General features: G+C 35.5%; 1 protein-coding gene across 2 annotated transcripts; it reads right to left on the reverse strand.

The window, feature by feature from the left end:
• Positions 1–490: 490 nt before the first annotated feature.
• On the reverse strand, positions 491–105,257 carry ETHR (ecdysis triggering hormone receptor). 2 transcript variants are annotated; one of them, XM_073963398.1, is made up of 6 exons: positions 104,386–105,257; positions 87,433–87,464; positions 34,301–35,523; positions 29,603–29,765; positions 29,341–29,521; positions 491–1,606 (listed from the first exon to the last, which is right to left on the reverse strand). In XM_073963398.1, exons 3-6 carry the CDS (start codon positions 34,349–34,351, stop codon positions 706–708), a joined length of 1,296 nt encoding a protein of 431 aa, XP_073819499.1. In that variant the 5' UTR covers positions 34,352–35,523; positions 87,433–87,464; positions 104,386–105,257; the 3' UTR covers positions 491–705. The 2 variants fall into 2 exon arrangements, with proteins under 2 accessions (XP_073819499.1, XP_073819498.1); XM_073963397.1 differs by lacking the exon at positions 491–1,606 and adding an exon at positions 19,216–20,507 and having other exon boundaries at positions 104,386–105,251.
• Positions 105,258–144,179: the final 38,922 nt, after the last annotated feature.

A 144,179-nucleotide genomic window follows, 5' to 3' on the forward strand; every position in this document is an offset into this window, starting at 1 on the left:
AAATCCTAAATTTCCATTATTTCTCGGAATCTATGACATGCCTGATAACTGCATATTTAAAAATAATGTTTTTTTATTATATATTATAATGCATTTAATATAAGTTTAAATAGAAGAGTTTAGTATATTATAACTTGTATTGTCCTTAAATAAGCTTATTTGGTCGTTGAGGCTTTGTATTATGTACGAATCTTGAAATAAATAAATAAATAAAAAATAAATATTTCCTAATAATGTCGGTGGAGATGTCTACCAAATCATTATTATGTTCGCGCACCCGATTTCGCATAAAATATTGAACCGATTTGGTATAGAATATAGGACCCAAGTAAAATATATTATCGTTATAGTTAAGAAAATACATTTAGAAAACTTACCTTAGTTATTTTTTGCAACAGCCAAGCACAGTAAAATACGTTACCTGGTTTTCGACACGATTTGGAATTTCTCCAGGATATGTATGTACTAGTAAGAACAGTAACTGTACTCATTTTCTTTTTTTTACATTTTATTATACACAATTATGTCTTAATAATACATTTAATAATATGTATATATTTTTTATTTATTATTTTTCGTATATGTATGTATGCACTTATTAGTATATATGTGTGTTGGTATACTTATACTGGAAGCAATTTAGTTATATATATTGTTATTTTTCATTTTCCTCTTCTGTTCAGTTGGTTGGCTATGTCAAATGAATCAATTACAATAAATTGTGGTCAAAACGGCTGCGGTGCCCACATCCGTTATGGCTGCTGCCAACGAATGCGACTCTGGTGGTTTACTATTATTTCCGGTTGTTGAAGTGGATGTAGAAGCACTACGCCACGTAATTGATGTACGTTCTGTACCCGATGACGTCGATATCGAGTTTACTAAAAAGGTCGCCTCTCTTCGTAGAGGTCGCCTAGACCTCAAGCTGTGGCTATTGGCCATATTGTTAGCATCACGTTGTGTATATGTGGGAATGTGACGATTACAAAGTCCTCGTTTGTGTTTATGACTGCGACAACACGAAAGTAGAAGGCGCCAGAAACCTATGCGGAATTTCGACGACATCAAATTGTAAAGAATGGGATTGAGAGCGGAATTCAGATACAGCATGATGCGGCAAAAATACAAAACATTATAATATCCCTCGAGACCCAGGGCGAACACATCTTCCGGAGTACTGGCAATCACCCATATGGTAAATGCTCGAAAGGGCAGAAGACAAACAAAGAAGCTGGACACTACAGCCACCAACATGAATATGACTTGCTGGCGATGCTTGCGCAAGTTGTTATTCTGAGGATGACTGTTGACATTGGTTGTGGTCGCACGCCTGGTGACGTTATTCAAAGTAGATGGTGATGATGTAGGAGGATTATTTGACTGTGGCGATGTGGGTCTTTGGAATTCCGAATGTCTTCTCAGCAATTTGTAGGCTATGGCCGTATAGAGCAACACCAAAATTCCGAATGGTATTAAAAAGAATACCGTTATGCTGGCAATGAAATAGAATGCACTCCAAAATGTATCGGCCGATGTGAAACAGACGGCCACAATACTACCATCGTAGTATGTTTCCAAGCGATACTGAGCTATTATTATTATGGGACTAAATGAAGAGAAAAGTCGAGATTAAAAAAGTGTCGATTAAAATGCAGCGATAAAGTTATAATGAAAATGTTATTTGTTGTAATTTTTTTTTTTTTGAATGTACTTAGCCAATCGTTTCGGTGCATGTCAAGCCAATCAAGGATGCAACAATACGAACTCTGTTAATTATTTACATGATGTGGATGGTATTCGGCAATAACTACATTGGTCTCTAAATAAATGTATAGAAAAAAACATGTTGTAATTTACAAAGAATTATTTGAAAGCAAAAAGGGCAAAAAATATCTACAATTAATATTGGTAAATGTGTAAAAATGTGTGTGTTTTAACAATATTTATAATTATTTGTTTACAGCTTTTTGGTTTTAATTTAGCTTGGATACGTTGAAATTTACTCCATCATAGAAATAACTAAAATAAGGCCTTACCATAATAGTCCTTAAGTACTTACGAGATAAAATATTATATCGAACACATATCACATTTCCTTATTATGTATTTTTAGCTCTCGTCAATGATTTGTATATTTTATACATATGTTTATTTTTAATTCTGTAAATATACATATACAACGGTAACTCTCATATTTTCAACGTTTTATTTTTTCCTCGCTTGCTAATTAATATGGGACATATACATAAACGTATTCCAACTCTCTAGTGGCTTGGAAATATTTGTTCATATTAAAATATATTAGTAATAATATTTTAACTATTTTTATTGTTTTAGATGCCATTGAATTGAAACTACATTCCAATGCTTCCAATTATTGTTATTATTATTTTTGCTAGCAAATATTATGCCCACATTTGTTATTAATTATATAAAGGTAATTAATTATCTATTTAATATTCCAGATGTAAGGAAATAATTTTATTCGAATGATTTTAAAAGAACGTAGTAAATGTGTTTTCAAATAAATTACAATTAGCAACAATGTTGCAAGCTCGCTGATATTTGCCATGTCAGTGTTATTCAACGTATGAATAAAGATGCACATACAGACATACATATGTATGCATAACATTATGTAATAGATCAAAAGTTTTATTGACACCCGTTACAAAGAATAATAATGACGTGAAAATAATATTATTCTTTATTGATTGAAATATACATTGCGATTTTGTGGCAGCTATACCTAAGAATATTATATCATATTATTTAATAGCAAGGTATTGGAATTACAGAACCAACCTGAGGCCAAGAATTAGTGTTTAATGGAAAAAATTTTATGTTCTTAATGGGTATATAACAAATTAACAAGTAAACAAGTAAAAAAGTATCAGTCAGCTTTGCCGACAGAAATATACCCTCAGCCTGTCTGAATTGAAACTTTCATTTATTGACAATACCGAATCTAAACCGGCTACGCAGATTTTGTGGCCCTTTTTGGAAGTATCAACTTGCCAACAAAAATATATTTGTATTTATTATTGTCTTTTTAGGACGAAGGCCATTATTTATGAAAGTTTTTTAATTAATTGGATTAATCGAGCTAACATGGCCTAATGAGTTTTGTATTGAAAAATGAATTCTAGCGAAATACCACGCACTCAACCATTACGCTACGATCGTTTCGCCTGGTGGTTTAAGCCAGGCTCATCAGGCGTATTTGAATGCTAATGGCTAGAAGACAAAGGCTGATTTTGATAACTTCTATTTATACAAACATTTTTACAAATTTGTAATTAAAATTGAAGTCTTTTTCTTTATCAAGTCACCCTAGTGTCTTGTCTAGGAATCATTTTCTCAATACATACACATATACAATCGAAGGGGGGTTTCCTTCATGAATTGTAATGCCTTCAGTTTTTGAAGTTTTTGGATATCATGTCGACTAGTTTGTTGATATGATACATTGGCAGTGGCTTAGAACGCTGAGATCTCGACAACATTGTCTGTTTGTTGGAGAGGACCCAGGTTCAAACCTCAGCCAGGGCAGCCGGGCTCTGCTGTGAAGATTTTTATTTATTATTGTCTTTTTAGGACGAAGGCCATTATTTATGAAAGTTTTTTAATACAAAACTCATTAGGCCATGTTAGCTCGATTAATCCAATTAATTAAAAAAATATATTTGGTTTGAAGTTCACAAATGTTGAGGAGGATGTATGAAGGAATGAACCGAAATGGATCTTATTTTGGGAGTCATTCCTTTCGATAGAAATCATGCCAACAAGTTGTTTCAGTTGCTCACCGTATTTTGGACCATTATATCAGGAAGTATAGACGTGCCCACGAAAACAAAATATTGATTAAACAGTACCACAAAAAGTAGCACTGGTACAATTTTCCAAAGGATCTTCGAACAGATCCTAAATTGCACATAAACAAAAATGTTGAACTTTTGTGGGGGATGTACCCTAAGGAGAAGACCTATATGTACCATTCCTGAAGTAAAACTACATTGGACATTGTAGTTTCAGAATCCGCAAAAACTTCCCAGGTGAAAGCACTTTTTATTTAAAGTTAGTTAAGGCATACCCACATATCCTGCTGGAGAATACTTTCGAAAATAATAAAATTATTTTTGATGATAAATATTTGCGTTTTTATTGCTATGTCAGAAACTTATTTTATGGCTCTCCTACGAACACCTATTACAATAAAGCTCCTCGGCGGAGTAACCGACATGGACCAAACTTTGTACATGTTTTATACATATTTCTCCCATACTTAGATGAAGTTCAACAATGAAAGCAATAATCTATCTAAATTGGTATTTATATTAATTATTACACCCAATATATGAACATGGTGCTCTTGATCCAACTTTAAATGCAAGGGGGATTTTTTGCGGACTCTGAAACAATGATCATCGATGAGAAAAATCAAAAAAAAAAAAAAAAGTATCAGTCGGCTTTGCCGACAGAGATATACCCTTAGCCTGTGTGGATTCGTCTATGAGATACATATACATAGATATTTTAGGGAATATTTTCGAACTTTTGTGGGGGAGGAACCGGAAGGAGTGGACCTATAAGCACCACCTTTGAATTTCATATAATATTCGAAGAAATATTACGATGTCCAAAGTGTGGACGAACGCAGTACTCGGTTCGAGCTCTCTAGCCGCTACATGTGGTGCCATAGGGGTTTTTTTACAACTTTCGGACTGTTTTCTCAAGAATTATGGACTTGCCGCTGAAAAAACTTTTACTGTCGTAATTGAGGAAGCGAATGCAAGTTGCTAAAACAAAAATCACCTTTCCGAAATTTTGTGTGGGAGGTACCAGAAGGAGTGGGCCGATTGAGTCTATATTGAAACATTATCTAAGCCTAGTACACATTTTACGATGGGCAAAGTATGGACCAAATCGGTTACTCCCTTCAAGAGTTATCGTGGGCACAAATTTTCCGAACATTTTCGAACTTTTGTGGGGGACATTGCTCAATTGACTCCAAATTGTCTAAAACACATTTCGTCCAAACATACTTGGGGTCTAAAACCATTATTTCGATGAGGCATATTTTGCCAGTATGAAAGTGTATATACCCCCGTTAGCATAAATGCTGAGGGTATAAAAAAACGAGTAAAAAAGTATCTCGACAGAGATATATGTACCCTCAGCCAGTGTATATTGAAACAATTTTTTCCCGAAAAACGTATATATTTGGGGAGTTTTAAAAATTTTGGGCGTTTGAACCGACAAAAATGTTGATTATGATTAAAGATCAAAAGAGATACTAATGGACATTGACCATTATGGAAGTGGATCTCCAGCCACTACATATGGTGCCTATGGGGTTTTTACACCTTCGGTCTGTTTGCTCAAGAAGTATGGACTTGCCCCTGAAAAAACTTTTACCATCGTAATTGAGGCAGCGAATGCAAGTTGCTTCAACAAAAATCAAAGTGATTCGAGAGCAGGTCTTAAAGTGAACTTATCCGAAATTTTGTGTGGGAGGTACCGGATGGAGTAGACAAATATAGTCCATATTTGAACCTGATCTATATCTGGTAGATATATTAGGATGTGTAAAGTATGGACCAATTTGGCCACTCCCTTCAAGAGTTACCGTACGAACAATTTTTCCGAACATTTTTGAACTTTTGTGGGCGAGGTACATGAAGGAGTGGACCGATATAGCTTATGTTCGAACTTAAACTATGTTTGGGGAAAATATTACGAAGGCCATATTTAGGACCAAATTGGTTGATTCGTTCGAAAGTTATTTTGCGCTCCAACCACTAAACACGGTGTCATAGGGTTTGTTTTGCATCTTTCAGGTTATTTTCTCAGGAAGTATGGACTCGCCTCTAATGAAACATGTACCGTCGTAAGCGGGACAGTGAATACAAGTTGCTACAACAAAAATCAAAGAGATTCGAGAACAGGTCCTTAACTGAACTTTTTGGAAATTTTGTGTGGGAGGTACCCGATGGAGTGGACCGATTGAGTCCTTACTAGAACCTCATATAGGTCTGGTAGAAATTTCACGATGTGCAAAGTATGGACTAAATCGGTTACTTCCTTCAAGAGTTATCGCGCACACAAATTTTCCGAACATTTTCGAACTTTTGTGGGGGAGCTACCGGAAGGAGTGGACCGATATAACCCATCTTCGAACTTAAACTAAGTTTGGACAAAATATTAAGAAAGCCAAATTTTGGACCGAATCGGTTTATTTGTTCGAGAGTTATCGTGCGCACCAGCCAGCCAGACAGACGGATGGACATTGCTCAATCGACTCCAAATTGTCTGAAACGGATTTCGTCCAAACATACTTGGCGTCTAAAACCATTATTTCGATGAGGCACATTTTGCCCGTATGAAAGTGTATATACCCTCGTTAGCATAAATTCTGAGGTATAAAAAGATGTCTGAGATTATCCTTTTTCAGCCAACATAAAAATATTTTTTTTTTCAATATTTTTTATTTTTATAGTTTATTTCTATGGGGTTTGACCTTCTGTAATAAATAGGAAGATATAAAAAACACAAAAAACTCATATTTTGATGGAAAGTTTTAAAAAACTCAACATTTTAACTTTGACCATGAATTCCTCTACAGCTACTAGACCTAATTTGATAGTTTCCCATTACCGGTAAGTTTATTGTGTTGTTGTTGTTGCTGGGTTGGCAGCCGCTGGCCGAAACACTTTTGGTTTCGGGTCAATCCGGTACGTAAGAACCCGAAATAACAAGAAATAATGAAAATAAATCTATCCGTTCAAAAGTTACCGAATTTTTACTTGAACCACTGTGCGTATGAATTTAAAAAAACTAATATTAAATAAATTATACGCCACATATCATTTTCATTGCCGCCTTAAACAATTCTTTTTATATTTAAATGGGTATTATAATTTACACAAGTTTTCAACATATTCATGCCCTACTTCATTCACTTAAATGGGTGTTATACGCCCTATTGTGCGTTCAATTGACCATCAATATTTGTTCACTTTGCCGTCAAATTTATGTATGTATGTATGAACATAAATTTTACGTTATTCGTTTAGCTGTGACGTTGTTGTGGCAGACTGGAAAGGTGTCTTCGTTGTTGTCCACTGACCTCGTTTCAATGAGAGGTGACAATGATGAGGAAATAAATTTCAAAAGTGAACAATAATTTTTTTTTTTCAATTGATTGAAATAATTGTTATTGACAGATGCTAGAAATTTATTTGATAAAGTTTATTGAACTTGTCACGTTGTTCAGAGGTTTCATTTAGTTACTGAGGCATACCTATTTGTATGGCCTTAATTAACGTCCAGTAATAGTTGCACTTAATTTTTAATGAAGACATTTTTGGAAGGCATAGTGAACACCAAGTGCGGCAATGGCAGGTATGTAGGTTGCAAAGGGTTTCTTTATCTCACTATTTAATAATTTCCTTTATATTTTTTTAAGATCAAGATTAACAAAACTATCTAATGCGTAACAAACAGCTATAGTTTATGCCACACTTGAAAGCTTGCTCCATAAATGTCAATTAAGACAAAAATATTTATTTTAGAAAACCAGAAGAATGTCATAAAGTGTTGAAATTTATTTACCTGCATGTGGTTAGTATCCACTGCAAATACATGTGAAGAAAATAAGTTTGTAATAAAATTAATTAAATAATTATATATTACATTTTTAATTGAATTTAATAGATGTATGTATTGTCGCCACTCCTTATGTAACAAACGTAGACACACACATATACACATTAATACATATTCTATTTGGTAATCATATTTATTAAATGGAATACATTAATGGAATAGATTTTCTATTTCCTTCCTTTACGTTATCTCTTTCGCCTTTCAATTTCCTGGCCAATAAAATCATTTGGTTATTTATTTCTGTGTGTGGGTGCAATCTAAGAAAATGACTAATGAACTGAGTTTGAGGAAGAGTTTTAGTTAATTTTCGGTAATTACCAACATTGCCAAATTATTTCGGTTCAAATATGTAAAATAAAATTTGTAAACTATGAAGCTCAATTGGATACAAGCAACTTCATTAACAATCTTCAATTTTATTACTGACCTAATGAGTTAATTTATTAAATATCGAAATTTACTGCCAAAATTGAAGAAAATAGACTAGAATTGTGCTGTATTTCGTTACTGACCAACAATAAATAGAAATTTAAAATAGTTTTAGTAATAAATCAATTTCGTTTCTTTTCAATATTTATATTCAATTGGTGAATTTTTGAATTTTATTTATTTGCAATAAAAATGTTTGTTGTTGTTTTCTTGTGAATTTGAAGAAGATCCAGACATGTTTGGAATAGCATCACCCCCACCACAATTTTGTTTGTAGAATTTGAAATTATCATTCACCACCAAATAAATAACATATTTTTTATTTCTCAGTTTTTTGTTGTTGCTCCTATTTTGTTGGTTCGAAAAACCCATTTATTGCGATATTATTTAAATAATTATAAATGGATTCTGACTTCGTTATTATTCGATTTGACAGGAAAAATGCCAAATTTTTCATGTAAAGTCGATCTATAAATTTTCATTTCCTATTTTCAAGCATATCCAGAAGCATACAAGAAAATTGGGACGCACATTTTATAAAATATTTATGTATGTGGCCAAAATCCTATTAGTAATAACAATAAATTAGAAAATTATTGAATATTTACATACTATTTTGGAAAGTGAAGTAAATGTTTGTGTGTTTCTAAAAATATGAAGGGAATATTTAAAGAAAATGAACTTAACAGAAATGGGTTTTAATAGTACTTTCTGGTAGTCGTAACTACTTACAAACACCATTATTTTACAAGGGTATGTTGCGCTGAATAACTAGTTATTCTATAACCACTAGAATAACTAGTTATTCCAATGCCACAGGAATTTGAAAAAAAATAACCTAAAAAACAAATATTCTATTTATAAAACAGTTGACGTGGAATTTATTTTCAATTTCAACACACTTCATATTTTTATTGTATTTGGCTCTCTGCTGGATTTGATCATGCGAACGGATTCAAATTTTGGCTAGGTAAATAACCTCAGCATATCATTGTACAAACGGCATGAACTTGTCCATGAAAATAAATTATATTTTTGTAATTAGAAGCACAATCCTCGAACAGCCCTTAAACCACTTAAGCGAAAATGTGAGGGACCGGAAGGTGTTGTCCGATATAAAACTTCTTGAAACTTAAAGTTGGGAAGAAATCTAACAATATGCAAAGTTTTGGCAAAATTGGATACATAATTCGTAAATATTGTCATTTTATTTTGTTGGTCCGATATAGCCCATATTAGAGTTGTGTAGTTCCGGAACGAACTAGTTCCAAGGAACTATTCCGGACAAGGAACTATTGGAACTATATCCGGCTCTTTCATTTATATAGTTCCTTTAGTTCATATAGTTCCAGCTGTGCATATAATTCCTTTCATTTATATAATTCATTTTCTTTATTTAATTCCACACTCACTTCGATCTTTCACGTTCGGTTCCTTCATCATTCAGATTCGGCCACATTGTTAAATAAACGTAAATCTCATCCTCGTTACATCGATGCAATTTATTTATTTTTTGTCAATTCATCCACCAAAAGATGAAAACAAAAAGAAAAAGTTTCGTTAAAGTACTTCACTCTCGGAACTATTTGGAATGAAGGAAATAAAAAGAACGAGGAACGAGAAAGATTCATTGAACTATATCGGTCTCGGAACTATTTAGAACGAAGGAAATAGAAAGAACGATTAAAGAGAAAGATTCATTGAACTATATCACTCTCGGAACTATTTGGAACTATATTAAGGAACTAGTTCCTTTTGGCAAAAGGAACTAGAAAGATCGATCCGCTCCAGGAACTATATTGCCCAACTCTAGCCCATATTCGAATGTAATGTCTGCATAAAATATATATTTAGATTTGCCGTGCGCACCATTTTAGCGAATTGTGAACTTTTATGGGGCAGGTACTCTGAGAACTTAATCTAAGTTTAGACCAAATCGGTTGCTCCGTTCAAGATTTATCATGCACACCAGCCAGACAGACTCACGAACTGAGGTTAATAGATTCCAAAATGTCTAAAACGGATTTGGTCTAAAAATACTTGGGATCCAAAATCATTAGCCTAAATCCAGAGGTTATAACAATGTTACGAGTCAACAAAGAATTCTCCTAAAGCTAAAGTCACAACTTCAGAACGCTGCGCTAAAACCCATGGCAACCGTTGCAAATTGAAACATACTTGCGTTGAAAAAATCAAAGTTGCATGGTAAACTTGGTCATTAACATTTGAAATGATGCCGGAGATGTCATTTCCACAACCGATATGTGGAAGAAACAGCGAAATCGATCGAACAAAACAGATACGACACCGCCAACTAGGAACTGCATTTTCAAACACCTACGTAGCCAGGGAAATGCTAAAATTTGGTCATATGTTTCAAAAACGTTATGCTGGCAAAATTGACACCTGGTATATTACACTGTGAACCGAAATTTTGGGGGGTGGAAAATTCCTATTGGAGATGAAAGCCCTTGGTGAGTATATACAGAACCCCGAAGGACAGATTCGCCGTGAGTCGAACTTTCGCGATATGGCGTGATGAATATTTGGCTGGAGACCCTAAAAGCCATCTGGAATCAGCGTTATATCTTTGTTCGCTGTTGTTTAAGCTTATATTTAAGATGACATGTCTTCAGTCAAATCAAATGAGGATTTTTTTCGTAGAACATTTCGACCTTCTAACATGCTTCCTTCAATGTCCTTTTCGTCCTTTATTCCAAGAACCGCAATAAAAGTGGCACAAGATGACATTTTTCAGCTTCGGAATATTCTACAAAAATGTCGCCCGGAAGATTTTAGGTACGGTTCCCAAAGACATAAAATCGATAAAATCATGTTTAAGCGGTCGTTTTTCACTTTTACCCGAATCTTGCTCAGACAGCCCTATATCTATTTATTTCAATACATTATTGTTAACCTATTGATGATCTAGAATTCTCGGAGTCATTAAAACAGTTGTATATTGTTTTGCTAAGCACGCTAATTTCATTATTTTTTGGAATAAATATCCGGATATCCGAATTATGGAACCGGTTATTCTGATATTAAAACGGAATTTTTATCCGGTTTTTATTAACCGAATAACCGTATATGTATATCATTAGAAAGCTATTAAAATTGTCCAACAGATATGACTAATATGCATTAGACGTTTTAAGCGGTTATGGTGCTGGAACAAAAAAACCGTATTTTTGAACCGTTTCTTAACGTTTGTGAGAATACATTTCTGTGCGTGAAAAAAATTATGATCATGACCTGGGGGTGGAAAATTCTTTTTGGAGGTGAAAGCCCTTGGTGTGGACATACAGAACCCTGAAGGGCAGATCCCCCGTGAGTCGAACCTTTGTGTTATGGCGGGTTGAATTCTGGGATGGTGACCCATTATTGCAAGCGTAAAAAGTTACGTAACTGAATTTCAAGTGGGTTTAGGGTGCTACTGGGACAGTATGTGCTATGTCGGCGTAAGATTATTTTCGTGATATGCCCTAACCAAATCGGCTAAGGAATTTTTTTTGTTTTAATATTTGCTATGTCGGCGTAAGATTATTTTCGTGATATGCCCTAACCAAATCGGCTGAGGAATTTTTTTTTGTTTTAATATTTTAACCCTGAAATTGCATCTTTCCTTTTCTTTAAAGTATATTTTTATACCTTCTTCAACAAAAAGAGCAGGATAAGAGTGAGACAGTAAATGTTCTACAGAAATCGTCTTAAAACGATTTGACTTAGCACAAACTGTCCCAGTAGCACCCTAAACCCACTTGAAATTCAGTTACGTAACTTTTTACGCTTGCAATAATGGGTCACCATCCCAGAATTCAACCCGCCATAACACAAAGGTTCGACTCACGGGGGATCTGCCCTTCAGGGTTCTGTATGTCCACACCAAGGGCTTTCACCTCCAAAAAGAATTTTCCACCCCCCAGGTCATGATCATAATTTTTTCACGCACAGAAATGTATTCTCACAAACGTTAAGAAACGGTTCAAAAATACGGTTTTTTTGTTCCAGCACCATAACCGCTTAAAACGTCTAATGCATATTAGTCATATCTGTTGGACAATTTTAATAGCTTTCTAATGATATACATATACGGTTATTCGGTTAATAAAAACCGGATAAAAATTCCGTTTTAATATCAGAATAACCGGTTCCATAATTCGGATATCCGGATATTTATTCCAAAAAATAATGAAATTAGCGTGCTTAGCAAAACAATATACAACTGTTTTAATGACTCCGAGAATTCTAGATCATCAATAGGTTAACAATAATGTATTGAAATAAATAGATATAGGGCTGTCTGAGCAAGATTCGGGTAAAAGTGAAAAACGACCGCTTAAACATGATTTTATCGATTTTATGTCTTTGGGAACCGTACCTAAAATCTTCCGGGCGACATTTTTGTAGAATATTCCGAAGCTGAAAAATGTCATCTTGTGCCACTTTTATTGCGGTTCTTGGAATAAAGGACGAAAAGGACATTGAAGGAAGCATGTTAGAAGGTCGAAATGTTCTACGAAAAAAATCCTCATTTGATTTGACTGAAGACATGTCATCTTAAATATAAGCTTAAACAACAGCGAACAAAGATATAACGCTGATTCCAGATGGCTTTTAGGGTCTCCAGCCAAATATTCATCACGCCATATCGCGAAAGTTCGACTCACGGCGAATCTGTCCTTCTGGGTTCTATATATACTCACCAAGGGCTTTCATCTCCAATAGGAATTTTCCACCCCCCAGACTTTGAGCTCCATTTTGTTGCACAGTGTTATTTGTAACTTAAAGGACTGTTGACTAATTTGTTAGCATTAAAAGGAGTTTGTGTTAGGAAAATAGAAGTCACAACGTTTCGTGAGTTAGTACGAATTATAGAAGAAATTAAAACATTTTCGTAATTTTGACAAAATAATAAAAATTAGGGTCTAATTTATAGATTTGGTTGATGAATTAAATAATAAAAAATATTTCAGTGCAATGTACTGAAGTTTGAATTATATGGGAAGGTGCGACAAAATAATTCTGTATAACTAATCGATCTGGGAAGGTTTCCGGTTCAATCCCTGATCAGAACATCAACATTTTCGTCGGTGGCAAATCCCCTCGGCGTTATGCTGGTTTACATTTCCTGAATATTTCAGCCATGAAAAACTTGTCTACAAGTGGTGTCGTAAGACCATATTACTGAGTCGGAGATATTGTGGGAATATGTATATGTATTTGACTGATCGATCTTAATTTTTTAGCAGTGTTGTGTAATGAGCAGACAACAATGTAACCAGAATGTTTTGAAGGAGTCCTTATATTGAGATATACCCTGGTGTAAGGTATTTCAAAGGTTTTATGATTCATAAAAAATACTTATAACTTGGCCTTTGGACTTCTGATTGGTACACATTTGTACCCCCCTATAATAAATGATGCAGATAATATATCACAGGCTAGGGTATAGGCTCTTTATAGTGGTCTCCCTAATTTGAGATATTATGAGTTTTTTTTTAAGACAAAACAAGTAAAAAAAGTATGAGTCAACCTTGCTGACAGAGATATACCATTAGCCACACGGACATAAAGTGGATAAAGGCGCAAAAGTGTTTTTTGCGGAGGAGGTACCAGAAGTAAAGCACCACATAGTCCATCTTGGAATCTAAGTTTAGGAGTCATTCCTTCCGATAGTTATCATGCCAATCAGCTTTTTTAGTTGGTCATTGTAGGGTTTTTAGAGTTTTTGGGGTATTATCTCAGGAAGTACGGAATTGCCCCTGAAAATACTTTAACCTTTACAATAGGTTATGTCATTGTGGTTATGTTTTGTGGCTCAAAAACTTTTGTTCAATTATATATGTGCGTATAGTGTCTTTAAAAGTTTGTCAAAAAGCTCATAAAGAACATTTTTCAAACGACCTTGTACATGAGCTTGTTTTGTCGAATCACCTTATAATTAAAATTGTATCTAATCTTAGGTAAAAACTCATCAAAATATGATACAGGGATACGAGGTTGTAAAAAAGTCATAACCCTAATATACGTCCCTTATTTGCCTAAAGGCTGAGGTTATAAAAAACTCATGAAAATTATGAATATAGGCCTAACTATTGCTATAGTCCTTACATCAGTGACGTAAACTTATTGTTTAATAAAAAAACTTTACAAAATACCATAATTTTAAACACTCAATAAAAAACTCTATATAACCGCATTAATATTTAATAATTGTTTAGCATACTATCTAACAAATTACATACATGGATTCAATTCGCAATTTACACGATTTTTGATTTCTACAAATAATTAGTTAAGTGTAGACAATAGTCACTCAGTTCAAATGTAAATGACGTTCCTGTAAAGGACAAAATATAGCTTATATTGCAATAAATAAATCTGTATTACTTCCATCAATCCAAATCAATCTGTAATAATCGATTAAAGAATGATGCGCTAACTGCCAAAGAAATGTACGATAAGACAACAAAGCGGTTCAGTACTTGCTTACAAAGAGATGATTCATGACACCAAAAATGTGCCAAAGATAAATAAAAGGCGAAAAAATGGTTGGTTGTGTATTTAGCAATGACAATGGTATTAATGACAGTAGTGATAGCATTGGCCTAGTTTTTTTCTATTTCCCTATAAAATGTTTCTACATCCTGTTTGTGTAATCAAACTTGTTGTCATCATTGCTTTTGTTTGATACTCAGATTACTTACAACCAGCAGCCTTTAGTTTCTTGGTTTTTTAATGCTTTTTTTTTTTTCACTACAATCCCAGACTTAAACTGGGATTATTAAATAAATATTTTTAGTTATAAATCGCCACAATACACTTGATATATGTATTTATCACAGCGCTTATATAAAGACACGATGATTATATTTCGGGGTTTTATTAAGCATTATGCAGACAGGGTCTCAATTCTGTTTCTATAGAAATTGCTCTGTTCCAGAACCTACAAGAAGCTACTATTTTTACTACGATAACATTTTTTCCTTTATGTTATCGAAAAAGATATTAACAAGTAAAAAAGTATCAGTCGGCTTTGCCGACAGAGATATACCCTCAGCCTGTGCAAATTGAAACACTTTTTTTCACAAAAAAAACTTATGTATTTAGGGGGTTTCAAAACTTTGTTCGTATGAACCGACAAAAATGTTGATTAGGATTAAAGTTCAAAAATTTTGCGGAAAAGGTACTTAAAGGAATGGATCGACATAGACCATGGGGTGCCATATGGGGTTTTTACACCTTTCGGGCTGTTTTCTCAAGAAGTATGGACTTGCCCCTGAAACAACTTTAACCATCGTAATTGAGGCAGCGAATGTAAGTTGCTTCAACAAAAATCAAAGTGATTCAATAGTAGGTCTTAAAGTGAACTTATCCAAAATTTTGTGTGGGAGGTACGGGATGGAGTGGACAAATATAGTCCATATTCGAACCTGATCTATATCTGGTAGATATTATGAGAATGTGTAAAGTATGGACCAAATCGGTCACTCTCAACAAGAGTTATCGTGCGCACAATTTGTCAGAATATTTTTGAACTTTTGTGGGGTAGGTACATGAAGGAGTGGACCGATATGGCTTATCTACGAAATTAAAGGAAGTTTGGAAACAATATTACGAAGGCCAAATTTTGGCCGGAATCGACATTTCCGTTCGAGAATTATCTTGCGCTTCCACCCATAAACATGGTGTCATAGGGTTTGTTTTTCAACTTTCAGACTATTTTTTCAGGAAGTATGGGCTTGCCCCTGAGGAAACTTGTACCTTCGTATAGGTGACAGTGAATACAAAATGTAACAACAAAAACCAAGGCGATTCGAGAGCAGGTCCTAAACTGACCTTTTCTGAAATTTTGTGTGGTAGGTACTCGAAGGAGCTTACCGATTGAGTCCATATTGGAACCTCATCTAAGTCTGGCAGAAATTTCATAATGTGCAAAGTATGGACCAAATCGGTTACTCCCTTCAAGAGTTATCGTACGCACAAATTTTCCGAACATTTTCGAACTTCTGTGGGGGAGGTACCGGAAGGAGTGGACCGATATAATCCATCTTTGAACTTGAACTAAGTTTGGACAAAATATTACGAAAGCCAAATTTTGGACCGAATCGGCAGATCCGTTCGAGAATTATATTGCGCTCCAACCACTACACACGGTGTCATAGGGTTTTTTGTAACTTTCAGGCTATTTTCTCAGGAAGTATGGACTTGCTCCTAATGAAACTTACAGCGTCGTATAGAGAGCAGCGAATACAACCCGCGTAAACAAAAATCAAAGCGATTCGAGACCAGGTCCTAAACTGAACTTTTCCGAAATTTTGTGTGGGAGGTACCCGAAGGAGTGGACCGATTGAACCTCATCTATCTTCGAACTTAAATCGAATCTGGACAAAATATTTCGATACCCAAAATTTTAACCGAATGGATTGACCCGTTCGAGAGTTATCGTGCGCACCAGCCTGCCAGACAGACAGACGGACAGACATTGCTAGATCTACTCAAAATTGTCTGAAACGGATATCGTACAAACATACTTGGGGTCTAAAACCATTATTTCGATGAGGCACATTTTTGGTCGTATCAAAGTGTAAATACCTTCTTTAGCCTAAAGGCTGAGGGTATACAAATTAGTAGATTCTTGCAGTACTGGAACAGACCAAATGTGAAATGAAAACTTTAAAAAGGAAATAAATATCAAATGAAAAATTTTATAAGGAAAATAGGTCCCGATTTACATTAGGCGATTTTCCTTGCGGACATTTTTCTCGTTTCCTTTTAAAATTGCCTCCTACGTCTTCACAAGCAATTCTGTTTGGGCAAGTCTTGTATTGAATACGTCGACAATAGTGCCAATTATGAAAAATATAAAAGGAATTGCCTAAAAAGTGTCAGCACGAGCAATTTTTTCCACTTCCATTCCCCTTACGTGTCTCTCCTACAAAGTGAGACTTGTCGCAAGTAAACTTGCCTAATGTGCTTTGAGACTATTTTTCATTTAAACGTTTCATAGAACAAGAATCCAACTGCAGGACAGCATTTATAATAGTATTTGTAAATGTTGTAATCAACACTTTTTAAAATTATTTCTTATGAAATTAATGGTCTGTTTTTTAAAGACGATTCGAATTCAAGTTCGAATTACTATCAAACTCAGGTTATTGCTGTTGAAGAAACGAAGTTGAATTCCAATCTTCTTACTGAAACAGGGCATAAGTACTTTGAAGATTTTTTGCTGTTTTTTTTTTTAAATATTTTTCCTCCTTTTTTGGAACTAATATTTCGAAAATTAAACATTTTTTTTTATCATTTACATTTTCTTATCGACAAGAGAAATGGGCTGTAAAGTGAACTTATATAAATACTCAATCTCATATTTATATTGTGTACTTTAAGATATTTATGTCAATACAAGTTATTCAAATTTCCCTATAATAATTCAAAATGTCAAACATATGTATTTCTTTGTTTGTTTTGCCGACTACTCCCTATCCCCAACATTCATACATACATACTACAAATAGTATATTTCAGTAAATATTATTGGCACATTTATTTGAATTTAATAGTCCGAAAAATTGATTGTTTTCTTGTCGAATAGAAATAATATCAAGGACATGCCCAAGGACAATGGAGATGAGGTAGAACGCCAACCCAACAGATATCCTCTACTGCCATTACTTCAACTAAATACCCATACATTTATTTATATTTCGTTTTTATAGAAATAAATTGTTGTAGTTGGCCAAATATTCCGATTATGTGGCCATTAGCTATTGCAAAAGACGGAACCCGGAAATGTTTGGCAAAACAAAGAAACATACTACAGTTAATATTTTTATATCCAATATCCTTTGTGCATATCCTCATCATAAAGTGATATCAAAGGATGGTTGGACAGATAAAAGCTTATCTGTTTTACTTGGCAAATACAATTTGTGTGTGTCTGTGTGTGAGTTGCCTTCTTCTTCTGTGGCGATAAACGAAAGGGGTTTTTGTGCTTTTTATGCTGATAAAGGCGATTTGTCAGGCAATTTTTAGTGCTGCTTTGAAGTTTCTTGCTGGGTAAACAAATTCTTTGTTTTGCTGTCCTTTAATGCTGACACTAATGACCATATTTTGTCAAACAGAAGAATTACATTTCTCTTCCGGCGTGTGAAATATTTTCGCAATTATTTAAATAAAATTTTAAAATGCAAACGTTGAGAGTTACTTTAAAAGTCCAAATAATTTCATTTTGTTACTAAAATCTCTAGTGTCGAACGTGTACTTCATATCTCAAGAAGAACTGGGTCTCGCTAGGCAAGAAAATGTGATCACAACGACTATTCCCCAATTAAGATTTCTACATGAAACTTTTAACTTTTGCGGAGGAGCTATCTGAAGGAATTCAGCTACACAGTCCCTTTTGGAACTGGATCTGATTTTGGGCGTCATTATTTTCAATATTAATCGTGCCAAAAAGCCTTTTCAAAACGATCTTCCACCAGCATTAAAACTTCACGTAAGCGATTTTTTAATTTTTGCGATGGAGGTAGCAGACGGAACTTTTTCAATCCCACGGTTCTTTCGTACCGGGTTGACCCGGAACCATAGTGTTTCGGCCAGCGGATGCCAACCCAGCATTAAACCTATGTTTCCACGTAGGTTTAAATGATACTACAGTAACTGCCCATTTTAGCCGATCTACGTAGAATTTTTTAGAGCTTTTAGATGCAATTGACGGTGGATCAGTGGCTATGAATAACTACGTCTTTTCCTTCAACTCGTTTTTAAATTTATAAAGCATTATCTTTGCCTAAAGCTCTGTAGACAATTTAACCCACAATTTGACACTTAAATAAATACTTTTATTAAAGATATCCCCCATTCAATTCTTTGACATATTAATAATAAAATATTATTTCTCTTCTCAAAAAAAGTGAATCATTTCATAAATACAATTAGCCATTCGACCGATTCGTCTTGCATTAACAATTCGTCTACTACTTACACACACACATAAAGCATATCTATTAATATTGGCTTACTATCTTCACACAGACAACATAAAACCAACGTAACCTTGGTTCCCACTGCCCCCATCCCTCCCGCAGCAATGAATGAAAGACAACGTCCTTAAATGACCAGCAAAGACAACAACGTCTTTACCAAAATCCATTTTATATACTTATAAGTCTGTATTGTATATAGAGCAATAGATAAGACATACATTTAACGTTTTTGTTTTGTTTTTTTGGTATATACACATACATAGATACATTATAACTACTAAAATAAAGCACTACTACTTAACTTACACAAAACTAGAAGAAGGAGAAAAATACTACATTGAATATGAAGAAGGAATAAAAATAAAAACAAATGTTTAACCACAATGCCAATATGGTCCGCATACAAATTCAAACACTCCATAAAAGCGCATTTAAGCCACAGCATTAGCATCGGCATCTTCTTCGAAACTTATTTGCCTGGCCTTCAAGCGACTACTAACTACATGTCGATGATGGTGCGAAGGAGCATTGTTGTGTAGCGATGATGACGACGACGTGGTTGATGAACGCCTTTGGTTGTGACTTTTCATTACACCATATTTACTGCTGAGAGCCGGTAAACTTGCTGCAACCACAACAGCTGCTCGACAATCTGTATTGGTGTTGTGTAGCATGGCAACCATTTCACAATCACTGCCATAGGGCATTTGCATTTGTATCTGGACACGGGTGCGATTGTAAACCTCATCACTTGAACGGCGATTTGAGCTGCGCGATAAAATACTGGACGAGGTATTGGTGGTGGTGTTGGTATTTGAACTGGTCGTTGTGGTGGTAACCAAACCATTGGCACCTTTCCGCCTGCCACCACATGGCTCACAATGGCCACAGGTAAGCGTACTAAGCACAGCCATCCATATGGTGAAAATAAGCTTGTAGAATCCTTTGCGGAATTTCGTCGACATCAAATTGTAGAGTATGGGGTTTATGGCCGAGTTGAGATACAACATGATGCGGCTAAAGTAGAGTATATTATAGTAACGTTCCACACCCAAATCGTGTACCTTCTCTGGAGTCAAAATAATGGCCAGAGTAAGCAGGCGAAATGGTAAAAGGCAGAGAAAAAAGGCTACAACTACAGCTCCCAACATAAGGACAACTTGTTTGCGTGCCTTTAAGCTTAGCTCAGGTTTAATGGGTCGTATACGCATCATGGGTCCCGTGTCGGAAATGAGATTTTTCGCTATAACACCATATAGGATGATTAGAATAAACAGCGGAAATACGAAGAAGACGGCGGTGATCATTAGAAAAAATCCCAAAGTCCAAATGGTTAAAGCTTGAGTAAGACACACCGGTACCGAAGATCCATCAATGTAATCGGCAAATTTATATTCGGCCATCCACAATATGGGACTGTAGATCAGTGTATACGAAGAGAAACAGAGAGATATGTAGGGAGAAAAGAGAAAATAAAAGAGAGACACACTTTTTGAAAATAACAAAATTAGCCAATTGAAGGATATTGAAGTACCATGAAGTTATGTTTAGATTGGAAGGCAAGGGGGAAATTAGCTGTAAAAAGAAACATAAAATCCTCTTGGATTTTTGGGGAAAATATTGTGGAGTGGCTGGACAAGGACAACAGGAAGTGAAGAAATGCATTTGGACAGAATGGAATTAACGGGAGAAACGATTGCAAAATTTCGTATAAATTTATATTGATACAGGATTTCACATTAATTTCATATTTTTCGCCAGTCATAAATGATGCTGAATCCCTATGCGTCGGTGGTAGATGTGTTCTTTAATCAATGTCCCCTTTTAACGTTACATTTCAAAACTTATGCGGAATATAAAAACCGGCAATAATATACTAGAGACTCCTGGTTTTAAACAAACAATAATTGCACTATGGTACAGAAATTCTAGAAAACAAGTAAAAAAGTATCAGTCGGCTTTGCCGACAGAGATATACCCTCAGCCTGTATATATTGAAACAATTTTTCCCAAAAAAAACATATGCATTTAGGGGTTTTTAAAAATATTGGGCATTTGAGCCTACAAAAATGTTCATTAAGATTAGAGATCAAAAGTTTTGCGGAGGAGATACTAAAAGGAATAGAGCAGTGAATACAAGTTGCTACAATCAAAATTACAGCGATTCAAGAGCAGGTCTTAAACTGAAAATTTCCGAAATTTTGTGTGGGAGGTATCCGAAGGCGTGGACCGTTGGTAGAAATATATCACGATGTGTAAAGTATGGACCAAGTCGGTTATTCCCTTCAAGAGTTATCGTGCGCACAAATTTTCCGAACATTTTCGAACTTTTGTGGGGGAGGTATCAGAGGGAGTGGATCGATATGGCCATCTTCTGACTTAAACTAAGTTTGGATAAAATATTACGAAAGCCAAATTTTGGACCGAATCGGTTAATGCGTTCGAGAGTTATCGTGCGCTGGATATTGCTAAATGGAGTCCAAATTGTCTGAAACTGATTTCGTCCAAACATACTTGGGGTCTTAAACTATTACTTCGATGAGGCGCATTTTTGGCCGTAACAAAGTGTATTTACCCAGTTTAGCTTAAAGTCTGAGGGAATAAAAAGGGGAAGATAACAATAAAATCGTAAAAAAGTATACGAATTGTTCATTTTTTAGTAGTTTGTATTTCCTATCAGTGGAACACCAGTGCGTATAATTGTTTATATAATCTTTATAATTAATAACATTTATACGCTCTGGAGTTCCAATGTTAAAAAATTCATACAGATTTTTGTTTTTTCTTCACATTTACCGTTAAAAATTATTTTATGAAATGACCTACAAAAACCAAAGATATTTTACTCTTCCATGGACTCGACAAAACCGAATTGGTTCTCATAACACATGAATATTTTGATTTAAATTGTGGTTAATTTAGTAATATTATTTTAAAAGCGCCTCCGCAATCACAGAACAGAACTTTTTAAGAGAGCGTAAACAAAACTGTTGATCTCTTTAAAGCGTGTATTTGGTAAACTGATGATATGATGATTTTGACATTTTTAATGTTTTGTGATTTACCCATTTCTTTGCTTTAAAAAATATTTTGAGAGAGCAGTTATTTACGCTTTACCCTTTTTCTACAATTAATACTAATAATACGGGAACACACCAAATGTAATGTTAAATATAAATCATGGTGAAGGATTTGGTACAAAATTGTATTAATTACTGCGGATTGCAAATTTTATTACAAAAAATAGCATTCATATAAATGGGACCTGAACCGAAAATTCTGTAAACTTGAAATTCTACTTCTTCAACATCTTTAAGGAACATTTTACTTAGATGATTACTAATGAAATTGTCACACAGTTTAAAATTATTTAATTTTCCAACGAAATTTCGCAATCATTTCCATTTCCCGATAATTCTTAGTAAGGATACAAATTACAACAAGAAGAAAAAGTAAAATCAGATAGATGGGTGGGTGGATTTGACGGACAGACGGATAGAGTAGAGCAGAGAAGAGAAGAGGGGCGGGTAAAGTGATGAGATTTGTAAACAAAAAATGCCAATGAGAGTGAAAGCAGATGGTGTAACATGAAACCGAGAAAGCTTTTAACAAACAGCATTATCAGATGCCGCATGCTGTTCAATGTCCCGGAGGGATTCCCATCTTGATATAGGAGGGGATACACCATCGTCTTTGCCTATTGTTTTAAGAACATTAACACGCTTCCGCACCGCACTGTAAAGCAAATTAACCCCTTACCAATCGAACTGCATGTAATTAATGTCACTGTGGTTGTCTCGGTGTCTGTGTTTGCGAAAGTAAATTCTGCTGTTCGTTGCCCGTACTTTGTCCAATGGAATGAAATTAACACCATGGAACTAAATATTTGACAACAATTCTGTCAAAGTTTTGTTTAATGTTGTGCAGTATGACAAACCTTTTTGGACTTGTTTTCATTAAAAGCCAAAAATCTCATAAAACGCAAAAAAAACGACCATAAGGAGTGAGAAGAAAATGTCAATGCCTGATAAGGGTGCCATCGAAACAAAACAACAACTAAAATTATTAAAAAACATTATGAATAGGGTGAGGGTCATATTCAATATTTAGGAGCGGAAAGGAGTAGAAAGTACATAGCTGGGAGAAAGTCATGTTAATTTCATGTCGATAATATTTCTCTGATAAACAGAAAAATGGAGACTGTCGTGTAATAAAATGTCATCATGAAGAACAAAGTGGACATAGAACATCATTTCAGCAATACGACATTATTGTCGTGGTCATTTGAATGTCAAAAATTGTTAAAATATGCATTCCACTTGTAGTGTAGTTGTTGTAGTTGCCTGTGTTGTTTTCTTTCATCCATTTACAGCTGGACTAGTTATGCCATATTTTACAGCAAATGACTTCAATTCACATTCAAACATGTAATTTCTAGGCATACTTATGCTAAATTTAATGTTTATTATTCTGAAATTTTTTTTTTTGACCATTTCGTTTTACTCCGTCCTTCTTCTAATGGCGACGAAAGAGAGCAAGTGGAATTTCGGCTATGTGTTTTCGACATATAGGATTTTTGCAAGGGTAAATAAAGCCTAATGATGATGGTTGGTGAGTGAAGCTCTTGAGATTTGTTTACCAATGGCATGAAATCAATAACTGAAATGACAATGTCAAATACTACGACGCGTGATAATGACATTTTAATGTGATTGTTGTGTTATTTTCGTGTTAATAGGTTATTGTTTTACACATAATTATATCATAATGAATATTCATATGTAATAGCATAATTAGGTATTATCGTTTAGACTTACAGAAAATATTATTATATTAAATATTGTTAAATAATGTTTTAACCACTCCCTCATTACATATTTTAAATGATATTTTTTTTAAGAAAACAAAGTTTAAAAATTTTTTTCTTTATTTTTCTTTTTATTTATTAATATATTTACTAGCAAAGTACCCGCCACTTCGTATGCGGAAAGGAAATAAAAGAAAAAAACAACAACTAAGAATATTTAATACCGAAATAGTGAACATTGAATTTTTTTTAATTGATATCTAATTAGATTTGCCAAAAAAATTGGACGTATTTCAATCTTACAAAACAGCAGCGTGGTATTTAAATTTATGGCTTTCTGTCCTCAGGGTGTAAAAACGTTCATACTTTCTAAAGCTTTCAGAATAAAATCACAATATTGTTGAAAAATAAAAACCGCCATTGCGTTCACATAAAACCAATGGTAAAATTTAATTGAACTAATTGAGCTTATCATGACCTAAGGAGTTTTGTATTGAAAAAGTGATATCTAGCGAAGTCCACACACATCCAACCAATATGCTACGATCGTTTCGCTGGTGCTTGAAACCAGCTCATCAGGCATATTTAGATGTGGTGCTATACAAAGGCTGAGTTTGAAAACTTGTTATTATACTGCAGTTGTGAAGTATTTTTGAAGCCTGTTTACTATCAAGTCAGCCTAGAGTCTCTGGTCTTCCAAGAATCCTTCTTCAATACACACACACTTTTCCCTACTTGTTCTCCCAATGCCTGTGGCATTACATGTAGAAATATGCCATACATGCCATTAATTAAGTACTCTTCGTATTCATTAGTCCGGATTTCTAAAACTACCTCAGTTCTACACTTCAACAGCAATCTTTATTCCAATTCGTACCAATCCAGTACTCCAACAGTAACTTCAATTTCAGGTTTCCACCTCCGGTCACTAAAATCCAAATTGTACCAAATTTTGTACCCATAAGTACGAATTTTCAAAACTACTTCTATTCTACTCTCCAACGGTAACCTTAATCCCAAATCCTAATTGTACCAAATTTAGTACCATTTAGTACTTTTTGTACCCATTAATACGAATTTTCAAAACTACTTCCATTCTACTCTCCAACGGTAACCTTAATTCGAAATTTCAGTATTCCAGCTATCCGTTCGTTCAAATTCTGGTTGTACCAAATTTAGTACCATTTAGTAATTTTTTACCCACAGGTACAAATTTTCAGAACTACTTCCATTCTCCACTACAACAGTAACCTTAATTCCACATTTCAGCATTCCAGTTCCATCCGTTCCCCCAAATCCTAATTGTACCAAATTTTGTACCATTTAGTACTTTTTGTACCCATAAAAACGAATTCTCAAAACTACTTCCATTCTACTTTCAAACGGTAACCTTAATTCCAAATTTCAGTATTCCAGTACCATTTAGTAATTTTTTACCCATAGGTACGAATTTTCAAAACTACTTCCATTCTCCACTCCAACAGTAACCTTTATTCCAATTTTCAGAATTTCTGTTCACCCAAATCCAAATTGTACCAAATTTAGTACTTTTCGCACTCATAAGTACGAATTTTCAAAAGTACCTCAATCCTATAATCCAATAGCAATCTTAATGTCAAATTTCAGCATTCCAGCTCTATCCGTTCCCCCAAATCCAAATTGTACCAAATTTAGTACCATTTAGTACTTTTTGTACTCATACGTGCGCATTTTCAAAATTACTTGCATTCTCCACTCCAACAGTAAATTGAAAAATTCAGGATTGCAGCTCTATCCGTTCGCCCAAATCCTAATTGTACCAAATTTAGTACCATTTAGTACTTTTCGTACACATGTGTACACCTTTTTAGAACCACCTCCTTATGTAAACCGTACTTTTTAACCTTGATTCTTACATTTATATTTAGTACATTTTAGCACTTTTCCTACACTTATTTTTCGAATATCCGAAAAGGCTTTGGTACATCTATCCTACACTCTATCGTTGATCCTCATTCCAAATTTCAGAACTCTGGCTCTACCTGTTCGCCAAATACCATGTTTAATATTTTTTAGTACTTTTCGTACCGTTCGAATTTCGGACCATATCCAAAATTGCAGGATTCTAGCTCCAGCCGTTTAGCCTGGGCGTTGATTATCAGTCAGTCAGTAAATCAGTAAACCATCATTACTCAACTCTTTTATAAATGTAAGATTATTGAAAAAGGAAATCAGAATTTTATAAAAAAGATAAAATTAAGAAAACATATATTAAGCCGCAAATATAAGTGGACAAAACTAAAGAACCCCCTAATTTAAGGGGTTATGGCCACTTATTGAGCACGAAAAATGAAATTTTTTCAGAAGATTTTGTTTTCATCTGATAGAATAAACCTTGAGCTACTTTCGAAATTTTTTTGTTGAAAAGTATTGTACATTGTTCCGAAAAATTGTCGCCTACGAAACGCCGTTTTTACTAAAGCAGTTTGTGGTGCCCACTGTAGCTCGAAAACGAATAAACCGATCAGCATTTTTTGTGGGATCATTAAGAACCTAATAATCTTGTACTTAAGCGAAGCGGAATTAAACAAGTAAAAAAGTATCAGTCGGCTTTGCCGATAGAGTTATACCCTCAGCCTGTGTGGATTTAAATACTTTCTTCCAAAAAAAAAAAAACTTATGTATTTAGGGGGTTTTCAATGTTGACCCTATGCACTGACAAAAGTATGGATAGGATTAAAGCTCAAAACTTTTCAGGGTATCGATAGATAGGGCTTTTTTATCACACTAGCCTGCGAAAAACATAATATAGCTATATTCGGTTCGAGCCCTCCAGCCACTGCATATGGTGCCATAGGGGTTTTTTACATAGTTCAACTTTTACTGCCGTAATTGAGGCAGCGAATGCAAGTTGCATCAACAAAAATCAAAGTGACTCGAGAGCAGGTCTTAAAGTGAATTTATACAAAATTTTGTGTGGGAGGTACCCGAACGAGTGGACAAACATAGTCCATATTCGAACCTGATCTATATCTGGTAGATATTTTAGGATGTGTAAAGTATGGACCAAATCGGTCACTCCCATCAAGAGTTATCGTGTGTACAATTCTTCGAACATTTTTGAACTTTTGGGGGGAGGAACCTGAAGGAGTGGGCCGATATGGCTTATCTTCGAACTTAAACTAAGTTTCGGGCAAAATATTACAAACACCAAATTGTGGACCGAATCGGCAGATCCGTTCGAGAGTTATCTTGCGCTCCAACCACTACACACGGTGCCATAGGGTTTTTTTGGTACCTTTCAGGCTATTTTCTCAGGAAGTATGGACTTACCCCTGATGAAGCTTATACCATTATAGGGGGGCAATGAATGCAACTTGCTACATCAAAAATCAAAGCGATTCGAGAGCAGGTCCTAAACTGAACATTTCCAAAATTTTGTGTGGGAGGTACCCGAAGGAGTGGACCGATTGAGTCCATAAGTCCGGTAGAAATTTCACGATATGCAAATTTGGTCCATAATTTGCTTGGGGTCTAAAACCATTATTTTGATGAGGCACATTTTGCCCATATGAAAGTGTATATACCCTCGTTAGCATAAATGCTGAGGGTATAAAAATATACATTTAAAAAAATGTGAACTGTAAAAGTCAATATTTCGATTTTAACTAAAAAAATTTATAGTTTTTCGCCACGAATCCGTCAAAAAAAAATCAAAAAAAGTCTCTCGCTTCGTTTTCGAGCTACAGTGGACACCGCATTCCAAAATGCCATTTTGAGAAAACCGCGTTTTAAACGTCAATGTTACATACGATGCAACATATTTTATTCCACCTGTACTTTGAAATGAGCCAATAACAATTTTTCGGTTTTGTAAAATTTGTAAGTGACCATAACCCCTTAAGGAACATTAAAAAAAAAAATCATTGCGTATCCTTTATTCTGGATGACACACGTACATCTTGTAAACATAGAGGATATTATTGCTTCCCAGGCTACTTTTGCGGATTCAAATAAATTTTCTTTGCTTCTTGGACAATCCAGTTCAGATGGGTCTTGGCGAATTCAAGTCTGGTTTTTTGATTTTTTGTCGATAAGAAAGGTTTTTTGCTGGTCGTCGACTGAAAATGCCGGCCTCTGCCGCTCATCTGTGAATCATTATTTTGCTAATTTTAAATCCAAATTTGACTAGGAGATGCTGTAAAATTATGCAGTTGATCCTGCAAGATGTGCTTGTGTCATCCAAAATAAAGTGAACGCAACGAAATATTGATTTCACTAGTTCATTTGTTCCTTAAATTGGAGGTGCTTTAGTTTTTTAGAAAAATTATCATTTTAAAAACATGTGCTGAGGGGCTGTTTAAGTTTTGGCCGATACTGTATGTAATAGCATTATTAGGTATTATCGATTGGACTTACAGAAAATATTGCTAAACAATGTTTCGTCTGTATAAATACACACACATATGTATGTACTCTTTGGCGGAGATTGTGAAATACTGATTCATGGAAGTGAGAATAATATTTTCTTCCGGTTTTGATGTATTTATTTATTTTTTTTTAATAACTTGCCACCAGGCGTATATGCCCAATTTTGAAAAGAGTCGTGGATCCTGCATGCTTATGTTGGATATACATACATATTATACATATTTCATAACAACCTTCCTAACCTTTTTTAGTTGATGCTTTGGTTTGTTTGCCTTCGTTCGTAAGAATGTCTTGTTTCTTGGTGCCAAGGCCAACTTTCTTCATATCTACCACTGACGATTGAAATCAGTATTAAGTTTTACATATAACCAATAAAATATTTACAAAATTATGCATGCATATTTGTTTTAATTGTTAATGAAATCATTTGGCAGTGTATCTTAGTGAAGGTCTTTGTCTACAGGACTCATATGTCCATGATTAATTTTGGATGCCTTAATTCACTATTTAAAAGTTATTATTTACATTTTTTTTTGTAAGTTAGAAAAGTGTTAATATTTCAAAAATCAGTTACTTGCACAAAAAAAAAATTTACTTAAATTATTATTTATTATTAAGAAAATAACAACAACAATCACACACGACATGTCCACTATCACAACAAATATTAAATTAACATATTTATGGTTATGCTAATAACAACTACTACTAACTGGCAGATTGAACAGCAGCGCACAGCACTACTGACTACGCTCGCTTGAAATTGAAATCAATTGTGTGTTATTTTAATACGTTGTCCAACTCTCTACAACATGTCACATCATGCATTTCTAACTACTTCAACATGAAAAGAAATAACAACAAATTATGAATTAAAACGATTTAAATGCGGCAGGGGTATCGAATGCTTATGCGGAATGGCATGAATGAAAAAAAAAAAAACAGCCAATGAATGAAAAATCAATCTGGTTTATGGGTGGGTGGTGGAAGAATGATAAATGACAACAATTACCATGGCAATTTGTCACTTACCTCGTAAATAATGCGGCAATACCCCAGGCCAGCGAACAGATTAAAATGGCTCGCGTCTTGGTACAAACATAGCCTGCCTTTAACGGCTCACAGATGGCATAATAACGTTCAAACGATATAGCCAATATGGTAAGAACAGATGCATGGGCGACAGTTAATTCAATAAATGGCACTGCCTTGCCTGGAACAACGAGAGGAAGTAATAAATAAACATTAAGAATAAAACAATTTAATTTTTTGAAACAAATTAATTAATACTTACACATTTCGTGTCCCAAAATCCAAGTCTCCGGTTTTGTATTCAATTCAACCAAAACAGTTGGAGTGCATACCAGCAACACCAGAAGATCAGCTATGCTCAAATTTGTAAGGAAAATGTTGGTGGAATTTCGCATATCTTTTGTTCGTATGATGACAATGGGTACCTGTAATTTGAAACATTAGATATAAGGACAAACGAGTCTGGAGAATTTATTTTTGAACTTATATATCAATAGAAATCCCCTCACCCGTGGAGAAAGAATAACCGAATGGAAGACCTTAAAATAGTTTCTCATTTTGGGAAAGCACATATTTTATGATGCGGATTTTGGGATGTCCAGAAGATATAATGCCCATTTAAATAAACAGTAGGGGACTGCGCACGTAAGAGAGAAGGGGATGAGCATCAGTGTTAATTCCCTAGACCTGAAGTAATCAATTAAACACTATCGCAGATCTTTCGGGCAAATGTTCAATATTACACACAATAATGATTAAATTGATAATGGAGTTGTACTGAAGATATGTGAACTCTATGAACGTCTACTGGAGAACTAACACACAGTAAACGAAAGAAAATAGAATTTTCGGCATGATTGTGAAGATTGTTGTTCTTCATGTTTGAAATATTCAGGAAATGTCACCAACAATACACTGAGGGGTATTACGCAACCGTTGAAAATTTGATGTTGTCTGGTCTGGGAGAAACATATTATCCGCAGGAAAATAAGAGAAATGGAAAAGTGGCAGTGTGAAAAATCGATATGTACAGGAACTAGCTTGAAATCTGAAAATTATACCAAAGAGTGAAACATCAAACTGATGTCTTTGGCACATCCTCCTCTAGAATCAGACATGGTAATCTGGTAATAGATACATACAGGGTATGGAAATATAATTTTTCCAAACTGTTGATATCCAATTCTAGAAAAGGCGACGGAGATACCACAGATCCCATAACGGTAGTTGGCGTTAAGTTTATTCTGCCCAGCCAAGATGAGATAAAGACAGCAATAAACCAGCTAAAGAATAATAAAGCATCTAGTTAATACCATCTGGTAGGAAGAACGCCTACCCGATGATTGGAACGTGAGCATCCTGTGTCCCGTCCACAAGAAAGGAGGTAAGACTGTATGCTCTAATCATAGTGTCTGCTTATAAGAAAGTGTCGGGGATATGGTGCGAACAGCTAAAGCCTGATGTCCATGAAATAACTGGGCCATACCAATGCACCACCGTGGTGCAATGTTATCCACACCCGCCTTGCATGCAGAAGGTCGTGGGATCTATTCCCCGGCCAGGCAACATAAAAAATTTCAACGGTGACAAAATACCCCTCAGTAATGTTGGCTACATAACCTGAGCATTTCAGCCATGAAAAACTTCTGTACAAGTGGTGTATTAGGACACGCCGTTCCGACTCGGCGATAAACTGTAGGTCCCATATCATTGAGCTAATATGATATGAGAGAAGACTGGGATGTGTGTGGAACAATTATTACCAATCCGCCCTTAGCAGAGCTGGCAAACTATTGATGTTGCCAACATTAGATATTTTCGATATTTCATTTCATTGCGAAGGAGTCGAGCGATATGGTTCATCTTCTCACTTATACTAAGTTTGGTCAAAATATTAAAAAGGCCAGAGGACCGATTCCCCTGATCCCTCGTAATGGGGGCGGCGAATGCAAGTTATTGCAGAGAGCAGCTCTTAAATTGCACTTTTCCGATATTTTGTGGGGGAGGTACCCGAAATAGTGGGCCGATATAGTCCACATTCTAACTTTATCTAAGATTCATAGAAATATTACGAAGTAAAATGTATGGACCTACTCGGTTAAAGCCTTCGAGGGTTATTGGGCGCACCATTTTAGCAAAAATTTTGAACTTTTGTGGGGTGGTATCGGAAGGTGTGGACCGATACTGCCCATCTCCAAATTTAAACTAAGTTTGGACAAAATATTACGAAGGTCGCTACACATGGTACCATATGGGTTGATTGTCCCTGAAAAAAGTTGTAAGTTGTAAGTGTCTGCAACAAAAATCAAAACGATTCGAGAGCAGGTCTTCAACTGAACTTTTCCGAAATTTTGTGTAGGAGCTACCCGAAGGAGTGGACCGATAGACTCTGTATTGGAACCTCATTTATGTCCGGTAGAAATTTCTCGATGTGCAAAGTATGGACCAATTCGGTTACTCCCTTATCGTGCGCACAATTTTTCCGAACATTTTTTAACATTTGTGTGGAAGGTACCTCTGAAGGAATGGACCAATATGGCTCGTCGTCGAACTTAAACTAAGTTTGGACAACATTTTTCACCAAATCGGTTCATCCATTCGAGAGTTGTTGTGCGCTCAAGCCAGCGAGACAGACAGATGGACAGACATTGCTAAATCGACTCCAAATTGTCTGAAACGAATTTCCAAACATACTCGGGGTCTCAAACAATTATTTCGATGAGTCAAACTTTACCCGTATGATTTTATTTAATGACAAGTAAAAAACGTATCAGTCGGCTTTGCCAACAGAGATATACCCTCATCCTATGTGAATTTAAATTTTCATCTACGGACAGATCGAATGTATTTAGGGTCTTTTCAGAATTTTGTGCCCCTTTTTGGACATTTGAGCTTGCCGACAAAAATGTGGATTAGGATTTAAGTTCAAAAGTGTTGCGGAGGAGGTACTTCAAAGAATGGACGGACTTGGTCCGTTATGTGGATCATATTTTGGGAGTCATATCTTTTCGATAGATATCGCGACCTCTAGTCATTTCAGGGGGTCATCGAATCACTTTTGAACCAAGAAGCATGGACTTGTCCACGGAAAACACAATGTCACTGTAAACAGGACCACAACGAGCAGCACCGGTATACATTTCCAAAAGATCTTCGAACAGACCTTAAACTGCACTTAGACACAAATGTTGAGCGTTTGTGGTGGGGATGTGTGGCACGATACCTCCATTTTAGAAGTTAAACTAAATTTGGACAAAATGTTAGGAGATCCAAAGTTTGAACCAAATTTGTTCAAGATATACTATTTAAGTGACATTTTTTAAATATTTGAGGGAAATACCGGAAGTGGTGGACCGGTATTGCATATTTTCGAACTGAAACTAAGTTTGGGCATAATATGATGAAGGCCAAATTTTGGACCAAACCGGTTGATCGGTTCGAGAGTTATCGTGGGGTTTTACACCTTTCGGGCTGTTTCCTCAAGACGAATGGGTTTGTCCCTGAAAAAAAATTGTACCGTCGTAATTGAGGCAGCGAATGCAAGTTGCTTCAAGAAAAACCGAAGTGATTCGAGAGCAGGTCTTAAAGTGAACTTATCCGAAATTTTGTGTGTGAGGTACCCGAAGCAGTGGACATATATAGTCCATATTCGAATCTGATCTATATCTGGTAGATATATTAGAATGTGTAAAGTATGGAGCAAATCGGTCACTTCCTTCAAGAGTTATCGTGCGAACAATTTTTCCCAACATTTTTGAACTGTTGTGGGGGAGATACATGAAGGTCGGGCCCTTCTTATCTTAGACTAAGATTAGACTAAATATTACGAAGACCAAATTTTGGAGCACATCGGCAGATCCCATCGCGAGTTATTTTGCGCTCCAACCACACAAGGTGCGATATGGGTTTTTTTGCACCTTTTTTGAAGTATGGACCCAAAGGTGTGAACCGATTGAGTCCATATTGGAAGCTCATCTACGTCTGGTAAAAATTTCACGATGTGTAAAGTATGGACGACACCGGTCACTCCCTTCATACGTTGTCGTGCGAACAATTTTTCCGAACATTTTCGAACTTTTGTGGGGGAGGTACCGGAAGGATTGGACCGATTTAACCCATCTTCGAACTTAAGCAAAGTTTGGACAACTTATTGCGAAAGCCAAATTTTGGACCAAATCCTTCATCCGTTCGTTATCGTGCGCACCAGCCAGTCAGACAGTTAGACAGACAGAGGGGCAGACGGACGGACATTGCTAAAGCAACTCCAAATTGTCTGAAACGGATTTCGTCCAAACATACTGGGGGTCTAAAATCATTATTTCGATGAGGCACATTTTGTCTGTGTGTAGTGTTTGATGTGCTCGGTAGAAAAATTCATCGAAATATCTACGGGCGTATGAACCACGAGCTATATCAGCTATAAAACGATAAGTTAGCTAAGTCATGTCCTGTGATTAAGCCATGCTGAACCCACTAAAAAGGCGTATAAATACGGGAAGTATTGTGGTACGCGCAGAACTGGAAAGCCACGGCTCTGATGGAGTAAACAAGTGGAAGATAGAAAACACGATATTCCAAATTGGGAACGTAAAACAGCATAAAGAGACGAGTGAAAATCTTTTCTTAGTTCGGCTTATAGGACAAAAGTTCTCTAGAGGGCCATCTAACTAAGTAAGAATACTATAATTCCCATATGTCTGAAGGCAGAAACACAATTAAAAATTTTATGATTCGCATTTGTATGAAATTTCAAATTGCGTCCATAATGTAAAAATATTTCATTGAACTCCTTCTCAACAATGAAAATGTCATTAATTCCCATATTTGTATTCTTTCACCATTCCATTTCAAGAACATAACCTGCTCGCGTGTTTCAAGGCTTCATTAACAAAACAAAAATCAAATCCAACAAACTACCTCCTTGGCTGTTTTAAGCTTAAAGCTCTTGTGGTTTACTTACCATAACATTTCCTATAACTCCTATCAACATGATGACAATGCAAAAGAACATCGATGTGGTGCGAATGTATGCCGGAATTTCTGGGATTTCATTGTCGTATGCGCTAGAATTGGTTTGACTGGCATTGAAGGCGGATTCGGAAAATGACGATGAATTGATGTTTGTAGAAAGTGTTGAAGATGGTGGTGGTAATGTGGTTGGATGGACATGGACAATGTAATTATTGTTGACCGTGGCGGTAGAGGCGGTGGTGGTTGTGATTTCATCACTTGCTGGATAAATAACTTCGTTATCAAACTTGTGGAGTTGAGAATTGACTCCATCATTTTGAAAAGGGTGGGGGGTTAAAAACTTGCTGTTAGGTTGGGTTAAAGTTGCTCTAGTTGCTACAATAAGTTGCGTGGAGTTTGCAAATGTTACCGGTGCTCGAACCTCCTCGACACCAGCACTGACCTTCGGAATAACAATAATAATGAATAGCCAGGCGAGTATAATAAAAACTCTCCGCCAAGCGTTTTGACATGATGAAAATGATTTGGCATTTTTATTTGGTTTGGTTGATTTTGGTGTTGTCGTTGCGGTGGGTACGCCATTGTCATGCTGTTGTTGTTGCTGCTGTACTTGCTTTTGTCCTTTGTATGCTAGGCGTTTGAAGCGACTGACCACCAGGCATTCACCCACAGCCTTTATTGAACCACTCGAAATCGCCTCAGACGCCGCCGCCGCTGCCTTTTTGCTATACGTGGTATATCGTGGAATGGTAACTGGAAAGGCGTTTTCAATTACAGCGTTATTGTTCACATCCGTTGGCCAAACTGTTGATCGCTATTGACGTCGTCATCATCATCGTAATATGCAAAGAAAATTAAGTGCTCAACCCACGTAATCACATGATTTCTATCTGCTCCAAAAAAAAGCTTTTATATACTTGGCCTATTTTTTCTGTTAGGTATAGAACGGATGTATTTGGCCAGCATGTATGTTTGTGGTCTCCACAGGATACTGGTTAGGAAAATTACTGTTTTAATAAGAATTATAATCCGTTTCTTTATATTCGGCTATTTTATGTTGTGTCATTCTGTAGTTGAAAGAAATGTATGGCTTTGGTTTGTATTCAGTTTGATCATCATCGTCTTATTTGGATAATTCAATTTGCATATATTTTTCTATCAAATCATTGTTATCAAAGGTAAGAGGGAGTACGTAGTCCTTTAGTGCTGCTTCTGTAAATATATGAAAAGAAAATAAAATTATTTTCTTTGTGAACAAAATTAATTTAATAATTAATTAATTTAATAATTAATATTTACAATTCGAAAGGTGAATGAAATGATCGTGGTTGACAAGACTTCGACAATGAAAACACAGTATATAATGGTAAACAAATAATATTGAGCAACTAATAGAATTGGATAGGACAGTCAAACTACTGCTTAGTGGCTCCGTCTTCCCGCACAAAAATTTTCATAAATTCACTAGGAACAAAAAGATACAAAAGAAATTAAACAAGTAAAAAAGTATCAGTCGGCTTTGCCGACAGAGATATACCCTCAGCCTGTGCAAATTGAAACACTTTTTTTCACAAAAAACTTATGTATTTAGGGGGTTTCTAAATTTTGGTCTCGTATGAACTGACAAAAATGTTGATTAGGATTAAAGTTCAAACATTTTGCTGAAAAGGTACTTAAAGAATGGACCGACGTACACCATGGGGGTGCCATAGGGGGTTTTTACACCCTTCGGGCTGTTTTCTCCAGAAGTATGGACTTGCCCCTGAAACAACTTTTACCATCGTAATTGAGGCATCGAATGTAAGTTGCTTCAACAAAAATCAAAGTGATTCAATAGCAGGTCTTAAAGTGAACTTATCCAAAATTTTGTGTGGGAGGTACGGGATGGAGTGGACAAATATAGTCTATATTCGAACCTGATCTATATCTGGTAGATATTATGAGAATGTGTAAAGTATGGACCAAATCGGTCACTCCCATCAAGAGTTATCGTGCCAACAATTTTTCCGAATATTTTTGAACTTTTGTGGGGTAGGTACATGAAGGAGTGGACCGATATGGCTTATCTACGAAATTAAAGTAAGTTTGGAAACAATATTACGAAGGCCAAATTTTGGCCGGAATCGACATTTCCGTTCGAGAATTATCTTGCGCTTCCACCCATAAACATGGTGTCATAGGGTTCGTTTTTCAACTTTCAGGCTATTTTTTCAGGAAGTATGGACTTGCCCCTGAGGAAACTTGTACCTTCGTATAGGGGACAGTGAATGCAAGATGGTACAACAAAAACCAAGGCGATTCGAGAGCAGGTCCTAAACTGAACTTTTCCGAAATTTTGTGTGGGAGGTACTCGAAGGAGTTTACCGATTGAGTCCATATTGGAACCTCATTTAAGTGTGGTAGAAATTTCATAATGTGCAAATTATGGACCAAATCGGTTACTCCCTTCAAGAGTTATCGTAAGCACAAATTTTCCGAACATTTTCGAACTACTGTGGGGGACGTACCGGAAGGAGTGGACCGATATAATCCATCTTTGAACTTGAACTAAGTTTGGACAAAATATTACGAAAGCCAAATTTTGGACCGAATCGGAAGATCCGGCCGAGAGTTATCTTGCGCTCCAACCACTACACACGGTGTCATAGGGTTTTTGTAACTTTCAGGCTATTTTCTCAGGAAGTATGGACTTGCCCCTAATGATACTTACAGCGTCGTATAGAGGATAGCGAATACAACTTGCGTAAACAAAAATCAAAGCGATTCGAGACCAGGTCCTAAACTGAACTTTTCCGAAATTTTGTGTGGGGGGTACCCGAAGGAGTGGACCGATTGAGTCCATATTGGAACCTAATCTAAGTTTGGTAGAAATTACACGATGTGCAAAGTGTGGACCAAATCGGTTATTCCCTACATGAGTTATCGTGCGCACAAGTTTTGCGACAATTTTTGAACATTTGTGGGGGAGGTACCTGAAGGAGTGGATCTATATGGCCCATCTTCGAACTTAAATCGAATCTGGACAAAATATTTCGATACCCAAAATTTGAACCGAATCGATTGATCCGTTCGAGAGTTATCGTGCGCACCAGCCAGCCAGACAGACCGACAGACAGACAGACGGACATTGCTAGATCTACTCAAAATTGTCTGAAACGGATATCGTACAAACATACTTGGGGTCTAAAACCATTATTTCGATGAGGCACATTTTTGGTCGTATCAAAGTGTAAATACCCTCTTTAGCCTAAAGGCTGAGGGTATAATGAGGATATTTATGTTGATAGTTTCCAGGTATTAAATCAACTGCTATGTCTATATATTTATATACACATGTCAAACAGACAGCATAATTATTTCATATGCTAAACTGATGGTATTTCCAAAGTAAATCCATGATGAGCAGCAGCACATGCTGGCCGGTAATATGTTTTGATTTCATTAATCAAAATCTTCAAAAACATCCCAGCAGTAAGTAGTTTAGGCAAACTTTTCAATTATTCTACAACACACACGCTGGAATTGTTTCATGTGCCAGATACGTAATACACAGTAATCCATTCATCCGTTGGCTTGTCCGTCTGTCAGTGCCCATCCAGCGTCCATCCAACTCAAAATCACAAAAAAGTAATTAAATACAAATGAAAAATGGAAGCGGCGACAGACAACAACTGCAAATGAGTAGATTGAAGGAAGTAGTTCCATAAAAAAAACTCAATAAAGACAGAAAATAACTGAGACTATTTGGACCATACTGGTATCTGGTCATACTCTAATGCGCCTGCTAATGCATTTTTAAACGCTTGCATTCCTGCCTTTGAAAAGACTAGACAATAATAAGTGATGACTTTGTCAATTGCCCCCATTCAAACATGTGGATAATATAATTCCATTATTTTAGAAAAAGGTAAATGTGTTCTAAATATTTTTCAAAACTTTAGACAGAGATGATGGATATTGGTGACATGGGTACTTTGTTATAGATTGATTAAAATTATATTTGGGGATAGTCGATGAACGCATGATGGTTATAACGTGTGTTGAATAATGAATAATGAATTTTTTGTTGGTAACTTCTAAATATGTAAGCACTAAAATATAAAAAAAATATTCGGAAAATTTGTTCATACGGTAACCCTTGAAGAGAGTGGCCGAATTGGTCCATACTTTACACATCCTAATATATCTATCCTAATATATCGGTTCAAATGCTCAATTTTTTTAAAAACCCCTAAATGCATACGTTTTTTGGGAAAAATTTGTTTCAATATATACAGGCTGAGGGTATATCTCTGTCGGCAAAGCCGACTGATACTTTTTTACTTGTTTTGTCGGAAAGTTCATACGTCTTAAAAAGAAAAAAAGTAAACATAATACTTCTGACGTCTATAGGGGATTTTGAATTTTTGGGCAAATTTCTCAGGAAGTACACGTATTTAATTGTCCTCGTATTTAAAATTTTACCGTCGTAACTCGGGCCGCATATACAACATGTTGCCATCAATTTATATACGATTCCAGACGAGGCCCTTAACTGCAATCTTTCCAAACATTGTGTGTGATTTACCCGAAAAGTGGTCCGATGTAGCCAATATTCGAACATAGACTCGGAATGTCTTTAAGAAATAATACAATGAACAACATTTGGACCAAATCGGGTTATATTACGTACTACCCTGTTTACCTGGTGACGGCCTTGGGCTATTTTTGGGCTATTTTCTCAGGAAGTATTGACATGCCTCCGAAAAAATTGCTAAATTGCAATTCGTAACAGGGACCGCAAGAATAATTTGCTGAAAAAATTTTCAAAACGTTTGTGGAACAAGTACATGTAGGAGTATACCAATGTAGTCCATATTGGAACCTGATGTATGCCCGGAGGAAATATTACCGTATGAAATATCGACGCCTCCAAACAATAGTATGCTAAGTCGACTTAGCATGTTTTCAAGTTCTTTACATTTTCATATTTAACGTCCTTTAACTTAAATTCTGTCAAATTTTGGTAATGATCGGACAATCCTAACAGAAGTTATAAACAAATATTTACTTAGCATAGTACTGAAGGTCAAAGAAATTTCCAAACTTTTAGAGCTTGTCCTGCAAAACTCGCTTTTCAGAATTAGCAAACTATTATTTGGAGGTGTCGAACGTCCTTTAACTTAAATTCTGTCTAATTTTGGTAATGATCGGTCAAGCCGAACAGAAGTTATAAACAAATATTGACTTAGCATAGTACTGAAGGTCAAAGAAATTTCCAAACTTTTAGAGCTTGTCCTGCAAAACTCGCTTTTCAGAATTAGCAAACTATTACTTGGAGGTGTCGAACGTCCTTTAACTTAAATTCTGTCTAATTTTGGTAATGATCGGTCAAGCCGAACAGAAGTTATAAACAAATATTGACTTAGCATAGTACTGAAGTTCAAAAAAATTTCCAAACTTTGAGAGCTTCTTATGCAAAACTCACTTTTTAGACTTAGCATACTATTATTTGGAGGTGTCGATATTACCATATTATAATTGTTCCACAAACATCCAAGGCGGGACAGGGGAGACTTCTCTCATATCAATGAGTGCACCCCGATTCATATTAGCTCAATGATATGGGACCTACTGTTTATCGCCGAGTCCGAACGGCGTGTCTAAGACACCACTTGTAGAGAAGTTGTATTATGCCACCGTTGAAAAGTGTTTGATGTTGACTGACCGGGGAATCGAACCCACGACCTTCAGCGTGCAAGGCGGGTGTGCAAAAAGTAGGAAATAGGTGTGTGGTAAAATAGGAAAGAACCTCCCCGAGCCTTTCAACTCAAAACGAGGTTTCAGACAAGGGGACAGTCTATCGTGTGACCTAATTAACATTTTACTGGAAAAGGCATACGAGATGCGAATCTATATACGGCCGGAGAAGTAAAGCAAAAGATCGGTGCTTTTGGAAATATATTCTTAGTTCGGCTTATGGAAATGACGTTATGTTTAGTATAAATTTTGTATCAAAGTGTAAACGCCATCTTTGGCCTATAGGCTGAGGGTATAGGTCCACATATTTAAAGGAGTTAGTATGACGTGCTCCTAAAACAAACGTTGGTATATACGATCAAAAAAATATTCTACGGTGTCAAACTAAAGTATCTGGTTGGCACGGTAACTATTGAAATTTATGACCACAGTTTATACAGTTGGACACTAAGCCCACCTGATTGTTATGTTTGTTGTCAAAAACATTATTGTGATTTAAAATACAAAGAAACTCAAATCACAATAATATGAAATCTATTATGTTTGTTGTCAAAAGTTGTTAACAGAACTCTGAATGGCCCACCTTCTATAGGCCTTGGTTATGACTACCAAAATCAGATTCAATTCTTAAACACTTTTACGCTTTAACCAGACATTTTAATAGGTGAAACCAATAGTTACTGAGATATACGCACCGTAATAACCCAACAGTTAGGTACACTGCTTCAAACACCTCTCACTCTAAAGTTGATCCCTATTTCATCCACCGAAGAGAAAATGGTGATGAAGCCAAAATTGAAATAATCCTGAGTAAGATAACAATATCAAGCTTTGTATTTTAAAGTACTTCTGCCAGAGTGAAAGTGCAGGCTCGAGTGCGGTAGTGTTTTCCCGATCGTATTGCTTAACAAACAACAACATGTTCCGGCTTTAGTTCAATTTGTATTAGAAAAACAGAGAATATCATAATTTTGTTCCCGAAATGTTTCCCAATTCATGTGTGATTCGCAATTATATTTCAACACAATTGTTTTTCGTGCGTGCCATTTTCAATAAAAAACAATTATTTTTATTGGAATATCTGTCAGCAATTTGGCTAATTGTCAAGAAGAACCCAATATGGATTTGCTAAGAAGAGATAAGCGGATAAAAAACAATTATGAAATTTGTGTGGATGTTATTGGCACTCTCTTCGTTATATCCAATATTTGTGTTGTTGTTACTACAAACACACATTTTGCGAACTAATTCATCGTTGATTGAGGCAGACAACATAAAAATATCTTCTTGATATTCCATGGGCTGTCGTTTATTAAAAAAGGATTTTATTTATTTTATATTACACGAGTGTTGAAAGATTTGTTAACTATTAGAATGTTGGATATTAATGTGGGTAATTGAAAATAAACTTATATTTCGCATGCAGAAGTAAACGGAGTCGTGTTACGATATTCAGGTTATTATTGCTCACTATTCACTACGCACTCTTCGTCCTTTGCCACTTTTAAATCGAAATAGTTCGTATAGAAGACCGATATGATACGGTTGCGAATAAAATAAAAAACATTAACTAAAAATGTAGTAATTTTATATCAGGGCTGCGCTTCTTTGCAAAGACAGTATACTCAGCGATCTCACTGAGTTGTCTTTGCGTTTGCTTTTCTCCCTCACGTACACTGTGCGTGAACAAAAATGAACAAAAAAATTATTTGGTTGTTGCTTTTTTCACCCATACATTCACACATGTATTTGTTTTGTTTGCATTTCTCTGATCGGCGCTGTTTTATATTCATCATTCACAAATTTGTTCTAACAAATCTTTGTAATCATACATGAACCAGAAAATCGCGAATCCAACCTAATAAACGCATTTATTTCAATCGAATTTATTTAATTTGTGCGGAAGCACGCCGTGCCAATATTGTGGTGGTGACCCATTTTTCAGTGGGACAGACAAATAAACAACCGTTGACAATTTATACCAATAATGGTAAACACTTCTTAGCACCCTGTCATAAATCTTGGTCTAATCGAAGGCATCAACACCACCACCACCACCCACATACCAATTTTTCTTAGAAAATGGAAACCAATCCGGCGGTAATCAGAAAACAAATAAAATAAAACAAATTGGTAGTAAATCGAATGTAATCATTTGTAAATAAATTTCCCATATAAATTATGGGACTATTATGAAGTTTCAATGGCTTTGCATATGTATGTGTGTATAGTGCCTGTAAATATGACAGTAATCCCGAAAATGAGTGGCGTATACACAATTTTCTTTAAAAACAGAGTTATGGTGGCGTATTAGTAATTTCCGCTGTTCTGCTTAAGACAACAAAGTTAGAGGGGGTGCCGTATGAGCATCCTGGAAACTTTGTTATTTACTGACGTAATTGTGTTAATGCTGTTTTCTGATGTTTCTTATCCTTTAAATGTTTATTATTAATTGAAGATATGTAAATATACAATAAAAATTCACATAAATCATTATTTTATCGTAGCTTGATAAAAAGGAGGACAATCATGCCAGAACTGAGAAACTTAACCCATGGATTTCATTCTGATAAAGAGTTTTAGAAATGGTGAATTTGTGATATGTATTTAATATAATACATTTATTTTCAATAAACTTAATTTTACAAAAACAAATTGTTTTTGGAAATTCGAACTATAAGTGTACGAAAACATAAAATGTAATTAACACGATCTTAAGTCGAATGTCAGGTTATAAAGGGTAACGATAACAAAATGTATGTTTGATTCAGGCATTTCAGGATATTTTGAAATGAAATGCAAAATTAATTCTTTTGGTAAACAATTTTGTATTGTAAGGGTTTTTACTATTCTTAGAGCACAATTTTTGTGTTAATTTTGCTGTCCCGACTTCGAAGTTCAATGGCAAATAACAAGGATATTATGAGATTATTAGAAAATAACGACGTCGTTATACTTAATTTGTCCCTTGCCGCACATTTTTAATTAAATATTTATCAATTATGAGCAATTTTGTTCATATTTAATAAAGCCAGTTAAGCGGTTATGAAAAATTTTGAAAACCGAAATCCGGTTTTTGGGAAAATTGAAAATGTCGGTTTACTGAAAAACATATTGTTTGGAAAAACTGTTTTTTCTATTACTACTAGAAGTTGAAAAAAATAAACTATAAAACATATTTTATATTTTAGGACAGTTGAGGTGGAATTTGTTTTCAAATTTCAACACACATTTTTCATTTTATTTTTGCCACGCGTACGGACATTAAGGGTTGTTTAAACGTTTACATATGCACCACCAACTGTTCTTTGTTTTGTTAGAAAAAACCTCGCATTTGTAGTCGAACACACACGCTCTGTGCCACCGTACTCATTACTTAGTTAGGAGTAAAGTAAATAGTTCTGCCTTGTAAAATTTGTAATAAATAACTCATTATTTGCCAGCAGAAAGTAGCTTGTTTACTTTACTATGTAATGGGTTACATGATGACTAACAGATTCGAGTTTTTACTGGATAATGGATTTACCTCCGACAAAATTGGCAACAATTTCCAAACTTTGGGTGGGAAGTACCCGAAAGAGTGTCCCGATGTAAGAACTAATACCATGTACAACGTTTGGACCAAATCTGTTTCGCCAGAAGATTTTTTAGTGCCCCTCGTAAAGTAGGCTGCCGTAGGTGGTCAAACAACGGAGATATCGCAATAGTCGCTAATCCATCTTTTAATTTTTGCGATTTTTATTGTAATGACGAATATCACAGCTTTGGTTGGGGACCTTGGGGAGTATTATTGGGGAATATTATTTCTTAGTCATAGGAAGAACGCAATTGATTTTCGTGAAAATCGGTTCACATTTGGATAAAGCTCTAATATATATTTTCGGCCGATTTCACGTATTTGCTGCACCAAACACGCTATATATGTCCAATATCGATAAAATTTGAATCAAAATAATCGGTTCACATTTTTGGATACAGCTCCCATTTATGTACAAGGTAGCGCAAAAGTAATCCTCCTATCAGAAAATGCTATACATTTTGCGATTTGCCCCTAATGTCAGTTCTGTTTTGACATTTGTGTAGTAAACACATGCGAAATACACGTTAATAAACAATGTTACGCTACACTGCTCCAGAACGTGGAATATTGGTGACTATTTATTTGACCAATAATCGGTCGGTGACTTTGGCACAACGTGAATTTCGTCGGAGATGTCCTGGCCGACCAACGCCTACTGGTGAAACACTGCAACATGGGCGGTTCGGAAACTTCTTAGCCTATCAATGAAAGAGAATAGTTAGTTTTTCAAAAATATTTTTATTTTTCAATATAATCTCCTGAAACTTCAATACGCTTAGTCCAGTGCTTTTCTAGCAATTCTATCCCTTGATTCAAATAGTTTTCCTCAAGGTCTTCAAAATAGTGGTTTACAACTGTAATTGCATCTTCATTTGAGGTAAAACGCTTGCCAGCAAGGATTTTTTAGATTTGCGAACAAGTAAAATTCACTGGTAGCTAAATCAGGAGAATAAGGTGGGTGGTCACGCAACTCGTACTTTAATTCGTTGATTTTAGCCATTGTTAAAACACTCTTGTGCGATGGTGCGTTGTCTTGATGAAACATTATTTTTTTGTGTTGTAAGCCAGGACGTTTTTCTCGAATTTGTACATTTAATTGATCCAAAAGGTTGCAATAGTACTCTGAATTTATTGTTTTACCCTTTTGCAGATAGTCAATCAATAAAATACCTTTGAAGTCCGAAAAAACCGTTGCCCTAACCATACCAGCCGATTGAATTGTTTTTGCCTTCTTTGGGGCACTTCCTCCAGCTTCAGTCCATTGTTTGGATTGTTCTTTTGTCTCTGGAGTATAGTGGTGGATCCATGTCTCATCAACAGTTATGAAACGACGCTTAAAATCGATTTTATTTCGCTTAAAACGATCCAAACAAGCTTGAGAAATGTTCATTCTAATGCGTTTTTGATCGACTGTTAACAAATGCGGCACCCATCTTGCAGAAAGCTTTTTCATCTGTAGTTCTTCACGCAAAATTAAATGGACTCGATCATTTGAGATGGCCATGATATTAGCAATTTCACGCACTTTTATTCGTCGATCATTTAATACCATATCATGCACTTTGGCCACCATTTCTGTTGTTGTTGCTGTTTTTGGACGTCCACTACGTGGTTCATCTTCAATGCTTGTACGACCACGTTAAATTTCAGCAACCCAATTTTTTACTGTAGCATATGAAGGAACACTTTCACCTAACACATTCACCATATCATTATGAATTTCTTGTCCCGATAAACCTTTTTTATGTAAATATTTAATGACAGCACGCATTTCTAATTTTTTAATTGTAAAAAAATTGCGGATGTGTCATTTTAGAAAACCTGTTTCTATGTGAAGGAGTTGCCATATCGAAACAAAATTTAACATGTGTCCATAACAGAGATGGAAGTTTCCCAAACACTTAATTTTTTTCTGTTTATATCGCGTTTTTGTGCCAGGCTAAGAAGTTTCCGAACTGCCCGTACGTTTAGTCGCTCGATTCTGGGGCACTGAAAATCCGCGTGTAACCCATGAAGAGCCATTACACCCGCTCAAAGTCACTGTATGGTGTGCTGTTTTAGCTGGAGGAGTCATCGGACCTTTTTTCTTCGAAGACGTCGCGGGCCAAACGGGCACGGGCTGTGATCAACGAGTTCTTTTTGCAGCAACTTGATGAATTGGGATTGGAAAACATGTGGTTCCAACAGGACGGTGCAACGGCACACACTGCACGTGCCACAACCGATAAGCTGAAGGATGCATTTCCCGGGAGCATAATCTCCCGTTTTGCGATTTGCACTGACCAGCACGATTGCCTGATTTAACCGCTCCAGACTTCTTTTTGTGGGGCTGTTTGAAGTCGCTGGTTTATGTCAACAAGCCTCAGACTCTTTCAGCTGTTAAAGACAATATCCGTCAAGAATGTGAGAACCTATCGCCAAAGTGATGGAAAATGCCATAAAAAGGGCTCAAATCACAATAAACTGTGACTTGATGTAAAAAAATTAAAACACCAAATAAAAATAATCCACAAGAAGAATCAAAGTTTTTTTTTTTAAATTACATCCAACAAACATCGGAAGTTTACTTTTGCGCCACCTTGTATATATTGTTTACATATTTCCAGTGGTGTAGGGCATCATATAGTCGGCCCCGCTCACTTTAATCCTTTCCTTACTGGCTTTCTTTTGTTATGAGGGCCACTATGTAAATTTCTGAAAACGCGAATATTTATCACAAAAATAATTTTATTATTTTCTAAAGTATTCTCCAGCATAATTTATAGAGTTTTGCATGCAGTCTATCAAATTGACGAAGCACATTTCCTACTCCAGCACAAGGTCTTTTGTTTCGACTATATATTTGATTTGTAGAGATATTCTGAGAACCCAAAACTTTGTTGTTGTCACCAGGGTTTCGGAGTCGAGGTATTTTTGGCTCGACTCCGACTCCAGACGAATTTTTTTCATGACTCCGGCTCCGTCTCCGGGTCGACTCCGAATGAATTCCTATAACACTAAAATGAATAAAATGTGCAATTTTTATACCCTCCACCATAGGATGGGGGTATATTAAGTATGTCACTACGTTTGTAACTACTCGAAATAATCATTGTAGACCCCACAAAGTATATATATTCTTGATCAGCGTGCAATTCTATATCGATATAGCCATGTCCGTCCGTCTGTCCGTCTGTGGAAATCACTCTAGCGTCCGAACGGATTGACGTAGGTTGATGAAATTTTGGGAAAATATGTTATTTTTACGTAGGACTTTTGGTATTGAAAGCGGGCTATGTAGGTCCACGCTTTCGTATAGCCCCCATACAAAATGACGCGTGACGCGTCGTCGTTTTAAGGTATTTTTAAGATATTTGGCCCATTTTACCACCGAATTGGTTGTAATTTGGTACTTTGTGTCTCCAGAGGCCAAAAAATATTCCTACCAAAGTTGGGTTATGTAGGTCTACGTTTTGGTATAGCCCCCATATAAGGCCCCATATAAAGTACGCGTCATTTTAATATATTTTGAATGTATTAGACCCATTTGACCAAAGAATCGGTTGTAACTTTGTATTTTGTGTTTCCAGAGGCTAAGAAACATTTCTACCATAAAATTTTTATATAGGTCCACGTGTTGATATAGCCCCCATAGGACGATATCTCCCGATTTTCAGTATTTTGAATGTTTTGGCCTCATTATCACACCGAAATGGCTGAAATTTGGTATTTAGTCTTCTTAAGGCGTATAAAACTTTCCCCCAGAAATTTGTAGTTATAGGTCCACGCCATTATATAGCCCCCATAGAACGGTACCTTCCGAATTTCGGTATTTTGAAGGTTGTGGCCACATTAATCCACCGAAATGGCTGAAATTTGTGGTGGAGGGTATAAAAAGTTCGGCGCGACCGAACTTAACGCTTTTCTTACTTGTTTTTTTTTTAATTTTTTCCTATATTTTGCCCTATATAGGCTAATGTGTTAGTTTTTCCTTACATATTCATTAGAAAGGACATTCGTTCGAATAAATTCGATCATATCAATTTGTTTCGACCGAATCTTACGAAAGTTTCTGTCAGTTTTCCTTTTTTTGGACGAGTATATTGTGGACGGAATTCTTCCGCGTGAGAAAATCTTAAAGCTTTCAAAATATGTGAAAATGAAGGGGCAATACAAATCATAAGGACTGTGTACATGCAACAAAAATTATAAGCAATTCATGACCAAGTTTCAAACTGGATGTAAACCAACAATTTAGTGTGCTTAGTCTTAAAAGGAGAACCACAATTGTAAAGCTCAATAAAAACAATGTTTTATGATTTTTTTCGAGAACACTGCGTAACTTTTTGGCAGATTTATTTCTTCATCTGAGGCAGGCTACGAAACCCAGCTTTTATTAAAGCATTTTGCTGTGCCAACTCTAGCTCGAAAACTAATAAACCAATTATCATATATCATTGTGGCCGATTTCGAGAAAAACACAGTTTATATGCTACATACAAAATAAAATAAATTGTTCCCATGTAACTCTCATGCTAAGACAATATTGTTCCGATCGACTTACAAATTTGACCACATATTCTACGTTATTTATACTTTCTACTTTTTTTCACCCCTTAAACTAAAGTTCAGCGCTCACATTTTGAACTTTGGTGTGGAGTGGATACTTTTATTGAAATATTTGAGATATATTGTGGACAGATGGATGTCTTCTGGAACTGAAAAATTAGCACACTGAAATTTCGTGCATGAAAATATTCTACAAAAATGTTGCTAGGAAATTTATGTACGAGGGCAGTTCGGAAACTTCTTAGTCTAGCACAAAAAGCGCGGTATAAACAGAAAAAAGTTAAGTGTTTTGGAAACTTCCATCTCTCTTATGAACACATGTTAAATTCAGTTTCGATCTGGCAACTCCTTCATATAGAAACAGGTGTTCAAAAAAGACGCATCCGCAACTTTTTTACAATGGAACAATTAGAAATGCGTGCTGTCATTAAATATTTACATAAAAAAGGTTTATCGGGACAAGAAATTCATAATGATATGGTGAATGTGTTAGGTGAAAGTGCTCCTTCATATGCAACAGTAAAAAATTGGGTTGCTGAATTTAAACGTGGTCGTACAAGCATTGAAGATGAACCACGTAGTAGACGTCCAAAAACAGCAACAACAACAGAAATTGTAGCCAAAGTGCATGATATGGTATTAAATGATCGACGAATAAAAGTGCGAGAAATTGCTAATAGCATGGGCATCTCAAATGATTGAGTCCATTTAATTCTGCATGAAGAACTATAGACGAAAAATCTTTCTGCAAGATGGGTGCCGCATAAGAATAAACATTTCTCAAGCTTGTTTGGATCGTTTTAAGCGAAATAAAATCGATTGTAAGCGTCGTTTCATAACTGTTGATGAGACATGGATCCACCACTATACTCCAGAGACAAAAGAACAAACCAAACAATGGACTGAAGCTGAAGGAAGTGCCCCAAAGAAGGCAAAAACGATTCAATCGGCTGGCAAGGTTATGGCAAGGTTTTTTGGGACTTCAAAGGTATTTTATTGATTGGCCAAAGGGTAAAACAATAAATGCAGAGTACTATTGCAACCTTTTGGATCAAATCAATGTACAAATTCGACCACCCACCTTATTCTCCTGATTTAGCTCCCAGTGACTTTTACTTGTTCCCAAATCTAAAAAAATCCTTGCTGGCAAGCGTTTTACCTCAAATGAAGATGCAATTACCATTATTTTGAAGACCTTGAGGAAAACTATTTTAATCTATTTTATTACTATTTTTTTGCTAGAAAAGCGTTGGACTAAGTGTATTGAAGTTTCAGGAGATTATATTGAAAAATAAAAATATTTTTGAAAAACTAACTATTCTCTTTCATTGATAGGCTAAGAAGTTTCCGAACCGCCCTCCTATGGTCGGTCTAGGACAGTAATCGATATTGTTATATTTTCATTGTCCTTTATCACTTTTACCCGATCCTTTTTTCGTTGAAAACTATATGATTAAGTATTTTATTGAATTTGGTATAAGCTATTGATTGTGTAGAAAACTCGGATACACATGAACTATATCTGTTCCTGGCGGACGGATCCGGTTATTTGTATGGGAAACCTACATATAATTTTCGATGGAACATTTTTGTCAAAACTAAAGTAGAAGGACAACTGAAAACATGACTCTAACAATGATGAAACAATATCTCGAAACAGAGATAAAAAGCTATTTTCTCAATGATTGATGGGAGTCAATCAAAAAATGTATTATGTCATAACTCAGAAATTTCAGCTATGGGACCCTTTGGGGTTTTCAATTAGAGTTTTCATCCCGAAGAGGCATTTTTCTACCCCCAGATCTTGACTTCCATTTTGTGCCACAGGGTATTCAGTAAGATTTCCCATAGAGACCACAATGTCTTTAATAGAAGACAAGGATAACTTCTCATAACAACAAGATGAGAATACCAATAGAACTTTGTGAGAATACCAGTAAGACTTCTGACGAAAGAAGTTAAAGGTCCAATCTTAATTCGATTGTCATAGAACTTTACTTTTGTTTGAAAAATGTAAAACATCAATTGGATAAACAAAATAGGGATGAATAGACTACATTTCAGAGGATAGTAAATATTCTGTGAATTTTCCTTTAACTTAGTATAATTTACCGTTTGCATATATGTTTTCTTATACCTTCCTTTTAAAAAAATAATAAGTTTAAAAAAAATGTTCTTAATTTTCACAGCTACAAAATTTTTTTTAGCCCATTTACATTGGACCCGCGATTTCCCAGTAAAATCGTGAAAACCTAAAGAACCCCTGAAAATGTGTCATAGATGAGAAATATCAAGAAACAAAAAAAAAAAAAAAAAAAAAATCCCCGGAGGGATTTAAAAAAAAATCGCGATTTAAGATTTTTTTGAAAATCCCTCCGGCGATTTTTTTGTTTCTTGATATTTCTCATCTATGAGCATTGTAGTTTCAGAATCTGCAAAAACTTCCCAGGTGTAAGCACCTTCCATTTAAATTTGGTTAAGGCACACCGTGTAGTATTTTCAAAATGTTTATTTGATTTACAAAGTTAAAATGATATTTAAATTCTTATTAAAAATTGATTGTTATGTTCAAATATTTCCTGTAATTCCCGTATGTCTGGAACATTTTCGAGTAGCTCTTCGATGTGATCCCAAATGTGGTGCAGAAGTGAACGCATTTCAATACAAACTGTTAGTTTCAGTTTGGCTGAGAGGACTTTTATACACTTCCCCATCATATATAAATAAGTATGTATAACTGAAATAACAAAGACTTTCGAAGAAATGTCATTTGGAAGTTCAATCAACCAACAATCCAATAATAAAGGAATAATAAATATTGAAATCGATTATAAATACGTGGATTTCTGTTTAAAACTTAAAAAATTCTGTTTGGGTTCACCAGCTGCGGATTAAGTGCAGAATGTATTATTTTCAAATAAAACGGCATAATTGCTGTTGTACAGAACCTGTAAGAATCTAAACATTTTTATTACGATAACAATTTTTCCTTTATGATATCGCTGGGTGCTGGGTGCATATCTTTAAAGAGCGTCAAAACAATTGTTGAGTTGTTAAATGGGAAGGTATGAGTTTACTTTGGTCTATGTGATATTCATATATGTAATAGAAAACTCGTATATTAATAAAGTTCATAAAATTGTAACGATCCATCAAACCTGAGGTTCACAAATCTATAAATTTAAATAATAATATATCTTGAGGGCCTCAACTTTGTTGTACTAGCCTCAATACAGGTTTCCACTAAAACATTTACATGTACCAAATGTTTTAATAATTAACTTCTAAACTATCTAAATAAGTGAGTGGATGTTTCGCTGCAGCAGTAACCAGTTCGAACTAAAAATTATAACATTACCGATGACATAATACAATATTAACACAAGAAGTACAGAACTTTTTACTACAACTACACTCGTTGGGAATGGATGGATAAGTGACACATATATTTAGTTAATAATAAATAACACCTTTCGAAAGAGTTCACAAAGTATAAATAAATGATAAATTATCTTTAAACGTTTCATATTCAATGAATCAGACTCGTTTTTAATAACCAGGTGTGTGTGTGCGAAGTGTGCGACATAATTTGCATATCGTTCAATCTGACTACTCGACACACTCGGCATATGGCCGAACAACAAACATCGGTTGTTTGTTGTTTTATGAACTTGGTTGAACCACAACAGATTAAATTTAAGATTTGCATAATTAATAATTTTATTTTTGACTTCCGTAAATGTAAACAAACCTTTTGACGTCACACATGCCAAGTGGGAGGATTAGTATAAAATCGACATAATATGTGGAGCAAAGTAACTTTAACCGGCAGTAGGTTAGCAGGACAAGTTTACAGCAGTTCTTCCCAAGAAAAGAAACAATTTTTTTAAGAAATTTGTTTAAGTTTCTAAAAAAGGAAACAAAAAGAAAAATTCTTCACACACAAACACAAAACTGATAAGACCAAAATGCAACAAAATCCCTACGTTGATTATCACTCAGACATGTATACAGTATCGGATATAATGAGAGCGGCTTCCATGGTCTATTGTCCTTTCAGCAAGGATATGCATTTTGCCAAAGATATTTTGTGTTTGGATTGCAATTTGAAAATGCTGAATGAAACTGGAAATGCAAAGAAATTTTTAACAACGAATAACAAATCGAATAAATCTTTGTGGTCGAAACTAAAACACGGGTTGAGGCACCGTTCTAAAAAGGATAAAACGAAATATAATCACATTCGACCTAATTATAAATTACCTAAATTCCAACCCATTTCGAAAGAAGTAATGACCGAACGGTGTCAAAGTGGTCCGAGAAATTTCACTGATAGTTTATTGTACAATATATTTATATCCAATAGTCTTTGTATGTATTTGTGATTTTTAATGTGATTATTTGTTAAGTATTTTATTAATATAAATGTACAATTGGACGACAGAATACGATAAAGGATAATATAAAGAGCTCTATTAATGACAGATATTGGCTAATATTAAGAAGAACTATTTTATTGTATTCGTGTGTATGGATACCAAATGGCGGTGAGAAGTTAGTTGTTATATGCTTCAGCGATTCTTGTGACTTTTTTCTCCACACACCCAACAAAAGATGATATTCCAGCAAAATAAAAGAAAGGGAGGAAAGCAACAACACAACACGGAAAAAGATTGTGTTTGATGATATTGGAGTTCAGGTCGGGGAAGGTGAGGGCGGGGATGTTGAGGGGGTCAAGTTGATGGCGGAGAAGGTGAGAAGGGCAAGTTTAGGGAGTCTGGAGACTCTCCATACCAAAAACAAAAAAGTCAAATAGATCAAGTTGTGCTAGATGAAAGATATTCATCGAGTGTGTTGGATGTGTGATCGTTTCTAAGATCAAACATAGACTCAGACCACAACCTTGTTGCCGCAAAGGTACGTACCAGAGTAAACGTAGCACATAAAGTACGAACAGATACAACACGGAAGTTGGGCATCGGTAAGCTGCAATAACTGCAGATACACGCAGAAAATATATGTTAGAAACATGTTTGGATCCAAACAAATATTTGTTTGGGACTGATTGCAAACAAATATGTGTTTGGATCCAAACATAATTTGTTTGTGTCCAAACAAATATATTTTTTGTAACATATCTCAATTTAATATGTTTGGGTACCAACATATTTTTATGTTAGAACATATTTTTTATGGGTGGAGAGGAGTTTTGTCAAAGAGAGTAACAACAGGGCTCTCGCAACTGCGGAATGCTGGTTTATAATAAAGAGTTGTGTGCATGGTGTAATAGGAGACGCAGACGTTTTGTGATGTGTATGCGTAAACACGTGTGTTTCGTGTTTGTTGTTGTTAACCAACGTAGCAAGCGAAGAAAAAAAAGAAAAAAATGGTATTAATTATGTTGGTCTTTTTTCATCAGTGTTCTAGAGAACATCGTTGAGTAAAGACGGTAAAGTGAGTGAATAAATCACTGTTTTGTATTTTCTTAAAGAAATTTTGCTTTTTACTAAATTAAATGTCCAATACATTTTATAATTGAATCAAAAAGGTGAATGGAAAAATTTTATTGGACAAGGAAGAAATAGCATTTAATATTGGTACTCGTAATTACATCAATACATTTTTCATATACATATATACATACATATGTATATTTGAAATATGGATGTACCTATTTATTACATTATATAATCATTTGATTCCAGATGCCGATTTCCCGCTGATGATTTCAGCTTTCAATAAAATGTGTTTTATTTCACAACTAAGAAGAAGCGTTCAACGATGTTTCTATATAATTTTTTTCTTTTTAAAAGTGCGACTTTTTATAATTTATTTCATTCAGTGTTTCTTTTATTAAAGTGTGTTATGTATTTCCTTGGAATTTTGTATGTACCTATGTGTCTTTGTTGCTTTGCTTTCTTCTATGCCCTTCAATAAAAAAACACCACCATTTATAAATGTGTTTACATGTTAGAAATAGCCAGTGAGCGCTTGCTTAGAGCAAGTGAGCATACATTTCACATTGACATTTACGCTTCCTTGCTCTCAGAAAGCGCCCACTAGTGCATGGGTTTTTTGTCGCTTTTGGGTTTGTATTTGTTTGCACCCAAACATATATTTGTTGGCTGGACCCAAACATATGTTATGTTTGGGAATGCTTGCAAACAAATATATGTTTGGGACATATGTTAGAGAGGCCATTTTTTTCTGTGTGTAGCCACAGAATATTCCACTCAACTGGCCCATTTGCTTCATCAAGGCACTCCTCGTCTCGACAACATATCAGCACAATGTCAAAATATTGCTCACAAAATTTATATTTGGATACCAGAGACCTCCACCAAGGAACCCATGGTAGTATAAGGAATGTCGTGCTGCTACCGAAGAGATAAATACGGCATATAGCTACTTTGAAAGACGACCAGAAGCAACGCGTAGCGCACGTGAGAGAGGTATCGGGAGAAATGGAGGGTAGAATAATGAAAAAGGGAGAAATGGAAAAACGGGAGAGTGAAAAAAAATCGAGATGTATAGGAGCCAGAATGACGTCCGAAAATTGTACCAAAGAGTGAAACATCAAAGTCATAGGTTTAGTACACATCCTCCTATAGAGATAATTAAAGTCATTTGGTAAATGATATAGATAGTAAGCTCAGGATATGAAAAGAACATTTTTCCAAACTGTTGGTAAACAATTGTAGCGATACGATACGAGATACCACAGATGCAACCCTACAATATGGTATTGAATGTCTACCGCCCGGCCAGGCTGAATTAAAGAAAGCAATAAACCGGCTTAAAAATAAAAGGGCAGCAGGCGCCTTTTTAAAACCGGCGGCGACACGATGGTAAGGTGTATGCATAAGCTAATTCGCACCCTCTGGCAGCAAAAACGCGTACCCGTCGATTGGAACCTGAGTATCCTGTGTCCCGTCCGCAAGAAAGCAGACAAGACTTAGTGCTCTAATCATAGGGGCATAAGTCTGCTCCCTTTTGCTTATAAGATAGTGTCAGGGATATTATGCTAACGACTAAAGCCTATGGTAAACGAAATAATGGGGTCATATCATTGCTGCTTGCTCGATTGCTCGATACTTACCATATTTTTGTCGATTATAGCGCAGCATTCGACAACCCTCTACTTTTACAAATATTCCAAGCCATGTCTGAATTTGGTATCCCAGCAAAGCTTATTCGGCTTTCTAAGATGAATCTAACCGATACCCGGTCCACAGTTAAAATAGGAAATAGGTTATACGAGAGTGATGCCACCCGTGCTAGTGTATGGTTCCGAAGTCTGGATACTTGCGCAAAAAGATAAGGCAGTGCTTGATGTGTTTGAGAGAAAAGAAGTAAAAAAGTATCAGTCGGCTTTGCCGACAGAGATATTCCCTCAGCCTGTGTAAATTGAAACATTTTTATACCCTCAGCCTTTAGGCTATAGAGGGTATTTACACTTTGATACGACCAAAAATGTGCCTCATCGAAATAATGGTTTTAGACCCCAAGTATGTTTGTACGGATATCGTATCAGACAATTTTGAGTAGATCTAGCAATGTCCGTCCGTCTGTCTGTCTGTCCGTCTGTCTGTCTGGCTGGCTGGTGCGCACGATAACTCTCGAACGGATCAATCGATTCGGTTCAAATTTTTCGAACTATTTTGTCTAGATTCGATTTAAGTTCGAAGATGGGCCATATAGGTCCACTCCTTCAGGTACCTCCCCCACAAATGTTCAAAAATTGTCGCAAAACTTGTGCGCACGATAACTCTTGTAGGGAACAACCGATTTGGTCCATACTTTGCACATCGTGTAATTTCTACCAAACTTAGATGAGGTTCCAATATGGACTCAATCGGTCCACTCCTTCGGGTACCTCCCACACAAAATTTCGGAAAAGTTCGGTTTAGGACCTGGTCTCGAATCTCTTTGATTTTTGTTTACGCAAGTTGTATTCGCTGTCCTTTATACGACGCTGTAAGTTTCATTAAGGGCAAGTCCATACTTCCTGAGAAAATAGCCTGAAAGTTACAAAAAACTCTATGACACCGTGTGTAGCGGTTGGAGCGCAAGATAACTCTCGAACGGATCTGCCGATTCGGTCCAAAATTTGGTTTTCGTAATATTTTGTCCAAACTTAGTTCAAGTTCAAAGATGGATTATATCGGTCCACTTCTTCCGGTACCTCCCCCACAAAAGTTCGAAAATGTTCGGAAAATTTGTGCGAGCGATAACTCTTGAAGGAAGTAAACGATTTGATCCATACTTTGCACATTATGAAATTTCTACCAGACTTAGATGAGGTTCCAATATGGACTCAATCGGAAAACTCCTTCGAGTACCTCCCACACAAAATTTCGGAAATGTTCAGTTTAGGACCTGCTCTCGAATCGCCTTGGTTTTTGTTGTAACATCTTGTATTCACCGTCCCCTATACGAAGGTACAAGTTTCCTCAGGGGCAAGTCCATACTTCCTGAAAAAATAGCCTGAAAGTTGAAAAACAAACCCTATGACACCATGTTTGGCCGATTCCGGCCAAAATTTGACCTTCGTAATATAGTTTCCAAACTTAGTTTAAGTTCGTAGATAAGCCATATCGGTTTACTCCTTCAGGTACCTACCCCACAAAAGTTCAAAAATATTCGGAAAAATTGTGCGCACGATAACTCTTGATGGGAGTGACCGATTTGGTCCATACTTTACACATTCTCATAATATATACTAGATATAGATAAGGTTCGAATATGGATTATATTTGTCCACTCGATCCCGTACCTCCCACACAAAATTTTGGATAAGTTCACTTTAAGACCTGCTATTGAATCACTTTGATTTTTGTTGAAGCAACTTACATTCACTGCCACAATTACGATGGTAAAAGCTGTTTCAGGGGCAAGTCCATACTTCTTGAGTAAACAGCCCGAAGGGTGTAAAAACCCCCAATGGCAGCCCCATGGTCTCTGACGGTCCATTCCTTTAAGTACCTTTTCCGCAATATTTTTGAACTTAATCCTAATCAACATTTTTGTCGGTTCATACGACCAAAATTTTGAAACCCCCTAAATACATAAGTTTTTTGTGAAAAAAGTGTTTTAATTTGCACAGGCTGAGGGTATATATCTGTCGGCAAAGCCGACTGATACTTTTTAACTTGTTTTTTTCCAAAATAGGTATGTATTTAAGGCGCTTTAAAAAATTTGGCGTTTGAACAGACAAAAATGTTGATTAGGATTAAAGATAAAAAGTTTTGCGGAGGAGATACTAAAAGGAATGGATCGACATTGACCGTTATGGAAGTGGTTCTCCAGCCACAACATATGGTGCCATAGGGGGTTTTTACATTCTTTGGGCTGTTTGCTCAAGAAGTATGGACTTGCCCCTGAAAAAACGTTTACCATCGTAATTGAGGCAGCGAATGCAAGTTGCTTCAACAAAAATCAAAGTGATTCGAGAACAGGTCTTAAAGTGAACTTATCCGAAATTTTGTGTGGGAGGTACCGGATGAAGTGGACAAATATAGTCCATATTTGAACTTGATATGTATATATCTGGTAGATATATTAGGATGTGTAAAGTATGGACCAATTTGGCCACTCCCTTCAAAAGTTACCGTGCGAACAATTTTTCCGAACATTTTTGAACTTTTGTGGGGGAGGTACCTGAAGGAGTGGACCGATGTGGCTTATCTTCTTATCTTCTACATTGCTCAATCGACTCAAAATTGTCTGAAACACATTTCGTCCAAACATACTAGGGGTCTAAAACCATTATTTCGATGAGGCACATTTTGCCCGTATGAAAGTGTATATACCCTCGTTAGCATAAATGCTGAGGGTATAAAAACATAGTTTACCCGTATAATTTCAATAGATTTAATAAAGTGTCAAACGGACGGAACTGGACGGGTATACTTTTGTACCCGAACTGAAAAAAGACACTCTCAGGCATCATTCTGCGAAAACGAAACTATGTTCCATGCTGTTCCCTAAAAGTTCTAGTTCGCTAAATTTGGAATTTTACTCAAAATTTAGTACCTGAGGAAAAAAATATCTCATTTTGTGTAAACGAAAAAACGAAAAAAGGCACAAATTCCTCCTAAACAAAAAAAAAACCTTGACCACAATATATGTTATAGTTTCCCAGAAATTGGGAAAAAATTTTCTTCTTTGGGAGTACACCACGGCCACACCAAACAATATTTCGATCTAATTGTTTGGTTTCCTTGGTGTCAATGTGAACACTATCGAATACCATATAAAAATGAACAATCGGTGACGACAAGAAGTTGTGGTTTCGGCCAGGAAAATCGATTTCTGAACCATTGTGCCTCGTATGCGCCACGAGATGTATCGGCTATACAACTACACCAGTATAGTTAAATTTGTCTGGATACAACGATTGTTATGATGATCCCGCAAAAAAGTGTATAAATACAGACATCGATGGAGTAAACAAGTGGAAGACGATATAGAAAAACGCGGTGTTCCAAATTGGAGAAATAAAGCAACAAATAGAGAGGTATGGAAATATTTTCTTAGTTTGGGTTATAGGGCAAAATTTATATAGAGATCCAACTAAGTAAGTAAATAAGAGACTTTCAAAAAAAGTTTCCTTATTTTGGGTCATCCTAATGTATATGTTAATAGTCTACCAGTCATTAAGATATAAAAACAATATTTTTGGATCACATATTCGATGTCAAGGAATATTTCGGTGAAAAAACTTAAATATCCTCCTATACAATAAATAAAATAAATAAAAATTGATTTCATAAAAAAGGACACAAACCCCAACTACTTAAAAGATATTTGCTATATTTCTTTACAACTAGACTTTTATCCTCTAACTACATAGATACATACATTCAAATGAATGTATCTGTATGTACATAAATATCCCACAAACAATCTGCATATGGCTGTGATTACGAATGGCCTGAATGACATTAAAGATTGTGTGACAATTTACGGCTTTAAGCGGTAATAAAATTAACATTTGAACGACCACTTTTCAGGTCATGCCACCGGCAATGTGAAGGAAGCAACCGCAGGGACCCGTCTTCATGTGAGAGGACTCACAACCGCAAACAGAAGTAACAAACGACAGACGTCACCAAACAATTGGAAAAGACGGCAAAGTCGTTATGTTTGTGTGGAGGCCTTAGACAGACAAACACCCTCACTTAAATATAAATGGATAGAACCACCGACTGTAAGATGCAAATACATTCTCACACATTCCCAAGGTCTATCTAATCAATTTATCGTCACATAATAGCCAAGTGAAGATTTCATTTGAACATTGTGACTACAATTGTATTGGAGGAATTCCCTACATTTATGTATCTCGAGAATTATTTATACATAAACACACACTCACAAAATATCCAATGCAAATACACATTGATAAAGTTACATTTTATTTGAGTGAATTTTTAGTTAATGTGTGAATGTGACTGTGGTTGCATTTCCAATGAAGCCTCTGTTAGGAGAATCTCTTTAGCGAATATCTTTCTGTTTCAACCACTTTTGACCCACATTTCAGTTAAGACTAACTGAGGCATCATGTGTGATTTTCCTTCTCATTAATTAAACCACATTTATCCTGAATGCCAACCGTGTCACATTGTTCGATGTCAATTTATAATCCTTGTCAACATTAATATTATTGTTGGAAATAAATCCATATGAAAGTGGTCATTTCCTCATTTCGTCCTTGCAATTCAATGGAAAAAGTTATCTTCCATCTGCTGGGGTATTTAAAATTCACTTAAGCATCTTTTCCGATATGAATATTAAGGATATTGACATACATTTTGCCAGTCAAGTACGTAATTTTCAAAATAGTTCTTTAACTAAAGTGAGAGTTTGAAAAAGCATTTGGGTGTCCTTTTAGCAGATGGCTATTTCGTATTAAAATTATATTATCTTCAAAGGGTAGCAAAGGGGAAATAATATCATTTTTAAAAAGGTCAATAAAAACTAAACTAAAACCAAAAACAAGTTTTGTAATTATATTTTAAAGATATTATGAAAATAATGTATAATCCTCTAGGCCTTAACAACTGAAACTTTTTACCAATGTGTTGAACCACATACTCGAAGTATAGCATAACATTAGTTAGCGTAAGAGGGAGAAATGAAACGAAACAAGTAAAAAAGTATCAGTCGGCTTTGCCGACAGAGTTATACCCTCAGCCTATGTGAATTGAAACTTTCATCTACGTACAGATCGACACAATTGTTAAACTTTTGTGGGGAGAAATCGATATCGGCCATTTTAGATGTTAAACTAAATTTGGACAAAATATTAAGAAAGCCAACGTTTGGATAATTTTGGTTGCCCCGTTCAAGGGATATCGTGCATACCATTTTAGTGAATTTTTTTTTAAATATTGGAGGGAGGTACAGGAAGTTGTTACCAATCTTCGAACTGAAACTAAGTTTGGACACTTTTGGGATGTTTTCTCAAGAAGTATGGACTTACCACTGAAAAAGTATTTACCGTCGTAATTGAGGCAGCGAATGCAAGTTGATTCAACAGAAATCTAAGTGATTCGAGAGCAGGTCTTAAAGTGAATTTATCCGAAATTTTGTGTGGGAGGTACCCGTAGACAAATATAGTCCATATTCAAACCAGATATACATATATTAGGATGTGTAAAGTATGGAGCAAATCGGTCACTCTCTTTATGTTATCGTGTGCACAATTTTTCCGAACATTTTTGAACTTTTGTGGGGGGGTACCTGAAGGAGTGGACCGATAAGGCTTATCTACGAACTTATAGTATTACGAAGGTCATATTTTGGACCGAATCGGCAGATCCGTTCAATAGCTATCTTGCGCTCCAACCACTACACATGGTATCATAGGGGTTTTTGCACCTTCAGGCTATTTGCTCAGGAAGTATAGACTCGCCCCAGATGAAACTTATACGGTCGTATGGCGGTGAATACAAGTTGTTACAAAGCGATTCGCAGGTCCTAAACTGAACTTTACGGAACTTTTGTGTGGGAGGTACCCGAAGGAGTGGACCGATTGAGTCCATATTAGAACCTCATCTAAGTCAGGAAGAAATTTTACGATTTGCAAAGTATGGACCAAATCAGTTATTCAAGAGTTATCATGCGCAGAAATTTTCCGAAAATTTTTGAACTTTTGCTAAGTTCGAACTTAAACTAAGTTTGTACAAAATATTACGAAAGCCAAATTTTGGACCGAATCGGTTAATCCGTTCGAGGGTTATCGTGCACTCCAGCCCGCCAGACAGACATACGGATGGACATGGCTTAATCAACTCCAAATTGTCTGAAACGGATTTCGTCCAAACGTACTTGGGGTCTAAAACCATTATTTTGATGAGGCACATTTTGCCCGTATGAAATGCAGTTGTTGTACATCTTAATTACCTCTGGACATTCTTAACATTTACCTACACTTTCACACCACACCTGTTATTTCTTGCAATGACATTAAAAACCATCTTCCCTCAAGTTTGGACCTGTCGTTGCTTAGTTGCAATTGATTTAATAGGATATAAATAGATTTCACTTTGAGTGCTTCATGATAACGCTTTGGAAGGAAACAGATAAAATCCTAGTGAATTCAAGTGAATGTGCGTTGAATCCATTTCAGCGGAAAATCGTGTGTCGAAAGAATAGAAAACAAATGCAAAAATAACAACATTGAATTATTTAAGACAAGGCAATGCTAGTAAAGTCAAGAGATGATATAAAAAGCCAACCGCTACCACAAAACCATAATGGTGCTACAAAAAGATAATCTGCACACACACAAAGACATTAAACTGGGCCCCCATACACGCACGCATACAACCACATAATTAAAAACAGAGAAGCTGCCGACACAGATATTCCCATTAATAGGCTATGAAAAAGAATTTCAAATAATTTGGCCTTTCGTCACAGACCCCATTTTCATTGACTTGCCATAGTTGTTTGTGGAGTTTTGGGGAGGTTTTAATTAATTTAGAAAACCACAAACTGCCAAACCGTTACCACCAACTAAACCACCATCACCAGCAAATCCTGGTATTTGACTAATCATTTGAACGTAATCAAATGAATGTCAAAAGTAATTGAGAACGATTGAATTAAGTTACTTTTTCCAAATTCTCTTACTTATTTTCCCAGAAGCCGATAGCAATTTTTCCGATGAGAAAATAAGCAATGACTGCATGAAGTGTGTGTGGGGGGAGGGGGTGATGTTGTGGTTTCTCGACCAGCTTCTGTATACAACACAAACATGCTTTGGTTTAAATAGAATCAATGAAGTGTGAAATTATTATTTACCCATTCGCACTGTATAGAGAGGGGTTTGAATTGAAGGGAAAACTTGTCTCTGGTATTAAACAGTATTATAATTTCATTGGAAAAGATATACATATCCTCCGTTTAAAAAAACACATGCACAAAATCCTGTTATCTTCTTCAAGGAATTCCCAAAGGAAAGAGCAACATTCAGAATTTGAACACAAGCATGAAAATGTTCTTCAGTCTTTCAATAACATTGTGAAAATTAACAGCTGTTTTCATTACAAAAGCAATATGCACAGTGTTCGCAAACCAAATTAATAAATATACATAACCAGAAAAATGTCCCTGTGGTGTGAATTAAAAATTGTGAGTTTAGGTTAGTCTGAAAACTAGGGCATGTGTCGAACGGACATACATACGTGCACTAAAGCCAGACTAGGCATGTTGGGATTGCTAGACTCATTCTGTTTCTAGAGGGAGTTTTATTATACAGTAATTTCTGTTTACCTGCATCGTTTATAGCTGCATTTTTTGCCAAAACTATTTTTTTGAAGTTTAAAAATTTTAATTTTTTTTCGCAGAATAATAAAAACCTCTTCAAATCAACCGAAAATAATTAGTTTTTGTAAATACCGCGAGTTGCCGTTAGTTGGTGCAGTGTCAAATTATCACTTTTTTGTATAAAAATAAAAAAGGTTTTGTATTGTAAAATATACTATTTTTGTTGTGTTGTGTCGTTACATAAATATACGGAATTGAAACCAAAGTTATTATGAATCGGGAAGCTGATGGTGACTACTTCCATAACATTTAAACCAGTAAGGAAAGGATCGGGTGACGTAGTAGATGGAAGATACCAAGGAACGGTCCTCACCGGCATTAACATGGCAATGCCCAGGATTTATCTTGGTCCCTCTTTCATCTCAAGTGGACACAGACCTCCCCGTGGTGTCTTTAACACCCGTTAAAGGTAGTGAGTTATCGTGCTGCGCGTTCACCCATAGTAACCCTCCGCTAGAAAAAACGGCCTACTATGAAAAAACGAAAGAAAAGAAAAACAAACCCCTATAAAGTTGACGCAAACGTTTTAAGGATCATGATCTGCAAATCTGCACCTGGAATGTTCGCACTCTTTATAGAGAAGGTGTAGTTTACGCATTGGCAGATGCACTTGAAAAGTACAAGGCTGACATTACTGCCGTACAGGAAATACAATGGAACGGGAAAGGCGTCACAACAACACCTAAAGGTAATGCACTGTATTATAGCTGCCATGACACAAAGCATGAGTTTGGTTGCGGATTTGTAGTTAGTTGGAGGTTAAAACATTTGGTCTCCAGCTTCACCCCAGTGAATGAAAGACTCGCTGCAATTCGATTATAAGCAAAATTCTTCAACATCAGCTTTATTTGCGCTCATGCTCCCACTGAAGAAAAGGACGAACAGACCAAAGATATATTTTACGAGCGCTTAGAAGAAACTTATGACCGTTGCCCTGTCCATGACATTAAAATTATTCTAGGCGATTTTAATGGCAAAATTGGAAAGGAAAATATCTTTGGCCCAACAGTCGGAAAATTCAGTCTCTTCACAGGGAAACATCTGACAATGGTATGAGGCTGATAGACTTTGCAGCTGCAAAAAACATGGTAGTTAGCAGTACCAGATTTAATCATCTCGATATTCATAGGGGCACCTGGCTGTCTCCAGATCAGAAAACAAGAAATCAAATTGATCATGTTGTGATAGATGGAAGACATTCGTCGAGTGTGTTGGACGATCGTTCCGAGGCGCAAACATTGATTCGGACCACCACCTTGTTCCAGCAAAGGTACTTAAACGTAGCAAACAAAGTACAAACAGACACAACACGAAAGTTAGACATTGGTAAGCTGCAATCACAACAGATAGCCACAGCATATTCCACTCAACTAGCCCAACTGCTTAATCAAAGCACTCCTCATCCCGATAACATATCAGCGCAATGGCAAAGTATTGCCATGCAAACAGCCACAAAATCCATACTTGCATACCAGAGACCTCCATCAAGGAATCCATGGTATGATCACGAGTGTCGTGCTGCTACCGAAGAGAAAAATGCGGCATATAAGGCTACTTTACAATCCGTTGCAACGCGTAGGGCACGAGAGATATATCGGGAGAAAAGGAGAGAGGAGAAACGCCTTTTCCGCAAGAAAAAGAGAGAGATGGAAAAGCGGGAGTGTGAAAAAATCGAGGTGTACTGGAGCCAGAATGAAGTCCGAAAATTCTACCAAAGAGCGAAGCATCAACTGATGGCTTTGGTACAGGCACCTCCTCCTGTAGAGACCAGCAAGGTAATTTGGTTACTGATACAGATAGTGTGCTCAGAATATGGAAAGAGCATTTTTCAAACCAGTTGGTATCCAGCGAAGACGACGAAGATACCACATATCCAATCCCAGAAGATGGTATTGAATCTATACCACCCAGCCAAGATGAGGTAAAGACAGCAATAAATCGGCTGAAGAATAATAAGGCAGCAGGAGCCGATGGCTTACCAGCCGAGCTGTTCAAAACCGGAGGCGACACGCTGATAAGGTGTATTAATCAGCTAGTTAGCACCATCTGGCAGGAAGAACGAGTACCCGACGATTGGAACTTAAGTATCCCGTTCCCCGTCCACAAGAAGGGAGATAAGACTGTATGCTCTAACTATAGGGGCATAAGTCTACTCCCTATTGCCTACAAGATCGTGTCAGGGATATTGTGCGAACGACTAAAGCCTATAGTCAACGAGATAATTGGACAATACCAATGCGGCTTTAGACCTGGCAAGTCCACCATTGACCAGATATTTACACTGCGGCAAATCCTGGAGAAGACCCAAGAGATGCAGATCGACACCTACCATCTTTTTGTCGATTATAAAGCAGTCTTCGACAGCCCGCTGCGTTCAAAGGTATTCCACGCAATGTCTGAATTTGGTATCCCAGCAAAGCTCATCCGGCTTTGTAAAATGACTTTAACTGACACGAGGTCCTCAGTTAAAATAGGAAATAACCTCTCCGAAGAGTTTGGTACCAAAAGAGGTTTCAGACAAGGAGACAGCCTTTCGTGTGATATCTTCAACATCCTTCTGGAAAAGGTTTTACGAGAGGCAAACATCAAAAGAATTGGCACAATCTACACCCATAGTCACATGTTACTTGCTTATGCTGATGATATAGACATCATGGGCCGATCAGTAAAATAAGTAACTGATACCTTTATAAAGGTCGAAGGAGAATCTGCTAAAGTGGGTCTGGCGGTAAACGGTGAGAAGACCAAGTTGATGGTGTCGACGCGCAATGCGTCCATTGAGCTCGGACCGAGTTCGTCTACCTGGGCACCTCCGTAAACACAACAAACGACATCAGTTGTGAAATAAAAAGAAGAATTGTATTGACCAACAGATGATACTTTGGTTTAAGTAAGCAGTTTAAAAACAAAGCCACATCTCGTCAAACAAAAATAACGCTCTACAAAACACTGATAATACCCGTGCTGATGTATGGCTCCGAAGTCTGGGTACTTGCGCAAGCAGACATGGCAGTGTTTGGTGTGTTTGAGAGAAAAATTCTTCGAAAGATCTACAGACCAATCTGCGTTGACGGTGAATATCGACGTCGCATGAACCACGAGCTGTATCTGCTGTACAACGACATCAATATTGTTAAACGTATCGTTGGCTAGGCCATATAATAAGACTGAGCGATGATGAACCCGCTAAAAGGCGTATAAATTCGAGCCACATGGCGGTGCACGCAGAATTGGCGGGCCAAAGAATAGATGGGAACAAGTAGATGAAGAAGTAGATGAAGACAAGGCGCGGTATTCCAAAAAGCGAAGCACTGAACAGAGAGAATTGGAGATCTTTTCTTAGTTCGATCTATGGATTAAATGTTCTGCAATGGGCCAGCTAAGTAAGTAAGTATGCAATTTTTAAGTGTGTAAGCTAAAAATACGAGGGCTAATCGAAAAGTTTGTGGCCTAGACATAATTGTGTCTTGGCAAGCGCCATTTGACATTTTTTTTGGAAAGTTTGTAAGCTTTTAGCCTAACCGTGCTCAGGACAGTTTGACATACGACTATGTGTTGTCTTGTTTACAGGGACATCAGAAAAAAAAACAACTTGCAAAAAAAAAAAATTGATTTTACTTGTAAACATTTTCGTCCGGTAACTTTTCACAACTTTTGACGTGGTTTATCACGGCAAGCGTGCATCGATAAAATTACATCTTTATATTTCGATAAAGAAACATCTTATAGCACTATGAAAAACTGGTTTAATCAATTCAATCGTGGCCGTGACTCGCTAAAAAACGACCCCGTGACCCTAAAACCCTACGGCCACCAACTAAAATTACATACAAATTGAGTACCCGATCTAGCCTAACATCTACACATAGTAAATGTATCGAACGGAGTGCTTTTTTCACGAATCCCTTGAATTGCACCCGGATACAATAAAATTGTGAGAAATGGATGCCAATTGTTGGATCGTATTCAAATACGATTAAAATGTAAGGAGTTGGAGCGCCTTTTTCACGACTCCGATTGAACTGCATCCAGATGCTGTTATAATGTGAGAAAATGGTGTCATTAGTTTGATCGCATTCGAATGCGACTCCGTTTGAACTGCATCAAAACATTCAGTGAAAGACATTGCACTGCTTCCAATTTTTTTTTGCTGGGATCATTAATAACATAAATCAAAATTCCAGAATTTGCGATGTACCAGAGAGTATTACATCGAAAATCTCAATGGTTTGGCTGGTAAATGTCACAATATCCAAAAAAACGTGACAAAAATCTGATTAAAAGAAAAGTCTTGTCAAAATCGGGAGGAGCGATTTTCACCGTAGACGTAGGGTCTAGTTCACTTTTTTGCCCAGTTCAATTTCAGGAATCAGAAAGGGGCCTTTATGATGTTCATATCGCCCTACTCTAATGTACATAGAAACACTGTTCCTCGGCGACACGATTTTTAATTCATGGACGTTTCATATTTTTTTTCTAATCACTGTTACTACAATGAGGGTTAGTAGTGTGGGTAGACAATACACAAAAAACATTAATGTTTATGCTCTATTAATGAGGTATTGTTTTATGACGTTATTACTGTTTATAAATAAATATAACAAGAAGTGCGTAAAAAGCCATCGAAAACATTATTTGTTGGAGCGTGAGAGAAGAGATGAATGTTTAGCAATGTTTCTTGTTAACAAAAGCAAATTAATAGTCCTCTTTGAATACAGTGAAGTTGAAGCTTGAAGTGGCTGAAACATACCTTCAAAACATGGCTTTTGCTGTGTGAGTGTGTATTAACATACATACTTATACACATATAAGTTATGCTATAAAGAAGAAGAAAAATCACATAGATTATGACGTCAAGCCTTTTGTCATGGTATCAAATACTGAAAAAAACAAAACATTCATATGACGAACATTTGTTTGTTAGAGCATATCAAAATTTAACAGACATGCTGTGACAAGTGTTGTTGTGATGTTGTAAAGGACGAGACAACATTCTTCTTCTTCATTATAAATCATTAAAACGAAAGAAGTAACATAAATTATAAAGACGAATATGGTTAGAAAGAAGAATAATTATGAAAATATACTTCATATAAATAATATGATTAAGAAAACAAGTTAAAAAGTGTCAGTCGGGTTTGCCGACAGAAATATACCCTCAGCCTGTCAGCAGCAAACCTACCAGTAATTAATTCAGAAAGAAGCAACTCTCCAACTAATGGCATTAAGACATTTGAAAAGATTTTGTTAATTTGTTGGGAATTTACATGGGTTCTGAAATTACTGATTTCGTAAGGTGCTGCCGACAGTTTCTAACTTCAAGCTATGGACAGAGTCAAGATTGGCAACTTTAACAAACACACTGTTCGAGACCATGCTACTATTTTTAAAAATTTCACATGCTTTTTATTTAAAAATGGAGTGGGAGTTTTCAACTTTCTGGCCCCTCAAGGTGAAAAATTCCAATACGATGAAACCGAAATCGACAATACTAAATTAAAAAAAAAAAATACTACATTGTAGAACATAAAGAAGCCTTCCTGTTCGGCAAATTTTGGGATTTGGAAACAACTCATAAATAACCTCTGCATTCAAAATCAGAACTTCCCGTTTAGCGGAAATCAGTTGGGAAAACGCTTAATCTAGCCATGATTAAAATCACCATTAGCGAAAACATTTCAAAAGCAAGAGGAAATCTTTCTGAAATGCGTCTAGCCCATGTTGTTGAACCAACGTAAATCATAATATTTATAACCCATTTCCCAACTATGTATTACCCAATTTTAACTTCAGCCTCCAATGGTCTCCGTAATGTCATTTCCGTTCGATGCCAAAGTAACAGCTCACTTTGTGGCTTTCGTTGACATTGAAGTTCATCGTTCATTCTACACAGAATCAAATATTTATTCAATAATCCACACAGTTCAGTGACAATAAAATTCTACTTTATTTAAAGATAAATGCAATTTTCTTCATTCCTAGAAGAATAATCGACAATAACAACAACACACTGAAATTGAAAAAGAGAATAAAAGAGAGGAGGAGTAAAGTGTTGTGCCATATTTGTTTTGTAAAGTAAAAAACAGACCAACGTATTTACCCTTGCCAAAGGACAAGACACATTTTTAATGGCATCTGAACTTTAGTTGGAACTGTGTAGGTGGGTGTGTTGTGCGTTCCAGTGGCAGATAATAGTGAACGTTGATCCACCATTAAGCAGATGTTGTAAAACAATTGTGGCTTTTGAAAATCCATCCATCCCAGCTACTATTTCTTTTACCACTACTTCCCACTCCAAAGTAACTGTGTGACATTCTGACTTGAACATATGACATTTTTCATGTCGCACATACATCGTCACATCATCAATGCATGGAAAAAGTCCTTGTAGCTGTAACATAATCGCACAATGAAAGGGTATTCAATTTAAAGATGCGGCGACGTTAAGAGGGACATTAGAGCCATGAAATTTATAATGTATAACAGTTAATATAAAATGTGGAAAATATATAACAAGGTTGTTTTCTAAACTTGAAGAGTTTCTGTTTTGTTAGGCATACACATCTGGAATTTTTCAATGATTCCGAGGTCTATAAAACTTCAATTTTATACATTTTCCAACTAAAATTTCATTAACACCCTTTTATTGAATTCCTGGTCTAGAAGATAAATGGAAAAATTAGTTTTGTGTGGCTGTGACACTCTATTAGTTTACCACTCTCAGGATGGAGTAGCTATCAGTTGCTTTCTGTGAAACGAACGGGATGTATATATACACTTTAAATGACGTAAATATTTGCAAATGCCTTTGTGGCGGAAAGGGTAAATTGAAGACTACACACGCTTTATCATCATACCCATGAGGTAGACGGAGTGTGTGGCTTACTTTGGGCTATTTTGTTGATGTTTGTTATTTAAAAAAGTTTGAAGTTTAATGATTGGCTAAGTTTGAATAGCTTCGTACGCGTCCTATCTGGGTGACAGTTTTTTTTGCTCACAATTATATGAAGACAACAATAGATTTTATATTCTGGCCAGTTAACCAGCAAGGACAATGAGAGAAGCAAAAAACCAAACAAACTCTCACTGTTATTAAAGAACATAAGTACATTAAAACAATTATGGTGCTATTTTGTTTGTAATTCTGCTTGAGATTGAAAAAAAATATATTTATGAAACAGTTATTAAAACTGATAAAATGTAATATAGTCGAAAATGCGGTACCCTACATCCAGCTGGCTGTTTCTTGGAATTAAATTACCGTATTCAGTTACCTTATTCAATTATAAGAATGATAAGTCCTGCATCAACACTCCGCTTATTTAATCATCCATAACATTGTCCCCAATTAAATAGCAATGAACTCCGAGGTATGATTGAAGAAATAGTGGATTTTATGAATCAGGAGAACAAATAGATCGCGACTGTGCAGGAAACCAGCACAACTACAGTTCCAGAAGTGGAGGTAAATTATGTGTATTCCTCTTGCACAAGTCTCTTAGAAACATACCTATTCCGCTTGAGCAAGATTCTAGTGACGTAGGATGAATTGGAGTAGCATTCAAGTATAAAACTGCCGAGGAGGAAGTGCTTAACGTATACATCCCGCCGATTAAAAACTGTACTTCAGTTTCTAACGCTAACATTGTACTACTATAGGAAGACAATAACCTCTGGAAAAAGAATATTTCAATACATTGCATTCCGTCTTAGGTATTGCACTAGCAGAGAAGATACACTGCTTTACGTTTTTCTGGCAGTGTATTTTACCACCGTTGAAAATTTGATGTTTTCGCCCGGCCTGGGATTCGAATCGCAGACCTTATGAGTACAAGGCCGACGTGCTAGCAATTGCCCACGGTGGCTTCTGGGGAAATTGAAATTACGAAAATTCCCACAAAGCTGAATGTTGGTGGAGAGCTAGGTTTTGCCATATGCTAAAAGTCTCCATCGATCCCATGTGTAAAAAATGTTACTCTTGACCATTTGGTGAAAGGTTTTCGGAATTTCTCGTAAAACAAGTAAAGAATTATCAGTCGGCTTTGCCGACAGACATATACCCTCAGCCTTTGTGAATTAAAACGTTCATCTATTGACAATATCGAATAACGGCTACGCAACCAAAATCTTTTTCCCCAATACTTATGTATTAGGGAGGTTTTCAGATTTTGAGGACCTTTCTATGTTTGGATTAAAGCTCAAAACTGTTGGGGAGGATGTGCTTAAAGGAATAGACCGGAAGAGAATCTTATTTTGGGAGTCATTGCTTTCGATAGATATCGCGCCAATTTTTTCAGTTGGTCACCGTTTAACTTAGAGTTTTTTGACCACAATGTCAGGGAGCATAGACTTGTCCACGAAAAACATAATATATAATATCCAAAGATCCAAAGGATCTTCGAGCAGATCCTAAACTGCAATTAAACAAAATTTTTGAATTTTTTTAGGGGAGGTATCTTAATGAGAAATTTGGACAAAGTATTAGGAGATCCAAAGATTGGACCAAATCGGTTGCTCCGTTCAACAGAAATAGTTTGTACCATTTCAGTGGCAGATTTTGTAACTTTTGGGGGAGGTACCGGGAAGTGTGGACCGACAGTGCCCATTTTATACCCTCAGCCTTTAGGCTAACGACGGTATATATGTACACGTTGATACGACCAAAAATGTGGCTCATAGAAATAATGGTTTTAGACCCCAAGTATGTTTGGACGAAATTAGTTTCAGACAATTTGGAGTCGATTGAGCAATGTTCGTCCGATTGAGTCCATATTGAAACCTTATCTAAGTCTGGTACACATTTCAGGATGTGCAAGGTATGGACCAAATCGGTTACTCCCTTCAAGAGTTATCGTGCGCACAAATTTTCCGAACATTTTCCGGAAGGAGTGGACCGATATAGCCCATCTTCGAACTTAAACTAAGTTTGGTCAAAATATTACGAAAGCCAAAATTTGAACCGAATCGTTCGAGAGTTATCGTGCGTACCAGCCAGCTAGACAGACAGACGGACGAACATTGCTCAATCGACTCCAAATTGTCTGAAACGCATTTCGTCCAAACATACTTGGGGTCTAAAACCATTATTTCGATGAGGCACATTTTGCCCGTATGAAAGTGTATATACCCTCGTTAGCATAAATGCTGAGGGTATAAAAATTTTAGACGTTTCGGTTCGTTTATGTGGTTAAATTCTTCCAAATAACAAAAAATCACCGTTCTATCTATAGCGAAAACTTAATCGAAAATTTATTTGATTTCTTCTCATCTTGCGCTTGATTCTTCAAAAGAGCAAAATTTACTCAATGCATACGAATAAGGTGTCTTTAAAAAATGGCAAAAGATCATCTTAAAGAAGACTCGAATGTTGTTCATACATATTCAGCAAGAAGTCTAGTAGGATCAATATCACTTCTATTAAAGTCCAGTTGGTTTTCAGTACCATTTATCTTAAAGTATCACATGGTCTTTCTGTGAAGTCCAGCAGGTCCTTTCACAGACCAGTGAGTCTTCTATGAGATGTATAGTAAATCTTCTAGAAGATCTTTCCCAACAAGATGTGGGAAATGAAACCATTACTCCAAAGTGTGTAATAAACGATAAATTGACCCAAAAATGTTTCCGTTATGTATTTCGTAATCAACACAGAGATTAAAGGGGTTTGTTTTAGATTGTGGTCCTTTAACTGATTTAAATGTTTTTGATTTTACAAACTTTTGATAAATGTTGTACAAATTCTTGTCCGGAGTCGGAGTCGACCTTTTTTTCACGAGTCCGGCACAAAATTAAATTTTTTAGACTCTGACTCCGAAACCCTGATTACAATGGCACAATTTTTTCCCCTGCCGGCACATACTAAAACGGCTAGTGTGCAACATAATTCGCAAACTTTTTCAAAAATTTCTTCCAAACGCTAAGTTTTTAACGTAATTTTATATTTCGATTTCTCTATGAATCAGAAATTAGCTGCCTAAACATTTTGGTATATGCCCTACATTACGGTACCAACTAATAAATATATATATAAATATATTTTATATACGGCATAATTATTGTGTCTACTTCTTTTTTAGTCATAGGCGGAGTGTATATCTCCGTCGGCACAACTGACTGATACTTTCATACTTGTTGAAATTAAACTAAGTTTGGAAAAACGCAAGGAGTTGACATGTGTACATATATAGTCCATGTGGAAATTCATATTTTTGTATTATTGAACTATTCGTTATGAAGGTGTTCATTATAGAGAAACAAAACTGCAAATCGGAATTTAGTTTTGGTTGAAATCATCTAAAAAAGCTTCGATTCCATTCGCATAGAAGATAGCTTTAAGCCATTAAATGCAAACACTAAGTTATTGCAGCGTTGTGCGGAAAACACAACTGAACCTAAACTGAAGTCAATTTGACATGACTTTTGTTATGAAGCATTTACGAGCGGAGTAGAAAATTTAATTTGTTTGTAACCCCACAAAACGAAACAACAGCAGTGTGTAAATAAGTAACAACAGCAACAACACATCCTTCACATTAAAGCTACTGGCGATGAAAGCCCCCCAGTCGCGGTATGGACCGAAAAAAAGCCAACAACAAATAGATGGATGACATATGAATGAATGAACGAATTAATGGGAGGGCTTGAGACGAAGGAATGGGATGGATATCACCATCACAATAATAACAGAGTAATATGAGATTCTTTATTTCATTTGGATTTCTGTTGAAGAATAATTTCATAAAAACAATGATAAGCAACAACGGAACCACACAAGAGTGATGACGGAAAATATGAGTGTGGGATATGTGATGGAATAACTAACTGGTGGGAAAACTAATTGATTTTTTCTACGACGGTTGTTGTTATATATCACAACGTATCTTTTGTAAACAACAATAACAGAACCATCAAATCATAATGACAATGACAGCTGTAACTGCCCCACTGTATACACTCATATAGAAATATAACGACAACAACAATAACAGCAATAACAAAACAATCACGAACAATTCATAGATGTCCTAAACTTAACCTCGACAAAGTAATAAACCATACTGCCTGCCATTCCAATAAGTTATGACCTATTAAAATATGGGGGAGAAAATTGATTATATCAATGTGACGAAGGTAGAGGAGTAGACGAGTCAACCGATGTACAAAATTGATGTTTTACTATAATAAAAACATTATCATTATATCAATCATAAATTTGCGAATGGAAGTAAAAGTCAAGTGTTTTTATACCAACACAGGAGCATCTTACAAATTAGGTTCAGCTATTTGGAAGATTTCGATTATGAGCAATTAGTAATAAATGTAAAAAAAGATACATTCCAAATATACACAGAGGATTGTATGTTGTTTATGTTGTAATATTTATTATTCGGCACATAATTTTTAGATTATAAGTAGATTAGCAATACGAATAAAAATTTTATATTTACAATTTGAATTTAAAATTTAATTTTTCCATGAAATTTTAATTCCAATAAATTTTGGAAAATTTGGATCTGTCTTTCTATTTGACTGACTGGTGTGAACCTTAACGCCAAACAAGAGATTTGGTCTCAATTTTGTACATCGTAATAATTCTTTCAAATTCGGATACAAATTCCAAAATGAACAATATTTGTCCACAACTGTTGTACCGCACAGCCAAAACTACTTACTTTACTCCTTACTAAATAATGAGTACGGTGAAACAAAGCGTGTGTGTCCGACTAAAAATCCGAGAGTGGTGTGTTCAACGCTCACCGTCGACACGCGAATTTTTTGTTAGCAAAATTACGAAGAGTTTTTTGTATGCGTGGCATTTTATAGTTTGTTGACTACAAATCAGAAGTTCGCATGATCAAATTCAGCAGAGAGCAAAATAAAACAATGTAAACGTATGGAGTGTGTTGAAATTGAAAACAAATTCCCCTTAAATGTTCTAAAAATAGGATATATGGTTTTTAGCTTATTATACCCTACACCACTATGTTGAAAGGGTATTATAAGTTTGCTTTGGTAAAAATTCATGTAACACCGCGAAATATTTGTTGGAGACCCCTAATGTGGTATACCAATCTTCATATCTCGGCGAGATAAAGCGATTTTGAGATGTGTGTCCGTCCGTCCGTCCTTCCGTGTGTCCGTCTGTCCATTATAAATTGTAATCAAACTCCAGGCCACAATTATGGACCGATCGTCACTAAATTTTGTATGGAGGTCGGTTTCACATCAGAATAGATCGCTATTTTAATTGGTGATGATCGTGAAATATTTAGCGGGTGAAATGGACCAAAAACATAATTTTTATCCGATTTTGTAGCTACTCTGTAGGTCGCAATAATAGTCTGATCGCCTCGAAATTTTAAATAAGGTAAGAAAAAGCATGCAATTTGAGATGGCGATCAGATAATATTTAGAGGGTTAAATGGACCACAACTTTTGTGTGAAAATTGTGAAAATTTTTAATATACAGGTTATTTCTTTTCTCCTGGAAGAGACATTCCGGGAAAGTAAGGTATACTTGAAAGAGGAACGCATGACCTTTCTATTGATTTCAATTGTGTTGGTGTACATGATAAGATAACAGAGTTACAGCCTATTATACCCAGTTATTTGTTTGTAGTGTTATCAAAACACGCTAGAGTTCGCAATTATAGCTCAATAATCACGAAATTTTGCACGATGTAAAAGTTTAGGTAGAAGAAGATGCTTACAATTTTGGATGATGATCGGAAATTTTTTAGCGGGTGAAATGGGCCATTACTTTTGTATGAAAAATACAAAAATATATTTTTGGTCTATATTTTATTCCCTGTAGGGCAAATGCCGGCAAAGTAGACTACATATGGAAATAGAACTACTGATCTACCCCTGATGCAAATTGCAATCACGTTTCTGCTAGATAACGGGCCTACTGCTTAATATATAATGTGTTTTGTGTAGAGAACCACATCTTCCTATTCCCAGTTTTTGCATTATTGCAAATTACATGGTGCCCTAACGTTTTAATTGTCCAATTGGATTTTTATACATACAAACGATTCCCCAGCCAGGCAGAATCAAATTTTGCAACAGTGGCAAAATATCCTTTAGTAAGGTTCGGCCCCGTCCGACTATAGCCTTGGCTTACTTGTTTTTATTTTAATACCCCCCAGCAATTACGCTAATATAACGTATGTACACTTTCATACGGGCAAAATGTGCCTCAACCTTAGTTTAAGTTCGAAGATGAGCCATATTGGTCCACTCCTCCGGGTAACACATTGAAGGGAGTAACCAATTTGGTCCATACTTTGTACATCGTAATAGGTATCTCTACAGATCAGGTTCGAATATATGGTCTATATCCTCCACTCCTTCGAGTACCTCCCACACAAAATTTCGGAAAATTGCAGTTTTTGCAACAACCGGTATTCGATACCCCCATTACGACGGTACAAGTTGTTGCAAGTCCATACTTTCAGAGAAATGGTATGAAAGCTGTAAAAACCCGTTATGACACCATTTGAAATGGCTGGATGTGTAGTGGCGGATCAGCCGATTCGGTCCAAAATTTGGCCATCTTAATATTTTGCCTAATCTTAGTTTAAGTTCTAAGGTGGGAAACATCGGTCTACATCTTCGGGTACCTCTCCCACAAACGTTCGAAAACCGTGGCTAGAATGATAACTTTCGAAGGCAGTGACCGATTCGGTTTATATCGTATTATTTCTACGAGACATAGATCCGGTTCGAATATGGACTACATATGTCAACTGCTCCGGGTACCTCCCACAAAATTTTGGAGAACTGCAGTTTAAGAGCTGCTCTCGAATCCCTTTAATTTTTGTTGAAGCAACTTGTATTCACCGCGCCTATTACAGGTACAAATTTTTTCAGGGACAAGTCCATATTTCCTGAGAAAATGGCCCGTTAACTTGTAAAAAAACCCTAAGGCACCATGTGTAGTGGCTGGAGCGTACGGTAACTCTCGAACGGATCCACCGATTCGTTTCAAAATTTGGCCTTCGTAATATTTTGTACAAACATAGTTGGGAAATTTCGGACAACACAATCCCATAATTTCTCCACAAAAGTTCTAAATTCTTCACTAAAATTGTGCGCACGATACCTTTCGAAGGCAGTGGCCGATTTGGTCCAGACTTTGCACATCGTAAAATTTCCACCAGTCGTAGATCCCACACAAAATTGCACATACTTCCTAAAATAATGGTCACAAAGCTCAAAGAAACCAAGAAAAGGGAGAACCCGATTTGGCCCAAACGTTGTACATCGTACTCGTATTTTGTAGACGTCAGAAGTATCGTGTTTACTTCTATTCTTTAGGTTCGATGCAGAGATACGAGTACACCATCTGTCGGCAAAGCCGCCTTATACTTTTTTCAACTTCTAGTGGCCATATAATAATAAGTTTAAGAGTGCGACATGCCCTTTTTAAAATAATGGGTTAGTAGGGTGTTTTGTAAGTAGGTACGACTATTAAACAGTACTATAAAACCCCATTAATATTTTTTCCGGTTGGATCTGTCTTTGAAAAACTTAGTTCATACTTCTCCCTTACAGTTTGACATATTGCGTTAATATCAAGATTATGTTGTGTCCTCGGATAGTTTTGAAATGCTTAATACATGAAGGACTTGTGATTCCGAACATCCATATAATTCGTGAAAAACCTATGCTAACACTAATCAAATGTGTGCTCAAACTATAGATGCATAAGCCTGCTCCTTATTGCATATAAGATAGAAGCCTTAGACTGCCGTTCTAAGATATTCCAAGCCATGTCAGAATTTAGTATTACTGGAAAAAGCTCATTCGGCTTTATAAAATGACACTAACTGATATATGGTTAGGATGGTCGTAGAGAAAATCTGATTAGACAGAAACTCGTTTCATCACAAAATACAACGAATTAGGCCCAGAAGTTTTTGCATATTTTGCATATCGTGCATATTTTTTTATATATTTGCATAAAATTAGCGAATGCAAAAATATATACAAGGATTTGTCGTCTAAAAATTCCACCGAAATGTCTGAAATGTGGTATTAAGTCTTCGTTAGAGGTGTGAAACTTTACACCTGAAATTTGTCCGCACGTCTTCATATAGCCCCCATAGAACGGTACCTTCCGATTTCCGATATGTTGAAGGTTGTGACCTCAACATCACACTTAAATGGCGGACATTTTGTATAAAGTCTTCGTTGGGCGTATAAAACTTTCCACCTGAAATTTGTCAGTATAGGTCCACGTCTTCATATAGCTCCCATAGAACGGTACCTCCCGATTTTCGGTATTTTGAAAGTTGTAGCCTCAATACCTCACCGAAATGACTGAAATTTGGTATTTAGTCTTCGTTGGGGGTATAAAACTTTCCACCTGAAATTTCTCGATATGGGTCCACGTCTTCATATAGCCCCCATATAACGGTACCTCCGGATTTCTGGTATTTTAAAGGTTGTGGCCTCAATATCCCTCCGTAATGGGTGAAATTGGTATTAAGTCTTCCTTGGGGGTATAAAACTTTCCACCTGACATTTGTCGGTATAGGTCTACGTCTTCATATAGCCCCCATAGAACGATACTTTCCGATTTTCGGTATTTTGAAGGTTGAGGCTGTGGTTATACATTTCTCTATTTTATTGACTTTTCTGAAAAGAATTTTAAAAAGAAAAAATTGTACATACACACATTTTTGTACCTATTTTTGAAATATTTGTTGCATAAGAAAATATGTAAAATTCATACATTTTGCATATGCAAAAATTTATGCATTTTGCATAATGTTGCATATGTCATATGTTTCGATTGCAATTAAATCAGAAGTCAAAAATATGCCCAGTCCCAAAATTTGACATGAATCGGACCAAAAATAGGGGTTGCATAAAATTCCGCTGTCTACTGATATCCAATCCTCAGTTAAAAAGTAAAGAACATCTCTGAGAATTTTAGTATCAAAAGAGGTTTTAGACAAGGATACAATCTTTCTTGTGACCTCTTCAAGACCAAGTTGATAATATTTAAGCGTAATGCGTCCGCAGAAATCACACCAACTGTGAAAGTTCGTCTACCACGTTACCACCATAAACACAACAAACAGCATCAGTTGCGAAATAAGAAGAATAGTATTGGCCAACAGATCTCGTCAAACCAAACTAACTAATTTATTGTATTGATATTCAATTATTCTTATAGGTCAACTATGAACACAAAATACTAAATATGAAAGGTTTATTTTACTCTAATTTGTATCTGTGTGTATGTATTTTGCATCCATAATTGTGAGAATATTTATTCACATTACTTTAAATTTTCTGATCTGATTATTTTGTTATCTCGTTCAAATCTAGTTTAACGATTCAGCTTCACTTTACTATGTGTATTTATAAACTTTTCAATATTTATTGTATTATTATTCATATAAATCACAAAAACATTTGGATCCTAAGAACCTGTATCAAAATAGATCAACATTCTAGTTATGGAATAACAAACAAATTAAAATCGGAAAAGTTGTTGTTACCGCACTGCAGGTAACCAATAATTTTGTTTTAAACAAAACGTACGTACGTATTTTATTTTAAACGTAACTCAATGCCCTCATCAATTTGTTCATTTACCAACAGCAGAGGCTAGCGCCACCATTATAAAAATGTGGGAAACGTTTCTTGTTTAGACTTTCGACGGATACCTCCTGTGGTGGAGAAACAACAATAGACCACATACATCAAATAGTTGTCTAATAGCCCATCTAATTGTAGCGCCTTTGCTGGGTCACAGTTGGTAGAGTGATTTTTATGCGTATTACGCGGATATTTTCAGCTTACAAAAGAAAGACAAACAATTTTCCCGATTGTCGCCATTCCCAGCCAGCACTTGTTTAAATATTCAAGCAAAGGAATGGAATGTGCTGTGGTCATTGATTCCTTGTGCTAACAGAATGTCATAATTGTCAATGTCAGACATTGGGATATCTTTAGAATCGTTGTTGTTGTTGCGTGTTCTTGTTTTGTTGGAAGCCACAACATAAAGATAAATAAACAAAAATGGCCAGACAAGAAACAGAGATTTCGATAGCAAACTTTTTTATTGTTAGTTGTTGTTATTGGAATGTTTTGGTATTTAAAAATAGCTGCCCGTAAATGTAAACATGAATAAAATAAGAGACAACGAATCATAAGCCAAGATTTACGCAAATCCTTTAAGTCAATTAAAGTGACTAACAATTACAAAAGTTCTGCTTCAATGCATAGAAATGTATTTACGGGGTTCCGTTACTCCTGACAACAGGTGTTGCTGTTAATCCTCTTCCGCAATGTACATATGTACATACATTATGCTTTATATATGTATAAAGTTTTATAAATGTTACAAAATACTCAAAGACGGTCATTAGCACATTTAACACCAAGTCAATGATAATAAATATGGGTTAAAAAATTTCATGACCTTCCCCCATTCAAGCAGCCACATTTTAGGAAGCGGTAATAAATAATTGACTACAGGAGAATAAAATTGTATGTTGCGGATATTAACACATACATATGTTGATACACGTGTCATCATGGATATAAATACATACCCTGCAAACATTTTTCGAAATTTGAATCGCTTAACGGTAATCTGGGATTCGTGGGAAAGATCAATTCAATCGCGGAAGAGAGAACCTAAATATCTTCTGCTAATCCCCAACATAAAGTAAATGTTTGGGTTTTTTTGTTTTATTTGTTGTCTTTGAGTTTTACCCCCTTTTGTTTTCCTTTCGGCTTTGTTATAATTTTCAATTATTCCTCATGTTGTTGGTGTTTAGTTATACTGCTTCTTCATTCACTTTGTTGTCTTTCTAGTTATACTTGGCAAACCCGGACATGCGTTGTGTTTATCTCATAATATTATGCGTGACATTTATATCAAAGTTCTGTAGAAAGTTTATATGAGAATTATATACAGCCAAATCAAAAATGTCACTAACAATCATCTAATGCTCTTCCAGAAGAGTATTCTGTTATTCTCTAGGACGATAATTTGATAAATCTAAGAAAATGATGTAAACAATCATCTGTTGCTCTTCCAGAAGAGTATTCTGTTATTCACCAGGACGATCATTTCACAAATTTAAGAAAAAAAATTAAACAATCGTCAAATGATCGCCCTTTGGACACACAATTCCACATATTTGAGAAATGTTTGCAGGGTAAACGTACGTGTATATGTACAATAAACACGTGGATACTTTGTTGGATTTAAATGGCGGCTTGTAATTAGAAGAACATTTTCTCATCTATTACTTCTAGATATAAATAAATACGTTTCTAATTAACTTTCTTATTGTATGATATTGTGTATATGTATATGTTAGTGAAACTGTAAGTATTGAGGGATGTGTCCAAACATTCAAGTGAAGTACAATTGACAGTGTTTAAAACATAAGTGAATTACGGGATAAAAATATCCACTCTAAGCAGTTTTAAACAAATGAATTTTTCAGAGCAGATCCGAATATATGTTCTGATCAGGGTTTCGAAGTAGAGGTATTTTTGGCTCGACTATGACTCCAAACCAGTTTTCTTCACGACTCTGGCTCCGACTCCGGGTCGACTCCGAGGGTATAGGAATACCACTAAAGATAAATAAAATGCACACAAATGATAACTTGTTACTATATTTGGGCCCATATAGGCTAACCTGTTGGTTTTTCCTAACATATTTTTTAGAAAGGGCATTCGTTCGAATATAATATATATTTGTGTGGGCTTATCAAGAAAAACAAAGATTAGTCCTTCATCGAACGATTGTGTAACAAGTAAAAAAGTATCAGTCGGCTTTGCCGACAGAGATATACCCTCAGCCTGTGTATATTAAAACAATTTTTTCCCAAAATACGAATGTATTTAGGGGTTTTTAAAAATTTTGGGCGTTTGAACCGACAAAAATGTTGATTAGGATTAAAGATCAAAAGTTTTGCGGAGGAGATACTAAAAGAAATGGATCGACATTGACCGTTATGGAAGTGGATCTCCAGCCACAACATATGGTGCCATATGGGGGTTTTTACACTCTTCGGGCTGTTTGCTCAAGAAGTATGGACTTGCCCCTAAAAAAAACTTTAATCGTCGTAATTAAGGCAGCGAATGCAAGTTGCTTCAACAAAAATCAAAGTGATTCGATAGCAGGTCTTAAAGTGAACTTATCCGAAATTTTGTGTGGGAGGTACCGGATGGAGTGGACAAATATAGTCCATATTTGAATAGTAGATATATTAGGATGTGTAAAGTATGGACCAATTCGGCCACTTCCTTCAAGAGTTACCGTATGAACAAATTTTCCGAACATTTTTGAACTTTTGTGGGGTGGTACCTGAAGGAGTGGACCGATATGGCTTATCTTCAAACTTAAACTATGTTTGGACAAAATATTACTAAAGCCAAATTTTGGACCGCATCGGCAGATCCGTTCTAGAGTTATCTTGCGCTCCAACCACTACGCATGGTGTCATAGGGTTTTTTTTGCAACTTTCACGCTATTTTCTCAGGAAGTATGGACTTGAATACAAGTTGCTAAAACAAAAATCAGAGCGATTCGAGAGATGGCCCTAAACTTAACTTTTCCGAAATTTTGTATGGGAGGTACCCAAAAGAGTGGACCGATTGAGTCTATATTGAAACATTATCTAAGACTGGTACACATTTTACGATGGGCAAAGTATGGACCAAATCGGTTACTCCCTTCAAGAGTCATCGTGCGCACAAATGGTTAACAGCATTCCATGTCTATTCGTAGATGTTTAAAAAGTTATTGAATTTATTATTATTTTGCGGAAAATCAACAAATAATAAAAAAATGTTGAAGTAAATCCAAATTATCCTGTCCCAGAGTCCGTACAAACCCTCAAAAAATAAATTAAAAAATACATACGGAATCTAGATAATGCGTAGAAAAATATGATACCAAATTTATAGAGATTGGGTACATAAATTGCATATTATAGCAACAACAAAAGAGCAAAACTTATTGTTGGAAAATATTGTTGCAAATATATTTTTTTGGTTCGATTCGAAAAACTAGAAAAAAATATTTGGGATTTCTCCAACTATTTCGCTAAAATCCCATACAATAATTAATGTGTACTGCTAAAACTTCATCAAGAAATATGATTTATCATCGTGAAGGCTTATTAGCTTACTGTGATAACTTATAAGGATGGGAAATTAAGAGTAATATTGAAATTACAATCATTCAAAAAATATGGAAATTAAAAAGCCTATTATTTGCGAATTAGTTAAAATCAGTTGATGCGCATCCGTTTTTGGATACAGCGAATCAATCTCTTCCAATGTCTATGCATATTTCGATGTTTCACTCTGCGGTCAAAGTGTGCCGCCAGTTGCATCCCACAATGCAAAAAACATTAAAGTGGGTAAAAATCGCGCAATTTGCATACGATTTTGATGCCTCTATATACACATATTTCAAACAGATTCTTCGAGAACCGCGGATGTGCCTCCGCATTCTATATTTGGTAAAAACCCTATATTACTCGCGAATCTCTGTAATTTATGACACGCGTTTTCGCAAATATTGTAATCGCGTATAAAGGATTCCATTTACGTTAAAAAATTTAAAGAAAATCACGGTTCAGTACGCGGATTTGTCAAAATAAATTTTTGCTGATTTTCCTATTTTCAGGGTATCTACGAGGGCGGTTCGGAAACTTCTTAGCCTATCAATGAAAGAGAATAGTTAGTTTTCAAAAATATTTTTATTTTTGAATATAATCTCCTAAAACTTCAATACACTTAGTCCAACGCTTTTCTAGCAATTCTATCCCTTGATTAAAATAGTTTTCCTCAAGGTCTTCAAAATAGTGGTTTACAACTGTAATTGAGAACAAGTAAAATTCACTGGGAGCTAAATCAGGAGAACAAGGTGGGTGGTCAAGCAACTCGTACTTTAATTCGTTGATTTTAGCCATTGTTAAAACACTCTTGTGCGCTGGTGCGTTGTCTTGATGAAGAATTATTTTTTGTGTTGTAAGCCAGGACGTTTTTCTTGAATTTGTACATTTAATTTATCCAAAAGGTTGCAATAGTACTTGTTTTACCCTTCAATCAATCAATAAAATACCTTTGAAGTTCCAAAAAACCGTTGCCATAACCTTACCAGCCGATTGAATTGTTTTTGCCTTCTTTGGGGCCCTTCCTCCAGCTTCAGTCCATTGTATGGATTGTTCTTTTGTCTCTGGAGTATAGTGGTGGATCCATGTCTCATCAACAGTTATGAAACGACGCTTAAAATCCATTTTATTTCGCTTAAAACGATCCAAACAAGCTTGAGAAATGTTCATTCTTATGCGTTTTTGATCGACTGTTAACAAATGCGGCACCCATCTTGCAGAAAGCTGTTTCATCTGTAGTTCTTCATGCAAAATTAAATGGACTCGATCATTTGAGTAAAAACGCAAAAAATAGGGTTTTTTTTAAAAAATTCACTCGTCAAATATTCGCCTTTAGACTCCAATTACTAGGATGCTGTAAGGAGCACACTCATGAGATATGCATTAAACGACGTAAAATCACGAGTTTTATAATCCTATTATTAGTTTTGAATATTATCTTGTTGCGCGTCCGAATTATTAAAAAAATTCAAAAAAAAAAACCCGAAATTCTGGCTTCAAAATGTCAGCTTCAATTTTAGGTGGATGCAGTGGATATATCGAAAAATGATACACTAGTATCATATTGCCCATGAAGTATTATTTGAGTCTTTCTCTGGGAATATGTCTATAAAATGTAAGGTTAAGCCAGAAATCGGAAGGGAGCATAAAAAAACTTGTTGGCTTCAACCCATTTTTACCTATTTTTCTACATTGATGCCAACACAGCTTCCAAGTAAATTAATTTTAATGGTCGATATTATGGGATACCTCCTAAAACAATTCATTTTAAAGAATGTATATCATACTATATAGAATATGTTAACAGTTCGCGAATTCTGAATGGGTGAAACTCGGATTCATCGATTGTAAAACATTTTTGGTTTTCGCCATATACCCTCGTTAGCATAAATGCTGAGGGTATAAATATTAGATTTTGCGGAAATAATGGATAACAAATTCAAAATTTTAATTTTTGGCTTTAAAAACTGAAATACCTCTGCTACAAAAGTTGGTTTTGGTCCAAAAGTTTGTAACACATCGAAATAATGGTCGTAGACCTATAATTATATGTACCAAAATTCATGCCTCGACAGGCTGAGTCGATCTGGCTATGTGTCCGTCCGTCTGCCCATCTAAACCTTTTAATCACACTACAGGTCGCAATTTTGATTGGATCGTCACCAAATTTTGGGTGCAGTTTAGGGTCTGTGTTGAGAGGTGTTGAAAGAAAAAGCCAACGTTTTATTTCAAAGCAAATATATCCGCTTCTATTAGTGGTATGCCAAAAGCAAACCTGGCACATAGGTGGTCAAACAACGGACATATCCCAAATAGTTGCTAATTCGTCCTAACTTGTAATTTTTGTGATTTTGATTGTAATGACGAATATCATAGCTTTGTTCGGGGACCTTTCAAAATCAAAAGTAGAAAATCCAATTTTTCGATTTTTTGTATAATCAGGATATAGGTCGCAATATCGTACCGAAATTGTGGGTGTTAATGGAGGTCCTAGAGAAGGAAGCAGCCTACTGAGTTTGGTGATGCTCGGATAACATTCAGGGGTTGGAATGGAGAAAAAACGTATGTAGAGAAAATTCTAAGTTTTGTTCATATGCGAATATCTCCACTTCTAGTTGAAGACTCGTCAATAGAACAAGAAAAGATCTCTTTTAAACTGACGCAAAGTAGTTTGGCGTACGTGGTCAAAAACCGGAGATATCGCAAAAGTTGGTAATACATCCCATTTTTCCAATTTGTAATCACGCTACTTACTGGTCGAACTTTAAATCGGATCGTCACGGTGGCTTATGGGAGACCCAGAGAAAAGGAAGCATATTGAGTTTGGTGATGGTCGGATAATATTCAAGCACAAAAACTTATGTGAAGGAAAATTCAAAGTTTTATTTTTATGCGAATATCTCCACTTCTAATAGTGGTATTCCAAAAGCAAAAAAGCGAAGCCCGTCACATTTATAATGATGCGAAATATGTTTTTTATTTAAAATGTACTGACGAATATCACAGCGTTCCAACAAAAGTGACCTATATTAAGGAAGACATTCTGAGCTTTAAATTGGTAATTGGCGATGTAAAAAAAGGCGCTCACATATCCCAATTTGTGGAATTTAATTTCCAAGGTTGATATTTATGTTTCTGTTAAAATTTTTCCTAGGGGATGGCTTGATAATGAACCTAGACCCTCTGAGCTGTAAATTAAATTAAATTGTGGCATTAGTGGTAATATATCAGATTTATCGCAAAAGGCTCTAAGATATCCTAATTTTAATATTTTTAACTTTTTATTTTAATGACAAATGCCTATGCTTCTCTTTGGTGTATTAAAACATGTAAAATGTTTCAGTACCAAGAAGATTGTCGGCAGTAGTCAAAATAAAATTAGTTATGAATTATTTTCGTTCAGTTCGCCCTAAGTCATTTGTTTGTTAAAGGTCAGATAGGTCAAAACTTTAGTAAATTCCTAAAAACGGTTTATCAGCGAAAAAGCATATGCACAGGGTTTTTCACTTTTTTTGTAAATTCATCCGTCCGCCACAAACGACTGATGAGTGCGATTACATACGAATTGAGTATCCGACTTGGCGAGTACCCGATTTGGCACTTCGTAAAATTTCTTCCAAACATATATACAACAAGTTCCAATAATGGTCAACATCGAACAAAAATAGGACCACAAACACCTAAAAATTTAAGTTAAAAATTTCCAAAACTTCCTTTGCTACCTACAAAAATGCTGTTTATTTTTAAAAGTAGGGATCACTTCACCACTCATCTTACATATTTTATCTATGTTTCCCTTGTTTTTGTTTTTATTTTTACATGCATTTATTCTTACTTTGAAACCCCAGGGGCAAAATCTGAGATAAGGTTAGGAACAACATTTCAAATTAAAGTAATTTGTAATTAAGATACATATATTAAAATAGGCATTCCCGCTATGTTTTCAACTACATATTCACATACATACATACATACATATACCACAGTATTTTATATCAAATTAATTCTCTTGAGAAGAGCACCACATGGGAATTCCGAATTCTACGCATTTTACCATACAAAACTCTTTCGGAAAGAAGCAAATTCTATTCACTTAATAATCACATTCTTTATTTTATTGCCACCACCATAAAATTAATGATATTTTCCCAATTTATTTCAGATGGTCAACTTCATTTGTGATTATATTAATAATTTCATTAAAATTCAATAAACTTATTCTGTTCTCTATACTGTTGATTTGAAACTTACCAAAATTGCTTCGTAGTTTTCATCAACGTCAGCTGAAATTAAATAAAGAATACCAAAATATTTATTGGAATCAAAAATCATGTTAATTTGTTAACGAAAGTAATAAATTAGACGAATACAATAGGGTGGGGAAGAGGGATTTCTAACATCCTGGGAGTATTGTTAACATGTATTTTCTTTAGGCCCTTCCTTCGATATGTTTAGTTTTTCGCCCACACCAATAATTTATATTTATATTTAATATATTTATCCAAATTAATTAAAGAAATTTATTTTCATTTCAAAAGGTAAGACTATTTATGAAAAGTTAAAGTGGAATTTTCAGGCAGTCAATGTCTTCAACTTCTGCACTCCCCTCATAATGGCAATTAACAAATAAAGAGAAACATTGTTGACAGGTGATTGACCCTGCAACCGAGAAGGTTGTAAATTTAACAAAACTCTTTTCACACCAAACAGCAGTTTATAATATTTCAACGAGGTTTTGAAAAATTAAAATGTAAATGCAACGCTGTAATTAATACTACTGCGGCGTCTAAGAACTGACGTGGAGCATGCGTAGTAAAATTCTGTAGTAAAAATACTAAACCTGCAAAAAAGCTAACTAAAGTCATACATTTGCAAGCATAACAATGACAATAGCAAACAAAAGCAACATCAGCAAAATGCAAACAATCAGACTGGTGGCACTTAACGGCTAAAATTCAATTCTAATCTATTTGGGTCTGAGACACTAATGAGGGTAAGGTTGATTGTAGCCGCCGATGAATGCCGTCGCTGCTGGTGTTTTCCGTACCCCTTGCTGTTTGCTGTTGCTGTCGTCGCCGTTAGCTTTTACTTTAATTTCAAATGCGAAACATAAAAACCGCTGCGTTTAACACTCAATTACTAACATTGATTACATAATTATGCAAATATTCACACAAAGAAGCAATAAGCCAACAAACACAACACAACAAAAAAAAACAATTAAATTTCTACAACAACAAATGAAGAAAACAAAAAGAAAAAAACTACTAAACACACATATAAACAAACACCCACCCACCCACTATGACTGGTGTGCCTCCTCGCCAAGTTTAAGTAGGGAGAGCATAAGAAAGAATTACCAATCCACCTCCCTCCCTTAAAAAGAAAACAATTCGCCGAATGGCAAATGAATGAACAATAAGACTTGTAATGAATTATTGGGAAAGTTATTTTGTTAATGATATTCGCGTACGGATATTTGTTCTATTCGAGGTGTGATCATAATTTCTAGGGTTGCCTTTTCTGTGATCTGAATCATAGATTTTCGGTTGATTTGTCATTTCTAAAGTAAATTAGGCGGTATTAAATATGGGTCGATTGTTATTGATTGTGCTACTTTCCCAATTAGTAATTATCGTTCTTGACAGGCACACCCTGATGTTCAAACAAATAAATGATCGTTCACAGTGTTACAAATTCGTCAACTAGTAAGAAATCCTCTTATATGAGTCAAAGTCTGTGCACAGGAATATAAGTATTATTTGGAATAGAAGTCGTAAGCCCTACGAATGGAAATAAGGTAAAGTAAGGTGAGAAACATTTAATGACTCAATGTTCTACACTTGTTTCCATCCAAAAAGGAAGACATACATAGTTTCCCGTTAGATATTCCATACAGACATAGTTATGCCAGGACCCCTTAAAACCCCATAAAACGAATCGCTCCGTTTCTTTAAATTCTAAAACCACTGTGCCTTATCCCAAAGGATTACTATTTAAATTGGCAAACACTTGCTGATTTTTTGTTGAGGTTTCATTCCGATTGGATTTAATGTTTTCATAGTTTATCTGTACTGTTATTGTTGGTTTTGTTATTGATGTTGTTGTACTTACATTGTTTGCCATAGATTGTTTATTTTTTCGCCTAGCTTCAACGCCTGGGTATTGAAAAAGAAATGTGAAAGTCCTGCAAAAAACACCGGCAAGTCATAAAACAGAAAAACAATAGAGTGGGTGGTGGGGGTAGTGGGTGTTGTAGCTAGCAGGCAGTTCCTTTATGCCCGGTCTCTTGCCTATTTTATTTTCCCATATTCCCTATTTTAGTGCGTGATAATGTTTTGGTGTTATTTGTCTTCTTAACATCTCACAACAACAACAGCAACAAAAAAAAAAAAAAAACAACGACGATGGCAAAAAAAAACAAAATATCCACCAACAAAAAACGAGCTCTTCCAAATAAAAGAAGCGATTACGCACAGTAATTTTTATGATAGCCTTTCGTTTATTCGCCCATTTGTCCGTCCGTCTGCCCGTCCATCGATTCATTCATATGCCGGTATTTTTTATGGCCTATAGAACTGTCTTCAAAGAAAGTCAATACAATGGGAAACTCTTATCCAGTTGGCAGCGGTTTTTGTTTACATTTCAAAAGCAAATGAAACAATAATTAGGTGCTGGCAATAACGCAGCAGCTATTCGACCGACCATCTTTAAATTTATGCGAAAATGTTATGCGCTCATTGAAGGAAGAAAGGGCGGGAATGAGGCACACACCTTATTATGTTTGGCTATGCAAACAAAAGGAAAGTGGAAATGTGCGAAAGCTTAATAATAAATATTTTGATTGATAGTTGGGCGACTCATTTGCAGGGAAATTTTGACAAATTTGAATTATGTTGGGAGTGATTTTCCAATCCATCAATGCATACAAAGGACTTGGGTGATGAGAAATTGGAAGAAGAAAACAGAATTGAAAATTGTTTAAATAAACACAAGGACCATAACAATTTGTTGACCTGCAAACCCAATGTCCTTTTGGCGTTTTGATTTGCTAAGGAATACTGCCACCTCCTCGCGAATTTCCCATACCTCAAATGATCTGAAAATTGTGTAAACGTCTTGGGGGACATTAATGCTCATCATGAGTTGTGGCGTTTGGTCCTCGGAAAAGGCCAGAAGGATATAGTGCTGGCTGACCACATTTATAGCTCTAGCTTTTGCACGGTCAATGAGGCCACCCCTACCAGAATTAGCAGAGAGTGTCACAGTTCACCAAATATAACCATTGTGTCACCTGGTCTAACAATGGAGTCACCAGGCAACCCGTCGTTTCTCTTGGATCAGAGCATCTCCCCATACATATATCCATCAGCAGACTGCACGATTTCATTACCTGTGAACGCCGCACTTCCATCAATCATAGGAAACTAATTGGCCGAGATTCGGAGAGTTCACTAATCACTACTTCAGAGACCTGCCCAACACTTCTGATATTCGGATAGCAGCAAGGACGTTCCGAGACATCATCACTGCTGCAGCCGCTCGCCATATACCTACTCGCCTCTGCTGGGCGACGGGATTAGAAAATGAGCGTGATGGGCTTCATCGCGCCAAAGCCAGTGGCCCCAGCCAGAGAGCAGAAACTAGAAATTAAGCGGAACAAGTGAGTAAATCATCTGAAGTGTTGCAACATTGGTGTATTGTGGCCAACGGTTAAGTCACTTTCGAACCGTGAAAAGAAGAAAGATAGGGCCTCTGTCACGTTTGGCGACATTACGCTGACTGATCCAAAGAGGTGCCCAAGTTATATGAGCATCCCCGGAGTGACAGGGCAAAACTAAGAGTATTCCGTCGCATTAGATCTTTTCCTGTCGAGGATGAACCACCACAATGTACAATGTTGCGAATGTCATCAGGAACGCTAAACCATCCAAAGCATTGGGTCCTGATGGAATCTTCATGGTAATGCTGAAACAGCTGGATGTGCCGGTAATCGAGTATATCACTAAAGTTCTCAATCTGTGGCTAGCAACACACATCGTTCCCGAAGTCTGTAAATTGACAGGGAGGTTCCGCTACTGAAGCCAGACAAGACTACCAGCAAAGTTGAAGACCAATTTCGCTTTTGTCGCCATAGCCTTGAGGCTTTAATACATCCCAACGCATAATTAGCTATCCAGTTGCCGATCATCAGCATAGATTCCGTAAGAAGCACACCATAAGAACAGCGCTGCACGCCAACTCCACACATATTAGTCGAGGACTCACAGCAGGCCGTGTGATAGCACAGTGATGGTGGTACTTGAGTTTTCAAAAGCATTTGAGGACATCGAGCAGACAATCCTCCGGCCAAGTTTGAAACTTTGTGAACGCCAGCGCTACGTGGAATTCAAGTTCCGAGTTCCGTTGAGTGAAATAGGCAGCTCCCCAAGGTGGGGAGTCCCTGCACCTTTTTTCCACGCGAGGAATATGCAAATATCCGCCACTAAATCTACAACCAATCTGTTCACCACATGTTCGGCAGAGTTGAGAACAGAGTTATATGTCATTGTCGATGGTAGCAGAAATCCGAGCACAAACAACCCTAAAATTCTACGAGCCACATTTGACAGAATGTTCATGTCGTCTGTGCATGCCACAGCTAATCTGCGACAAACTGAGATGTAGGAACAAAGTCCCCAGCAATTGAGGTGCAGATAAATAAACCATATATATGTATAACGCACAATGGCATGCTTCCGTTGCAGTACTTGCACCGGTGTTACCGTGAGAGCCATCCTAATCACCATATGGTGGATAGGACCCCACCACCTAGCCATGCCAGGAGCTATCTTCATGATCTAGAAAGAGAGGTCCAACGATACAAGAGAAAACCCCTAGATCAACAAGCCTATCAAGTAGGATGCAGTTGCAGATGCCATAAACAATTATCGTGTGAATGCGGTCCTCGGAGAACACCGCCAAAGCAACCGCAGCTGAGAAGTTTTTTATTTTTGCCTTTTTAGGGTAAATGACATTTAATAGTGATATTTTTATTAATTAAGTTTTGGCTCAATTACGCTCGGGATGGTCAAATTAAATGCCGTCAGAATTCCTATAGGGCAACATCTGACAAACATGCGACAGAGGCCCGCACAACACACTGCACCTTTTCAACTGCCCTGCCAAACCGGTTGGGACAAACTGCTATGACCAGGCTATCCGTTCGCTGGTACTGTTGGTGCAACGAAGTTTTTCAGTAATATACAGCACTGTCGTATTTGTGAGTAGCGTTCCATTTAATGTCTGCTCTGTGATATCGAACATAAATCAAATTTAATATTCATAAAAGTGTAGTATTTTTACAGTGTATTTATCACCAAAAAGCAAATAAATTTTGCAATGATCACAAATCATAAAAATGTTGACAATGTATCATCATCAGGGCCAAAATAACTGAATTCGCGAAAGCAAATTACCGTTGCTGCATAGCTAACGATTGTCATCACATCGTAATTCACTAACGAAATTTGTCGAATAACTATAAATTTGTAATAAAATTGTGACAGTTTGTATTCCTTTTCCCATCAATCTAAACATTTTAAATCAAGCTTGAGGGTTGTTGTTGTTGTAATCACATTTTTAACTATTCAAACAACGTATTTGGCCAAAAAATAACAAATAACACCGCCAACAACAAGTTATGGCAACAGTCATAAAAGCTGCGACTCTAATTACACTGAGAGAAATATGAATGTACATAAAAACCTAAACCTAATCACTGACCACCAATCCCATTTTGGTTGAGCCCACAAAATTAAAAAGTTAGCGACTCTGTAAGGACAAGTAACTAAAATTGTTTTTTTATTTTGTTTTATAGATTTCATCCGTGGGACGTGTTGGAATCCAATTCCAAAACTGTGTGTCGTTTTAATTGAGTAATAAAAGTTGTTTTGGCAACACGTGTAAACAGACTAACCGACGAGACTCCATTTTAATTCGAATTGCTGTCTGTCACACTGCAATGAATAATAATTCATAACACCTTCCCGAGAACAACAATCAAAATTGTGTTAAAGTATTTTCTACACTCAATTAATGTGTGTTCTACAACATTGGCAATGGTAATACAGACGGCGTGAATTATAATGACTTAAACCAAAAAGGTATTTAAAAAAATACAATATTTAAGAGGACGGACCGGTATGGACTAAACTGATTTCTGTTCAATTGGTATTCTTATGACAAATGCCAGAATTACAGCTTTTTAATTTCACCAAATACGAAATTGTACCAAATTTAGTACCATTTAGTACTTTTCGTATACTTATAGTTCATATTTCCAAAGTCCCCTCCTTACTTCGACCCTGAACATCAGGATATCAAAGAATTCACTTTTGCTAGGAAGGATAAGGTTCCCTCTAGTTCAAAAGCAATAAAAGAACGGAGACAGCAAACGCTTCGCTTAACACAGATAAACCTACATCACTGCAAAGCGGTTGCTGCTGAACTTCTACTTGCTACTGGGCTACTGGGTTAAGCAACTATATATCACCTTCGACACAGCCAAAGGTTAGAACTTGTATAATCACTAAAAATAATATGAAACTAATTTATCTTTCTAATTTCAGCGGAGAAGATATCACGGCAGTAAAGATCGAAGGCAGTTATAATGTTCTCATCCATCCACATGCCATTTGAAAACCCTGACCAACCAGCCAAAGGTGTGGAGAGGCTCGTAAGGGAGATGTGGAGCTCATGCCTAATAATCCTAGGATGTGATGTCAATGTCCTCACCATTTCCAATGGGGTAGCAGCATCAAAAATGCCAAGGGTGAGTCCGTATTCGAGTTTGTTTTGAGACATAATCTTAAAAAATATGTAGCAGGGGTGGTAATGGGAGCACTTTTTAAAATAGAACGAGGAAGTAGGAAGTTATTGATATAACTCTCACCAACAAAGACGAATCCCTCATTATTGACTGGAAAGTGTCTATTGATAGCGCAGTGAATCATGTGACAAAGGACAGCAAGAGACCGCCTGCTCACTTACATTCCCAGGCAGAAGATGTCAACCGGTCTGATGGTCTAAAGATCTAGCAGATCTTAGGAAGATTAGCAGAAGGTTTTACAACAAACCTAATAAAACATAATCGACCTGAAATTAAGGTTAGGAATAATCACGGGTCACTGCAGAATAAGATCAATGCCACGCAAATTGGAAAAATACAAAACTATTGACTACTGCAGGTTGTTCGAAGATAAAGAGGAAACCGAAACAATCGAACAGTGCGAAACATGGTAGAATACACTTAGACAACCCTCTGCCAAGGGTCCAAAGTGGCTTAAGCGAGAACAAAATATGATATCATGAAATGACAAATTCTCTCTCTCTTTCTCTTACTTCTCTACACCTAAATCTTCAATATCTCTCTCAAATCTCTGTTGTACATACATACATATTATACATATTTCCTTCTTTTATTTTATACTTTACTTCGGGTAAAATGAACCTCATCGAAATAATGGGTTTAGACCTATGTTCACCAGCAACAACAAATTCAGCCGCTGCGTTTGCGTTGGGCACACACACGAGATTATCTATCCCTCTCTAGATAAACATCGTGTGCGTTAATTCATTGCTAAAACAAAGAAGATGATCTTTGGTGAGAGCAACGTTCAAACTCACCACAATTGAGATTGTGTGTGTTAACACAGACACGGCTCGCGAGCTCAGTGGTGATTAACACTGTTTTAGTTTCAGACAATTTTGAGTCGATTTAGCAACGTCTGTCTGGCTGGCTGGTACGCACGATAATTCCCGAACGACTAAACCTATTTGGTTCAACATTTGGCATACGGAATATTTTGTCTAAGTTCGTAGGTGCCTGAAGGAGTGGACAGATTTGGCTGTCCACTCCTTCAGGCACCTCCCCCACTAATGTTGAAAAACGTTAGGAAAAATTGTGCGCACGACAACTCTTGGAGGGAGTGACCGATTTGGTCCATACTTTGCACATCCTTATATTTCTACCAGAAACCAGGGTCGAATATGGACTATGTCGGTTCACTCCTTCGGGTACCTTCCACACTTAATTTTAGATAAGTTCAGTTTAATACCTCCTCGGGTCGCTGTTACTTTCGTTGTAACAAATTCGATTCGCTGCCCCCATTACGTCGGTACAAGTTTTTTTAGGAGCAAGTCCATACTTCCTGAGAAAAAGGACCGAAAAGTGTAAAAAATTCCTATGGCACCATCCCAATTTGGTCCATACTTTGCACATATTTCTGCGAATCTTAGATAAGTTCGAATACGGACTAAGCTCAAAATTTTTGTTTAAGTGCAGTTTAGGGTCCGTTCCAAGATCCTTTGGCAATATATACCGATGTAACTCCTTGTGCTCCTGTTTTCAGCGATATTGTATTTATAGTGGGCAAGTCCATGCTTCCTCACATAGTGATTCAAAACCTCTAAGTTATACGGTGACCAACTGAAATGACGAAAATAAATTACTCCCAAAATGACATCCACTTCCAAAATTTACTATGCCGATGCATTACTCTTCAGGCACCTCCTCCGCAACACTTTTGACCTTTAATACAAATACATTTTTGGAGATTCATACGTCCAAAAGGCCCACAAACTCTGAAAACACCCTAAATATGTATTATTGGCGAAAAGGATTACCGTGCAGCCGGTATTCGATTCGATATTGTCAATAGACGAAAGCTTAAATTCACACAGGCTGAAGGTAAACATATGTCTGTCGGCAAAGCTGACTGATACTTTTGTATTTGTTTTCTCTGTAACTTTATTTTTCAACACGTTATCAGGATGAACACAATGGACCACAATGTTTCCGAGTGAATTAGCTGTCAACCGTGACAGCTGCGCGCCCTCTAGCCTAACTTAATATCGGCCCTACACAGGAATAATGACCCTAATACCAAATTTCAAAATTTAAGCTCTACACCGACACCCACTACCAAAGCGTTTAACCAATGCAAAATTTAGTACTTGTGTATTTCCAAAACCTTGACCAAACCAAGCAACAGTGACTCAAATTTCCAAATTTCAGCTTCATCCGTTCAACTAAATCCAAATTGTACCAAATTTTGTATCACTTCATATACTTATCGTACACGTACACATTAGTACTAGAGTTGGGAAATCTAGTTTACAGTTGACTGTTCTAGTTCAAAAACGTATGCGTAACGTCGCACAATCTAACGTGTCAAATTACGTACATATACGCAATTTGTTCAAACGACCGGAGTCTATTGAACTAGAAGTGAACTAATAAGTACACATTTCCAAAACCACCTCCTTATATGAACCCTACTTAATAATTGGTCTGTTCCTTTACTTTGAAAAATGGTAACAGTGGCAAAAAATGGTAAAAGTGGTGAACTGCTCTCATAAAAACTGATAACCTCAGACACGTGAAGGACACGACTAATTATTAATTTTCTTATGGTTCTCATCCCATAGTATCAAATTTAGTACATTTTAGTACTTTTCGTACACATATAGTTCGACTTTTCTAAAACCTTTCAGAAGTGTAGGGTGACAATGTTGTACCTTTTGTTTCCCACCCTTACCTCACATCTCTACCAAAAGAGATTTTAACCATTACGTCTAGGCGTTGATGAAGCAGCCAGTAACTCAATCATATTTTTATTCTTTTATACATATAAGTAAATATAGAGTGTATCTTCTTCATTTGTGTTCTTCAAGTCAATGTCTCTTCCATCCCTAGATGAATGCAATTTATCGGTATGTGTCTTCCATTTTATTGTGCACACGCTTAAACACACAACTTATCACTGTATTGGCATTTCTTTTCTACGCATTCCAATATCAGAAATTTTAAACATCTCCCTCACAATATGAATGGCATATTTATGTTGTTTCGTTTGTTTTGTTTTCTATTCAATTGAAATATTTTCACATTTTCCAGCCATCCAGCATTCATTCACCCATTCCACTTTCCATTAATTTTTCCAACTGTAGATTGGACAGTTTTGATTCCCTTTTGATTTCAATATCATGGAACTAAACATAAAAAAGGCATTCCATCATAAAACACTTTAAACATTTCGCGAATGTTTTGCCAGATGTTGGAAGCGAATAAAACAACAACAACAACACATTCCAACCAAAAATATGATTTATTTACTTAACATGTTTTTAATGAAGATATTTTTCATGGCATTTGTTTTGGCATTTCGATGAGTGCTTAAATCAAAAGTCTAACTAACAGACGGACGGACATTCCTTTGAAATACACTTGTTGAGATGTGTGGCAGACGAACGACGACAACACCTGACTGATTGTATGTTGCCACTCAACACATCAATGGAAATACTGGTCCATGGTAATTTATAGGCAAATCTTGTATTTGCTGTTCTTCGCTGCTGTGTTTGTTGTATTTGTCATTAATTAATGATTTTTCGTTATTTTAGTTTTGTTTACTTTTTGTTTGATAGTATAGTTCTTTTGGTTGTAGTTGCTTATTGTGACATTATTAATGAGAATAGAAGAACACGAAAAGACCAGCACACTTATCACCTTACACCAACCACTTGACTCCATGCGCGTTCTGTTTTTGTTTCATTTGGTATTCTTGCAGCACTGTTAAGTTTACATTGAATCGGCGGGGGCCAACAAACCGATAAATTTTAAAGTGGAAAGCGGCCTTTTAATGCAGCGCCACTTGAACAGCGTTAACAAAAATAAAATCAGTGCCACTTTGTTCAGAACTGCAGTTTTACAAGTGTTTGGCGACAATCATTTGTCTTGGTTCTAAAGTGGAGATTATCATACAAAAAACATTTATAATAAATAAATGAATGAATTCATGTTCCACAGAAGTGGTTTGTTGCAGTTTTCAAGAGTTGCTTGAAATGTGCATGAAATATTATGAGTAGATCACTTACGAATTGTGTTTTTAAGCAGATATTCTTGCGAGATATAATTGACATTAACACAATTATGCACGATTGACAATAGGATTGAAATATAAAACTACTTTGAAGCATATTTTTAGAAGAAAACATATAGCTTGAACAAATCGAGGTGTACAAGGGTAAAAATCAAATCTTTTGCTGTATGCACAATCTACTTTATAGCGGGCGAAGGAAACTTTGGTTCGACCGAAGTCATTATATTAAAAAGTTTTGGGGCAATGAAAATTAGTTTTCTGTGAGGATATGCCGATATGCCTAGCTAAGAGAATGGATGGGATGGAAAAGTATCATAACAAGAACTAAAGGTGACGTATTTATTATAGCGATATGCCAATGATTACGGGTTTCAACAGCTAGACAACCGAAATCCGTTTCGCCCTAAATTATTTTATTAATCCTATCCTATTAATCCTATCTATCAACCTCAAAATCTATACTTGGATACCAGAAACGTCCACCAAGGAACCCATGGTATGGACAGGAGTGTCGTGCTGCTACGGAAGAGAAGAATGAGGGCTACTCTACATACAATAAGTAGCAATTAGAGTTTTCCAAAGGAACTATATACCTCATTTTGCAGTTCCTATGACCCTAATTTTTTCTTTGAAAAAACTGCTTTTACTTAATATCACACGTTACAATTCATGATGTTTTTTCGCTTAACCGAAAATGACGTTTTTGGCGAAACCGGTTTTGGTTTTGTAACTCAAAACCGGACAACCTGTTAACTGGTTTTGGACACCCTAGACTGTATGGTCTAACTACAGGGCATTTGTCTTTTCCTTATTGCCTAGTGTCAGGGATATTGTCTATAGTCAACGAAATAATTGGCCCTGGCAAATCCACCACTGACTAGATATTTACCCTGCTTCAAATCCTAGAAAAGACTCAAGAGATGCATATCGACACATATATACCATCTTTTTATCAATTATAAAGAAGCCTCCGAAAGCTCCCTACGTTCAAAGGTATTCTAAGCAATGGGAAAATTGGTATCCCCGCAAAGCTGATTCGGGTTTGTAAGAAGACTTTAACTAATACCCTGTCCTCACTTTAAATAGGAAAGACCTCTTCGAACAATTCAGTACCAAAAGAGGTTTCAGACAATGAGACATACTTTCGTGTGATCTTTTCAACATCCTGCTGGAGAAGATTATTCCAGATGCTAACGTTAAAAGAAATGACACAAAATACACAAATATCCACATGTTACTCACGACATTGACATCGTGAGTCGATCAGTAAAAGAAGTAACTGATGCCTTAATAAGGTCGAAGGAGAATTTGTTAAAGTGGATTTGGTAGCAAACGGCGACAAGACCAAGTTGATGGCACACTGGTCGAATCCACTGATCTAGCGGCGCCAAAGTCAAAAAATATCAAACTATAAAATTGCGAAATGTTTTCCATTGTATCGATTCTTTTTTTTCGAATTGGACTTCCAGATTCCGAATATCCAAAATTCGGCTGCAACTAGCCGCAACTCTTGCTGATAAATGCATGGAAAATTTAGCTTAAATCCTCAATGTACCAAAAACTCGGGCGGTACAGTTATATGGAAGCCTATGTTCACAATGCCAAAATCCAGCTTATTTGGTCTGAACATGTGGACGAAATTCTCAATATACCGAATATTGGGAGGTACCATTATATGAGGGCAATACCAAACCGTAGACCTATGTCCACAATTTTTGGTGGAGAATGTTTTTGTCCACTGGGAACCCTAAATACCAAATTACACCTAATTTCTTCGGAAAGTTTAGCTTAAATCACCCAAAATACTGAAAATCGGGAGGTACCTAAAAAGGGGACCAATACCCAAACGTGGACATATGTCCACAATTTTTGTGTGAAAAATTTTGTGACCAAAAATTCGTATCCGTTAGTCACTATGTAACCCATTACAAAGTAATGTAAACAAAAATAACTACTTATGTTACTCCTGACTATGTTATGAGTACGTTGGTACAAATACGACGGTTGTGTGTTCAACGCTCACCTCCGGTCTGGTACTTTTTGTTAAACAAAACAAAAAACAGTTGGTGTTGCACATGTAAGCGTTAAAACAACTCTTAATGCTCGTACGCGTGGCCTAGTGTGTAGTGTGTTCGGCTACAAATCAGAAGTTCGCAAGATAAAATCCAGCAGACAGCGGAATAAAATATAATAAAAATATGGAGTGTGTTGAAAATGAAATATTCTAAAAATCGAAATTGAAATATTCTAAAAATAGGACATATAGTTTTAAGTTTATTTTTCAACTTATAGTGGCCGTAGATTAACTAGTTATTCAGCGTGACATGCCCTTGTTAAAATAATTGGTTGTAGGGGGTTTTGTAAGTATTTCGACTACCAAAAAAACCCCATTATTTTGGGAGATTTTTTGCTGGGTTAAGAATCCTATGTACCAAATTACAATTAAGTTGGAAGGTAAGTGTGGCATAAATCGTCAAAATACTGAAAATCAGGAGGTACCCTAATGGGGGGGGGGTCTATACCAAAATATTAGCCGATGAATTGCTTTGACGGTGAATATCGGCGTCGTATGAACCACGAGGTGTATTGGTTATACGTATCGAGCTGCAACAATTTCGTTGGCTAGTCCATGTCATACGAATGAGCGATGGTGAACCCGCTAAAAAGGCGTATAAATACTGACCGCATGGCTGTACACGAAGAACTGGAAGGCCAAGGCTTCGATGGAGTAAACAAGTGGAAGACGAGATCGAAAAACATGGTATTCCAAATTGGAGAAGTAAAGCAGCAAATAGAGAGGAATGGAAATCTTTTCTTAGTTCGGCTTAAAGGATAGAGGGCCAATAGCTAAGTAAGTATAAATTGCCTAGAAAAGTATAGAGCTTTTTAAAACTTTTGCGGTATTTACGTTAGCGCACAATAGATCCCGGGGGGAGTAACCGTTTTGGTCCATACTTTGCACATCGTAATATTTCTACCAGACATAGATCAGGTTCGAATATGCACTATGTACCGTCGGAAACCTACCACACAAAATTATTATTTATTGTTCAGTGCAGTTTAAAATCTTCTCTCGAATCGTATTTTTTTTCAACAGGTTGTGCTCTATTACGAAGACACAATTTTTGACTAGTGCAAGTCCAAACTTCGTGAGAAAATGTTCCGAAAACTTTAGAAAACGCCTGCGGCCATCATATTTATTGGCTGGAACACACGAAAATTTTCGAAACGCATACTACGTTGGTCCAAACTTTGCATATCGTAATATTTTTACAAATCTTACATAAAGTTCAAAGATGGTGATGATCGTTAAACTCCCTCCTGTAACTACCCCACAAAAGTTCACAAAATATTCGGTAAAATTGTACTCTCTTGAACGGAGCAACCGATTTTCTCCACACTTTGGATCTGTTAATATTTTGTACAAACTTAACTTTGCTTCGAAAATGGGTCATAACGATACACTCATTAGGGTACCTCTCACACCAAAGTTCCAAATTTTGGTTTTGGTTCAAGGTCTGTACGAAGATCCTTTGGAAATATTGCTTTGCTTTAATCCAAATCAACATTTTTGTCCATATCATTGAGGCAGTGATATCCTAAAAAAAGAACATGAGGCCTTGGACTTAGGAATTTTGTTTGATACACAATTCAACTTTAAACCTTATGTAGACCAATAATTTCCAAAAATGTTTTTTATGCTTGATTTCATTATTATTCTCATCATTTGTGAGAGATATAGTGGAATATTGATCTCTGATTTGGAGCCCGAGACAAACTTGTCTCATATTGCTAGGATTGAGAAAATCGAGAAACGTTTTATACGCTCTGCATTATACCTCACGTGAAGCTGATGAATTCTCGCCCTTCTTATTATGTGTACTGTACGAACTCCAGTGCATTAAAAGTCTTAATTGGAATCAGTCGGCACGAATTGACGTAAGTGGAGAACCCACAAAAGAAACTACCATATCAAGGACTGTTAGACAGGGATGTCTTTTATCTCCCCTGTTATTCAACGTGTATTCAGAGAAAATATTCCAAGAAACACTCGAAGGAGAAAACATCGGAATCTGAATTCATGGGAAACCAATCAACAATATAAGATATGCGGACGATGCTACGTTAGTGGCAGGGAGCATATCCGGTCTACAAAAACTAGTAGAGAAACTGGCACGTGTAAGTGAGAAATATGGTCTTAAAATCAACATGAAGAAGACGAAGTACATGATCATTAGCAGAAAAAAATCACCATGCTGAGGTGAACTTAAAAGTACAAGGTACAGAAATAGAAAGATTGAGAACCTTTAAATATCTTGGGATGTTAATAAGCGACAAATGGGATCCCTCGAAAGAAATAAAAAGTCGAATAGAGATGGCGCGAGATGCTTTCTGTAAATATAGTAAAACCCTGAAAAGTCATGTCATAAACATAACAACAAAAATACGTTTTATAAAATGCTATGTTTGGTCGGTGCTGTTATATGGAACAGAAGTTTGGACGCTCAAATCCTCTGATGAAAGAAAATTGGAATCCTTTGAAATATGGATTTACCGGCGAGTACTGAAAATACCATGGACTGCGAAAATTTCTAATGACGAAGTACTAAAAAGGAAGAAGAAGGAGTATAAGCCGGCAATTAATAACAACTATAATATATATATATATATATAATTGTTCCACAACATCCCATAGGGACAAGGGAGACTTCTCTCATATCAATGAGTGCACCCCGATTCATATTAACTCAATGATATGGGACCTACAGTTTATCGCCGAGTCCGAACGGCGTGTCTAAGACACCACTTTTGTAGAGAAGTTTTACATGGCTGAAATACTCAGGAAATGTCGCCAACATTACTGAGGGGTATATTTTGCCACCGTTGAAAAGTGTTTTGATGTTGCCTGGCCGGGGAATCGAACCCACGATCTTATGTGTGCAAGGCGGGTGTGCATACCATTGCACCACGGTGGCACCCCAATAACAACTATAATAAACTATAAAAAGGCGCAAAATAGCGTATCTGGGACATGTATTAAGGAACAACAAATACACAATTTTACAAGCAATTCTGAAGGGAAAAATTGAAGGAAGGCCAGCTAGAGGAAGGAAAGAAACATCCTGGCTCAAAAACATCATGGACTGGACAGGTTATACCAACGAAACTGATCTGCTGAATGCTGCAAGACACAGAGAGCTGACAACCATTATACAATAAGATAATAATTAAAATGCGATAAATATTAAAAAAAGATGAATTGTACGATCACTTATATCCGGATAACGGATGAGTAAATAAAGAAGAAGAAGTACTCATATAGGTATGATGTCGTTCACAGCTTCTGGCCAAAATCGCTTATTGTACACCAGCTAGAATGGCCCCTAGACATCGAAATCTGTTAAGCATTGGAATGCATCAACGAAATGACATATTAAATGGCCCCTTGTTTAGAGTATTTAATTTGTTCAATTATCTTCCTAATAACACCACTATGGAATTTAACGTCTCAAAAACTAATTTTAAAAAAGTTTTAATTGATAAGTTGAAATAATAGTTTTAGTATAAACATTTGTTTTTGTTATCTAGTAAGGAACTTGATTCTTTAGACTTTAATAAATAAATAAATAAAATTCAGATTTTGGGGAATAGGATTTTGGTTGTGCAGCCGGTATTAGATCTGTCGATATATGCAAGCTTCAATTCACACAGGCTGATGGTATATGTCTGCCGGCTGATACTTTTTTACTTGTTTACAAACACTTTACTACTTTATTACTCACAGTTCTATAGCAAATTTGTTGATAATATCGTCACCATTTTTACAATTCACATATTCACAAAAAATGTTTCCCACGAATAAATATTATTTTTTTATTTAGCGCCCACTTTAGTGCTTGCATTTATATGGGTCATTAAATTCCTTAGATTGCAGTTACAAACGACGAAAAATTTAATTGAAACAAGCCCCACACATTTGTGAAGTTGTTTGAATTTGCATCAATGCCCGATTACGCTGAGGAGTATTGGTGTAAAACCAGATTTGAACTTAAAATGATTAATAAAAAATAACTCATTTAAATTCCTTCATAAATTAATAAAAAGTTTGAAAAATTAAGAAATATGATCTTTGGTCTTAGTTAGTAGACTATTAGTATTGGTATTTACATATTTTAGATGCATCAAAAGTATCAAGCCAAAAAAAAAACACAATCCGAAAAATGTTCCAAAATTCATTAAATATTCAAAACAACATTACAAATTACAAACGTTTACAAACCTGTAGTGGTAGTAGATAAAAATCCGATTTCATGCCACAGGTGGGGACGCTTGTCACAATTATCATAAATTTCAAGAAGTGTCAATATCACCGGTTTTCATTTCTAGCGTAGCGCACACACACAAAAACACACTATTCAATTGGCACGAACTTGTAGGCGCAATGATAACAATAACAAGAACAACAACGATAAAAAAACGGTGCTCGTAATCCGAACTGCACAAGATTAGCGATTCAATGAAAGTGTCACGAACTTAATAAATTTACGCGAACTTCAATTTAAATTTTCGCGTCGATTGATGAATGAACGTCCTCACGTTCGTTTGAATTAATGAATGGCCGATATTTCACACCAAATACTTGTCGTTTTTTTGTTTTGTTTTTTTTTTTAAGTGGCATCAATATTTCAATCTTTTGTTTTGAGTAGACATATTTTTTTGAAATTTTAAAATTTAAATGTGGTTTTGAAAATTCAAAAATTTTTTCCCACCACAACAATAATCCGAGATTTACGACTTGAATTGTTTTTATTCACAAACACAATAAGAAAACATTCCAACAAATACAACAGCGTTTCCATGAAATACAGCTGTTCGTTTGTTAATTGACCTGCAGTTAATTTGTCTGTTAATTTTGTTTAATTAGTCAAGTTGTAACGAAGTGCTGAGAATTTGTCAATGGCCAATAAAAATTATTTAAAATTGTATTTTTCCACACTTATTTCTGATTGACAATGGCGGCGGGCGGCTTGCTAATCCGAAATTTAAATTTGAATATTGCGGCGGCAATTCAAATACTGTTTTCAATTATTTATCCGATAAATACCGAACACATGAACCGTCCATGAAAACGTTTTCTACGAAACTGAAACTGAAGTTGACTATTTGGCCAAAAAAAATATTGCTGTCGCAGACGACGCTGCGTTGCCGTTCTGTTACCGGCATTTTGGATACGTCGTGTTCATGGCTACATCATTCAATTTAACCATCTGTTTGTTGTAGCTTCAATGTTTAGAAGACACATGGTCTAAACATTTTTTGTTGCTACCATAGTTGCCAATCTATGGATGAATTCGTATGAGGTCTAGTGGGCGCTAATACAACAGAATGAACAGAATGAATATATTTGCAGTACTAGAGGGGATGTGTATAATGTTTAAAGCAAATTCTAACAAAAAGTCGTTGGATTTTTAAAATTGGTTTGGATTTTTAAAAAAGAAACAGATTTTCTAATCTTACAACGATATAGACTACAGACGTTCCGTTTAAAATATATCCATAAATAGACAGGGTTGGCGGCAGAAAATAAATGATATTGAAAAACTCGGAAATGGGTATTAACTTTCTTAACTGCTAATACACATCTACATTTATAATATTTTTATCTATAATTTTATGCATTATTTTTGTAGGGAAGCATATTCTATTCAGCCATATTCTGGGACGTCTTCTTTACCAACGCAATGTCACTTGCAAATTTTAAAAAATCTAATTTTTTTATTGGCTAATTTTAAAGTACATGTGGAAATTGCGTTATTGAAAGCGGTGCCCACTGTAGCTCGAAAACGTATAATCCGATCTTCATATGTTTCTGTAGAACTGTAGGTAACAAGTAAAAAAGTGTCAGTCGGCTTTGCCGACAGATATATACCCTCAGCCAGTGTGAAGCGAAACTTTCACTTCCGGACATATCGAATGTATTTAAGGTCTCTTCAGAATTTTGGACATTTGAACTTGTCGACAAAAATGTGGATTAGGAATTAACTGCACTAAGAAGTTAAACTAAATTTTGATAAAATATTAGGAGATCCAACGTTTGGACCAAATTGCTTGCCTCATTCAAGTGATATCGTCCTAGAATTTTAGTGACATTTTTAAAATATTGGGTAGAAGTACCGAAAGTTGCGGACCGGTATTGCCCATGAAATTAAGTTTGGATATAATATGACGAAGACCAAATGTTGGACAAACTCGGTTGAACAGTTTCAGAAGTTTCAGAGTTATCGTGCTCTCCGACCGCAACATATGGAGACATAGGGGGTTTTTACACCTTTCGGGCTGTTTTCCCAAGAAATATGGACTTGCCCCTGAAAAAACTTTTACCATGATAATGGAGGTAGCGAATACAAATCGCTTCAAGAAAAATCAAAGTAATTCGAGAGCAGGTCTTAAAGTGAACTTATACGAAATTTTGTGTGAGAGGTACCAGCTGGAGTAGACAAATATAGTCCATATTCGAACCTGATCTATATCTGGTAGATATATTAGGATGTGCAAGGTATGGATTACATCGGTCACTCCCTTCAAGAGTTATCGTGCGCAAAATTTTTCCGAACATTTTTGAAGTTTTGTGGGGGAGGTACGTTCGTGTTTAGACACACAAATTTCTCGGGAAAGTAAATTCAGTTTTTAGGTAATAGGGGGTAGGAAAGAGTATTGAGGAGCTCTTTCCTCTCCGCTCTCTCCCAAAAAACTCAATTTACTTTCCCGAGAAATTTGTGTGTCTAAACACAGACTACCTGAAGGAGTGGACCGATATAGCCCATCTTCGAATTTAAACTATGTTTTGATAAGATATTACGAAGGCCAGATTTTGGACCGAATCAACAGATTCGTTCGATAGTTATCTTGCGCTCCAACCACCACACAAGGTGTCATAGGGGCTTTTTGCACTTTTCCGGCGATTTTCTCAGGACGTATGGACTTGCCCCTGATGAAACTTGTACCGTCGTATGGGGGGAAGTGAATACAAGTTGTTGCAACAAAAATCAAAGCGATTCGAGAACAGGTCCTAAACTGAACATATCCGAAATTTTGTGTTGGAGATACCCGAAGGAGTGGGCCGATTGAGTCCATATTGGAACCTTATCTAAGTCTGGTACACATTTTACGATGGGCAAAGTATGGCAAATCGCTTACTCCCTTCAAGAGTTAGCGTGCGCACAAATTTTCGAACATTTTCGAACTTTTGTGGGGGAGGTACCGGAAGGAGTGGACCGATATAGCTCATCTTCGAACTTGAACTAAGTTTGAACAAAATATTACGAAAGCCAAAATTTGAACCGAATCGGTTCATCCGTTTAAGAGTTATCGTGCGCACCAGCCAGACAGACAGACAGACGGACGGACATTGCTAAATCAACTCCAAATTGTCTGAAACTCATTTCGTCCAAACATACTTGGGGTCTAAAACCATTATTTCGATGAGGCACATTTTGCCCGTATGAAAGTGTATATACCCTTTCAAGCCTAAAGGCTGAGGGTATAAAAATCTTGCCCTTAAACGAAAGACTTTAAAAATATGTTTTCGAGGGATTTTTGGCGAACTTTGTGGCTAAAAAATTAAAATCGAAATTTTAACTTTGAAAGCTCACCCTCAGCCTTTAGGCTACAGAGAGTATATAAACTAGGGTTGTAACTTTTCTGAATATTTTGAAAATATCAAAAATATCACCACATACCCGTTTAGAGCATGGAAAATATGACGAAATGCGTTGTCACTATTGCCCTACCGTCAGAAAAGTTCCAGCACCGATTGCATTTGCCCTACCGTATACCGAATTAGCCCGGTATAAAAATATACAAACAAGAAGTGAGCAAAGGCTATAGTCGGGATGGGGCCGACCATGTGATACCCTACACCACTACCCCTGTGCGTAAGCTTTTCACTGGTAAACATTTATTTTAGGGAATATAATCCGGCTACCACCAAAAATAATATGCCTCCTTCTTTCTGGGACACCCATAAGCAACAAAAATTTCGTGACCATCCGATCAAAATTACGACCTGTAGCTTGATTGCAAAAAATAGAAGAATTGGATGCATTACCGACTATTGTGGTATCTCCCTTGTTTGACCACCTTTGCCAACCTGCTTTACACCAATGTAAAGGTAATATTTTCTTCTTCCATTGACAGGTTTTGCCGTTGGAATACCACTACTAGAAGCCGATATATTCACAAAGAATAAAACTTTCAATTTGTTTCCAAATGAGTTTTTCCCCATTCCGACCCCTAAATATTGTCCGACTATAACCAAAATCAAGAGGCTTCTTCTCGGTGGGGCCTCCATCTACCCCCAAAATTTCGTCACTATCTTATCAAAATTCCAACTTGTAGCGTGATTACAAAAAATGGAGAAATTGGGTTTATTACTGAATTTTGCAATATCTCGGTTTGCTCACTTACGCCACCATACTTTCATTAATATAAACGAGATCTTTTCTTCTTCCATTGACGGGTATTCCTTTTGGAATACTCCAACCAGAAGCTGAGATATAAGCTTTTCGCTTATTCCGACTCCTGAATATTATCCGACCATCACCAAAGGCTTCTTCCTCTTTGGGAGCCGCATCCACTCCCAAAAAATTCGTGACGATCCGATCAAAATTGCGACCTGTAGCGTGATACAAACAGAAAATGGAATGCATTACCGACTATTGCGATATCTCTGTTGTTTGCGCAGCTACGACAACCTACTCTACATCGTTGTAAAGATGATATTTTCTACTGTCCTTGCCAGGTTTTGCTTTTGATATACCACTTAAAGAAACAGAGATATTGGCTTTGAAATAAAATGTTGACCTTTTCTCCAAATAAGTTTTTGCCCATTCCGACCCCTGAGTATTGTCCGACCATCACCAAAATCAATAGGCTTCTTCATCTGTGAGACCCCCATTAACCCTCAAATGTTCGTGACGATCCGATCAAAATTGCGACCTGTAGCGTGATTTCCAAAAAAATAGAAAAATGGTATGTATTACCGACTATTGCGATATCTCCGTCATTTGGTTACCTACGCCGACCTAGTTTGCATCATTGTAAAGACGGGATCTTCTACTTTCATAGTCAGGCTTTGCTTTTGGAAAGTTTACAACTAAAGCTGTGATATTAGTCAATATAATTAAAATCGCAAAAATTAAAATTGGGGTTTTATTTGCGACTATCGTGATATCTTCGTTGTTTGATCACCTACGAGCACCTACTTTACATCATTAGAAAGGTAATATTTTCTACTTTAATTGTCAGGTTTTGCTTTTGGTGTACCCAGCTGAGATATTCGCTTTGGAAAAAAACGTTGTCATTTTATCCACGTAAGTTTTTTGACTTTTCCGACCCGTAAATATTATTATCCCTCCGGGACCCCCATCAACATGCAAAATTTCGTGACGATCCGATAAAAATTGCGACCTGTAGCGTGATTACAAGGTTTAGATGGACAGACGGACGGACACACATAGCCAGATCGACTCAGCTCTTCGAGACATTAATTTTGGTGTATATAAGTATGGGTCTACGACCATTATTTCGATGCGTTACAAACTTTTTGGCCAAAACCAACTTATAATACCCTCCCCACATAGTGGTGTAGGATATAAAAATAACCCAGCAAAAAGTTTGCATCCGCGGCTGCAGTTGAATCACTACAAGTGTACAGTACATTTACCGTTGGAGTGTATCTTTTCCTATGAATTCACTTATGAATTTTACAAGAGAGCGCGCAGCTAGGATGCACTCCATTTTGCTTCCACAGCACACAGGACTACATCGAAAGATGTTGTGAAATCATAACTCCAATTGCACAACTTCCAAAATGTTTTGCTGGGAAGTAAAGTTCTTAAAAAGTTACTGAATATGGGGGTTGAGCGTATTATTCATATCACTTAAGAAATATAGTAAGAATAATACGCTCCCGTGTTCGAACGTTACAAAAAAAACAAAAAAACTTACATTTACCGTTGTAACATAAAAAATAAATTGAATTGAGAACCAAAGGTATTTTCGCCTTTCACTTCATAATTTTTTCAAGTATTGAATCAGTTTTTTGTGTGATTTGTATAACATCATTTTACAACTCTATATTCTGTTGTTCAAGTTGGCTTGACAGAAATAAACGCACCCCAACATATATATATCAAAATTTACTTGTGTTCGCAGTAAACGATTTTGAAATATTCATTTTATTTGGATTGTACTGTGCTTATGAGCATGACAACAAAGAATCTCAACACAAAATTATTAGCAACATGTTGAAAGCAACAAATCGTACAGTGTGTTAGTGTGTTGCTTACCGTTAGCGATACATACGAGTATATGAAGAATATTTTTCTTCTTCTTTATATAAATCGCGCCAAAACAATAGGGTTAGCTTTAAGCTTCATCTCTATTGTGATTACACATCTGAAGAATACCAACGAATTGTGAATAAATCAAATGATTATGTTTTTCATTTGACTCGCATTGTTGTTGTTGCTTCACTAATGAAGCTTTCATGCGAAGAAGAAGTATGAACAACAAATTGTGGATAGTAAAGGGAAGCTTTTATTTGGTTTGAATATTTTATGAATGAAATTTTAAAATTTGTCTGAAATGTAGCGAGTTTTTGGGCAAAATTGAGGATGGAAGATTTACTACGCTACAGGTTGTAGTGCACGTTTTTTACATTCGTATGTACATGTGGATGATATACATACATATGTACATATATCATGTGTCACTACTTACAATCGTACAACTTTTTATTATTTTTAAATAATTTTACTCTAGGTTTCTCTTATATTTTTTAGTTATGTAAAAGAATATTCATGAATAGTCAATCCAGAACCTGCAAGAATCTACAATTTAAAAAATGTTCACAAATTTATAAATGAACAAATTTATAAAAAATTTAGGTTCCGGAATTGAGCTACTGTGAGTTATTTTTTAGTAATGAACTATTAACCATATTCTTATGTCATATTCAAAATCGTTAAGAATTTTGCATTTTGAACCGTTTAGAATTCGAGGAAACAACGAACTACAAAAATGTTCCTAATATCAAAAAAAACAATTTTCTAAAATTCATGAATTCTCTGGGAATGACTCTTTAAGTGGATTATTGTTATATATTTCCCCTGATCAAAATGTATAATGGTTTAGATCAAGCATGGTCACATTTGGCACGGCGGTGCCGATGATTTTCGGCAATAATTGAAATGTCAGAAAATGAATTAAAATAGAATTATATTGCCACTACCAATAGCTCATGGAAAGATTATTGATTTTTTTCGAAAGGATTAAACGATGGAATAAGGCAATAAAAATAAACTAATAAAAATTATATTTTTCGAAAGTGGAGGAGTCCAGTCCTTAAAGGGAACATATAACAATGGTCTCTAAAGCATTTATTGTCTACTGAAACTGTTTTATTGAAGTCCCCGAATTTTCAGCTCTACAGCAGCACTTCCCATAACAGAGGTGGAACACAATTGATCAAAAGTTTGTTTGCTAAAATGTGACATAAAGTGTTCCATATGACACAAATTGCCAAAAACATGAAAAAAGATCTTATGGAACAAATCCACAACCTTTTGCATTTATAACAAGTAAAAAAGTATCAGTCGGCTTTGCCGACAGAGATATGTATACCCTCAGCCTGTATATATTGAAACAATTTTTTTCACAAAAAACGTATGTGTGTATTTAGGGGTTTTTATAAATTTTGGGAATTTGAACCGACAAAAATGTTCCTTAGGATTAGGAATCAAAAGTTTTGCGGAGGAGATACTAAAAGGAATGGATCTACATTGACCATTATGGGAGTGCATCTTCAGCCACTACATATGGTGCCATATGTGGTTTTTACACACTTCGGGATGTTTACTCAAGAAGTTGAGGCAGAGAATGCAAGTTGCTTCAATAAAAATCAAAGTGATTCGATAGCAGGTCTTAAAGTGAACTTATCCGAAATTTTGTGTGGGAGGTACCGTATGGATTGGACAAATATAGTCCATATTTGAACCTGATCTATATCTAGTAGATATATTAGGATGTGTAAAGTATAGACCAATTCGGCCACTCCCATTAAGAGTTACCGCATGAACAAATTTTCCGAACATTTTTGAACTTTTGTGGGGGAGGTACATGAAGGAGTGGACCGATATGGCTTATCTTCAAACTTAGACTATGTTTGGACAAAATATTACTAAGGCCAAGTTTTGGACCGAATCGGCAGATCCGTTCTAGAGTTATTTTGCACTCCAACCACCTCACACGGTGTCATAGGGGTCTTTTTACAATTCTCAGGCTATTTTCTCAGGAAGTATGGACTTGCCCCTAATGAAACTTGTACCGTCGTATGGAGGGCAGTGAATACAAGTTGCTAAAACAAAAATCATAGTGATTTGAGAGATGGCCCTAAACTGAACTTTTTTTCCGAAATTTTGTGTGGGAGGTACTCGAAGGAGTGGACCGATTGAGGCCATATTGGAACCTCATCTTCCTCTTGTAGAATGTTTACGATATACAAAGTATGGACCAAATCGCTTACTCCCTTCAAGAATTATCGTGCGGACAATTTTTCCGAACATTTTTGAACTTTTGTGGGGGAGGTACCTGAAGGAGTGGACGGATATGGCCCATCTTCGAACTTAAATCAAATCTGGACAAAATATTTCGATACCCAAAATTTGAACCGAATTTATTGATCCGTTCGAGAGTTATCGTGCGCACCAGCCAGCCAGACAGACAGACGGACGGACATTGCTAGATCTACTCAAAATTGTCTGAAACGGATATCGTACAAACATACTTGAGGTCTAAAACCATTATTTCGATGAGGCACATTTTTGGCCGTATCAAAGTGTAAATACCCTCTTTAGCCTAAAGGCTGAGGGTATACAAATTGGCCATAACTTTTAGACTATAACAGATATTTGGCTAAAATAAACTAATATATTCTTTGAATTTAGTTAAGTAGAACTGAGCTCTTAAAGTAATGGATTTTTGCACCACACCTAGCCTGTATGGACTCAAACATTAACTTGAGTTTTTCTCGAATCAGGCAAATGACGTATGGAACACTTAAGCATGACACCGACGACACATATACCAAACTTTTTAGTAACCAAACTTCTTCATAAATGACTCGAAATATTAAATAAGGACAAGAATAAAATATTTTTAGAAATAATGAACTCGAAAAACTATATTTATTGCCTCAAATTTCAAAATATATGCAAAAATGCCACAATTTTTACATTTCGCACCGTATCTCTAAAACCGTTAATTTTTTCTGAATATTTCCTGTTCGAAAAATATTCCCTGGATTTAATAAAAATGTCAATAATGGAGTGAAATACGAAATGCGAGAATAAACTGTTGGTGTGAACTGTGTTTGAAAGACGCCTTGTAAAAGATATGCTGCAAAATACCGCTGAAACAACATGAACTAAGCATTTTAGAGTTTCAGAATGTTCTAAAGAATTGTTAAGAACTTTATTTTGCAGATTTTTCGAAAAGGTTACTTGGTTCAACTCCCAATAGTTTAGCCGATACCGGCCAGAGTTTCAATATTTTATAGATTTTGATGCCCTAGATGACGTTTTTCTTATGTGGTTTTTTCAAAAGAGAAGTTCTACTAGTTTAGGGCTACAATATTGCTAAAGACAGCAAGACAAAATTCTTATTCGTTTCTGAGATTAAAGCCTGATAAATGCAAAAAAGTGTAGATTTAGACCGGTTTAGATGAGGCCATAAAATCCGAACTGGATCTGACAGGACAAAACCCTACTAGGGGTTTTGTAGTCTAAATATGCACTTTCAAAAAATGCATACTAGAAGTTGTTTGCATTTTCAGTGTTGCATAGTGTTATAGAAAATTTTGTAAATATGACAAAAATCTTGAAATCTGCGGGTACCGTAGATCCAAGTCCACATATTTTGCTAAGAAAGTTTCCTCCACCCTCAAAATTTGGTAAAAAATGTTTATTTAAAATGTAATTTTCAGTAGTTATAAATCTTAAAATTAAAAAGTTATAAATGTTTGAATTTCCATCTTTTCGATGATTTTTGTCAAATCAGAATTTTTCAATTTAAATTTTTAAAAATCATTCAAAATTCCATGTCAAACAATTTTGAGGTTGTATGTAGAACAGCAAGAAATCCGCCTCGAAATTTTAAACATAGTTTTATAACGAGCCCAAAAGAGAGAAAAACTATTTTAATGCATGTAGGACCACTTTTAGGTATATCTCCCATATAAACGTACCTCCCGATATTCGGTATTTTGACTTTGGCTGTTATTTTGCATTTTGTGTTCTGAGGGAACAACATACCTCCTTGCAAGAAATGTTCAGTATAAGTCCAAATTTAGATATAGGGTCCATATAAACGTACCTCCCGATATTCGATATTTTGACGATTATAGCCAAATTTTCTAACCGAGTTGGCTGTAATTTTGCATTTTGAGTTCTGAGGGAACAACATACCTCCTTGCAAGAAATGTTCATTATAAGTCCAAGTTTAGATATAGGTTCCATATAAACGTACCTCCTGATATTCGGTATTTTGACGATTATAGCCAAATTTTCTAACCGAGTTGGCTGTAATTTTGTATTTTGACTTCGGAGGGAACACCATACCTCCTTGCAAAAAATGTTCAATATAGGTCCACGTTTTGGTATAGCTCCCATATAAACGTAGCTCGCGATTTTCGGTATAAGGGGAACAACTGGCAGGGTCGGTGTACACTCAAAATTCGTATTTGTTCCCAATAATAAAAAGAATTTCAAAATAGATAAGTGAATGGTCAAGGCAGCAGAAGCTATATTTCTGATTGAGTATGTTCTGAAAGGTATGAACGCAATTTGAGACGAAACACATTCTTGGAATGCGAAAATATCCTAAGCTCATGAGGTAATCTGTTCCAAATGCGTGATATTCTAACTGTAAAGGATCTGGAATATTCAGACCGTACAACACGAGCTATAAGTAACTGGGGATTTCTCGTAGATCTCGAAAATATAAAGGAAGAACATAATGGAATAGGTAATAGTAATGATATTAAAAATAGCACAAAAAGTCATTTACAAAGAATTTATTTTTCAAACGTTTTTTCGTAAAAACATAGTCAATGTCATCAACTATAACTTTCATTTTGGAAAATGTACATTTACCTCTTCATTTTTTTTTAATTTCACCCATAAAGTACGAATGCTTTGCGGATCTATTTTTCGTTTTCAAGGCACCGCACACAAGTCTCAACTTCGTCGACTTAACTTGACATATTACCGCTGTAAATTGGCAAAAATAATATTGGATATTCCCCGCACCGGGAATTCCCGGGAATTCTCGGGTTTTTGGTTACGGGATTTTCCCGGGAAACAAAATCATATTTCCCGGGAAATCGGGAAATATCCTTTTACACTTATCACAACTAATATTGAATTAATGAATAAACTATGCCCGTCACTTTTATACCATGGAATCAGAATTCGATTTTCAGGGAAAAAGTTAAAAGAGCCACACCAAAACATGGACTACACCGACGGATTTTTATTGTTTTATTTAAGTGCGAAATAATATCTTATATTTTAAAGTCCAATTTTTATACCCTCAGCCATTGCGCTAAAGAGGCTGGTGCGCACGATAACTTTCGAACGAAGCCACCGATCAGGACACAAATTTGGCTTTCGAGATTTTTTCAAACTCAGTTTAAGTTCCAAGATGGACCCTGGAATGGAAGAGAATAACCGAATCGGTCATAATTTTGCATATGGTAATATTAGTTCCAGGCATAGAACTGGTTCTACACAAAATTCGGAAAATGTGAAGTTTTAGAGCTGCTCTCGGATGGATTTGAAATTTTTTCAGCAATTTGTCTTTACGGCCCCCTTTACGATGATACAAATTTTGTTGAGGGCAAGTCCATACTTCCTGAGATAATGTCTTAAAAGCTCCAAGAAACCTTGACGGCAACTACTAAAATGGAGAATTGTCAAGATAACTCCCGCAGGAAGTTTCTGATTGGTCCTAACTTTGCATATCGTATTATTTCATCTAATCATGTATCAGTTTGGAATATGGACTATATCGGTCCAGCCCTTCGGGTACCTCCAACACAAAATTTAGGAAAGATACAGTTTAACAGCTCATCTCGAATCGTTTTGAAATTCTTTCCAAAAAGTTCTACCTGAAGGCGCAACTTTTGTTGGGAGGGCAAGTCCACTCTTCCTGATGTAAAGGCACAAAACCTCAAACAATCCTGACGATACCAACTACATTGGGTAGTACGTACGAGTAAGATAACCGTCGAAGGGAGAAATCTCCCACACTCTCTCTTTTAAATTGTTTGAGCCAAATCACTTTCCGTATAGCGATTTCATTAGTTTTGAATAATGGAAATGGTCAGTGTGGGCAAAATCCGGGCAACATGGTGCATTTTTCTATATTTTTTCGTTTTTAATCGATAGAGCGAAAACGTGTCATCCATTTTTGAGCCCGCAACTCTTTGAAAATATTGTATTTCATATAAGTTACTAGGAGAAGATAAAAAAATCACGGAAATATTGATCCATTCTCGTATTTTAAAATTTCCCGGGAAATCCCGGATTCCCGGGAATGGCGATTTTTTGATTCCCGGGAATGATAAAAACCGGGAAAACCCAAAACCCTAGTATACGGAATACGAGGGCATCACTAAGTGTTGTCAGGCGCCATTTGATATTTCATTATAAAGTTTAAAATTATTAGCATAAACGTGATGTGTTTACACGTTGCAAAAATGTAATTTATTTGCTAACATTTCCGTTCGATCATATTTTCACAACTTTCGACGTGATGAACCACGGCAAGAGTGCATCGATCAAATTAAATCTTTATATTTCGATAAAGGACCACCCTATAGTACCGTGAAAAAAACTGATTTAATGAATTCAATCGTGGCCGACACTTGCTAAAAGACGAAGGTCGTGATGATCGTCCAAAAATGTCCGTTGTGCCAGGAAAAAATTAGGCCGTGGGTGAACGTATAATGCAAGATCGCCATGTTATATACCGTGAGATGGAATTGAAAAAATCACTTTGCAAAAAAAATGAAATTTACTAGTGAACATTTTCGTCCAATCATTTTTCAAAATTTTTAAGTGGCGATCTTGTATTATCCGGCCTTATTTGGACTACCCTCACCAGATTCGTTTTTTAGCGAGTGTCGGCCACATTTGAATTCATTAAACCAGTGTTTTATAGTGCTACAGGATGGTCCCTTATCGACATATGTACAAAAATTTAACTTGATCGATTTACTCTTGACGTTATCCATGTCGAAAGTTCTGAAAAATGATCGGACGAAAATGTTCACAAGTACATTCCATTTTTTGACATAATCTCTATGTATAATCTTCAAGTCACTGTAAAGAAGACAACACATGGTCGTATGTCAAACTGTCCTGTAGTGGGATTCTCTAAAGCATTTTTTGGTTATCGACAAAAATCGGTAAAATTAAAATAATTTTATTTTGTTGATTAGTCGGTAAGTTAGCAACCAAAATAAAGTTGTCGCTAAGTACTACCGATAGCAACAGTGTTGCCCATTTTTATTTTCACATTTCATTCATAAGTTTGGATTTTAATTTTACCGATTTTAGTCGTTAACCAAAAAATGCGTTAGAGAATCCCACTACTGAGTACGTTTACGCTAAAAACTGTCAAGCTATCCAAAAATTGATAGTATTATCAGAGAAATAGTCCGTCTGTCTGGCCAAACCAAGGGCCATATCGGTTCATTCCTTCGGTTCAAAATGTTTTCGCTAAAATTGTGGGCACTAAGGGAATAACCGATCTTGTTCAAACTTTTCACATCGTAATACTTCTCCCAGACTTCCAGATCAATGTTGAATATGCACTGTAAGGGTCCGTTCCTTCGCATACCACCACAAAATGTTTAACACATTTGCTGTTTAAGAACATTTATGAAATTTTCGTTGACAAGTACATACTTCCTGAGATACTGGCTCTTAAAAAATCCTGCCGGTATCAACATAAAATCATTCGAATTATCAGATTTGGCCAAAACTTTCTCCCAGAACTCTAACAAAATCCTACGGTTAACAACTAAAATGTCTTGTGTCGAAAGGAGGGCCTAGCGTTAGATCATTTAAAACGATTCTTAAAAGGCAAAACTACTTACTTTACTTGAATTAATTCTCTTTCGAGTTGAGCTATTTAGACCTAATAGGTACATTGAAAAATTAGGAATCCACCGAAGTCCCACACATTCAACCACTATGCTACGTTTCACGGGTGGTTAGACCGATCATCAGGCATATTGAATGGTGTTTTTTAGTGGGTGGACGAAGGCTAAGCTTGGAGACTAGCATTTATATCACAAATCATTCGAAATTTGTATATTCGAATTATTTATTTATTTTAATGTTAGTCATTTAATTCCAAACCTTTCCTATAGTCCGACTTGGCTGGTAACCCTATTTTTCAATGCTTTATTACAAATACTAAGGCAGCTTTTTTCCACCTTTATTTTATTTGTTCTTCTGTATCAGAAGATTTTGATCATCAATATTTGTCAACGGAATCTTTGACAAGTTGATGGCTTAGAACGCTAAGACGCCTGCAACCGTGTCACTTGGTTGTTGGGGTCCCAGGTTCGAATCCCAGCCTGGCTCATGCTGAAATCATTTTTTTTGTTTTGCCTTATTAAGGCGAAGGTCATTTTTAGAGTGATATTTGAATTAATTCTCTTTCGAGTTGAGCTATTTAGACCTAATAGGTACATTGAAAAATTAGGAATCCACCGAAGTCCCACACATTCAACCACTATGCTACGTTTCACGGGTGGTTAGACCGATCATCAGGCATATTGAATGGTGTTTTTTAGTGGGTGGACGAAGGCTAAGCTTTATTTACTATTTGTGTCTGACTACAAAACCGAGAGTTGTGAGTTCAACGCTAACCTCTGGACTCGTGTTTTTGGTAGCAAAATTACGAAGAGATCTTAATATACAGTTGCGTTCAAAATAATAGGAGCGCCCATACAAAAAAAGAAAATTGTCAAAAAATATGCTTAAACTTACCCATTTTGGTTTATTTTGAATTTGTTTAACATTGTTGACATCCTAACAGTTAATTCATCAGCAGAAATGTGGCAATCTGTTTTAAATTATTTACTGTTTACACCAACATTATAAATCGTGTTTAAAGTTTTTGTTCAAAAAAATAGGAGGGTGGAAGAAAAAGGACGATAAAAATAGCTTTAGTTGAGTTTTGGATCAAAATTGTCAATATTTTAGATAACAGTAGTAAATCCAATAGATTTTATGAGATTTGATTGTTGTTTGAAAACAAAAGTCCTTTGAAGTTAGCCAAAAAACAGGCGATTATCCTTGCAGATTTTTTTTCCATAAATTGAGCACTTATTGGGCAACTCAATGGATTTTGTAGACAAAAGCTGTAACGATTAGATTTGTTTGATGCTGTGGATGTTATCTCTGACAATATATAATGATTGGTATCCCACAAATTTGTGTATTTTGATCCTTGAGCCAAGTTTAAGGACAGTTTACATTAGCCCTTAAGGCAAGGATCGTCCAAAAAATCGTATCTATAAGGAATTTATTCCCCTAACCAAATAATATTTAAAAGTCCTTAGGATGCCAACCTTGTATATGCAATCAGTTTCGCTTCTATTCAAAAAATGTTTAAAACGCGAACGGTTGAAATGTACTTTGAACCATTTAGTGATAGGCAGGCTGGGATTGCACTAAGGTTGGTGTACGCCGTAATATATTTTTCAATATAAACTTACGTTTTTCACTCAAAAATACTTCATTTAGGTTATTTTCATTAGAAAACTGTTTATTATACGATGCAAAACCTAATAAAAATAATCTAAGGCCAACTTCAAATGTTTGTCTTTAAAGTTTCCTTCTCAACAAAGCGTTTTGAAAAATGTCTCATATGTGCCAATCATCCAATTATTCAAAAATGAACCATATAATGAATTCTGCGTGCAGTTAAGATGCTAAGGACGTCAAAACATCACTTGATTGAGAAATTAATGCCTTATAGATACGCTTTTTTTAACCGATCCTTACGTAAAGAGGTAACGGAAACCGGCTCTAACATTGCTCAAGGATCAAAATACACAAATTTCTGGGATACCGATCATTATATATTGTTCAAGATAACAGTGAAAGCATAAAAAACTCTAATCACTAAAGTTCTGTCTACAAAATCCATTGAGTTACCCAATAAGTGCTCAATTTATGGAAAAAATCGTTGCAAGGACAATCACCTGATTTTAGGCTACCTCCCAAAGAACTTTTGTTTTCCAAAAGCCATCAAATCTCTTAAAATCTATTGGATTCACTACTGTCAACTAAAATATAGACACATTTGATCTTAAACTCAACTAAAAATATTTTTATTGTCCTTTTTCTTCCGCACTCCTATTTTTTTGAACAACAAATTTGAAGGCGATTTATAATGTTGGTGTAAACAGTAAATAATTTAAAACAGATTACCACATTTCTGCTGATGAATTAACTGTTGGGATGTCAACAATGTTAAACAAATTCTAAATAAACCAAAATGGGTAAGTTTAACCATGTTTATTCGACCATTCCCTTGGTGTGAATGAGCACTCCTATTATTTTGAACACAGCTGTACATGCATGTGTTTAAACAACCCTTAATGTTCGTATACGTGACACAGCGTGGGTACAAAGCAAAAGTTACATGTTCACCTCAACTGTTCTAAAAATATAACGTATGTTTTTTGCTTATTTTTCGACAAATATTTATTCTGTGAGACATGCCCTTATTAAAACAATAGGTTAGTAAGTTGATTGTAAGCTTGACCCAAAACAATTGAATTGTTAGTCAAGCCATTAGTAATAAATTTTAAGCATCACTTAAAGAAATAGTATCATTCCCATGATTTTTTTTTGTTGAAGAAATCATACTTTGATACGAAAACGTTATTGTCACTTTAGTTTCCTTCGCACTTGTTACGTTCTTATCTCATTAGTATTTCAAATGACTGTATGTTACGAAGAAAAAAATAATAACAAAGAAGAAATACCAACGAAACATATTTCATTCCATGGGATTTACCCACCACTTTATTCGACGTAACTAAAACCAGATCAATAACTCATTGGGGAAACTAAAGAAGCCAAAGTAAATACAAAAATACGTCATTGCTTCCGTAGCAAATTTATTTTGGTTAATACAAAAAACTATAATGTTAATAATGGTGATTCGCAGAAATTGAAACACACACACACAATATTAAGTGGATTTGAGTTTCAACTTTTCACTTAGCTAAGCTTTGCGTTGAAGATATGGCGCCAAAACAAACCGATTTCAATTGAACAAAACATTTTAACACTGAAGTCTGATTTTAGCCAAACATCAATTCAGCACACGGTAATTAATTAACGTCTTTTATAATCAACGACGTCATATCGTAGACTTGGGCAACACTGTGCGAAATATGTGGCGAAAAATTAAATGAATCACTTGTTTAAACATATTATTTAAAAAAATTAAAAACGAAATTATACAGCGTGGAGAGATTTAATAATAATTTCTTCATGCTGAATTACAATTTTTTTAATTCAATTTTTTTAATTTAAAAGAAATTGCATGTATTTAATTTTTGACCAGTAGTGGAATTCTGTAACCCATTTTTCGAGTAACCGACAAATATCGGTAAAATTAAAAAGCAAAATTATGAATAAAAAGTATCAATAAGAATTGACAACACTTCTGCTATCGGTAGGACTTGGCGACAACTTTATTTTGGATGTTAAATTACCGAAAATTGTCCTTAACTACCGAAATTATAAGCATTTTAATTTTACCGATATTTGGCGGTAACTCGAAAAATAAGTTGCAGAATTCCACTACAGATTGTTAAATATTTTTTTCTGTGTCTTTCGACATTCAACGTTTATTTGTTTGTTTTTCTTCTTTTATTTTTTGCTTTTACGCACGCATTCGCTGGAATTCAATTGAATATCTTAACAGGGGAATCCACAGATAGATTTTTTGCGGCATTCATTGATAAAATTTGTATCTGTAACCTGTTTTTATATTCACGTGTTTATTTTGGCATTGAGTAAGGCCGGAAAGAAATACAGGCAGATAAAAGCAATAATTTTGATAACGTTTATTGGGAGCTGATGCTATTTTTAGTAGCTACAAAATTCTATAACAAATATGTACATACCAATAAGTATTATTTGTAACGGCATGTAGTTCAATGTTACGCTACAAAACCACGGTGAATGGTATTTTTAGAACATTGGTTAATGCACTTCTGTTTATTATTTAATTGGAGATATTTCGAAATAAAATAATTTTCGGTTAAAACTTTGGAATGTAACTTGTTGGACTAATATCGAAAAATTAGCATATGATTAGTTCAGATTCGCTTTGATTTTTTAGTATTATAGTCTTCAGGGTGTATTTTTTAAATAGGTTAACAAAGGGTTATGGTTGAAGTGAGAAAAAATGCATTAAACAAAAATTATTTTTCTCGGGTTCTAAGCTCCATAAAAGATACCAAACAATACAATTATTTGCTTCTACATACGAAAAAATTAAGTAAGCTTTCGAAAATGGAGTTATATTTGCTCTGGTTTAGAACCTGCAAGGATCTAAAATTTCTTTGACACATTAATAAAGGAAAACAACAAAAAAAAAAAACAAGACTATGTGATACCCTACACCACTACCACTGTGCAAAAGCTTTTGACTGGTAAAATTCAAAATATTAAAATTGGGATAGCTTAGCGTCTTTGCTCTGAATGTCTTCATCAATACAGGTCAATTTTGTTGAAATGCATTTAAGTGGATCGTCAGTACAATTCAAATAAAAAATGGAAAAGTGGGATGTACGCCAACCATTAACAAGCTTTTTTCTCTGTGAGACCCCCATAAACCCCCAAAATTTCGTGACGATCCGATCAAAATTGCGACCTGTAGCGTGATTAAAAAAAATGGAAAATGGGATGTATTACCGACTATTGCGATATCTCTGTTGTTTGACCACCTATGACAACCTACTTCACATCGGTGTAAAGGTGATATTTTCTACTTTCCTTGCCAGGTTTTGCTTTCGATATACCTCTTACAGAAGAGAAATATTCGCTTTGAAATAAAACGTTGGCCTTTTCTCCAAATAAGTTTTTTTTACATTCCGACCCCTGAATAATATCCGACGTATTACCGATATCGATATCTCCGTTATTTGGCCACCTACGCCAACCTACTTTGCATCATTGTAAAGATGGGATTTTCTACAACAACATCAACACTGTTAAAAATTCAATTAGGCCAATTTCTCAATATGGATTTGTCCCCCGAATTATACCGTTTTAACTAGAGGCGCGTACAAAACATATTGTCAAAAAAAAGGTTCCAGACTGGGGACTCGTCTGCACTTTTGCTACACTTTGTGTAGGAATTACCCGAAAAAGTGGTCCAATGGTCTGGTTCGATTACCCTTTATATCTAAGTCCATATTTACATTAGGCTTTTTTCCTTGCGGCAATTTTCAGTTTGATGGAGAGAGGGGTGAGTAATATGGTAACCCTTTGGATCTAACAATTGCCGCAAGGAAAATTGCCTAATGTAAATATGGACTAAGCTTTGCGAAGAATATTTTATCGTTTAATTATTTTTTTGTGGTTTTTTTTCGCACAACAAATATTGACAGCAAAAGAAGACTAAGACATGAATTCGCCTTGTGGGCAACTCTCCTAAATCGATTTTCGAAATACCCAGCAAAAATACTCATTACAAATTGACGTACTTTCTAATTATTTTAACAAGGGCATGTCATAGGGAATCAGTACTAATTTTTTGGTAACTAAAAAGTTAGTTACGACTTGAAGTAACCAGAGAGTAAATACTTATTTATCTACTTTTTAGTGCCCAAAAAATTACTACCGATTCCCTATGACATGCCCTTTTTAAAATAATTAGAATGTAAGTCAATTTGTAATGACTATTTTTGCTGGGTACATACATATATAGCCTGTTTGATAGAAATTCCTTGTGAAAAACGAATATATGCCCGCTTAATGTTGAATATCTAGAAACTCCGTTTTTCTTTACAGTTACAGAATTTGAACATCAGAATGTTGGTGTATTACAGTGTAATCGTTCATACATATCTGAGATCCCATTCTATTTCAAATTAATACAATGTTTAATTTGGAATTCTCGCCATTATTTTCTACTTTGTTAAGAATTGATTAATTTTCGTCACCTTAGAATGTGCAGACATCGATTAAAAAAGAGATAATGACTGCAATTAATTTAATTGTTACAACACTTTATTGTACTATTGAATACTTCGATTTCCAAGCGGCAAGTTAATTCTCAATCATGGAACTACGTTGCTAGTCGCAATTTCATTGTATAACAGAATTATTCATTTATTTAGAAAAATATTTAAAAGATGAAGTGATTTTAATCTGGAGAATTGAATTCAAAATTTTAAGAGCAAACATAGGCAGACGATTATTTGATTTGTTCAAGCATTTACATAAAAAGAAGCGGTGGCAAATCTTTACGTCAAAGTCTGTGGAAAAAATACAAGACATCTACTTAGCGAAACCGAACTTCTGGACCGGTTTATGTTATGCCGGCATCGGTTGACGATGATATCTGAACTCAAACAAGAAAAACATTTTGTTTTGTCTTTTCAGTAGAGTTTTTCATCGGAAATTCCCGGGACGGGAATTCCCGCATTTCCCGCTAACTTTTCACTCCCGGGAATTCCCGGAAAATTTTATATACTAAAAAGGGCTGTAAAAAGGATACATTAAAATTAAACATAAATTTTAAACATTTTTAAATGGTTTTATTTAGCTCACCCCGTTTGTTTTATTATTTATTCTTGGGTCAAATTTAGTAATTCAAATTTCACCCTCTTCCTGTCAACCGATTAATCTGAAATTTTGTATACACTTTGGATTTTGGTGACAATACAATTATGTTTATTCATTATCATTAGACATCGGATTTTAGCATGTTTTTTATTTCTTATCCGATTGGACTCAAATTTTGGATCTAGGCGTTTTGAGGGTCAATTTTTCGATATTTGGGGTCATATCAAAAATATGCAAAAAATATGCAAAATATATGCAAAAAAATATGCTAAATATGCAAGTGTTTTTTTGACAAAAATCGTCAATTAAATTTGGAAAATCATCAAAAAAGCATTCTAAATTAAATTTTTTGACGTTTAACATAGTTTTTTGCAGATTATTATGTTATTGAGACTCTCCAGATATTCCGTCAAAGCAATAAATCTAGACTAACAAGACTTAAATCCGTTTTCACAAGGTGACAAAATGTCAAATAACCCAGCATTCCTATTACAACATAATTTGCTTCCTATACAAATGTAGATAGATAATGGAAAAATTTCAAAAACTCAATCAGAAATGTCAAAATCAACATGTCCAAATATGTGGCCTGTTCCCGTACTTTATAAAGTGGTAAAAGTCGTAAAAGTTGTAAAAGTCGTAAACGATTTTCATATAAATTTTGTGTACGGGAACGCAAAATGTGTAAAAGTGGTAAAAATTGTAAAAACTTTTTAGTTCTGGAACAGAGCTATGATGATAGTTTCTAATCGGCTAAAATTGTCTGGCAGAAAAACAAAGGAGCTGGAGTTAGTCATCGCTATTTTTGTTTAGATAAAAGCGCAATTTTTTCTAGTTTTTGGAAAAAGGGTTCGTTTTTTAGCGCAAAATGGGAAAAAGTACTAAAGTACCATTTACGATTCCAGGTTCTGGAATATAACTATAATTAGAAGTATACTTTTTGAATATCCACATATTTGATTTGAATATATTTTATAGTGTTTAGTCCTATATTTGTGGTCAAAAAGCTTCTTTGGAAAAACGCTCTAACTGCCGCTTTAATATTGATGACATGGTTTTAGTTTAATGCACTAAAAATACATAATTTTATATGTATATTGTAAGCATACAACCGCTTAATGCAGAATTGGGAAATGTTCACTCCTCGGCGAAAAGTAATGCATTATTTTTAGATTCACTTTTGGCAGTTGTGTTGAGATGTGTATTATTTTATTGTTGTAAAATAATTTCAGCTTAATCTCGGGTTTTGTTGTTTTCAAATTTTAAAAGCAACAAGTTTTATTTAAAGTGGGATGTAGTTAAAATTGATGTGAAGAACACCAAATGATTAGTGCAAAATAACATCACTCAGAAAAACGACACAATAGCGTGGTGGTGGTAAAATAAGTCAAACCCTTGGAATTATCTTTAACATGGCAAAACCACTCACATATTTCTGCTAGAAAAGCATTTGGAATGCTAAATAGTTCTAATATAGTTCTGTCATTCCTGCTACAGGAAAACAATTTTGATAACACAGTCGAAAAGAAATTATACAATTAATTAACTTATACCTGACCGTGTACTCGATAATTTGAACTAATTATTACAAATGTTTCGAATTTGGATAGTTGTTTAATGGAGGAGTTGCTGTAAAATTTTTTTCAGCAACATTTAGAAAAAATTATCGAGTACAAGGATATAACACCTTTTATAACACGTTAGTCTTGTTGTCTAGGATATAAATAAATATATTAAGAAAATTATTCGCCGCAATATTGTCATTAAAATTGCCTAAGGCACTATACACCTAAAAGGCAAAGATTTCAAGGAATCTTAATTTTCAAATAAAACAGGGATCGCCCTAGGGCAAAAAAAAAAAATTTATGCGAATTGGTCTATAATGTGACCTGTACTTTGTTTTCAAAAATACCTGGATAAGTGCGAATCTATGCAGATAATCAAAAGGAACTGTGGGTCTATTTTGTTTCCTTTTGCATGTTGCAAACTCATTCACTAAGACATAATACCCTTAGGGTATTAAAATATAGTTATCAGTGCAATCATGAATAAAAATTCCGTGCAATTCCGGTGGGTGCCACCGTGGTGCAATGGTATGCACACCCGCCTTGCACGCTAAAGGTCGTGGGTTCGATTCCCCGGCCAGTCAACATCAAACACTTTTCAACGGTGGCAAAATACCCCTTAGTAATTTTGGCGACATTTTCTGAGTATTTCAGCCTTGTACAACTTCTCTACACGTGGTGTCTTAGACACGCCGTTCGGACTCGGCGATAAACAGTAGGTCCCATATCATTGAGCTAATATGAATCGGGGTGCACTCATTGATATGAGAGAAGTCTCCCCTGTCCCGCCTGGGATGTTTGTGGAACAATTATATTACATAATTTGTTTCCTTTCCCAAAATTCACAATTTTTTCCATATTTATACCCAAAAAGGGAATATTTTTGTCGATTTGACTAGAATAGAATAGTTTCACTTTCTAAAATTATTTTCCGTGCGGAAAATTCGGAGGGAAAATTTTCATGATTGCCCTGTATATGTTTTTATATGTTATATGTTTTTAGTAAAATATGAAAAATTTTATGTAATATTCAATATTGTCTTAGTCTTAATTTCTAGCTCATTTGTTATTCTGTCAGACAATTTGGCCGAGCAGAAACTATCAACATATTTGGATACGTTCATTTTTACATTTCTGATTGAGTTTTTGAACAAATTTGTATTAGAAAGCAACTTATGTTGTAATAAGAAGGCTGGGTTATAGGAAATTTTCTAAGTGTTTTAGTCCAGATTTATTGCTGTGGCGGAATAATAATGAATAACATAATAATCTGCTAAGAAATCGACGTTTAACGACAATAAACTTAATTTAGAACACTTTTTGATGACTTTCCAACTTTAATTTGACGATTTTCGTCTAAAAAATTAGTTGCATATTTTGCATATTTTTTGCATATTTTGCATATTTTTTGCATATTTTGCATATTTTTTCCATATTTTGTGAATATGCAAAATATTCAAATATGCAAAAAAATAAAAAATATTAGCCTGTCATTGCATTCAGTTTTCTTCAAAACGAATTTTGGTCCAATCAGAATTTTCGTATCTTTATTAATAACAAATATGCAAATATGCAAAATCCGATGTCTAATTATCATTATAAATTCAAGATGGCCGCCGCTATAAAATGGCGGATAACGTAGGTTTTATCAATCCCATCAATATGGGTATCAAATGAAAGGGCTCAACAAGCAGAATACAATACACTAAAAAAAATTGAAATCCAAGATGGCGGCCGCTACAAAATGGCGGATAACGTAGGTTTTATCGATCCCATCAATATGGGTATCAAATGAAAAGGCTCAACAAGCAGAATACAATACACTATAAAAAATTGAAATCCAAGATGGCGGCCGCTACAAAATGGTGGATAACGTAGGTTTTATCAATCCCATCAATATGGTTTTTAAATGAAAGGGCTCAACAAGCAGAATACAATACACTATAAAAAATTGAAATCCAAGATGGCGGGCGCTACAAAATGGCGGATAACGTAGGGTTTATCAATCCCATCAATATGGGTATCAAATGAAAGGGCTCAACAAGCAGAATACAATATACTATAACAATTGAAATCCAAGATGGCGGCCGCTACAAAATGGCGGATAACGTAGGTTTTATCAATCCCATCAATATGGGTATCCACTTTCATTTGATACCCATATTGATGGGATTGATAAAACCTACCAGTAGAATACAATGTACTATATAAAATTAAAATCCAAGATGGCGGATAACTTAGGTTTTATCAATCCCATCAACATGGGTATCAAATGAAAGGTCTCTACAAGTAGAATACAATTTACTATGCAAAATTGAAATCTAAGATGGCCGCCGCTACCAAATGGCTGATAACAATTTTTTATCAATCCCACCAATATGGGTATCAAATAATAGGGCACTATACAACCTCAATATTTAAGATGGGCGCAGCCACTAAATGGCGTATAATTAAGATTTAAATTTAGAAATTGAATCTGTAATTTAGGTATCTGATTAATTCAGCCTGAATCCACCACCCAAGTCAAGATTTTTTATCGTGTTGAGGACTGTGTGACGTTAGGGTGGCTAAAAATTATACGTCGTTAGCGGTACGTCGATAGCGGTACAGTTGGACTGCAATAAACTAACGGGCAAGAAACCTTGCAATAATGAAGCACTAAATGAATTAAACAGAATGCGAAATAAAAACTAAAAACTAGACATTAAAAATAGATAAAAAAACTTTTTAAGTTAAACGGTTTTATGTTAAACATACATTGCAATGTTTAAGATAAATGTACTAAAAACCAAAAAATAATAAAATAGATACAGTCGTGGGAATTATAAACATATGCATAGACTAGACTAAAATAAAAACGTGGGGCACGTCAATTGTCTACAATCGTTGATTAAAATGTTTGTTTTGTAATGTTACACTATAATTAGGCAGTTGTTCAACCGACAACGATGGACGTGTGATAAGTAGGGCTAGAATGTGGAAACAAGCTAGCAAGCTCGATTATAAGCGAGTTTTAGGGTTTCATAAAGTTGTATACATATGCTTTATCGATTACGAGAAGGCTTTTGACACAGTACAACATGATAAATTGATAGAGATTCTAACGTCCATTGGTATTGGACAGAATGAAATTCGATGCATAAAAAGCTTGTATTGGCACCAGACTGCACATGTGGATGTAAATGGAGAATGTACAGAAGACATAGTAATATCTAAAGGTGTGAGACAAGGATGCATATTATCCCCCCTATTGTTCAATGTCTACTCCGAAAGAATATTCCAAGAATCAATCAACGATATCAAAAAAGGAATTCTTATAAATGGTACTTTTCTCAACAATATTAGATATGCAGACGACACAACCATACTAGCTGATAGCTTTGCAGGACTGCAATACCTACTACATAGACTGGCAGCACGCAGTTAAAGCTACGGTTTAAAGATAAACATTAAAAAAACTAAGTACATGGTTATTTCCAAAGATAGTATGGGTAATCGAACGCCTTTAAAAATAAAAAATATCGACGTGGAAAGAGTACATAGTTTTAAATACCTTGGTGCCACAATAAATGACAAGTGGAGCATTTCAAACGAAATAAGGAGCAGAATTGAAATGGCGAGAGAAGCTTTCATAAAATACAAGAAAATTTTTGTGAGTCATGATATCAATATAAAGTCAAAATTAAGATATCTGAAAACATATGTATGGTCAGTTTTGCTATATGGAGTCGAAATGTGGACCCTGAAGGTAGCCGACATGAAGAAGCTTGAAGCTTTCGAGATGTGGACCTACAGACGAATTCTAAAAATACCATGGACCAAGTTTGTAACGAACAATGAAGTGCTGCAAAGAATACATCAAGAAAAAGAGCTTATACGTACAATAAAGAAACGAAAAACAACAGAAACAACAAATACAAACTACTCCAAAACATTATCCGATGCAAAATAGAGGGAAGACAGTCCAGGGGAAGAAAAGAGAAGTCTTGGATAAACAATATTCAGGAATGGACCGGTATAAATGATGTTGCAACTCTACTCAGCGAGTGCAGAAATCGACAATCATTTGCTGAAATAATCAACAACTTATAAATACATACATATATATTGTACATACTGTAATACATTTTATGTAACTGCATTGATCACCATAAATTCGTAAAACGAATAGGCAAATAAAGAAGAAGAAGGGTTTCATAGTGGTGAGCGAGTAGTACTTTGTTGATTAAAGACAAGCTACGAGCAGTGAAACGATTCCTCGCCAGCCAGCAGTGTGAATGTCCAACGATAAACTAGTTGAAACATCTCTTTTATTTACATGGAGTGTATAACTATTGGAATTTCCATGAGCAAGAAAATAGTAAGTAATTTCCTCACCGTCTGCGGGCCAACTGCCTAACGACGAATTAAACGATTCTTCTATCGCACATTAAGTCGATAATTTGTAGACAATTGACGTGCCCCACGGTTTTATTTTAGTCTAGTCTATGCATATGTTTATAATTCCCACGACTGTATCTATTTTATTATTTTTTGGTTTTTAGTACATTTATCTTAAACATTGCAATGTATGTTTAACATAAAACCGTTTAACTTAAAAAGTATTTTTACCTATTTTTATTCAATATTTATTTAAATTGTTTGTTTTTAAATTAAAATTATTATATTTTTATAAAAAATTATCAGAGATATGTTATTAATGAGCTGATAGATTTTACATTATAAGTTATTATAATAGTCAACTGGGCTTACTGTCCGACCTTATATAGACATTGCTTTCATAAGGGCATTTCGAAACCGGAGTAGATACAACCCAGAAACATACCAAGATAAGACTACGGCCATGTTTATATCAGAGTTCGAAAATAAACAGTACACTAACATAGTGTACCGCTCCGAGAACAGTATCACTAAAATATTTTTAGCGTTAGTGTTCCGGAACACAAACACTAAAAAATATTTTAGTGATACTGATCCGGAGCACAACGATAAACGTAGTGTTCCACATTTTGGTACACTAAAAACGTTGGGTACCGCAGTCGGAACACTAAAAATCGTAGTGCTCCGCAGTCGGAGCACTAAAAATCGTAGTGCTCCGCAGTCGGAACACTAAAAATCGTAGTGCTCCGCAGTCGGAACACTAAAAATCGTAGTGTTCCGCAGTCGGAGCACTAAAAATCGTTGTGTACCACATGTCGGAACACTAAAAAATAACGTAATGATAATGTACCACACACGAGTTTATTATGATTTGCGAGAAAAATTAAATATTTATAATTTTTTAGATAAGTACAAATTAAGACATAAAAACTCAGATACACCTCTTAAATCCACGTATGTATACATACACTAGCGGTCATCTGAATAGGTTTGATTTTTTTTCTTTTTATATGTTAAGGTATCTTCTGATGTGTTCGTATTGCAGATCCATACTATTTACTTTTTGAGAGTCCTATACTATGCCAACATTCCCAAGAAAAAACTTGACGGTGTTGCCATATTTTCGGAAAATATCCCAATTATAATAAAAAATGTACAAAAAAGTGTCCAATTTTTGCGATCATCAGAATAGGTTTGAATCAAATAAAATTGAAAAATTGTACTATCCATGCAAATATTGCGCAATTTTTTGGTTTAGTTTAGTAAAATGGAACATTCTGATAAACCCTACAACAAATTTGACCCGCTTTATTAGGAACGTGGGTTCAATTCTCAACATGGAAAAGTTAGCAAGAACTTTCAGATAAAATCAAGAAATATTACAACAAAAACGTTTTATAAACTTGCTTTATATGACTTTTTGATTTCGTTAGATCTTTTCCGAGCTTCGAAAATTGTTTGAAAGCAAATACCAAGTGTAGCCATATTATTAGGACCGATAAATTAGATAGGTCATTGAAAATAGTTGGTATTTTAGCTCAAGTTTCATTTTTTAACTATCCTTGCAGTACAAATTTAATTATTATCATGCTCACAAATCCAGCATAGTTGACCACATGTATCATAAATGTTCGAAAATCGGTCTGGAAAAATTGTAATTCAAATTTAACTCAAAGGGGCATGATATCGCCGACTTTTATAGTGCTGTAATTTTTAATTTTTAGTGCTCCATTGTCCAAAAACCAAATCAGATGTTTTTCACATTTTCTTTTAATTTTTATTTATTAAAAAAAAAAAAAAAAAAAAAAAAAAATATATATATATATATATATATAATATTTAATTTCCTCAGAAATCATAATAAATTAATGTATGGTTCATTACCTTATAGTTTCAAAACGTGGTACAAAACGATTTTTAGTGCTCCGGCACGACGATCTTTCTGCTTCATTCCACAAAAACTAAATATTGTTTTTTCATAATTTTGTCCATATTTCGCAATGTGTTTAACTAATTTAAACATACATGGATGTAACAGTTTATCTTAATTTTTATTAATCAAATTTACCCAAATATTTCATTTTCCTAAGAAAACATAATTCCTTTGTTATTTTTTAGTGTTCCAACACGTGGTGCACTACGATTTTTAGTGATCCGGCAGTCGGAACACTACGATTTTTAGTCCTCCGCAATCGGAACACTACGATTTTTAGTCCTCCGCAGTCGGAGCACTACGATTTTTAGTCCTCCGCAGTCGGAGCACTACGATTTTTAGTGCTCCGGCATGCGGTACACTACGATTATCGTTGTGTTCCGGTACAGTATCACTAAAATATTTTTTAGTGTTTGTGTTCCGGAGCGGTACACTATCGTTGTGTACCTATCCACCTTGGTACGGTACAGAACGGTACGGTACGATACCATAGTGTTTATTTTCGAACACTGGTTTATATTATAGACTTGTGTAGGGTTAACCTTCTTAATGAGGATTTATTTGACATATACGCCAAGCAATTGACTTTTGAAACCCTGTGGGTTTGTTAAATCCGATTATATATAAACGTACTATAAGAAGTATTTTGTGTATAAAAACACTAATGTCGAAAAGAAAATGAAAGTGGAACAAAAACATACAGTTTTAAGGTAAGCGGCTAGTTTTCCTGCTTATGTTATTTCTGGTGAAATACTAAAAAGAAACCTAATTCGAATTTGGCACGACCGTTCTATATTATTTTATCAAAACTGAATTAAGCAAGAATGCCAAGCCCTTATAAACCGAGTCCGTTAGTTCAAAATAAATTAAAACAAGTAAGAAAAGTCTATAGTCGGACGGAGCCGACCATGGGATACCCTATACCACTATCCCTGGACAATCTCTCCACGGAACTTCTTTTCAATGATTGTGAAAATTTAATTATCAAATATCAGAGATGTAATGAATAATACTTATGACCAAAACCAAAAAGTTATCTAGCATGACAAAGACATTTTTGTAGCAGGAAAGTAAAATTTAGTTCACACAAACTAAAATGTAATGAAACCCACTTATGTGGTACTACTACTTCCGTTGTTTAATCTCTACGTTATTGAAATTTTTACCAATTTGACACAAAAGTTTCAGTCCATTCAACCCGCTAAGTATTATCTGATCTTCACGTTGGTTTGTACGCTTCTTCCTCATCATAAACTCAAACTTTGTTTAAAATTTTGCGGGTTATTATTTTGACCTACAGAGCCGCTACAAAATTGGTTAAAATTTTGTTTTTGGTCCATTTCATCTTCTGAACATTTCACCATCATCACCAAAAACTAATCATTTCCATTCTGGCCCGAACCCAACCTCCTTAAAAAATTCGTTACAATCGGTCCATAATTGTGGCTTTAAGCTTGTTTACAATTTTTAATGGACGGACACACATCGCTAAATCGCTTTATCTCGTCGATATATGAATTTTGGCATACCAAATAAGGGGTCTAGGACGAATATTTCGTGGTGTTACATAAACATTTGTAGAGACAATATGTAGCATGGGATAAAAATGTGGTTCTCTACACAGAACCCTTTATATATTAGGCAGTAGGCCCGTTATCTAGCAAACACTTTATTGCAATTTACATCAGAGGAAAGGTAAGTTGTTTTTTCCATATCTAGGCTACTTTGCGAAATATATATGTCCTCAAGGAATTAAAATATCGAACAAAAATAAAATTTTTATATTTTTCATACAAAAGTAATGGTCCATTTCACCCGCTAAAGAATATCATATCATCATTCAAAATTGTAGGCATCTTTTTCGACCTATGCTCTTACCCGGTGCAAAATTTCGTGACTATTGATGTATAATTGCGACTTCTAGCGAGTTTATTATTACACTACAAACAAATAACGGAATATATTAGGCTGTAACTCTGTTATCTGATCATGCACACCAACATAATTGGCATCAATTGAAAGGTCAAGCGTTCTACTTTCAAGTATATCTCACTTGTCCGGAATGTCACTTCCAGGAATTAAGATATAAGCTGTATATTAAAAATTTTCACAATTTTCACACAAAAGTTTTGGTCCATTTAACCCTCTAAATATTATCCGATCGCCATCACAAATTGCAAGCTTCTCCTTTGTGATATACTCTTACCTTGTTTAAAATTACGCGTTAATCGGACTATTATTGAGAACTACAGAGCCGCTAGAAAATTGGATAAATATTATGTGTTTGGTCCATTTCACCCGCTAAATATTTCACGATCATCATTAATAAGAATAGGGATCTATTCTGATCTGAACCCGACCTCCATACAAAATTTCGTGACGATCGGTCCATAAGTGCGGTCTGGAGCGTGTTTACAATTTATAATGGACAGACGGACGGACGGACGGACTGACGGACGGACACACATCTCAAAATCGCTTTATCTCGTCGAGATATGAAGATTGGTATACCACATTGGGGGTCTCCGACGAATATTTCGCGGTGTTACATGAATTTTTACCAAAACAAACTTATAATACCCTTTTCCACATTGTGGTATAGGGTATAAATATCAGAGATGAATTGTATAATACTTATGACCAAAACCAAAAAGTTATCTAGTTATCTAAAGTCATTTTTGTAGCAGGAAAGGAAAATTTAGTTCACACAAACTAAAATGTAATGAAACCCACTTACTACTACTTCCGTTGTTTAACCGCTACATTATTGAAGTTTTTACCAATTTCACAAAAAAGTTTCAGTCCATTTAACCCGCTAAGTATTATCTGATCTTCACGTTGGTTTGTACGCTTCTTCTTCATCATAAACTCAAACGTTGTTTGGTTAAAATTTTGTTTTTGGTCCATTTCATTCCCTGAACATTTCACGATCATCAGCAAAACTAATCATTTCTATTGTGGCCCGAACCCAACCTCCTTAAAAAATTCGTTACAATCGGTCCATAATTGCGGCCTTAAGCTTGTTTACAATTTTTAATGGACGGACACACATCGCTAAATCGCTTTATCTCGTCGAGATATGAATTTTGACATACCAAATAAGAGGTCTAGGACAAATATTTCGTGGTGTTACACAAACTTTTGGAGAGACAATATGTAGCATGGGATAAAAATGTGGTTCTCTACACGGAACCCATTATATATTAGGCAGTAGGCCCGTTATCTAGCAAACACTTTATTGCAATTTACATCAGAGGAAAGGTCAGTAGTTTTTTCCCATATGTAGGCTACTTTGCGAAATATATATGACCTCAAGGAATTAAAATATCGACCATAAATAAAATTTTATATTTTTCATACAAAAGTAATGGTCCATTTTACCCGCTAAAGAATATCAGATCATCATTCAAAATTGTAGGCATCTTTTTCGACCTATGCTCTTACCCGGTGCAAAATTTCGTGAATATTGATGTATAATTGCCACTTCTAGCGGGTTTAGTATTACACTACAAACAAATAACGGAATATATTAGGCTGTAACTCTGTTATCTGATCATGCACACCAACATAATTGGCATCAATTGAAAGGTCAAGCGTTCCACTTTCAAGTATATCTCACTTGTCCGGAATGTCACTTCCAGGAATTAAGATATAAGCTGTATATTAAAAATTTTCACAATTTTCACACAAAAGTTTTGGTCCATTTAACCCTCTAAATATTATCCGATCGCCATCTCAAATTGCAAGCTTCTACTTTGTGATATACTCTTACCTTATTTAAAATTACGTTGATCGGACTATTATTGAGACCTACAGAGCCGCTAGAAAATTGGATAAATATTATGTTTTTGGTCCATTTCACCCGCTAAATATTTCACGATCATTACCAATAAGAATAGGGATCTATTCTGATCTGAACCCGACGTCCATACAAAATTTCGTGACGATCGGTCCATAATTGCGGCCTGGAGCGTGTTTACAATTTATAATGGACAGACGGACGGACGGACTGACGGACGGACACACATCTCAAAATCGCTTTATCTCGTCGAGATATGAAGATTGGTATACCACATTGGGGGTCTCCGACGAATATTTTGCGGTGTTACATGAATTTTTACCAAAACAAACTTATAATACCCTTTTCCACATTGTGGTATAGGGTATAAAAACACAAAGAAGTTAAATATTCTCTTGTTGATATTGTTATAGTCGACGGACCGGTTTGAAATGTATTTAAATGAATTACATATTTGGTCAGGAGCTCCACAATAATTGTTATTATTTGTAATAATTCGAAAAATTATTAGAAAGGAATCAATTTTTAAATGTCTAAATCTGGTATAAGTCGCACAATTCCGCCATTAGTATACCTTAAAAGACTAATAAAATAAACAAAAAAAAAAATAATTGAAATGGTGAAGATTTTGGCCGAGTTTCGAAGATTAGACTTCTTAGTTTTGCAAAATAAAACCAGTAAGGAAAGGATCATAGTCGGGCGGAGCCGACTATATGATACCCTACACAACTGTCATTATGTAAAATATATATATATATAGGAGATATATATCAATTTGAACTGATTTCTATGTAATATGGTACACTTATTACTAGATAAAATTCCTTCACACATTCCAAATTTCATCAAAATTGGACAGATATAGGGCGTTTCATGCAGCAAATACGTGAAATCGTTCGAAAATATATGTATATGGGAGCTATATCCAAGTCTGAACCGATTTCGATGTAATTTGGCACATTTCTTTTTAGACCGAATTCAGTTACACATTCCATATTGCATCGAAATCGGACGTATATAGCGTGTTTGGTGCCGCAAATACGTCAAATCGGCCGAAAATATATATGAGAGCTATATCCAAATCTGAACCGATTTCGATATAATTTGGCACACTTATTTCTAGTCCGAGTTCAGTCACACATTCCTTATTTCATCGAAATCAAACATATATAGCGTGTTTGGTGCAGCAAATACCTGGAATCGGGCGAAAATATATATGGGAGCTATATCCAAATCTGAACCGATTTCGATATAATTTGTCATACTTATTTCTAGATCGAATTCAGTCACGCATATTAAATTTCGAAATCGGACCTATATAGCGTGTTTGGTGCAGCAAATACGTCAAATCGGTCGAAAATATATATGAGAGCTATATCCAAATCTGTACCGATTTTCACCAAAAACAATAGCGTTCTTCCTATGGATAAAAAAATTATATTCCATAATTTTCAGCTGAATTGGACAAAAAATGCGACCAGTACGTTGCAAACGAAATACATGGACAGACGGACGAACGGACATGCATAAATCGACTGATAAAGTGATTCTATGTATATCCCCAAAAGAAACTATGGGTCTATTTCGTTTCCTTTTGTATGTTACATACAAATGCACAAAGACATAATACCCCTTATCACGGTGTGGTGTAGGGTATAAATAGTATTTGAAGCCGTAGATATATAAATAACAAGTGGATATAAATCATCAGTTGTATTGATCATATTCAGATGTTTGACATAACTTATTTAATAACTGACTGATGCTTTCTTACTTGTTTCAAAGGCAATTCCATACTCCCTGCGAAAATCGCCCCAGTGCGCAGTGGATGGAGCGCATGATATCTCTCTAACGGACAAACCGATTCGGTACAAATTTGGCAGTCGTAATATTTTGCGCAAAAACTAAAATCAAGTTCTAAGATGGGCCATATAGGTCCACATCTTCGGATACCTCCCCCAAAAAATTTGGGAAAATTGTAGTTTAGGACTTCATCTAGAATCGTTTGGATTTTTCTTGCAACAGGTTGCACTCAAGGCTCCTATTACGATGGTACAAGGTTTTGGAGTGGCAAATCCATACTCCTTGAGAAAGTGACCCGAAAGATGTTAAAAACCCTGGTGCGCACGACAACTCTCGAACCGAATACTGCGTTGGTCCACACTTTGCATATCGTAATATTTCTTTTAATATTAAATGAAATTCGAAGGTGGTGCTTATAAGTCAACTCCTTCCGGTACCTACCCCACAGAAGTTCTCATAAACGGAGCAACCGATTTGGTCCAACCATTGGATTTCGAAATATTTTGTCCAAACTTAGTTTGTGTCCTATCGATCCACTCCTTGGGGTACCACCCACACAAATGTTCAACATTTTTGGTTAAGTACGCTTAAGTTTTTCGTGGGCAAGTCCATGTTTCCGGATACAATTGTCCGAAGGTCTTAATTATAGGATGACCAACTGAAATGACTGGTGGGCGCGATATCTATCGAGAGGAATGTCTCCCAAAATAAGGCCCATTTCCAAAATGGACACTGCCAGTTCATTCCTTTAGGTACCTCCCCCGCAAAACTATTAAGCTTTAATCCAAATACATATTTTTGTCGGCAAGTTCATACGCCCAAAATTCTGAAAATCCCCTAAATACATAAGTTTTTTAGTTAAGAAGTGTTTCGATTCACACAGGCTGTGGGTATATCTCTGTCGGCAAAGCCGACTGATACTTTTTTACTTGTTTTGTTCTAAAATTCAAACCAAACGATGTTTAGGGCGCTATTTTAACATATACGAGACTACATACTTACAACATGTCAATATGTATGTTGTACATAACATTAAAAAATTAGAATTGGAAGTCGTTGTTAATAATGGGAATATATTTTACACCTTCTAATAGAGGCAGATCAACTGTAAATGTTAATCATCGCCTGAGAATATTGGCTACACAATAATTCATTTTTGCAATTATTTATAAATACATACAAATGTGCATATGTAATTCATGTTGATTAATAGAAATGTAAATATTGTAATAATTTTTAATGGATTGAAAACATGGTGTTTGTCGTTTCTTCAAACATCTATAAACAGGTTATTATTATTACATGTTATTATTATTATTTTTATATACATGTATATGTATTGTACCCCTCTCTACCTCCTTTAAGGTTAAGGGTGAATGATTTTGTTTAACCCCATTTAGAGGAAACACAATGGTAGTCATTCGATCTTGTATTTATTCTCCCATTTCCTTCTACTATTTTCTTATGGAAGTGAATTAATTTGTATAGAATAAAAAACGTAAATTTATTCTAAATTTTATTTAAGTGAATTTTCATTCAAATAATTATTTGAGAGGGCACACTTTGATTGTTTTGTGCTGATCTTGAATTGAATCAAGAATAAATAGTTGTTTTGCTTAGTTCTTTGTTGTTGTTTCCCATCATTAGTTCACAGGTTAAAGTTTTCAATTTACCTTTCACTTTCATTTAATGAATGAACGAATGAATAGACGTCGATGCCGACAACAACTACGAAATCCCTTTAATTACAAGAAACCCCTAGAATTATTGGTAGCTATAATCAGCTGCATGACTGTGATTTATTTAGACTGATAGAGAGGTGCTATACACTGGAAAAAAGAAAGGAAATTTGTAAGAAATTTTGAATCATACCAAAGGAAAAGAACCGCTGAGCTAATTTCCATTCAAAATCAAGTTTAACCCAAATGTCATTGAATCATTTTTCCTTTATTGGATGCTTTCAAAGGGGTCACAATTTTCAATCTCTACTTTCTTCGAATCATATGTTTTCAATTTAAGTAAATTAAAATTGTGTCAAATTGTTTTAATTACATTGGTAGACAACTTTTGACAAGTGTATGAATCAGCAGATTCATTAAAACGAGAATAGAGAAATTCAATTCAACGACTTAATTAGAAAATGCATTTTTTTATTGTTGTACTGAATTTTAGTACCCCCATCAGCTATGCATATTAGTATGCATATGTATGTACAGTTGTGTGTATGTTCTGTTCTGTTCTGTTGTAGTCATTATGTAAAACAAATCGATGGGGAGAAGGTAATTTCCCAATAGGATTTCATATACAAATTTGAATGGAGAACAATACCGCGATAAACAATCGCCCTTGTCATGTTATCGAGTGGAATTTCTCACATTATTTAATTGCAAAACTAAAAAATTCATATTTTATTAATTGTTTACAATCCGTCGATAGAGTTAATTATGTGGGTTGGAAGGTGGCTGGCTGGTAGGAAGGTAGTTAGGTAGGTTAGTGAATATGGAAAGGGTTTCCAAACTAATCAACAATGCAAATGTGTGTTTTCTTCTAAATACAAAGCAATATTTTTTAAGATTATCCATATTAAAATAAAAACAAATGTTGCATCATACAATGTTGTAGCGGGGGTTAAGACATGAAGGTTGTAATCGAAAACCTATTGTAAATTACTCTTTAATAATTATAAAATAAATTAAGGAAATAATCATTTGTAGAAACAAAATATTTTTCCTGATAGATGCTTAAATTAAATAAAACTTTCCTCAGTATACATTTGTATGTACATACATATATACCACCGTGGAGCAATGGTTAATACGTCCGCCTTGCACACAGAATGATTTTCAGACAAGAGAACATTGCATTTGGAATGGTGGTAAAAATACCTATCAGCTGTCTATTTAAACTTTCAGGCATGTACAAATTCTCTACTAGTAGTAAGTTAAAAATAAATTCATTTAATTATGCAAGAGTCCATATCATAGAAATTGTCAAAAATCACAGAAACAAAAATAGTGTCGAAAAGTACTATCAGCGAGTCAGTATGTCATCATTGACCCAATGACCATTTTCGAACCGGTGTTTTTTTTTTAATATTTACTAAAATTATCCATGTATTTATAACATTTGTGTGGTTAATTTCAAAATTTATAACATTTATATTTTTTATAAATATTTTTAAAACATTTTGCCGCCACCCTTAATATATTGATATAAATTCAAGAATAAGAATAAAATCAACAATAACATCAAAACAAAACAAAAACAATTTCTCTATTGGCAAAGGTGTACGAACTTTCAGTTAGCTAGGCGCTAACAAATAACTCGTTTTTTTCAAAATCGTCACTTCACATTGGCTTAGTCATTATAACTTGGCCATGTGTGTTTGAGGCTATCCCCACAGGTGGGCATTTTGGGATTTCCCTACACTTTGAACCTGTCTTGAATTGACACTAATACAATTGACAATACTAAGGAAATTGCATACAAAACTATCTCCAAGAACTGGAACTCGCATCCATGCATTCGTTCAGTGGTAACTTGCGAGCAGTTGTGCTTGATAAGAGCGATCTATTTTCGTTGATGCTATTCATTGGCAATGTGAAGTGTTTGTGGTTTTTATTGCAGAAATTCCGGTTTTTCGTATTACATATTATTAAGACCTATGGTCATGAAGATGCAAGTATACTCTTAAAACTAAAAAACTTGTTCCCGCATTCTTTTCATGCAACTGGTATTCGTTTTGTTATTTCGAGTTACAAGGATGTAGAACTTGTTTCCATAGAAATGTACTAAAACCATCTTTACAAAAACGTCAGTATTTTAAATTAATGCGAGTTTTCTGTAGTAGAATAGTATACGATTGTGCAACACTGGAATGACAAAAAAACTTCTAGTATGCATTTTCTGAAATACATACTGACATTACAAAAAACTTAGTTCGTTTGTGTTGCTAGATCGGGTTTAAATTTTATGGCCTCATCTAAACCGTGCTAAAATTATCCTTTTTCACTGATCGAAGAAAGTAATAAGAATTTTGCTGGGCACTCTTCAGCAATATTGTAGCCCTAAAGTAGTTGAACTTAAGTGTCAAACAGACGAAATGGGAAAAGTGCATCTAGCGTTTAAAAATCGTTAAAATTATAGAAACATTTACAGATTTTCTATAATTCTGGTCAGTAGCAGCTAGACTTTTAGGAGCAATTCCTCGGAAATTCTGAAACTCTCAAATCCTTTTTATACCCTCAGCATTTATGCTAACGAGGGTATATCGGCCTTTTTGTAGAAAATTTACTTCTGTTGAAACTGAGGTATGGGGTATTGTATCTCGCGAATTGTTGTAATATACCATAACTTTTGAACGCATTTAGGTAAAATAAACTGTTTTAGCACGATTCACCGATGGATTTCTTAAAATTATAATTTGAGCGGATGCTGTGGTCATATTAATGTAAAAAAATAGAAAAAAATCGTTGAAGGAAACGAGTTTTTTTAAGTCAGTTTTCAATTAGTGGCTGTACAATACAATGTAGAGTATAATGTTCAAAGAAGAAGTTAAAGAATACACTTCAGAGAGGAAGTTTCTAATGTATGATTTTTTAATATAACCACCGCATCAATCTCAAACGGATGCTGACATTTTGAAGACTGAAAAATTGGGTTTTTTGAATTTTTGCTCTAATCGGAACGCGCAACTGTACTCGTTTAAAAACTGATTATGAGATTGTAGTACTCGCGATTACGCATTTTTTGATGTATAACTAGGGCGTGTAGCCTTCATAGGTTCACAACAATCTCAGCTTAAAGTCGAAATTTTTGTGCGTATTTTTTTTTTAAAAACCAGTTTTTTGGATTCAAAACTTACAAATGCCTTTCGATTTCAGTGGAAACCCGCGTGAATTTAGTTTTTTTACGTTCTGAATCTAACAAGCCTTTGCGCGTCTAAATCCATCCACTAGATCGGCGGATATGATACCCCTCAAATTTCGAAAATATGCAAAAAATATTTTTTAAAATATCGCGCATTTAGACGCGTTTTAGATGTGTATTTCCTACTTAGATATATAGAGCGAAACGCATATTTAAAATGTGCGAAAACAGATATTGAAAAACGTTCGCGAATCCGGAGATATAATAGATTTTTTCTAAAAACTGAGTGCGATGCTACATCCACGGTTCTTGATGGATCGCATTGAAATGACATAGGATGATGTATTTTTTAATGGTGATCATTGAAATCGGATGCGCATAAAATGCAAATGTACTTCGTGGAAATTATGGGCATTTTACTGTTTTTTGCACCCTAACATGCAACTGATGCTACATCGTGGTCGTCAAATGGAATTTCACAAAGTGTATATCAAATAAGAGGGATTGATTCGCTGTTTTGGAAAATCGGATGCGCATCATGTCATTTTCACTATTACGCGGTTTATATGCGTTTCAAATGTTGTAATATATATTTATTTTATAATATAACATTACTTTAATGTTATGCCACAATTGGAATTCCTTGTGATTTAATATAATCTTCTAAAAATATTCGCCCATAGGAAAACTATAAGTGAAAAAGTTGTTGCAACGGAATATCTTCATTATTGCGTGAAATTTGGACGAAAATGACGAAGAACTCAATCA

This window comes from Musca autumnalis, unplaced genomic scaffold, assembly GCF_047663935.1.
Source record: "Musca autumnalis isolate F117 unplaced genomic scaffold, ASM4766393v1 scaffold_1, whole genome shotgun sequence".
NCBI lineage: Eukaryota > Metazoa > Arthropoda > Insecta > Diptera > Muscidae > Musca > Musca autumnalis.

Excerpts from the sequence above, each read along its gene's own strand:
- ETHR (XM_073963397.1), bottom strand. The coding sequence starts at position 34,351 with ATGTTCTTTTGCATTGTCATCATGTTGATAGGAGTTATAGGAAATGTT. Across the intron at positions 29,522-29,602 it reads GATTTTGGGACACGAAATGT|GCAAGGCAGTGCCATTTATT; the intron begins GTAAGTATTAAT and ends TCGTTGTTCCAG. Across the intron at positions 20,508-29,340 it reads ATTGCCGCATTATTTACGAG|TCCCATATTGTGGATGGCCG; the intron begins GTAAGTGACAAA and ends ACTGATCTACAG.